Below are 121,896 nucleotides of genomic sequence, written 5' to 3'. Positions count from 1 at the left end.
CGAGGCACAAAGCCGACTCCGGTTAGGAATGGCCTCACGGTCTTTACAAAGCTGTATTTCCACCCCGCGGCTTCCAGGCGCGCTGTGCTCAAAATAGGGCCCTGCGGAAAGTGCCCACTCATCCCCTTCCTGCCATCCCCTTCCTTCCGCCATTTCCTCTCCGTCCTTGGTGGCTTGTGAAACTGGCTGGAACAGCCCCGTCCCGCTGGGTTCGCTCAGCCCCTTGGTCGTGGGTTGTGGAGGCCCCAGCAGGCCAGGGGCCGTCTCACACCAGGGGCCAGCTCCACTCCCCACAACGGAGACCCCAGGGGGCATTGGGAAGGTGACCCCCATCCAGACCTTGCAGGGAGCAGGACGTGGCTGTGGAAGGGATTCAGGTAGGAGGTTCCCACTGCCTCCTCCTCTGGTTGGTTTCCTTTGCAGTCCTGGGTTTGGGTCTTATCCTCCCCAGCCTGGGCCCCACCTGCATCTCCTCTCAGACTTAAGGGAGCAGAGTGAGGCCTCCAGCTGAGGAGGAAGAAAGCTATCAGCTCCCCCCTCGCTCTACCCGAGCCAGGAAGCTGGATGAGTCCAGGGCTGCCCAGAGGATTCAGGGGGCCTGGGACAAAGCAATTTCAGGGGCTCGTTCCATTAAAAAAAAAGTTGCAATACTATAAAATACTGTATTCTCGTGGGGGCCCCTGTGGGGCCCAAGGCAAATTGCCCCACTTGCCCCCCGCCCCCCGGGCAGCCCTGGATGAGTCTCCACCTTAATGCCGATTACGGTGCTGGGGCATGATAGTTGGAACATGCACAGCTCCCCCTATGGGCCATGGGCTGGCACTGCTGCCTGGTGCAAGTCTCCACAGGCCGCTAGGGACCAGCCTCGCCGCCTCTCTCAGCCCTGAAGAAATTAACTCTTTGGAAACCGTGAGCATATCTGTCAGCACAAGGGGAGGCCCTGCCCGTGGTTGGAGGGCTAGGCCTGGTCAGGGCTTGAATGGGAGATGGCCAAGGAGACCCAGGCTGCAGTAGGGAACTGTGTTGGTGACTCCGTGTGCTGAGCTTGTCTCAGTGTGGTGCCAGAGGGCACTACAGAGCCCACTGCCCTTTTCTGCATGGGTGGGGTTGTTCATATCAGTGTCCTGGCCCAGTTCCAGTCAGGTTAATTACATTCCACTGACCTAAATTCCCCATTATTTCAACTGAATGAACTGTTCTTTGCTCCCTATCCTAAAACTGCGGCACATTGCTGCTAGGCGGCTGTTAAACGTGTTCCACCCCAGAGGTGGCTGCATTAACAGTGGGTGAGTAGTCCCTATGCAGAACTGCTTGGTGGCTGTTAAGCAGCTGCCATGTTGCACCCCAGAGGTGGCTGCATTAACTGTGGGTGAGAGGCCCTATGCAGAACTGCTTGGTGGCTGTTAAGCAGCTGCCATGTTGCATCCCAGAGGTGGCTGCATTAACCGTGGGTGAGTGGTCCCTATGCAGAACTGCTTGGTGGCTGTTAAGCAGCTGCCATGTTGCATCCCAGAGGTGGCTGTATTTCAGTACTGAGGCCAGGTCTACACTACACACTTACTTTGGCATAACTACATTGCTCAAGGGTGGGAAATCCATCCTCCTGAGTAGTTATACTGACCATAACCCCCAGCGTATGTCGGCGGGAGATAGGTACCACCTCTCACGGAGTAACTAAGCTGACGGGAGCGCTCTCTCCCATTGGCTGAAAGCGTCTTCGCCAGAAGCACGACAGCGGCGTAGCTGCGTACAGCTGATGCAAGTCTGTAGCGTAGACCTGTCCTGAGTGAGCGACGCTTATGCTGCATTGCCATGTGGCTTTCAAACAGCAGCTGGGCCCTTCCCCAGAAGCGGCTGCATTTCTTGGCTGAACGACTCCTCTAAGACGCAGCAGGATGGCTGTTTAACAGCATCTGTGTTCTGCCCCAGAAGTGGCCGCAGTCCAGCGGAGGGTGAGATAGATGGTTACAAGCTGCCTCCTGCCTGGAGAGCCTTGGCCGAAAGGTGTTATATAAAAATGCGAAGTGGAATTGTGATGGTTATATAAACCCGCCTAAGTCTGAGTTTGGCTGGCAGTCTGGAAACTGCAGCATCGGGAGGGCTATAATTGTACACAGCCTGCACGGAGAGATTTATTCATGGCCTGTGGATTTTATTTGACCTTTTGGAAATATATATAGTGGGAGAGGAACTAATTGGCTTGCTCTAAAATCTCCCTGGGTGGCAGGGAAAACGGGTCTGAACTCCCAGCCTCTTCCAATGAATGGTGCCTCGGACAGTGACAGCTCCTCCTCTGCAGGCCTGGCCTGGTCCCCACTGTGCTTGAGCTCTCAGCGTTAGCTCTGCTTGGAGGCCTGATGCATGAATCCCACCGCTGGGACCTCACAGCTCCTACCCCGCCACTGAGGGCACCCCAGAAAGGGAAACTTGCCAGTCAAGATCTTCCAAAGCTTCCAGTCCAGGGGATGTTTGGCAGTGTCCGTCGGGAGTGCTTTGCATAGATTGGTTGGCCGCTGGCTGGCTTGAGCAAGGCAAGGGCGGGAAGCTTAGAGAAGGGAGTGTGAGCTAATGGGTGGAACGCTGGAGGGCAAGGGAGGAAGCTGCAGGTTGGAATCGAGGGGCACCAGCAGAGCAAGGGTGGGGGGAGCCCCTAACTGAAATGGCAGCCGAGCAGTGAGTTGGGAAAGATGGGCATTTGCAGCTGTGCGAGCCCTGGACTGAAATAGCAGATAGCGCTATGGGTTGGGATGGAGGGACACTAGCGGGGGGGACCCTGGATTGATATACCAGGGAAACTGGGGTCAGGAGGAGCATCTGTAAAAGCTATATGTGTGGAGGGAGGCAAGGACTGGGATAGCGAGGGCTGCAGGCCGGAATTGAGGAGCACTGGCAGCAGGGGTGGCTTTTGCTTTTTTGCCGCCCCAAATGCAGCAATCAGGCAGCTTTTGGCGGCTTGCCTGCAGATCTGCTGGCCCCGCAGCTTTGGCGTAGCCGCTGCCGAATTGCTGCCGAATCCGCGGGACCAGCGGACCTCCCGCAGGCAGCCTGACTGCCGCCCTCGCAGAGACTGGCAGGGCGCCCCCCCCCCCGCCGGTGGCTTCCCGCCCCCAGCACGCGCTTGGAGCACTGGTGCTTGGAGCCGCCGCTGACTGGCAGAACACTAGCGGCATGGGTAGCACCAGACTCAGACAGCAGGGGATTCAGAGATTGATGTTGATGGGCCAGGCTGGGGGAGTTTGCACAGAAGGAGGCTGGTCAGCAGCTCCTGTTGCATGGGGGCGACGGGCTTTGTCTGGGCAGCAACTCGGTCGGTGCTGTCCTTGCGGATTGATTGCCCTGTTTACAATTAAAGCCGGCACGGGAGGGGGGCGCGCGCTCCTCTCTGCCTTTACGAGGCAGTCGTTATTTATGAGGCAAACAGAAACGGAGGTGTAAAAATGGAAATTATATTTCAAAGCTGTAATAAGAGGCATTCATCAGGCACCCTGGAACCCACCTCACCCCCTGCTGCTATCTCAGCTGCCTGGCTTAACTTTCCTTCGGCTGGCCTGTAAACTGAGGGACAGATGATCTGAATGGGAGGCCCATGAACTAGCAATGGGGCTGGTTCGGTGTCGGGGAGGAAAATCCCCTCTTGCTGAGCTGGGAGTGCCCAGATCACTGCTCTTCTCGTTATGGGGGTGCCCGGGGCATGGTGAAGGCCTCGAAGCAGAGTCCTGCACTTAGGACGGAAGAATCCCATGCACTGTTACAGACTAGGGACCGAATGGCTAGGCAGCAGTTCTGCAGAAAAGGACCTAGGGGTTACAGTGGACGAGAAGCTGGATATGAGTCAGCAGTGTGCCCTTGTTGCCAAGAAGATTCACAGCATTTTAGGCTAAGTAGGGGCATTGCCAGCAGATTGAGGGACTTGATCATTCCCCTCTATTCAGCATTGGTGAGGCCTCATCTGGAGTTCTGTGTCCAGTTCTGGGTCCCACACTACAAGAAGGATGTGGAAAAATTGGAAAGAGTGCAGCAGAGGGCAACAAAAATGATTAGGGGGCTGGAGCACATGGCCTATGAGGAGAGGCTGAGGGAACTGGGATTGTTTCTTCTGCAGAAGAGAAGAATGAGGGGGGATTTGATAGCTGCTTTCAGCTACCTGAAAGGGGGTTCCAAAGAGGATGAAGCTCCTCTGTCCTCATTGGTGGCAGATGACAGAACAAGGAGCAATGGTCTCAAGTTGCAGTGGGGGAGGTTTAGGTTGCATATTAGGAAAAACTATTTCAATGATGGCGAAGCACTGGAATGGGGTTCCCTAGGGAGGTGGTGGAATCTCCTTCCTTAGAGGTTTTTAAGGCCTGGCTTGACAAAGCCCTGGCTGGGATGATTTAGTTGGGGGTTGGTCCTGTTTTGAGCAGGGGGTTGGACTAGATACCTCCTGAGGTCCCTTCCAACCCTGAGATTCTATGATTAAGCCCATGGGCGCACTGGCATTCTGGGGTGAACCTCCCCACACTGCCTCGTATCTTTGCTATGGGCTTGTCTGGCTGCTCAGAACAGGGAAGGGGCGGCCTGCAGGCAAAGGCAGGAAGTGGCTTATTAGGAATTGCAGGCCATTGGAGCCGGGTAGCGGCCGGTACCACCAGTGCTAGGTTGTACGCCCTGACTGGGGTGGCACAGACAGGGCCATGACCCCGCCTGTGGGGTTAAGAAACACTCTAGTCCCTTTGCTCCTGTCAGTTTCCCCCAGCTGGGAACTTGCCAACGATTTTCAAATGGCTTTAGGGAGACCAGGGCGTTTTTCTAGCAGAAAGGCAGCAAAGGGCGACTGGGAGTCAGGGGGGTCACCCAAGGGGGTGCGTGGCAGAACCGGGAACTGTAGCCAGAGCCCCCGAGGCCAGTGCCGGTGCCTGACCCTCAAGGCAGCCAGGAGGACCGCGGGTGAGGAGGGTGTGACCGGTGCGTTTAACACTCACAAAGCCCTTCAGGAAAGGAACCTTATGATTCATCATGGGTTGGGTGAATGGGGCTGCCTGTTTGATGGTGTTATGGATATGTGTGGATTGTTATCCCCTTTGACCTGAGCAGCTAGACAAAAATCCAGGATCCTGTGAGTGATTCCGGATGGGAGAAATTGAGGCTGGAGTCAGGTGCCTTTAAGGCAAACTGTTTATCTCCCAAGCCTGTGCCAAGTCCTGTTTCCCTGAACACGGGGGGGACCAAACAACGGGAGATGATTTCTGTGCTCACAGCCCAAAAAAGCCTCTTCCAGCCAGCACACCGGGTGCATCTGCACCTTCCTTCTCTGGGTCTGTCTGCTTCTCTCCTGCATCTGTCCCTGCCTCCAATGCGTCTGCTGAGTCGCTTCCTGGTTGTGCAGCCCCTACGCACACTCTTTTACCCAGACCAATACCCAGCCAAGCCTCTACCCCTGTAGTTCCAATTCTTGGGCTGACTCACACGGGCCTTAGTTTTAGGTGGGGGCTGCTAGAAAGCTTAATTGTTTTTACAGCTGTTTTGAATGAAGGGCAGTGATTAAACCCCACAGCTCCAAGGAAGTGGAACCAAATCTGTGACAGGGGCTATTCACTAAGCAAAGAGTTTAGCAGAGCCTGCGGCAGTATGGGCTAGAGGGTGGTGCACTGGGTGGGGATTCAGGAGACTTAGAAGCTAGTCCTAGCCCTAACTTGGGGGGTGACGTTAGGGAGGTCACTTCCTCTCCCACCCTTGTTTGCCTTGTCTGTTGAACCTGCATTCTCTTTGAGGCAGGGACTCTCTTGCTGTGCAGCGCCTGGCACAACAGGGCCTCTCTTGGTTACCATAATATTAACGCCAGCAGCCCACACTGTTGAGATCCTGTGCATGCACTTCATCTTTCCATTTTTAAGCTTGCATCTGAGAAAATAAACTACACACAATTGCCAGCTAGGATTATAGGCAGCAGATGAGCCCATTGACTCATAAATTACCTTGTAAATTACCTCATTTCTGTGCTTTTCCCATTATAGGCGAGACAGACAGGGAGCAGAGAGAGAGGAGATGGTGACAGAGCAGAACTGACCAGCCCCAGGGACCTGGGTTCTGCAAACCCAGGGAGGGGGACTGGATGACAGGGGCATGTGTGGGGAGGGAACCTTTGGTCTCAGTGTTAGAAGAAAGGCGAGTTAACCCTTTCACCAGCGATAGTCCCAATTCATTTCTTTCTGGCCAAGGGCCCGGATGAAAGGCAGGTACAGAGTGGGTCTGGGGAGGGAGCACAGAGAGCAAAAGGAAATCAACAGATCCAAGCAAAGCAGGAAAGGTGGGTGAAGGACAAATAAGTGCTGGCGAGTGGGCGATAACATGGCAGCCGTGCGTGTCGCCCCTAAGCCACGGGTGGGATGACAGGATGGGCATCCCCCAGCACAGGGGGAAGATGTGCTGTGCTGTGCCTTTCAAAGGTCAGGCCTTATCTGCAGGCTAATATCCGGTGACCTGCAGCCAATAAAGAGCCACTAAAGATTGAAAAGAAAAGAGTTCCCAATCTCTAACTGCAAAAGGATCAGGCTGTGACTCACAGGGAGGGATTGGTCCTGTGAATAAAACATGGTGAGGAGTTATCCCTGGGAGAGCAGCGCTGGCCAGGACTGTTCAGACACTTGCTGGTATTTCCTGGGGCCTGTCCCCAGACAGTGCTCCATCCCCACGTTCCTTCTACCCTGGCCTTCCTGGGGCTCCAGCAATGAACCCCTGAACCAGCCTGCCAGGGATCCCTGACCCCCACTGCCTTTGGCTATTACCTGATCTGCAGATGCTCCACTCTCCCGGGCCATTCTGGACTGATGAAATGAAATCCAAGCTGTGCAAACGGCAGCCGTACGCCCATGCCAAAACCACCTCTGCCCAGCTCAGCCGATCTCTGGGCCAGGCTGAAAAGCAGGACTGGGCTATATAGGACCCCATTCGAGAAAGGTGCAGCACCCAGCAAGTCCCACTGAGGACAGTGGAGAATCCCCAGCCACCAACAGCCTCACAGAGAACAACAAAGATCCCTTCTCACCCCATGTGGCAAATGAGGGCCAACCCCCCCAGCACTGAGATGGGTGGCAGCTGCTGGGTGCTGACAATCTGGTCTCATGCTCCCCCCCCCCCGCTCCTCCCCCAAAACCCCAGCAGCGACTCTCTGCCTGGCTTAGCCCTGGGACCCGCACACCCCCGGGGGAGGGGATGCAAAGACAGAGCCTGCAAGAGGCAACTGTGCGTGGATGCAGCATGGGACGCCCACCAGGCCCCTCCTCTGCCAGCGACCCACCAAGGGGAACTCGGTCAGAGCCTGCTCAGGTGGATTCCAGGGGGTTCCTGCTGCCCCCAGCTGGCCACTAGGTTTTGAAGCAGAGCAAGAGGCCAACGGGTTTGCAGGGTGACTGGTCTGCCAGCGGAGGGGCTCTGTTGGAATCTCCCTGTGGGTAACAGAGGCAAGCAGGCTGTGCAGGTATTGCTCAGCCGCTGGGCTGGGCTCTCCATAGGGACCGACTCGCACTGGATTTCCATGGGGACCTGGGGATCTAACGCCCATCTTCCCCTTAGGCAAGCCCAGCCTGGCATCCCGGTTCTGCAGGGCGGCATTGTGTTATCAGCTGTGCCTCCAACTTGCCCAGGCCACTTGAAACTTGAGGGCATAGGAGGTGTCCCCCCCATCACCCTTTGGGGGGTGCCCTGCTGGGCCCGCTGTAATGTCCCTTGCCCCCAAGAGCACACCCATGCCCAGCAGAGGTGGGGCAGCCCTTCTCGGCCTTCCCAGGGCTGCTCTCACAAGTGACCATGCTGCATGGATGCTAGAAGTAGGGAGAGCAGCTGGCACGGTGCCCTTGCCCCTTGCAGACACAGAGCGTCAAATCAGAGAATCCTGCCCCCCAATTCGGGAGGGGAGCTGAATCCTGAACCCGCTGGGTCTGGAAAGCTGCTCTGGCAGTGCCGGGGGGGGACGGGACGACTCAGGAAGCACAGGGGCCCTGGTGCAGGACTGCAGTCTGTCCCAGCCGGTCCCTGGCAGAATGGGTGGGGCAGGTTCTCCCCAGCTCCCAGCGCAGTGGGGTGGCTCAGGCCAGCGTGCAGGCCCTGCACAGCTGCTCCCAGCTGGGACGGGAGGCAGCAGCGAGATAGTTTTGAGGAAGGGAATCGATAGCATTGATCGTCAATCTGCATGCAGTAATGGGAGAGGGACGGAGCAGGGCCTGGAGCAGTCGCCTGGGGGGCCTGGATGTCTCTTGGGTCACCAACACACAGCAGCTTTTGCTGTGCATAAGCTCCCATTCCTATCGGCATGCCTTATCCTGCATGTGCATGCAACCAGCCCCGTACCCGGGTCCCTACACACACACTACACGCATCAAATTACACGTACATTCACGTGTGACCTGCTTGGCACACTTACATCCCCACACATGCTACATGGGGGAAGACCCTTCCTGTGTGCATATCCACACAGCATGTGCAATGATGTGTTACATGCTTTGCACACCTACACCCCCAGGTAACATGCATAGATTCACCCCTGCATGTATGAACACACACACACTACCTGCAATGTACATCCCCACAGATGTGACACACACATAGTCATGACAACATCACCTGTTTTGCATGTATTCTAACACAGGCCCCACTGCACAGGCCATGGCCATACACCCACATGTATGGAGAAGCATGTAAACCCCATGTTCTTTTTTATCTACTACTCATTATCCTATGGGAACACACCTCCCTGCTCACCCCTGCTGTTCCTGCACCAGACAGGACCCGGCCCATGGCTTGACTCAAAGGAGCTCCAGTTCTGCTTTGGGGGGAGGGAGCAAAGTCACTTGGGCCAGTCTCAGATGAGGCGGCAGCATGACCCAGTGGGAAGGGGATTGGACAAGGACACGTGGCATCTGGGGTGAAATTCTAGCACCATTAACATCAATGGGGCCAGGATCTCAGCCTTGGGTTCAGCCAGAGGCCGGGGAAGGGGGGAAGAGGAGGGGCAGAAGAAGGGGCTGGGCTGGGAATTAAGGCCTGATTCAACTGGGAAGATATTCATCAGCAAAGCGCTTTGGCGTGTGCTTACGGCTCCTCCAGGTCCATGGCAGAGCCCTCAGTTCACCCTTTGCTGAGCCTATGCCCCTGCGCTCCCTGTCTGCCTCTGCCCCAGCTGTGCACTTACCCCCCTGCTAGAGAACAACATTCCACCCTCCCCATGCTAATTGCTTCCTTCCTAAGTAGCTGCTGATGGTTCCCTCCCTGCACTCCCTGGGAGCAGATGTCTGCCAGTGGATCCTGCACATCCAATTAAGCATCAGCTGGTGAGGGCTGAGCCAGCTTTTGCTGGGGATGTCACCAGGGCCGCCCTCTGGCCCCCTCCCAGCACCTCCTGCTGTCCGTCCTCACCCAGCCAGGGGCCAGTGATGGTAGACGCTCTCTCAAGGGGCGAGTCTCTTCTCTAGGGAGGCATTTTTACCTCTTTTCTGCAGCAGTTGCTCCTGCCCCACTCCCTACAGCGCCTCCTGCTGGGAGAGGCCAGGAGTGGAGTAGCCAGGAACTGGCCCCCCACATCCAGCGCTCCTGCCCCGCTCCCTACAGCACCCCCTGGTGCAACAGGCTGGGGCTTGCGTAGCCAACAGCTCCCCCTGCCGCACACCCTGCGTGGGAAAACTAGAACTGGAGTAGCCAGGACCTCCTCCCCCAGCAAGCACTGCTGCCCTGCTCCTGACAAGCGCCCCCTGCTGGCATTGGCTAGGACTCCAGCAGCCAGGGGCTCCCACACAGCTGGCTCTCCCACACCGTTCCCGGCAGCGTCCCCTTTCAATACCTCCACCCACTCCACGGGTAGGGGAGGTGGGTTTGCACTGGGAAATGGAGACGCTGCTTGTTGGCCAGGTGAGCGGTGCAGATGCATTTCCCTGGGAGCTGGCGCCTTCCCACGAAGGGCCCTGAGGTGCTTGAGGGTCTGGGAGGGAAGGGGAATAAACAGACCCGAGTGAAAATAGGAGAGAGAGAGCTGGAAAAATCAAGATAATTCCAACCAAGTTGTTCCATTCTCTGGCCCCCTCCTAGGGGAGCGGGGAGGCAGAGGCTGCAGCTAATTAGGCTCTGATCCCAGCCAGGATCTCCGAACGCTGCCTGTCACTCCCTTTGCGTTTGTAACTCAGAGCAGCATCTGGACAGTGAGCTCGGGAGCAGGGCAGGGATTCCGCAAGCCCAGAGAGGGGCCTGGGCCCAGCCGCAGCTCTGTTAACGCTCCACGTGGAAAACGCAGCGGCATCACTTCCATATTCCAGCCCGGCAGGATGAAGAACAGACCATGCACCCAGCCATGACCCAGGCACGGGGGCCGGGGCACCCCCATCCGGTTAATTGTACTACAGTTGTACTCCCTGCCTCAAACCTAAATAGCCAAGGAAGGCTAAAGGTGGGGGGAGGAAGGATTATTAGCCCTGTTTTGTAGGTGGGGAAACTGAGGCACAGAACAACCACATGGCTTTCTCAAGGGCACACGGGGAGTCTGTGGATGAGATCTCTTGCGTCCCTCATTGACAAGGCCAGCCTTGCTCTGGACTCCTTGTCCTGCTGGATAAAGCCATCATGTCTCCCAGCACTGGACACCGGCAGCACGGTCCCTCCCATATGGACTAGCCTGTGATAGCTGAGCCTGGACTCAGTGACCCAGCAAGTCCCCTCCAGTCCTGTCTGTAGTGTGAATGGGATGCTGCCAGGGCACCATATCGTGCCCCGGGGAGATGCTGTCATACGCCATTACATCCCTCTGCATCGTCACCCTACTGCATCTTGACACGATGCAGCATCACCACGCGTCATCACACCATCACCGTGACACAGCATCTCTGACTTCACCCTGTCACAACACTGACGCCTCACCAGGTCACCCTGGGTGGGCACCGGGGGGGCCCCCCAATACTGTCACTTGGTGGTACGTTGCCAGACACCATGGAGATGCCATGCGGTCCTTGGGGGTTTGTGTCTTGCGGGCTCCCCTGGAGAAAGATGGATCGCCCCAGAGAACGAGGACATGGAAGGGCATGTACACAGCAGATACAGATTTGCGGGAGTGACTGTCCTTGTGTTCCAGATTTGTACAGTGCCTAGCACAATGGGGTCCTGGCCTGGGACTAACTCATTAGCTCTTGGCTGGCTACCTGGGGCAGAGGCGGCTTCCTCTGCTGGCCAGGAGGCCTTTTCTGGTTAGGGATGCTGGATGCTTCAGCCAAAGGCTCGAAGGGACTGGCCCAAGCTGCTTCTCCCTCCCCCCACATGGGGCACTGTACATCAGACTGCCTACCCCCTATGGGCCTAATCCTGCAGAGTTCCAGGTGTCCCCAGCACAGTGCTGAGCTCCCTTGACTCCTACTGGTTGGTCTCCTTCCATCCAGGCAGAGGCAGAAGAGAAACCCAGGTTTAGTCTGGCCCAGTCAGGCTCTGCAGTTCTTGGCTTCACCTGTTGGGGCCCCCTAGGGACATCTGGGGCTCCCCTTCTCCCTGATGCTAGATGCACACTGAGGACTCCCCTCGCTACCTGGCCTGTATTTCACAGGGCCCAATGCTCTGAACTTGGCCCACGGGGAGCTGCTGGTAGCGTCTCCACCTGTGCTCCTGACCGCCTTGCTCAGGGAAAACCAACGTCCAAAATGAAGACGGTTTGGACTGATGCAAAACAAGAGTCTTGGTGGCCGGCAGCGGGGAGCCCAGGAGCCATGGTGAGGGGCCCGCTGTAGGCGCCCGGTAGATGGTGTCCCCGAAAAAGCCCTCTGCTTTCTCCTCTCCCACTGCAGGAGCTGAGGACAACTGAGGTTTCTCTACCAGACAGATGCAGCGTCCTCCTGGCCCCTGAAGTTCAGCCGCTGGGGCCCCGTCTCAGAGGTGGGTAATGCTCAGACTTGTATCCCTTTGCCTTTCCCCCTGGCAGTGCATGCTCCCGTCCTCCCCCTCAGGTCCTGTGAACACTACAGGACTCCTTTCCATACCCCTGTCCCCAGCCAGGCTCACAGACCTGGCAGGAGCCTGTGTCAATCCCCCAAGCCTCCCGCAGGGCCCTGCCCAGGACTCCTCTCCGCTGTAATGCAGCCAGCAAACGAGGCTGGCGGGCCGTGCCTGTTCCTGCTGATTGGCAGGGCAATAAACTCTCCCAGTCCGGGGCTTATGCCAGCCCCTACCGAGTGTGGGCCAGGAGGCTGCTCTCTGGAGGTGGTTCACCCCTCCCAGGCTTCTCCCTGCCCTGAGGATCTTACAATCTACACCCACCTCGGGGAGACTTGCCCAAGGTCGCCCAGCAGGTCAGTGGCCGATCTAGGGATAGGACCCACAGCTGCAGCACCCCAGTGCACACGCCTGGATGGATCACGGCACCGATTTAGGGAGACCTAGATTAGATGTTAGGACAAATTTTTAAACTCTCAGGGTTGTTAAGCTCTGGAACAGGCTCCCATGGAGGTGGTGGGATCCCCGTCACTGCAGTTTTTAAGGTCAGGCTGGACAAACCCATCAGGGATGGTCTACTCTAGGTTTACTTGGTCCTGTCTCTGCGCACCCCAATCCTGACCCACAAACTCCCTGCTATCCCAGCCCTGGGCTCCCCACACATCCCTGCCAGGGCACCTCAATCCTGACCCACAACATCCCTGCTATCCCAGCCCTGGGCTCCCCACACATCCCTGCCAGGGCACCCCAATCCTGACCCACAACCTCCCTGCTATCCCAGCTCTGGGCTCCCCACATATCCTTGGCAGTGCACCCCAATCCTGACCCACAATCTCCCTGCTGTCCCAGCCCTGGGCTCCCCACACATCCCTGCCAGGGCACCCCAATCCTGACCCACAACATCCCTGCTGTCCCAGCCCTGGGCTCCCCACACATCCCAGCCAGTGCACCCCAATCCTGACCCACAACATCCCTGCTGTCCCAGCCCTGGGCTCCCCACACATCCCAGCCAGTGCACCCTAATGCTGACTCACAACCTCCCTGCTGTCCCAGCCCTGGGCTCCCCACACAGCTCTGCTGATGCATCGCAGCCTGACCTGCAGCAGCCCCTGCTGATCTGTCCTGCCCCAGCTCAGCCCCTCGGCTCCCCGCTGCTGTTCATTGTGTACTGAGCCATGCTCCGAGGACGTGGGCAGGTCCCCGCTCGTAGTGTCGGTACAGCGCCCTTCCCGCTCGTGAACTAAGTCAGGCCTTCGGGGATTCCAGCCTAGCGCACTAAGGACGGTTCCTTCCATCTACAGCTCTCAGCACTGGGAAGCCACCAGATCTCCGGATGGGGGATATGCAGCCTACAGAGCCGAATCCCGGGGTGCTAGGGACCCGCTCAGCACCTACAGCTCTCACTGAGCTCCAGCCGGTGGGGCCCACCAACTTGCATAGGAATTGCTGCACCAGTGGGGATCTGGTCCTAGATCAGGCCCAAGAACTGGCTTGATCCCCTAGGAAAAGGTCCCTGCGGTACTGCGACCTGTCAACCACCTTTGGCTGAGAAGAGAGACACCTTCCATGGAAGAGAAGGCACAGAGTCAGCCCACCACCCCCCGGCTCCAGCCGGTCAGTCAAGGCATCTTTCCCCATCCTTCCAGCCAGCCTCAGGGCGGTAAGCCCCTAGCCAGGACACAACCCTGCAGGGAGCAGCAGATACCAGAGCTGTGCTAGGCAGAGAGAACTCCAGCAACAGGGATAGTGGCCTCCCCCTCTGCCGCCATGCCGACTGCTCCGACACCCCTCGCTGGGTAAGTGCCCTGCCCTACCGTGGTGGCTCCTGTTAGCATCCCTCTGCTCGAGGCCCCATTCCCAGGCCTTGATTAGGCCAGACACGACCCTCATGATCAATAGTCTGACCTGCACGTTGCAGGCCATAGACCCTCCCTGCTCCTGCAACACACCCCTAGCTTCCAGCTGAGTTACTGAGGTCCTCAAAACAGATCTGGTTACAGAGGATCCCGTGTCATTACCTGCGTTTCCCAATGAGGCCTGAGGGTCAGGACCAGCCTTAGAGGAGCTCCCCAGCTAAGCAGCATCAGGCCTGGTTGAGCCTGACAGGGAAAAAGTGCTGCTCCCTTCTGAGCCAGTACTGAGGCCCTGTGTGGTCCTAGGGGGGGCACGGTGCTGCCATTCTTCCCATAAGGGACTCAGGGTCAGTAACGATCCCATCACACTTCCTGTAAGACAGGAAGGCCGAGATCCTGAGTTTCAGCTTTGGGGGCGCGGGGAGGAGTGGCCTGCAGGTGTCCAAGCTGTTCCGGGGAGTGAGGGGTGATATGGGACAGGGAGGGGGAGGGAATCCCGTGAGGCATCACACCTCATGTCCTGGGCACATTCTGATTGTGTTAACTCCACTCTGCCTCCCCTGGGGTGTTATCGGGACAAAGCATTCCCTGCAGATGGTCTGGTGATGGTTAGACAGAGAAGTACATGTGGGGATGGACAGAGAAAGTCCTCTGGAGCTACTGCTCTCCCGTAGGATATCAGCATATTTATTCTATTCCATGGCTGCTGGATTGTAGCCCATTCTCCTCTGCCTGCCTGACATTTTTTGGTGCATCCTTCCAAAGAAGCTCAACATGCATAGCTTCTGCTGAGGTCCGGATTTCTCTCCACCTCCTCCCTGCTTGCAAGGGCGGGAGGGCTAATGTCCCGTGTTGCGCTATGGGGGGACAGCAGCCAGGCACTGGCCACGAGGCATATGCGCTGGCTTGGCTTTCAGTCGTGCTGTGAGGCAAAGCTGGTGCTGAGAACAGCCAGGAGGCAGAACCTCTCTAACCAAGTAGCCTCCAAGTCCCAGTCTCCAGGGCTGGAGAGGGAGCACCTGCCTGCCATCCGCAGCTCCCTATCCTCCAGCTTCTTAAAGATCTTCTGCTGGAAGTCCTTCCCGCTGCAGGTGCCATCCTCTCTGGTTGTTATTAGCACTAGGATTTATACTTCAATAGCCCCAAGGTGTTACACAGCCATGTGGTGAGAGACAGTCCTAGCCTCTCAAAAACTTGGAGTCTAAGCAGACAAAGGGGTGGGGCAGAGGCACAGCAAAGGGGGAAAGGACTTGCCCAAAGTCACCCAGGAGGCCAATGGCAGATTTGGGACAGGCTCAGTCCCGCAAAGGGATCTCAGCACCTAACTCCCCTGGATGTCACTGGGAGGCCACAGCAGAGCACAGCAGTAGGCGGCCCAAACAAACCTGCAGGTGGGCCCCAGTACAGAGGGGTTTAGGCAAAAAAACCACAAATAACCGACAAACAAAAGAACAACAAAGGATATTGTTCCATAATCTGACATCACTCCATTCACTCATCCACCATGCTCCAGCTGCCTCCACCAGGTCCCAGCAACCTGCCTCCCCAGCCTCACAACTCCAGCTCCCTAGTGAGCCCCAAGCCAGGGATTTTATAGACAGCTTCCCTACCCAGAAGCCTTTGCAGAGAAGGGAAGTCCCGCCCTTGTCTTTCTGGATGATTGACAGTTTGTCTAGCCAATCAGCTCTTTTTCAATCACTGCCGGTTCCATAAGGGCTTTGCCCCATTGACACGGATCTGGGACAGATGCTGGGGTTCACTTGGGTGCCCAAGTCCCATTGATCTCACTGGGAGTTAGGAGCCTATGTACCTCTGAAGATCTCAGCCTCCTGAACCCCAACCCAATGCCCTGTCCTAGGAACCACACAGTGTTGCACCATATACATGAAAGCCCAGGCCTGGTCCATCAGTCGACTGAGGACCATGGGCTGCTTCGGTGGAGCAAGGGGCAGTTGGAGTGGGCTTTGTGTTTGGACAAGGGAAGAGTGGCCCTGTGGGGGTTTTGTGACCCTTGCCAATTCTTGTTTGTGTTCACAAAGCCAAGGCGAATTCATCAGCCTTTCCTCTGTGATCGCCATTCCCTGCCCCCTGCGCAGGGCAAAGCGGGCTCCAAACCCGAATGGCACAGATAGCAGGGCTGGGATGCAAGCTGCAGGCGAGGGCAGAGTGTGGGACAGCCACTCTAGGGTGGAAGTTCTATGGGGCAGGGACCATCATGTCCTTGTACAGCGCCTAGCATGACGGGGTCCTGGTCCATTGCTGGGACTCCTAGGCTCTACCGCAATACAAATAATACTCGCTCATGATAACACAGGGCAAAGGCTGGGATACAGCTGCAGTGCCAGGATTTCTGGGGCTGGTAGAAGAGGACGCAGGGAAGGAGCATCGTCTAGTGATTAGAGCCGGGAGCGAGCCATTCGGGTCCTGTGACTCGCTCGCCTCCCTGCTCCGTTGCCTTAATTTCCACCCCTCCAGGGAAAAGAAGGATAATGACGCTTCCCTATTGCAGGTCACCACATTCATGGCTGCTTGTGAAGTGCTTTGAGATCTGTGGCGGGCAGGGGCTATAGTAGGGCGAAGGAACCCACCCGTGGGGCCGGGGCTGGGGGCTGGGCCACCGGCCCATTAGCTGGGATTTCTTGTGGCTCATCCCCGCTATGTCTCTGTGCTGATTAATTTTCACGCTGAGCATCCCTCGCCTCCCCAGAGGCTGCCAGAGCTGCTCTCCTTTCTAGTCCCCCATCTCCAAAGCCCGGCTGTCAGGAAAGCCTCCCTAATGAAATGGCAGAGCATGGCTCAGTTGAGGAGAGAAGCGGCTACCTTTAATCTCCATGGTGAAGCGCAGCAGGGTGACAGGGTCTGTAAAGGAGCGTGGGGTGGAGGAAGAGGGGGTGCCGCTAATCTCAGTGGTTGCTGTCGCAGCTGGGAACAGAGAAGAGAAGCTGGGAAAAAGCGACGTCCCCTGGCACCGTCGTGGGAAATGCAGCTTGGCCCTGGCACGCAGCCGCTTTGCCCGTCACTGGTGGCACTCCGCTGCCTGCATGCAAGGCAAATCAGCCAGAGGGGGCCGGGCTGGCATCTGCGAGTGTGAATTTCTGTGTGTGAGAGTCAGGCCTGCCTTTCATCTCAGCCTCCCCGGGGCTCGGTGCCTTTCATCTCGTGGGGCCTGCCGCACCAGATCCACCCACCTGGGGCTTGGAACTGGGCAGGGAACCAGCCCGCTCACTTCAAACGCCCCCAGGCGGTACAAAGGGTCCCTGCTGGCACACATGGCACCCTGGGGCTGCTCTGGAGTGGGGCGGGTCAGTGAATGGCATTAGGGTGACCAGATGTCCCGATTTTATAGGGACAGCCCCGATTTTTGGGTCTTTTTCTTATATAGGTTCCTATTACCCCTCACTCCCATCCTGATTTTAAACATTTGCTATCTGGTCACCCTAAATGGCATCTGTATGCCGAAGGCATGTGCATGTTGGGGAGTGCATATGTGTGTGTGTGTGTGTGTGTGTGCACCTTAGAGTGTGCATGTGCACTTGGGGGTGCATGTGTGTATATGTGCCTGGGAATGCATGTGTGAGGTAGAGTGTGTGCATGTGTGTACACCTGAAAGTGTGTGCAGGTGCATATGGGAATTGTGTGTGCATGTGAGGGGTGGAGTGTGTGTGTGTGTGCACGCCTGGGAGTGCATAGAGTGTGTGTGTGTGCACCTGAAAGTGTGTGTGTGTGTGTGTGCATGTGGGAATTGTGTGTGCGTATGCGGGATGGAGTGTGTGTGTCTGTGTGTGCGCGCATATGCCTGGGAGTGTCTGTATGCCCTTGGGAGTGCATGTGTGTACATGTGCAGGGTGGAGTGTGTGTGTGTGTGCATGCTTAGGAGTGTGTGCTGGTGCACATGGGAGTGCATGTGTGTGCAGGGTGGAGTGTGTGTGTGTGTGTGTGTGCATGTCGGAGTGCATGTGTGTGCATGTGCAGAGTGGAATGTGTGCATGCCTGCATGCTTGGGAGTGAACCTGTGTGCATGTGTGCACATGAGTGTGCCTATGTACATCCATTTAGGGTTGTGTACATGTGCACATGTTTTCCGCTCTGCTGCCATTAAAAGTGGAGGGAATGTGGGCTAGTGGCCAGAGCATGGGAGCAGCAATCAGGACTCCTGGGTTCCATCCCCAGCACTAGTAGGGAGTGTGGTCTAGTAATCAGAGCATGGAGCTAGGAGTCAGGACTCTTGGGTTCTGTCCCCAACTCTGCCACTGAGTCTCTGTAGACCCTCGATCGTTGCCTTGCTCTGTGCCTCAGTTTCCCCATCTGTAAAATGGGGATCATAATAAGAGTGACCCACCACGCCAAGACCTGAGTCTTCAGAAGTCTTCTTACCCTTAATACCAATGCTCAGAGAGGCTGGACAAATCCAGCCTTCAAATGTCTTCCCCTTTCTGCATCTGAAATGTGGGGAACAGCTTTGGAAGGAGCTGGGCCATCTCCAGAGCATGAGGTGTCATCATCCGCCCTCCGAGAGCATCTCCCTCTCTGTCCCCCCTTCTCCTCCTGAGCTGGCCCCAGGCTCTGCGGCAGCCTAGACTCTACTTACCCCTGCTCCTCTTCTACCTGGAAATGACACAGTGCAAGGTGCAGCTTCCTCTCCAGAGCACCTGACCCTGCCAGGTACCTCCACCCCCATGTTCCCCTTGGAGCCTGGACATAGCTGGTGGCAAAGGCTCATGGGAGGCACCTGTGCCTGGGAGAGGGGGAAGGGCGAGAGGGAGAATTTTAAATGCCGTGGCAAATTTCTTCTCTGGGGCCTGATCCTTGGTCACCCCGGCCCTGCACTTGCATTGGGGACGGGGATGCAAGGAGGTGCTCGAAGGCAGCTCCCCGTATCCTGGGGCAGCATAGGGGCTATCCAGCTCCTGCTGCACAAACTGCCTCTCTGGTGCCCGTGGTTCCCCATGGACCCTGGGGATGTAACAAACAGCCATGGTACAGTGCAATTGGGACACCCCCCGTCATGCTAACAACACTGGGGCTGGGAGCAGGGGCAGAGGAGACCCTTGCGTCAGCTAGGGAAGTTCAGGGATTCTCAGAGCGAGTTCCCCCCACTGCCAGAGCTCAGCATAGCTGGATTGCATTACAGCTGCTCGCTACCCTACACCATGGGGCTAGTCCCTGCCCCAATTCACTTTTCTTCTCCCCAGCCATCATGCACTGGTCCTCCCAGGAGCTGCAGTACAGATTCTCCCTCTCCCGCGCCAAACACACAGGCCCCACACAGCTGAGGTGTAGGAGAATCACCATCCTGGCTTAGCGGTACAGGGGCTGAGACACATGCTCCTTGGGTTCCTGTTCCATGCAGCGGAGGGTACGCCTGCTGTTTGTTGCAATGGGTTAATAACATTAAAGGCAGCACCTGCCAGCTAGAGATGCCATGGGGAGCCCCTTTCCATAGCTGTGCCTTGGAGGGCTGGGAGAAATGGCGGCAATTACGTTAATTTGCACATGCAAATCAGGCTCAGTTTGAATCTGTTAATTTTTTAATTGGCTGTTTAATGTACATATCTGCTGTGTTTTCCTAGACATCAGGCCTGTGGTTTCCAGGCAGTAATGAATGAGAAAGGAATTCAGGGACGTATGCAAAGGACCCAGCATTTGCATAGACACACTCACTTCATTTGCACCGAATGATTAACAGATTAATAGGCCACTAATAAACAGTGCCGTTCCTCTACAGCTGTTACCCGGTGCAGCCATCAGGCGAAGGAATCTGCCCAGGCAAACTGCAACCCCAAAGTCAGTCCCTCCTGCAATTCCCAGGCAGCTGGATTCAAAGCTGCCCTCTCTACAATTGTGGGTTCTGGATTAGAGCTGGTAGGAGGTCTGTTTTCCCGAGCCAGGCAACAAGATATACGAGGCTGCACAATATACGGACTGCCAGTAGATTGCTAGAGAGATAGACAGAACGATAGATATCCCGGTACGTACGGGGATAGGTAGGTAGATAATATAAATCTCTCGAGCTCGTGAGAACAGAGGTTCTCCTGTGATTTTACCTCAAGATGTTTCACTGTGGAAGGTTTTCAGGATGATTATTCCTTGGTGGAAATCAGGTTGTGCCAGGTGCTGAGCACATCCATGGGAACCCTCCCTGAAAAATGATTTGCTATATTGGTGGCTCCCACAATGAGCTAGGCGCTGCCCATATGCACAGGGAGACACAGCAGTCTTGCAAGAGTTTGCCCATATGAACCATTAGGCCCAGCTGAGCCTCTGTCATTCGGTGTCTTATGCCCATCATTGTGGTTTTGGAACCGAACTGGGGTCTGGCAGTGCCCGTGGCATAGCCCCAGATTCCTGGCCCAGCAGGCAGGGCAGGTCCGACGGCCCCTATCTGCAGGGAGGAAAGGCGCTGGGCTGTGCGGCAGTCTATGCAAACGAGCCTTATTTGCAAAAGTAGATGTAAAAGGATTAATCCTCCAAGGTAAAAGGAGACTCGGGTTTTGATGTTGGGCCTGGCTCTGTGGAGCCGCCTCCCTGAGCCAGGCGGCGATGGTATTTTTAACTTTCAAAGATCTCTGCAGCAGGAACAGTCCCCTGCTAATTATGCTCATCATTAGGCCTTAGTAAATATTGCAAATAGGTTCCAAGGTGGTTGGGTTTGGGGCTCCCCAAGGCAGAAGGTAGGTCAGGGCTTGGGAACCAAAACCGCTGGGGATTCTAGACATGCAGCCCCCACACAGCCCTGGGCTTCCCATGGGCCTACAGGATCCGATTCAGCCAAAGCGCTTGCCACATGCTGAAGTCCCACTGACTTCAATGGAGTTTAAGCCGGTGCTTGGTGCTTCGCTGAAGCCAGCTCCTCCTGCTCCCTTTATTCTGGCCAGTGGGCAAGGATGCCAGACCCAGATCCTCAAAGGTATTTAGGAGCCTAAGTCCCACAGGCCCTGGGCTCAAGTGACTTAAGCAGCTCCAGGATTCTTCTCCATTGCGTCGCTTGCCTGCTGCTATGTTCTAATGTTTAGTGCATGGGGGCTGGGAGTCAGGGCTGTGTCCCAGCTCCTGGGGGGGTCTTTCATTCACCATCCACAGGCGAAACTCCCAGGGCCAACTGCTGTAAACCAGCTAAACAGAGGGGGTGTCATATCCATTTATACCAGTGGAAAATCTAGCCCCTGAAATCCTGCTCCATCCTGCACTGGTCTCTGTGTAAAGCAATGTGTGTGAAGACTGCGGAACTCACTGCCACTGGACATCACGGAGGCCACAAATTTGGCAAGGTCCAAAGCGGGATGCTTAACAGGGAGTGCTCAGAGTGCTGGAAGGGCGAGTCAATTTCGTACTTCAGGGTTTAAGATGAACTCGACTTATCAGAGATTTGGATAAACTCTGAGTGTGTGCGTGTGGGGGGGTGTAGATTATTCTACATCTGCAGGGTTCTTTACACCTGCCTCTGAAGCAACTGGTGCTAACTACTGCTGGGAGGGATGTGCTCAGTTCCTGTGTTTTTGGTTGGTCCGAAATCCTAGCCAGGCACATGGAGAGGGTCACGCCTGGCAGGACTCCTGGGTTCTGTCCTCAGCTCTGCTGCCAGCTTGTCGCCTGAAGTGAGTCATTTAGCTTGGCAGTTCACCGCTATGTGAAATTGGGTGAGTTAACACTTAGCTGCCTCCCTGGGTGGCTGGGCTAATCTGTGTAGAAAGTGCTTGGGGATCCTTTAATGGAGAGCAATTATCATTATCTCTGAAGCGAGAGACAGCAGGTGAGAGGGCGCAGCAGGGAGGTGAGGACTCGCCAAGGCCCAGGCGCGGGACTCCAGCCTGGAATAGCTGCGACATCAGCCTCCTGTGATGGACAAGGCGGGGAGTGGGGGGCTTGAAGGGGCAAGGTCCAGTCTGCAGCAGGGGGAAGGGGTGTTGCCACTCAGCAGAATTAAAAAGACACGATGCACCTGGAACCGGCCCCCCTTCTAGGGTGACAGCAAATGTGAAAAATCGGAACCGGGAGTGGGGGGTCATAGGCGCCTATATAAGAAAAAGACCCCAAAATTGGGACATCCCCTATAAAATCGGAACATCTGATCACCCTACCCCCTTCCCTCCCTGCGCTCCAGACAGATCTACTCTCCAAAGAGACTCTCTTGGCCCCGCGGTGACATAAATGATACTTGCCACAAAATGCCTCCCAGCAACAACAGAAACCAAAGGCATGAGGGACCTGGGTGGAGGCCTTGCCAGGCAGCCCACGGAGGACAGCAAAGTGCTCAGATGGGCTGTGTGCAGTGGCTTGTCGGGACCAGTGCTGTAATGAACCCCAGAACGCACCCGGCTCGTCGGGCCAGCCCTGTCACAAACCGGGAGAGGATAACGAAGCATGCCATACAGCACGAGCTCAGAGCAACTCAGCAACGAACTTCATTAATAGAGGTAGGGTAAACCTAATGGTCCCAGCTGAGCTCATGGGTCTCTTAGGGTTATGCGCACTCTCCCTGCCCTGACAAGCTTACAGTCTACGCTGACAGGACAGATGGGGGTAGGTTTATCATTTCCAATTTACTGATGGGAAACTCATAGACTCTAGGACTGGAAGGGACCTCGAGAGGTCATCGAGTCCAGTCCCCTGCCCTCATGGCAGGACCAAATACTGTCTAGACCATCCCTGATAGACATTTTCTAACCTACTCTTAAATATCTCCAGAGATGGAACTGAGGCATGGGAGGTGACGTGCCTCCCCTGAGGTCTCCCAGGGAGTCTGGGGCAGAACCAGGATTTGAAGCCAGGTCTCCTGAGTCCCCAGGGACCTCCACCGTGCTCTGGGTGAAGATGGTGGGAGATGGCAGATAGGTATGATGGGATCTCACCAGATAGCCCAAAAGCCACTGAGTGGCCCAGTGCGACGATGAGAGGTGTATGCGATGGGGCTAAGAGCTGAGTGGGCTTGGGATGCTTTGGGAGCCTTGGATTTCTGGGTCTGAAATAAATTGTCTGATGGGATTGGGGGGGCGTGGGGCTAGGCCCCCTTTGAGACATGTCTGCTCTCTGCAGCAGCAGAAAGCAGTCCCTTTGCGGCATGCGTCACCACAGCCAGGCAGTGTATTAAGGCAGTGCTGCAAACCTACAATTTGAGGGTTTTTTAATATTTACAAATCACTACCTGTCTGCGGGCTGATTTCTGCGGGGAAGCGCATGAGGAATGTGACAAGCCTCGGGGAACGGCTGCTTCTGGCCGCCTGGGGCTCAGCGAGGCAGCTCCAGAAGCACCGGGCGGGCACATGTATGCTGCCAGTGTGACCTAACGGACCCACCCCTCCACTCATGACCCACGGCCTGCCCAGCCGTGGCCCCTCTGCTGAGATCTAGCTCCAGCTATAGAGTGCAGTTTGGCACACGGATGCCTGTTTGCTAGAACTGAGCTGAGACTTGCCAACTCATCTCACATATGCCCCCGACCAAGCAGCAGTCAGAAAGGATCGGGTATCAGTCCCTGCCAGTCTGGGCAAGATTTGAACAGTGACCTAGTGGTGCATGGGCCTGTATCCCATTCCCTGTCCCTTCTGAAAGCTTTTGGGGTCGGATTCCACCCGGCACCACCGGGCAGCCCTTTTCACCAGCATGTAAAATGCTACTGCTCTGATATTGCACACTCCCTTGGCACTAGTGTAAACAACTGCACCAGGATCAGGCAGCTTCTCGTGCTCGTGCAAAGGGAACCCGAGCCCACGTGGGAGCCCCTTTGGGCCCTAGTCTCATTGGAGAACCAGGCCCTGTGCAACCGCAGTCATTGTTACCATGGCACCGGGAAGGAGAGGTGGCCATTTTGCTGAATTTCCCACCCTTGCCATGTCAAGTACCTTGATGTTTCTAATGACCCCACATGGCAGCGGACCTTGACGGCTCTCAAAGGGTTTGTTAATTAGTGAAGCCTCAAAATCCAGTCATTATACCCAAGGTAGGCTGGGAAACGATTTATCTATGGTCACACAGCTGATCATGAGAGACGCGGGACTAGAACCTAGTCTGCTAAACCTAGTCAAGTCCTCTCCCCACTGAGCCACACTGCCTCTCAGCCAGGTTCCCCAAAGCTTCCTTTAAGGTGACGGGGCTTGCCCTTAACATAAGAACATACGAACAGTCCTACTGGGTCAGACCAAAGGTCCATCTAGCCCAGTGTCCTGTCTTCTGACAGTGGCCAATGCCAGGTGCCCCAGAGGGACTGAACAGAACCGAGAATCACCCAGTGATCCATCCCCTCTTGCCCATTCTCAGCTTCTGGCAAACAGAGGCTAGGACACATCCTGGCTAAAAGCCATTGATGGACCTATCCTCCTTGTATTTATATAGGGTTTTTTTTTTAACCCTGTTATAGTCCTGGCCTTCAAAGCATCCTCTGGCAAGGAGTTCCACAGGTTGACTGTGTGGTGTGTGAAAAAATACGTCCTTTTGTTCGTTTTAAACCTGTTGCCTATTAATTCCATTTGGTGACCCCTAATTCTTGTGTTTTGTGGAGTACATAACACTTCTTTGTTTACTTTCTCCAGATTTTATAGACCTCCTTCATATCCCCTCTTAGTCATCTCGTTTCCAAGCTGAAAAGTCCCAATCTTATTAATTTCTCCTCTTAGGGCAGCCATTCCATACCCCTAATCATTTTCCTTGCCCTTTTCTGAACCTTTTCCAATTCCAATAAGCTTTTTTGAGATGGGGCGACCACATCTGCACGGCGTATTCAAGATGTGGACGTACCAGGGATTTATACAGAGGCACAGTGATATTTTCTGTCTTATTATCTCTCCCTTTCTTAATGACTCCCAACACACCCTCTCGCCCACGCCATTCACACCCCAGCCCTCCCGGCTGCTTGCCCGGCCCTCTCACTGAAGCCACTGAAGATAGCCCAGCTGGCAATTAGGATAATGTAGCGTTTCCTCGTGGCGAGTTGCTTTGAAGAGCTAGGACAAACTGCGTCAATACAGATCTATAGGCTCGGAAGGTGGGAAGCACTTAGGGTGAACCAAACAACTGACATCTCCCTATTTATTATTATTATTTTGGGCATATGCCATGTTCATAGATTCTCTTTGAAGTTCTGGCTGCTGCTGGCCCCTGGGCTCTGGCTCTGCGGAGATAAGTTGTTTCTCTGCAGCCATTTTCTTGGGAAGGGAGAGATATATACACATATATTTGTCTCCCTATATAGGATGCAGACATCCCCTTCGAGCTTGATAGCGGGGATGAGGGGGAATGCAGCCTTCCACTCCATCGCCGTGCAAACTAATTTGTAGTGCTTTGGCCAAGACCAGATCATATGCTTCGAGCCTCCCGCTCCCCGCCTCATCCCCAATTTATCCCTGCCCCGATGCTTAATGGGAAGAGACAGATCCCAGGCGGGCGTTTCGCTGGGGTAAATCGCACATTTGCAGCAGAGGATTAGAGGGAGTGAGAGGCAGCTGCAAAGGCAGTGGCTCTCCCCTGCACTCCTGCATTTCTTTAAATCATCTGCTGAGAGAGGGGGAAGGAATGGAAGGAAAGGCAGGCGGGTCCCGTGCCAGTGTAAACCAGGTGTCAGCGGAGGAACCGAGCAGAAGATCATGCTCAGGCATTCAGCCTCCTGCATTAGCTGCTGAGCGAGGTGCACAGGAGAGGAGAGAGAAGGGGGCTGCAGCTCAGCTTGTCAAAGCACCAGGGAATATCCAGGACGGACAGAGAAGGACGAGCCAAAACCTGACAAGTCCTCAGTGAGCGAGCCCACCTGGCCCCAGTTTGGCGGCATATGGCAGCCTAGAAAATTGTGCGGCTGATGTTGGAAGCTAGAGGTGGAGACGTCCCATTAGATCGTAGAGTTCCCCCCAGTTCTGCTGGGGCAAAGGGTACAGCGAACAGGCTGGGCTGGAGGAGCTGGAACTAGGGGTGCTGCTGAAGTGGTTTCCATCACAGACAGGGTTTACAGATTGGTTCAATGACTCTCAGCCCCCCCACTATACAAATTGTCCCAGCCACCTCAGGCTGGGCTGTAGATGGTTCGCTGGCTGGAGTCAGAGATTGGTGGAACTGATCAGTAATCGATTGATACATGTTGCGCAGCCAAGCCCCAAATCCAGCACGTTGGTGGATGCTGGGCTCTTATGGCCTAGTGCAAAGGTGTTTGGAGACAGCGGACAGGCTCCCCTCTAGGGAGGGCTGTTTCTCCTCATTGAAGCACACCAGTCACACTCCCCACTGAGGTGGCTTTTGTCACCCGGTTCTACCTGTTTTTGGGGGGGAGGGAGCCAGGGGTCACTATCCGAGACTGGTTGGGTTCTGGGGGAAGGGCAGAGATGTCACAGGCAGGCCTGCAGCTCCCTGCTTTGGGCAGCAGAGGTAGACTCACCTGCCTCAGGTGCTCATGTCTCAGTGACCCAAGGCTGTTAGGCCTTCAGGCCATACGGTCTGCAACAGCCCCCGAGGGTATGTTCACACTGCAGCTGGAGGGGGCCTGCCAGTGACAGACTCATGCTAACGGGGCTGGGCACTAAAAATAGTTGGGGGGGTTGCGCTTTGGGCTCTGAAGCCCCCCTGACCTCCTAGGCTTAAGACCCTGAGCGCCAACCCATGACACAACTTCACCGCAGCTATATGTACAGTATTAGCTCGAGCCCTGCTGGTATGAGTCCGTCTGCATGGGCTGTCAGGGCTGAGTCCCCACTCTGGCACTCCGAATGCAGAAGATTGGGGCCCAAAAGTATTCTGAAAATAATACTGGCCACTCCAGGCTTGTATTAAACCCCCAAGGTTACAGCTTTTCTCTGACCTTGGCTTGGTAAACACTGCCACCGCCCAAGTGAAAAACTGCCTCTTGCAAATCCTGGAAAATTCACTTACAAAGTTTTCCTGAGGCCCCCTTGGCTTTTCCACCCCTCCCTCGGGGAAGCCAAGAAAGAAAACAAGAGGGAAACCAGCTGTTGCCACCAGCTAATTGAAAAACATATGCACAGACTTTTTAAGACACAAAGCCCATCCAGCTCTTAAAAAACAGTAAATTTTATTAAAAACAAAAAGAAAGAAAATACATTGGCAAATTAGGCTTTTGCTAGATTTTAAAAGAGCGATTCTAAAAATTAAGCCCCCAAACTAGCTTTCTTGGGGGTTCAGCTCAAAGGTTACAAGCAAATGAAAGCAGCTGGAGTTAGCACAGAGGAGTCTGCAAGCCTTACCGAAAATAAAAGAAATAAACCTGATCGCGTCTATCTAAACATTCCTTGTCCCCATGAATCCTTCTAGGGATGGATGATGATTTTTCATACCTGGTCCAAACTTTACAGAGTGTCCAGCTGCCCCACCTCTCTTCAGCCTAGAGAGAACAACAGAGAGACAAAGGGAAAGCTTTTTCCCCCCATTTTAAAAAAAGTTCTAGCCTTCCCATTGGCTCTTTTGGTCAGGTGCCCCCTCCCTTTTCTTTACCTGGGGGACTTTTTAACCCTTTACAGGTAAAGGAAGAAGCCACCAAGAAGGACTTTATAGCTAACTGGCTGGCTGGGTGTCCATAAAAGGGAGCTCCCCCCATTCATTTATCACACGGGCTGTGGGGCTCCCTCCCAGCTGCACTGTAGACAGACCCTAAGTGACTTAGGAGCCTAAAGAAGATGCTGTTAGAAGACACCGATGTCATATAGGCACCTAACTCCTATTGGAAGTTAGTAGGGGTTAGGCGTTGACATGCTATTTGTGACTTTGAAAATCTCCCCCTAAGCCTCATTGTAAATCAATGGGAGTTAGGCTCCTAAGTCACTGAGACCCTTTTGAAAGTGATCCCCTGCCTGTGTCTGGTGTCTCAGCTGCTTGTGCTCTATTCCCTCCGCTGCTCAGCTGCCGACTGTTAGAGGAACTTTGGCCATGGTAGCGGAACCAGCGTCACTTTCCACTGCCACCGCCAGGGCATGTTCCTGCTCCGGTCTAGTTCCTGTCCCCCTCCCCTAGCCCTGTCTGCCCCAACTTGGTCACCCGGTCGCTGGCAAAACTCATCCTCTGTCAGCAGCGAAGGGGGAGCACTCGACGAGAAGTAAACGAGCAGGGAGAGGTGACGGTGCCGTTCTAATGAAAACTAATTGTGAATAATTCACTCTCATTGTTTACTCAGGAATGAGTTAAGCACATTTCAGGGTAGACTGAGCATTTGAACATTTCTAATGTATTTTTCTTTCTGCTTTAATGATCTCGTTTCCGTCGCCCAGGCCCTGACTCCCTGCTCCGCGCGAGGAAGCAGGGGAGAGGAATGTTAACTTAATAGAGTTCATCCATAAAGACGAAAATCTATGTGATTGCTTTGGAGATTGCAAAGGAGGAAACGAGCCCCTTAAAAGCTGCTATCGCTCTTTAGGATCCTTCTCAGAGGCATCTATATATCTAGTGGGCCCCACCAGGAGCCAAACATGAGGCGTGCAAGTCATACGCTTTTGGTCAGGCTGATGGGCAGCCGAGAAGGGGACCCTACGCAATGCTGCTCTGCTGTCAGCACCACTAGGGCATCCGCTGCAAGGGGACCCTACGCAATGCTGCTCTGCTGTCAGCACCACTAGGGCATCTGCTGCAAGGGGACCCTACGCAATGCTGCTCTGCTGTCAGCACCACTAGGGCATCCGCTGCAAGGGGACCCTACACAATGCTGCTCTGCTGTCAGCACCACTAGGGCATCCGCTGCTTGGTTTGTGCTGCTGGTCGGGAGCCAACGGGGCAGGGAGTCCAGCCAGAACTCACATTCCTGCTGTAAGAAGCCAAGGGATGACTTATCGACATGCTCCGGAACAGCTGCTGAACGGAGAGGAGAGGGTGCTAAAAAGGGCTCTGACAGCACTGGCTCCATAAAAATGACATCACAGCAGAACGCTGACAGCACTGGCTCCACAGAGTTGACATCACATCAGAACGCTGATCTATTGGCTCAATAGAGATGACATCACATCAGAATGCTGATCTATTGGCTCAATAGACATGACATCACATCAGAAAGCTGACAACACTGGCTTCATAGAGATGACATCACAGCAGAACGCGGACAGCTCTGGCTCAATAGAGATGACATCACATCAGAATGCTGATCTATTGGCTCAATAGAGATGACATCACAGCAGAACACTGACAGCACTGGCTCCACAGAGATGACATCACAGTAGAATGCTGATCAATTGGCTCAATAGAGATGACATCACAGCAGAATGCTAACAGCACTGGCTCCACAGAGATGACATCACAGCAGAATGCTGATCTATCGACTCAGCAGAGATGACATCACAGCAGAATGCTGACAGCACTGGCTCCACAGAGATGACATCACAGCAGAATGCTGATCTATCGACTCAGCAGAGATGACATCACAGCAGAATGCTGACGAACAGGCTCCGCAGTAAGCAGCATGTTTGGGTTTGATCTTGTTCTCTCACATTAGGACTGTTGCAGAGCGGCAACCTTCTGCTGGCACCCTGTGCCCCTATAGCACCCTGCCTCCCAAATCCAGAGCGTGGGGCACATTGAACCTCACCATGAAATCACTCCCACCCAACCCTGGGCCACTCAACCAAGCCCAGCTGGGCTGATGATCTCATGCGCAGGGCCCTGCATGGCCATCCCTGACACCTCAGCCTGTTTCCTACTCCCCATCCCAAGAACCCTACAAAGCTGGTGAGCAGAGGCCGTGGGCCAGGGAGGGACTCCATGCATCATTTGCCCCCCACAAAAGCTAGATTCTTGTGCTCAGGATTAGCAGAGGGGCTACTTTTTCTGTGCATCTTCCAGTGGAGGTGGGGAAGGGTGAGGTGCAGGCTTCAGCCTGGCCCATAGCGAAGGGAACAGGCTGCACCATGCAATGGGACAGTGATGCCAGGGAAGCATTGTGCCCCTTGAGATGCCATCCCTCCTGGAGCTCCCTGCTCCCCCAGGGGCCAGGCATCTCTGTGCCACCCCATGCTCAGGGCTGTGGCTGCTGGGCCCAGTCTAGCTATGCACATGCATTGCAGAAGCCGGGGTGATTTAGTTTCCTTGCTGCAGGCACTTCTCAGCGGCTGAGATTTCTCCTGCTCCCTGCGATGAAAGGGAGCAGCCAGGAGAGCGAGATGTACAGAGCGAGCGTGAGTGCTGTGTGAAGCCAGCACCACGCAATGCTTGTGCCTGGGCAGGCTGCTGAGGCTGGTAGAATCCAGGCAATTGACTGCTGCTGCTGGCGCTGCTCTTTCATATCAGACAAAGGAGTGTTTTCTGCCCAGGGTCCATTCATTGTGGGCTGATGCAGCCAAGCTCCAGCAAGAGGGACACAACAACTGCTCCTGCGCACACCATCTATCTATCTATCTATCTATCTATCTATCTATCTATCTATCTATCTATCTATCCCCATACATACCCCAATATTTATCTATTTATTCCCATACACACCCCAATATCTATCTATCTATCTATCTATCTATCTATCTATCTATCTATCTCCATACATACCCCAATATCTATCTATCTATCTCTCTATCTATCTATCTATCTATCTATCTCCATACATACCCCACTATCTATCTATCTATCTATCTATCTATCTATCTATCTATCTATCTATCCCCATACATACCCCAATATCTATCTATCTATCTATCTATCATCTATCTATCTATCTATCTATCTATCTATCTATCTATCTATCCCCATATACCCCCTGTATCTATCTATCTTTCTATCTATCTATCTATTTACATAAATGTCCCTCTCATCTGTTTTCTTTCTCTCATTCAGTCCTTTCTTCTGCCCAGCCCTCATCTCCCTGCCTTCCCTCTCGCTTTTCTTCCAGTTTAAAACAGCCTCTCCATGGAGCTGAAAACTCTTTGCTCTCCCAGCTGGGAAGCAGTTACCCTGGGACGCTCCCTGTCCCTCTCCCACTGCCGAGGGGGGGCTCTCCCCCCCCCTTCGGCCCTGCTTCTTTTCTCTTTTAATTTCTCTCTCGCTCTCTTTCTCTCTTTGCTAAGAGCTGCCCCATGGTAGGGAGATGAAAATTGCTGCTGCTCTCGCCATCGATTGCTATGTGACACTCAATTCAATCAAGGTGCCGGCTGGAGCAGAGCTCGCCGCTGTTAATTTCTGACACCAGCGTCAAAACTGCTTTACTAAAATGGCTGATTAAGTCTCCCACGGCACGATCCTGAGACATGAAAAGAAAATGGGATGCTGGGTGCATCTGGGAGGGAGGGGGAGATCCTGTGAGAGGTTGTCTTGCCTTTCGGGGCCTGCAGGATTTCGGGAGCAGGAGAGAATTTGAGGGGTGATGGAAAGAGCTCTGGGGAACTGGGACATGGGGATTGAATCCTATCCAGGGTGGGATAAGATATCTTGAGTGGAGGGGAATCATAGAATATTAGGGTTGGAAAGGACCTCAGGAGGTATCTAGTCCAACCCCCAGCTCAAAGCAGGACCAATCCCCAACTAAATCATCCCAGCCAGGGCTTTGTCAAGCCTGACCTTAAAAACCTCTAAGGAAGGACATTCCACCACCTCTCTAGGGAACCCATTCCAGTGCTTCACCACCCTCCTAGTGAAATAGTGTTTCCTAATATCCAACTTAGACCTCCCGCACTGCAACTTGAGACCATTGCTCCTTGTTCTGTCATCTGGTACCACTGAGAACAGCCGAGCTCCATCCTCTTTGGAACCCCCCTTCAGGTAATTGAAGGCTGCTATCAAATCCCCCCTCACTCTTCTCTTCTGCAAACTAAACAAGCCCAGTTCCCTCAGCCTCGCCTCGTAAGTCATGTTCCCCAGCCCCCTGATCGTTTTCACTGCCCTCCGCTGGACTCTCTCCAATTTGTCCACATCCTTTCTGTAGTTGGGGGTCCCTAAACTGGAAGGTGCTGACCCATTGAAACGCACAAGCTTAATGGCCTCTTTGCTGTCCCCAGGCTGGAAGGAACCAGGGCCTTGTGCAGAGCTGAGACTTTTCCCAGCAGGAGGCTGAAAACTCAACACATGGAAAGGGGTCCCCTGTTTGGTGGCGGGGGGATTTCTTGTTGCTTTTTGCAGCACTCAGCAACTCCCGATCTTGTACAGAGAAATAATAAGAAATGTCCCTTGTAATAAGGGACTGCTGACAATTCTACCCCAGAGCCCGCCTCTCTGTATCCCATCGCCTGCTCCCTTTCCAGCCCCGGGGCTCCTACTTTCCTGGGGGAGATGGGGGGAACCTACACAGTGTGGGGGAGGCTATGTGTGGATCTAGACTCCCCACAGCTTGGACAGTAGAGCTGAACAGGGGAGGGGAATGAGAGTTTCTAGATTTGAGGGGGGATGAGAGTTTCTAGATTTTGGGGGAAGGGGAATGAGAGTTTCTAGATTTGAGGGGGGATGAGAGTTTCTAGATTTTGGGGACAGGGGATGAGAGTTTCTAGATTTTGGAGGGTCGGGGAGAGGAATTTCCAAGTCTGAGGGAGCAAGGGCTTGGCTCAGTCCTTTATGAAATTCTGGGCCATTTGCAAACCGGGGTTCCAACCCCTCCTAATATCCAGGGCATTTGGCTCCCAGTGCCCGATTCTCCCCTCTCTGGTATTTTCACAGGGGTAAGGGGAGTATAAAACGCAGATGGACTCGGCTGGTACTGTCTGACCCCTCATTCTGCCAGCAGGTAAACGCCTGCCCTGGGCGCTGGGCCATGTGGTGCTGGGTTCAAAGGGGGAGCCCCAGCTTCCTGGATGTGAGTGAGTCCCTCACATGGTACGTGGACGGGCTCTCCTCGCTGGGGAGAACCAGTGCCCCCGCTGGGCACCTCTGGTTTAGATCAGTGGCCAAAGCCGCATTCTGCGTCTCTGTGCTGGGACAGATGGCTCCAGTCCCATTAAAGCCCAGAGCAGCCTTGAAAGAGTTAACTCGGGCCAGCCGCCCTGGAGAAGGTTCCATTACTCAGAGGTGCAGAATGCAGGCAGCCCTGGAAGGGGGGCTAATCTCACCCCACCCCCTCCCAGTGCCCTTCCCCCACCTGACTGAGTCATTCTATTCTGAATGAAGGCAGGTGACTGGCAGCGTGGGAGGGAGAGCGTGGAGTGTGGGGGGCTGGCTCAGAGCTGCAGGAAGCCACAGCCCCCTCGGCGGGCACGTGTTAGGGTGAGGGATTGATACAGCTTTGAGCTAAGCTCAGGCATTGCTGTATAGGAGGGAGATGTGGGTCAGGGGACAAGGATCGCTTTCAGAGATCCGGTGGGAATCAACCCCCCACCCCTCCAGCAGAGCAGGTCGCCTGCATGTTACACCTGGGCAAGATGCTAGCAGAGCAGAATCCTATCACCAGGTGCAATTCTTGGTTGCGTCGTACCTAAGACCTTCCTCCATGCAACACACCTGGAGCACTGAATGGTACAGCAGCTGCGTCTCCTTAGGACACTCCTGGACCTGACTGTAACACAGCAGGTACATTTCACCCGGCTGCACCTGGAGTGTTCAGAGGGAGAGTGATTGTCTCTGGAGTGAAGGATAGAATTATGGTTAAGCGCCTGTCTTGGGAATCAGGACTCCTGGGTCCAATTCCCGGCTCTTTCCCCGACTCAATCTGCAACCTCAAGCCAGTCACTTTGCAGCCCAGTGCCTCAGTTTCCCCATTGTGGGGATAACACTCTTTCCCTGCCTTCATATGATGGTTTGAGATCTTGGGGTGAAAATCCCCACCAGACACACAGAGTGAGACCACTTTATTTCGTGTTATAAAGTCAGTCTCTCCTGGCCCTGCTGTCCAGAGCACGCCAGAGCTGTCCCCAATTCCAGTGGCTGATTGAGAGTTGCAGCACACCTGGCGCTGATGGAAAGCTGCAATCATTGCTAGTCTCTGATCGATTGTGCAGAATGGACCTTGTTCTCTCCTTGTTTGACAGTTCCCCTTTCCCTGGGATCCCAGCAGGCTGGCACCTCAGCTCCGGGAGCCAGGGGAGGGGATGGGTCATTAGCAGCCTCCTGCTTTCTCTTCCCTTGCCGCAGGTAGAGATCTGAGAAGCTGGAGAACAGGGCCCAGATTCACAGCCGGAGACATGGGCTGCATTAAACAAGACCCAGGGTTATAATCTTACAGGGGCGGGGATTTGCACTCCTGCTTCCCCAGGGGGAAAGCTGAAGACAGTGACTCGCATTTAATCACCAAAGCAAAGCTGATTTCATGTTCTTTTGCCAGCATTTGGTGATGGAGGGTAAAGGAGGGAGGCAGGGTGCTGCTGCCAAGGGTTGATAATACATGAGCCCTTTAGTCTGCGAGGATCTAGCTACGGTCTTAAGTGAAATGAGGTAAGTGTCTCTGTCTAGCTACCAGAGGCTGATAGATCCAGCATCATTGCTTGGCACAGTTGGCAGGCTGAGGAGAGGCCCGGGGCAGGGATGTCAGGGGGCACTGTAGGAGCTGGCAGTGCCAGATGGAAAAGGTTTGTGAAGACTTTTAGCCAGGACTGGAAGAGTGGGGTGGGGAGTGCGGGATCTGCAGGATAGAGTGGAAGGGCATTGGCAGGGGAGGGGACGCTGTGGTTGAGTTGGGTATGAAGGGGTCCCTGGAAAAGTGCAGGGGGCTGCAGGTCGGGACCGAGGTGCGCTGGCAGAGCTGTGTGTAGATGGCACTGGGTGAATACTGCAACAGGCCTTTCTCCACCTGTTCACTCGAGTCCTAACACTGAATTCTCTCTGGCTGCATTCGTGCCTCGCTTGGGGTCACGTTCCTGGAACCCGCCAGCGCCCAAGTTCCCAGGAAAAAGTATTCACCGTGAACACGCGTTCTCACCAGCTTCCAAGAGTTACACTCATCCAATCAGAGGAGAGGAGAAAAAAACCACATGACATATGCAGTCAATCAGAAACTAGCCAACACAGCTGGCACTCCCAGCACCAAACAGGTCGGGAAGGATTAGCCCTATTGTATAGCCTTGGCGGCTCAGAGACATCAGTGAGGACAGATGCAAAACAGCTCCAGGCCAGACTTCCAAGGGCCCAGCGCCCATGGTCGGGAGGGGCTTTTCCAAAGGGATCCAGTTCCTGAAGAGGGCCAGGCTCTCCAACGAGCTCAGAACCATTTGGGCCACCAGGGCACGTCTTGCAGTGCGCAAATGGGAACTGAAGCCGTTGGAAAAGCCCGGTTCAAATGATTTCCCCAAGGCCGCACATAGCGTCCGTGCCCAAATCTCCTGGGTCCCCCCACTTCCATTAGAAAAACTAGAGTCTCTTCTAACACTCCCTGCACAGCTCTACCTGCACCACCCAGAGGCAGAATCAGGTGTTTCAAGGTTCCGGTGACAAAGGGCTGGAGAGTTAGGTGTCGAAATGCTGCTGAGGTTCTGGGGTATTGCCCATAGCCCCAGGGCACTACCAGATCGTTGGCTTTCGGGGGTGCCTATGATCTCCATAGTGGCGGCTCTGGGGAGTCTGTGACTCTCCGGGGGGAACGATGTGCAGCATGGCTTGGAGCCATCTCACTCCCAGCCATTTGTAATGTCACTGGCCCGCCTGGCAGCTTGGTTCCGTGGGGAAAAACAGCATTGGAGGGCGATGGCGAATCAGGCAAGTCTGAATTTCCCAACACTGAAAGCTTTTAGTTCTCTCCAGATTGTCTCCCTATGTCCCTAGGGTGGAGGGGATCCCCATCCAGCTGTTTTCACCATGTTCCGTGGGTAGGGGGGATCCCTGTCTAGCTGTTCTCGCCATGTTCCGTGGGTAGGAAGGATCCCTGTCCAGCCATTCTCACCATGATCTGTGGGTAGGGGGGATCCTGGTCCAGCTGTTCTCGCCATGTTCTGTGGGTAGGGGGGATCTCTGTCCTGCTGTTCTCGCCATATTGTGTGTGTAGAGGGATTCCTGTCCAGCTGTTCTCGCCATGTTCTGTGGGTAGGGGGATCTCCATCCCGCTGTTCTCGCCCTGTTCTGTAGGTAGGGGGAAATCCCTGTCCGGCTATTCTCGCCCTGTTCCGTGGGTAGGGGGGATCCCCATCCAGCTGTTCTCACCATGTCTGGGCATGGGGATCCCCCCCATTCCAGCTCATCTTGCTCATATTCATCTCTTCATGTCTCCAGAGGGCTGTCCCAGCCTCGTCCTTGTCTCCCCATCTCCACAGTGCCTGGCCAGTGCATCTGATTCTCCTCTCCCTGACACGGGTGTAACTCCACTGCCATCACTCAAGCTACTCCTGGTTTACACTGGTGCGAGCGAGGGGAGAATCAGGCCTCATCTCCAAAGGAACAGCCCAGCTCCCAGCTTCTCCCCATCACCAGAGGGACCATCCCAGCTCCCACCTTCTCCCCAACCCCCGAGGGACCATCCCAGCTCCCACCTTCTCCCCAACCCTTGATGGTCCATCCCAGCCCCTACCTTCTCCCCATCACCAGAGGGACCATCCCAGCTCCCACCTTCTCCCCAACCCCAGAGGGACCATCCCAGCTCCCACCTTCTTCCCAACCCCCTAGGGTCCATCCCAGCACACTCCTGTTCTCCCTCTCCCCAGCCCAGCTTTCCTGGCTTGGGCCCATCTGTCTAATACCAGCCGAGGCTATATTTACTCTCATGGACCATTTCCTGCCCTCTGCCCTTCCATGCAAAGTTTGAGACTTTAGAGATTTTTTTTTTTCCTGGAGACTTTCTTTTCTCCTGTTCCTCTGGCTTCTCTGTGTGATGAAAGGACGCCGAGGTCTCTGTGATGCCGTGCTGTGAAGGAGGTGAACGTTTAGCCAGGTGCCCGCTGGCATGGTTGCTACAGTTACCTTTCCTTGGAAGTCTTTATGTCCCCCTTCTCTCATCCGCATGGCAATGGCCTTTCCCCTTCTTTGCAGGAGGATGGAAAGTCCTTCAGGTTTATTTATACTGCAAAGGAACACGAATCCCTGCCTGGAGAGCTTTAGATCCTCTTTAAGGTTGAGCACTACAGGTCAAATAGGCCAGGTGGCCAAGCCAGAGCCATGATGACCCTTTTCTGTTGCGTTAGAAACCCATGCTGGGCCGAAGGAGCCTGGCCTGCAGCCCCTACCTTCCTGCTCCCTTGTTTTCAGCAGCTAAAGTCTCACAGATTGATCATTTCCGATTGAAAATTTTGGTGATTGCAGTGAGACCGGAGGAGCTGGAATCTTGGCCAGGAATGCTGAGTGATTCCTCTCCAAAGGCGGTGGCACCCGAGCTTTGGCATGGGGGGAAAGGGAGACGGCTGGAGAGGGAGAGGATCAAGGAGATTTGGAGAGAATGGAGAGTAAGCGGACACCGGCCGGCATTTCTGTCTGTGCTCGGGATCCCCAGCAGGAGCTGCCCATTTTAAAAATCTTCCTTTAGCAGAGTAATAAATCACCACAATGTCTGGCATAAATCATGCACGTTCAGGGGATTAGAGACCGGAACCCTGCTTCTGCAGCTGAGGAGGGACCAATCACTTCTTGCTAGTACCAGTAGTAGGGCAGTTACCCTGTCTGTTGGATTGGGGTTCCTGTTGGACTCCATCAGCACCCCCCTTTCATTAGCAAACAGGGTTGCTATTGTGTGATACAAGTGATCGCTTCCCAACCCCGTGTGTCACCTGCACCTCAGAGCTCCCACCCTCTGCTGGCCTCCGTGGCAGGGGTGGAGGTAGGGATATGTGGGGAGGAGAAACTATGGAAGCAACACAGTCAAGTGAATTGGGCCCCAGTCTGGGTGTCAGGAGATCTTCCCTCTGTTCCTGCCATGGACTAGCATGGGAGAGTCATGTCGCCGCCCCGTGCCTCAGTTTCCCCAAAGAGATAATGCGACTGGCCATCCTCTGTGCAGTGATTTGAGAGCTGCATTAGCCCAGCTGCCTGTTATTATGGGGCCTCGACCAGATTCTCCCCTGGGGTGACCAAGTTTACACCAGTGAGCAAATTTGGCCCACTGAATTTTGCACACTGATCTCTGGTCCAGCCGGCAGGGTACTACCCCGAGGCAGCATGGTCTCTGTTCCTGTTTGTCACCCTCAGACATGGCGCAGTTTCCTTAGAAAGAGCCTCCGATTCCCAGGCCCTGAGTAACGTGTGCCCACGAGTCAGGGCGGAGGCCCTGTGAGCCTGCCCGCGACGGGAACATCGATTGTCGTTTTCTCATCAAGCGTGGCTAACGCCCGAGGTTTAGTGGAAAGCGGAGCGGGGAGAGCGCATTTTTCCCCCGACGTAGCTCGGGCAACACTGGCCAGAGGGAAAAGATTGTCCAGGGCTTCCAAGCTGGCAGAGAGCGCGCTGCTCTCCAACCAGCGGGGGCGATGGGGACCTACCTCTCTACTGATGGATTAGGGAAGGGGCCTCAGGGGCTTTGTTCGGTGGAGGGGAAAACAGCAGAGTCACTAATGAGAAGAGGACAAGCACTGAGATGGGGGGTGGGGAGAGAAATGAATGTGATGCTCCCTGTGCGTTGTGGGGGGCTGGGCATGAAGGGGGGGGCTACGCTAGGTGGGGAGAGGGGGTTGCTGGGAATTGGGGCGCCATGTCCATGGGGAAAGAAAGAGATCTGCCAAAGGCCAGGCAGGGCTAAGCCCCCCGCTGCTGATGGGCAGGACGGTGGCTTAGATCTTCAAAAGTATTTAGGCACCTAACTCCCCTGGGGAAGCCCCTTCCCCCAGCACAGCCCGGTTACTAAGCTGGGCAAAGTGTCCAGCCCTCTGTAGTTTCACATGGGAGAGCAGCCTAGAGCACAGGCCCCTCACCGGCTGAGCCGACACAGGTGGGGTGGGGGCCCCTTTCTCAGATGGGGGGGCATTTCGCTCTTTTTCCATGCAATGGGGTGCCAGGCTGGGAGCCCTAGAGGTCAAGGACCCCTGCCAACCCGCAGAACAGCCAGCGCCTGCTCCCCACACATCCAGCCGGAGGAGAAGGGGAGGTTAGCCTCTGGTGCCCATTCAGATCTTGGCACCTGTGCTGGGATAGAGGCATCTGCCCATCAGGGACTGGCCAGAGACCTGCCTGCCCCCGGTAGCCCAGGACAGCCCCAGCCAGCAGCTCTGTGGCCCATCCCCAAGCCCTGGGGTACCAGCTTGCCCTGTGGTGGGCTCTCCCGAGGGCCATTCTCTGTCATGAGTTGGGAAAGTTTCCTTGGCTTTAGTGGCTGATATAGCTGCAGCTGGAGCTTCTTGCAAGTCCTTTGCGGGGCAATAAGCCCGACCTCACGCCTGTCTCTGACCACACTGGACCCCGTATCTGTGGGGTGTGTACGTGCGCACAGCTGCCCACTGCTAGATGGATGCAGCTCTGTTCCCCCTGCGTGTCATAGGACCTATACTGCTAGCAGCAGATGGAGATTCTCCACTAGTTCAAATGGCAGATGGTCTGTACTTCTGGAGCAAGAGAATCTGAATTCTAGTCTTATCAGGGAGTTCCAAGTGGCCCTGGTGCAGAGCCTAGCAATATCTGTGAAGTTCCTCCGTACAGTAACATCACTCAATTTGCTTTCCATAGACAAAGCCCCCAGTGCCATTTCTGCTAGTGTGTTCCTGTTCCAAGGCAGCATAAACCTCTAAATTGGGACTCGGGAGCCCTGGGTTCTATTCCTGGCTGGGCTTGGGTAAGTCCAGTCACTGCTCTGTGCCTCAGTTTCCCCTCCTAGTCTTTGTCTATTTCCTTTACAAGCCCTTTGGGCCAGGACCTGGCTCTGTGTGCCTGGCACAGTGGGGGAGCTACGATAATATAACTGATAATAACGAATGCTGTCATTGTGGGGCTTGAGCGTTCGCATCGCCAACAGGAGGTTGGGGATTAGTCCCTGGGGGATGCTAACTAGCCAGCCAGTGACAACGAACAGGCTTGTTTTTATTATTTGCACCCATCCTAGCGGCCCACGTTCCCACCTCCCATCAGGGCTGGAGGCAGCCCAGGCGCCCGCGACCCCCTGAACGCTGTGGATGCCGGGTATTTTTCAGCAAGGGATCATTAAAGCTGCCGGCTGGTATGGCCGCACCAGGGAGCCGGGCCCCCTTCTTTGGGGCATGAGAAAACGAAAATACCAGCTTGGCTGGGGGATCCCCCCCATTTCACTCTCCAGAAGCCGACTGGCTTGCTCTGCTCAGCGGTTTCCAATCAGAACAGCTGGGATGATTTGCACCTGAAAGGGAGAGGGAAAAGGAAATCTCCCCTCTTCTCCAATCCTAGGCCCTGCCAACCCTCCTTCATCCATGGCCCCATTAGCGCCGCATCCCTCCCGAGCCGGAAGCAGGTCCCTTGTGGTGACTGCCCCCAGCCGAGGGAGCAGGGCTGAGAACGGCGTTGTTCTGCTTTGGAGCCTGGTGGCTTCATGGCCCGCGTAATTAACCTGTGGCTGCGGCACGGCCGTGGCAGGCCCTGGCATGCACCAAGCCCTGCTCCCACAGGAACAAAGGGTACCTGGCCCAGATTTACCCCCCTACCGGCCCCTTTCCACCCACATCCCCTCAGCCGGATGCCTCCCCGCCAGAGCCTCCAACTTCCTTGAGGTGCCAGGTGTGATGCCATTCAGGGTGACAGTGCAGCCTAGTGGATGGAGCATGGGGGTTTGGTACCCAGGATGGCTTGGGTCTGTTTTAGGCCCTGGGAAGGGGAGTAGTTAGAGCAAGGCGGAGTAGGAGTCAGGATGCCTGGGTTCTGTCCTTGGCTCAGGGAGGAAAGTGGGGCGCAGATAGGAGCAGATGTGGGGAGATGGGAGACAGGACTCCTGGGTTCGATTCCTTTATCTGCCAGGGAGTGTGTGCCAGCAGGTGCAGCAGGGGAAGGGGGTGCCAAGGTTCCTGGGGCCCCTCCCCAGCTCTGCACTGATTTGCTGCGTGAGTTTGGGGTAAGTCCCTTCCCCCCTTGGTGCCTCAGTTTCTCCATCTGGAAGTGCAGAGAATGCTGCGGTCCCACCGCCTGGCATGGGGGAGGGGGCATTTCGATAGCCCGTACGTCTAAGTGCGATTATGATCCTGGGGAGTGTCCTGGGCATGGGGACCTGGGCCGGCTTCCCCCAGCCAGGTAATACATTGCCTCTCAGTGGCCATGATCTGACACCCCTGCGCTCCTGGAAAGACACGCTTGGGCAGAGTCTGCTTCAAACCTAACTGGTGACACAACCCCCAGTCCAGGGATCCTCCTAAGCAACAAGCCCCTCAATCTGACTCCCCAGCATCCAGCCCCCCAATCCAACTCAACCCCCACCTCCTTAGCCTCAAGCACCCTGCTGCACCATGCCTAGCTGATCAAACCCTTCCCTCTGTGGGGCCAGGTCAGCATCTCCAACATGGCCACGCTTCTCCAGCTACCAACCTCTGCCTTCGCCCTCTTCCTCCCCAGCTCCATCCTCAGAGCTCTGCAGACTTGGCCACGCCCCCTGCCCCCCCCTGCTTTGACTTTCCCCAAGGAGAAGAGCAGGTGACACCCAAAGATTTCTCAGCCCCCTTCCCCTCTCCCCAAATCACAACCAACCCCCTAGGGTAGTGAATAATTAATTTCTCATCAGATCAAGAGCTGTTTAAACACCTTGCGCCATCAGTCACGCACCGGAGCCTCCTCCTGCCCCATGAATCTTTTAGATCATTTTTAGTGTGTGTGTGAAGGGGACAGGGGATGAGATGCTGTAAAGAGTCATGACCCAAGGCCTCTAGGTTGCTCCTGGCTGTGCCCGTGAGGGTGCCCGTGCGGGTGCCCGATGGGGGATACTAGGAGGGAGGTTGGAGCCAGCATCCATGCGAACAGCAAGAGCGCCTAGCCTGGCACGGACAGAACAGGGCTTCGAGACGGTGAATTTAGCCTCCCTTGACTTCGTGTCTCTATTGCAGCATCGTGTTGGCCATTACTAGGGGCTGAACCTGGCACCTTCAGAGCCTGAGGGTCCCTGGGTGTCACAGTGACATCTCAAGGCCCCAAATGAAATAAGGGCCGCTGCTGCGCTAGGTGCGGTACATACAGCCAGAGAGAGGCCCTTCCTGAAGGGGAAGAGTCAGACAAAGGGTCATGGGGGCTGGAGGAGACTAGAGGGAAAGTAACTTGCCCAAGGTCATACAGGCCAATCCAGTGGGTGCTGGGTGGATGCAATGCCCTGGCACAAGTGGCCGAGCGTGGCGGCACTCCGCCGCCCCAGATTAATGAGTGGCACCGAGCTACCGCTTGCTAGCGTCAGCCAGCCCTGAATGCCAACCGTGGCCTCGAAGGGTCGGACCGACCCGCCTCTCGACAGGTACCCCTTTAAAACCACGCTAGCTGGCTGCGGTCAAACAGACGCTCCCGCTCCCGGCTCGACCAGGACCAGCTCACGCACTTCGAAAGGTGTAAAACCTGTCCACACGGGGTTGCTAGCCTGTCCTGAAGCAGCGCTGAATTCAAACCTGTCCACTAACCCATCTGGCTTTTTAAAACACCCTTTTTTCTCTCGCTTCACCAAATGGGTGTGTTTAGACAGCACCACGACGGGGCCCCGACAGTGGGCAGGGTTTGGCTGTCGCAGTCACACATCATTAGAGCTGGCAGAAAAATGGGACGATCTGTTGTGCAAAATGTGTCCCTTTTTTCCACTGAAAATTTGGAATATTTCCAATCTTCTGGTTGGGGCACTGGGGGAGAGGGGAGGTGGGGGGCTTGGCCTTTAAGGGCTGAGCTCCTGAAGAGGAACCAGTCTGTATCCAGCGTTAATGCTCCCATCACTTCCTGCACACCACTCGGTCTGATCCTGCTTTGCCCCTTGTGCAGCTGCTAACATCAGTGCAAAGTGAGTGCAAAGCATCACCAGCTGGATTGGCCTTTTAGCCCTGGTGTTCCTGGCCACACGAGGGGCGAGGGCCACAAGAGAAATGACACCGGGGGGAACACATACAGTGGCGCGTCATGGACGCTGGGCAAAGATCACAGATGTCAGGGGCTGCATGAGTCCAGAGGCTGGCTGTCTCACTGAATCTCTGGGGCCTTCCAGTTCAGGCCAGGCGTTGGGCTGCCATGGGAGAGACTAACCATCGGCACACCCCTCCGGCCAGAGCACAGCCTTGCAGGGATTCTTCCCATTCTAGCACCCCCTTTCGGTGGCCCGTTCCCTAGCAGGGTCGCCAAATCCAGCCGTAACTGATCAGTCCCCTAGCTAGCTTTGCCAGAGTCACTTTGCCCAGCAGCCCTCTAGCCCAGCAGCAAAGTCCTTCCAAACCAACCGGGCCTTACCAGAATCTCACTCGTCTTTTGCACGGTAGCAGGTCTCAGGGCTGCTCCCTGGACCCCGCCATCCAACTCCAAACTCCAGACACTCATACATGCTAGTGCTGCCAAAGCGCATTCCAGCCCTTTCCTGTCTCGGGTCTTGCATCCCCCTGGGGCTCCCTTCAGCTCCTGTCTTGCAGCGCCAGCCGCAGGCCTGCCTCCCTGTAGCCCGGCCCTTCTGGCCCAGGAGATAAGCTAGTTCCACTCCTGTGGCTCTAGCCACAGTCCCACTTCGCTGGTCTCCATCTCCTCCTGCCCTGGCAGTGCCAGCCCCTATGTTCTCTTAAGCCTTTGCCACGCTAACACCTGACCTGTTAGGCCCAGCCCCCTCAGGCCAGGATGCAGCTAATTATGGCACAGGTGTGGGCGTGTGCACACGCAGAGTGAATACGTGTGTGCGCTCACGACAGGGGAACATGAGTGTGCACACAGGATGAGTGTGTTTGTGCATGCGTGTGCATATGTGGGGTGAGCGTGTGCGCACATGGGGTGTGTCCACATGCATGCACATATGCAGGATGATTGTGCGTGCGCACAGGTGGGGTGCGTATAGATGGGTGAGTGTGTGTGTTCGCAGAATGTGTGCATATGCAGGGTGAGTGTGTGCACACGGGGTGTGTCCACATGCATGCACATATGCAGGATGAGTGTGTGCACGCACAGGTGGAGTGTGTAAATATGGGTGAGTATGTATGTACACAGAATGTGTGCATACGCAGGGTTAGTGTGTGCACACAGGGCGTGTGCACGTATGCCCATATGCAGGATGAGTGTGTGTGCACACAGGTGGGGTGTGTATAAATGGGTGTGTGTGTGTACACAGAATGTGTGCATATGCAGGGTGAGTGTGTGCACACAGGGTGTGTGCACGTGTGCCCATATGCAGGATGTGTGTGCGCACACAGGTGGGGTGTGTACAGATGGGTGAGTGTGTGTGTACGCAGAATTTGTGCATATGCAGGGTGAGTGTGTTTGTGTGCACACACAGGGTGATTTAGACAAGACTGCCCCACCCCACAGAGAGAGTCTTTTGCTCTGCTCAGGAGCCAAAACCTCCTCCAGAAGCCAGCACAATTCGCTCCTCTCCAGCACTCGAGCAGACCAGAATTTGGCTCCATTTCCCACTCCCCCCGGCCCCTTTCCCAGCCGGCTGAGCACCGCGCCCGGGTCAGGGCCCTTCTATTGAGGCTCAGCGGCGAGCAGCTTGGCTCCCACTTGAAACGACGTGATACCCGCTTCCCACACCAGCCTCTGCCGCCTTGGCCTGCTGCGGGCAGGGGGGAGCTGAGCCGTGGATGCCAGGGACGGGGCGACAAAAGTAAGAGGCATGAAAAGCCCCTTTCTAAACCCGGGGAAAGGCGCCAAGGCCTCACGCTCTCTCCTGCAATCAAACGCGCGGTGGCATTTGCTGCCCCACCCCGGGTTGCAGGCGAATGCATCCTGAATTTCAACGACAGTGACGCGCCCCTGCTGTTGTCCTGCTCCCCTCCACCAACCAGGATTGTCTGGGGAAAACCCCCCTTCAGAGACTTTATTTGAATATTTTTTGTTGGAGGTGGGGCGAGGGGTGGTTGTGACACAACTATACAGAAATTTGAAAGCCAGGGCACTTTGAATCCCTTTTTAACCTAAGCAATAAATATCACAGCCTTTCCCTCGTTAAAGATCCTGCAGCGTCTCCATTATAAATCTCCTGGTTTCAGAGATAGCTCAGCGGTTTAAAATACAGAGAGAGGGAGGAGGTGCGGGCGGGTGTGTGTGTTTGCTGGAACTTGGCAGGAAGAGTCTATTTTTAAAACTACTAATCAATGGATTTCGGGGGCAGTGGATCATTACCGTTTGTTGCCTCCTTCTGCTTTCTGTAGGCCAGGAGCCCAGCCTTCAAACCTGCCCGCGGTGGCTTTGTGGCAGGCCCACAGCCCACGTCCTGGCTTCCTGCATGATTTTTTGCTGCCCTGTCCCACAAAACCACCCCACATTTGGCGCAGTGGGTCTAGTCTGTTCAGAAGAGGGGCCCGGGGGTGGGGAAAGGAGACTGCGGGGCAGCGGTAGAGGCGTGGGGTGGGAGACTGGAATAGCAGAGAGGGGTTGCAGGCCAGAAGTAACCGCATTGGTGGGGGCAAAGCGGGTACCACAAGCCGTGATGCAGGGATCCAGGGACAGCAACAGAGCTGTGGAGGAGCCCAAGCTGAAACAGGAAGCTGGGCATCGACAGAGGTGCATAGGACAGAGTGGCTCACACAGCACTTGCCTGCAATGATGCTTGGCTCTAAGTCAAAGGCATTAAAAGTAAATCAATCGGAACCCGTTTTAAACGACACAAATGAAATCAGAATTCGCACTCGGTCCCCTGGGATACTTCCTCCCGCCTCCCCGCTCTCCTGCAACAACCCCAGAACCATTCCTGTGTGGCCAGGGCCCAGCGGGTGTAAGACATCACCACATTGATGGTTTAAACCACTGCCCAAGGGCCCTGGTGACGGAGAACAAAGCCCACGCAGGAAGCAGCCACCCTGGCTCGGGAACAACTTCAAAAAGACGCTGCCTCTATGGTACGCATGTGAGTTTCCCAGGGAATTGGGGGAGCTCGGTCTCTTCTCCCATGCACCCCTGGGCTCCCCAAAGGGTTTCAAAATCTCCCGCAGGCCAGTGCATCAGAGAGCTGGCCTGGGAGCTCTAGGCCCGGTTCCCAGAAGACCATGGGGTGGGAGAGGCTGGTGCAAGTGAAGACAATGGGTAAAACTGTGTTTAAAAGGGTCTGGCTTGTTTGGGCCCAGGGCGCTGTTAGTGCTAACGAGGGCGCCGGTTAATTACCCAGGGCTGTGCAGGGCACCGTGCGTAACACACACGGAGGATTCGAATTAAAGCCCGAGGAAGCCACCGGGGTTGGTACTGAAACCTCCGTCAGCATGTGTAGACACACCCGAGCCAGCCTGGACTGAGCTAGCTAGAGGAACAGCAGCCGTGACGCCAAAGCGGCGGGGGCCAGCTGCTCAGGTACAGACCCAGCACCCCGGGCAGGGGCGCCTATTCTGTCTACATGTGGTGCAGTCACACCTCTGACTGCCGTGCAGACCTACCCCAGCATAGAACCCCATGACTCCGGGAGCTGGGGCTTTAAGAAATGCCCTCAAGAAACAGTAAAAAGCGGATCAAGACTGAAAGAAAGACACAGAGTTAAAAAATACTCTAAAGTGCTAAATTCTGGGGCAATTCCTCCCCCCCCCCATGACTATACAGTTTTTAACCTTCGGGTGCCTTTAGCTCAGGTGTCAGGCTGGTTTTAAATGGACTGTTTTGTCTTTAACCTTCCCTTTCAGGAAATGTTATCCCCTGTATTGGCTTGTTATCTGTAACAAACACAGGGCAAAGCGAAGCGACACGGTAAAGGGAGAGTTGGCTTCTGTGTAGTCTGATGGCATGTCACGAGGCATACGATACACGAGGCGCATTTTATGCCTGGCAGTAAAGCATGTAACTCGTTATGAGAGCCAGAAGCAGTCAATCACAGAATTTTAGGTATCATAAAAGCAAAGTGAGGAGGCAGGAGATGCAAAAATGGACGGGATCCGGCCCTGGTGCACCATCGGCGTCTGATCCTTGAGTAGCCTTAAGCACAAGAGTAACGTTAAGGATTTGTGTGTTTGCAGGATTGGGGCGGGATTTTCAAAGGGACCTAAAGGAGTTAGGCTCCCAGCACCCAACTCCCATTGACCAGCCCTGGTAGTTCCCACTGGCCCCAGTATCCCGGAGCCCTCTGTGTCTGGAAATAAGCAGCTATCTTTACAGATGTCATCACGTCTCTTTTTCTGCTGAGTTCCCCTCAGCTCCCCCTTTTCATACACCCCCGGAGATGCCTGCTAAGACAAAGGCAGAGGCTCAGTTGGGATTGCCCCAGCTTTCAGTTCACCACAAGGCAGGGTGCAGATTAAATCCACTCGGAGATAGTTTAACGCTCTGTTTGGAGCAGGGTGGGGGGGAAACTCTTCTCAGCCCGCAGGCTCTGGGAGCGTGCTCACACCCATGGCTCTGGTCTGCATTGCACTGCTGGCTGGAGAAACGTGGCCATCTCAGCTGCTGTAGGCAAGGAGCCCGGTGATGTGCCGGCTCTGCGGGGAGAACGTACAAGCCTAGTCCTCAGAGCACCGCAGCGTCACCAGACCGAATGGGAGGGGAGTGCTGGGAGCTCCAGCAGTAATTCAGTGGCACCTACAGGCCCCAGCTAGCGTAGGCGCCATTGTGCTAGGTTCTGGACATATGCAGAGCAAGAGAGTCCTGTGCCAAACCGCTAACAGTCTAAATCAGCCGTCCCCAAACGTCTGAGGGCCACACCCCACCCCCCGGAGCTGGGGCCACAGACAGGTGTAAGGGGGCTGAGGCTGGGGCTGCAGCTGGGAGTGGGTCTGGAGCCAAGAGCAGGGCTGGGGGCAGAGCCACGGACAGGGGCTGAGGCTGGGGGTGGGGCCAGTGGTGGAGCTGCTCCAAGGCTGGGGACGGGGCCCGGAGCCAGGGACGCAGAGCTAGGGGTGCAGAAGACAGGTGGTGCTCCCTCCCTGCCCCCAGGGTGCCGGCCCAGACCCCCACCTGCCTCCCCTGAGGTGCTTCTGTGCCCCTATAGGGGGGCACACCCCCCAGTTTGTGGATCTCTGGTCTAAACACAGGCAAGGTAACTTGCCCAGCCTCATGCAGTAGGTCACTGGCAGAGCCAGGAGCAGGATGCAGGTCTCCCGAGCCCTAGCGAGATGCTCTATCCACTGGGCCATGCAGCCCTCCCCCAGCATTTCTGACCCCCAACCAGTAGGTTTCTCGCCCGGTGCATTTTCTCCAGGGACATCAGTTGGGTGCCATCAACACGCGCGCACCCTCGCACGTCTTAGCAATTGTGGCAATAGCGGCCAGCAGTGCAGGGAATCTGAGGGTAGATCTTTTGCTGCCAAGCCGCAGCCGTCAGTGGATTTATACCCGGAGGGATGCAGCACTTGTCAGGTGAGACTTGCTGCCTTCAGGAAATGCAGAGCCAGGACACACATGTATATCTGTGCAGAAAGTCTCCCCTGCCCTCCCACCCACCTGTGCATTGGAAATTCTGGCTTATTTATCCAGAGTCTCTTGGGTAGCTCGCTCTTTGCAAAGCCAGTCATGCTGCAGTCAGAGAAACCAGCAGGTCCTCGTGGCTTGTCTGCCACAGTCTCACGGGCCCTCTCCATCTCCGCAGCTGCTTGACTCATCTCCTGGCTTTGCTGATGAACCTCCAGTGAAATTAGAGAATCTCGTGTTCTCCAGTGCAACTGGGGCATCTCTCTAGCCCTGCACCTCATCATTATTAAAGGTGACCCCTGCCCTGAATGGCTTTTGTTTCCTGCTGGATAAAGACAGCCTGGGGCAGTCAATGGTTTCTCTCCTGCATCTTTAGTACAGTAGAAACAAAGTCAAATCTCCTCTATACTGGAACGCTCGGCGGAGAGGAAAGACAGTTTCCTGGCAGTGGGCCGACTTCCCCTGCCTGCAGCAGACACCCTGGGCGGCTCTGATCTCATTTCAGGTCTCTGGACCTTGCTTGTAAAGCAGGGATAACGCTTCTGTTTAGACTGTAAACTCTTTGGGCTTTTGCTCCCTATGAGCATGTACAGCACCTGGCACAGCGGGGTCCCGCTCTCCGCTGGTTCTGTCACTATATGAGTCAACGTAGGTAAACATCAGCATTGCAAGGAGCGAGGAAGCTGAAGCAATGGGCAGAGGACGGATAAAGCTCTGTTATGGTTTTGCAGCTCCACTGGCTAATAACAAGAGAAGAAGGTTTTGCTACTGCTCCAAAAACCTCCCCACCCACATTCATTTCAGGTGAGAGCGCTCACCACCGACTTCCCTGAGACCTCCTACAAATTCTCCAGCAAAAGCAGACGTTCTATTTTTAAGGGAAGAAATAAGTGTGTGTGTGTGTCTGTGGGGGGCGGGGGGGGGAGAAATCTTGAAGAGCAAAAACTAAAAAGGCACAAGCTGAGCTTTTCGGTCCCTGCCAGCCCGCCTCGCTGAAGGCTGCCATGGGAGACACAGACATCAGTGCATGGAGGATTTGCAGAGGCTGCGAGGAAAATCTACATGACAATACAACAGGGCTTTGCAGCACCCAGGAAGGAGGCTGCAGAAAACTGCTGGCTGCTTCCTGCCAGGGGAGGCTCCTCCAGCCACCTAGGCAAGTTGGGGTTACAGAAAAGCCCTTTGTTTGGGGCTTGGAAAGCAGCTGGGAGGAGAGGATGGATTCAGGAGGAGACCTAGAAGGCTAAATATCCCTTCCAAGGTCCTTAGAATCTAGAACCTTATGAATCTTGGAAGGTTCTAAGCTAGGCCCGGCCCCCGGGGCCTGTTACAGATACAGCTCACCTATGGCTGGTTGTGGGCAGATGTGCTAGTGGGAGGGTGGGGGAGAAATGGGGGTGTAGGGAGCCCCTCCCTCACTAGAGAGAGTCCATGCAGCCAGGGGGAACAGGCAGGGGCAGCTCTAGGTATTTTGCCGCAACAAGCATGGTAGGCAGGCTGCCTTCGGCGGCTTGCCTGCGGGAGGTCCCCGGTCCTGTGGATTCGGCCTCACACCCGCAGGAGGTCTGCCGAAGTCACAGGCGCAGGGGACCCTCCGCAGGCATGCCATCAAAGGCAACCTGCTTGCCGCCCTCACTGCAACCAGCAGAGCGCCGCCTGTGGCTTGCTGCCCCAGGCACGTGCTTGGTGTGCTGGTGCCTGGAGCCGCCCCTGGGAACAGGGCTAGCCACAGCAGGAATTCTTATCAGCCAGAGGGGTGTCAGCTGAATGGACACATGGTCCTGCCCAGGCTATTTCTTTTAAAAGGTGCCGCTACTGGCAGGGCCCTATTTCGGCCCCCTCAGATCATGCACCGGGGACAAGGGAACCCAGGGAGGTGAAGGGACTGGCTGGGAGGGCGTCACCAGAGCTGGGGTTAGAACCCAGGAGTCACTATCCACCAGCCCTGTGCTCAGAGCCTGGCACACGTCACTGGTGGCAATGGGTGTCAGCTGGAAGTGGGGAGTGCCAGGTGCCCATTCCCCGCTAAGGAGGCTGGGCGGAGAGGGAGCTCTCCCTGCATGGCACTGTCACCTTCAGCCTCAATTACCCTCCTGGAGCGGGGAGAGAGAGAGAGAAATAAGGCAGTGAGGATGGTTTCAAGGCAGCTGGGGCTTTTCCTTGACCTGTTTCTGGATGTGCCTGTAGGAGGCTTTGGAGCCCAGTGTACGTACAGAACACCCAGAACTCCTGGGGAAAACAAACAAACAGTCAGAGACGCTACCCACCAGGGAGCCGGGTCTCCTCTCAGCCCTCGGGGAGATCCAGCCACAGGAGCTTCGCAGGCCTCAGAAAAGGGTTGGACATTTCTGGTGCTTGGGAGCCTCCAGGGCTAGAAGAGTAAAGACCAAAGACCAAACAAGAGCTGGAGAAAGGATTTTAGCCCTCCTGTGCCAGCCTGGACAATGGGGGGTCAGGGCAAGCTTACCCAGGGGACAGGCTACCCCATAGCTGCCTCTGGCAGGAGTCCCTGCATCTCCCCCGGAAATTGACGGTGCTGGCAACTGCTGGAGACAGGATACTGGGCCACATAGAGCTTGGGCCTGGTCCTGGCTGGTATCCCCAGTTCCTATCCGTTGTGAAGAGGAGATGCCAAGCGTTCCTGGGATAGGGAGGCGATTTCCAGACGCAGATGGTAATTTCCCCCTGGCTGTTTGCCTCTCATCCGGTACAAATGGGACACAGGTATGCAAGGCTGCGTGTGACCTTAAAGCAGATTTTGCCAGCAACTTACCGTGCCAGCTGCCCATTGGCACCATGAATGTGGGAGCTGAGCCTCATTCGCATTCAGCCAGCGCCCACCACGCTTTGCTGCCTGGCTGCGAGCGCCGAGTGTTTCCAGCGAAGATTGCAGAGGGATTGATTCCTTTCAACCTCTTTTAACACATCAGCAGCAGCTCAGCTGAAGTCGATGGACAAGGCTGGGAATTGAATGGACCAAAGGGAATTTGCTTCCTGTGGCTAAACTGCATAACCCACCATTGCTGCTGGCAAATCATGTTTCCTGCCCCAAACATCCTCTGTTAACCCTGTCGATGCTGGAAGCTCATTGAGTGGGACCTCTCAATTCTAGCTCTTCCAGGAGATCCCAACTGTGAAGGCACATTTTCCCACCAGCCGTCCAAGGATCTCTGCATCTGGCTCCCATCTCTGTAGCAGCCCAGGACCTCATGCGCAAGGTGCATGCACTCATGTTGGGGAGCATTATCCCTACTCTTTTCTGAGCCGGAGAGTCAATTAAATCATAGAATCGCAGGATTGGAAGGGACCTCAGGAGGTCATCTAGTCCAACCCCATGCTCAAAGCAGGACCAATCCCCAACTAAATCATCCCAGCCAGGGCTTTGTCAAGCCTGACCTTAAAAACCTCTCAGGAAGGAGATTCCACCACCTCCCTAGGGAACCGATTCAAGTGCTTCACCACCCTCCTAGGGAAAAAGTTTTTCCTAATATCCAACCTAGACCTCCCCCACTGCAACTTGAGACCATTGCTCCTTGTTCTGTCATCTGGTACCACTGAGAACAGTCTAGATCCATCCTCTTTGGAACCCCCCTTTCAGGTAGTTGAAAGCAGCTGTTAAATCCCCCCTCATTCTTCTCTTCTGCAGACTAAACAATCCCAGTTGTGACTCGCTGGAGGTCACACAGGGCATCGGAGCTAGGATTCGAACCCAGGTCTCCTGCAGCCAGCGCCTGCTCCCGATGGCTGGTTTACTTGACCAGGAGAACTATCTTCTCACATCCCACCAGCTGCAGGAGCTAAGCCAGAGTTCCCCAAGGTTGAGCTGCTACCAGTTCAAGAAGAACCCTCTGATAGATGTCCTGCTGGGTCAAATGACTGTGTGAAACCAGACCAGGAGAAGGTGTGTGGTCATTCATCAGGTCACTGCTGACTTCCATCAAGGCACTGAGTTGCTAGAGGGAGTTACAGAAGAGCTTTCTTGGCCACACCACCACCGCCTGGTCACGGACACAGCACCGGCCATACTCCCAAAGTCCTGCCCTGCATGCCTGCGGATGGATTCCCAGGCCACGGCTTTGATCGCTTCCCAAGCCAAGTGCGCATCTCTGCACACTCTTCTTTCCAGATGCAGCGTTCGCTCAAAGGAGGCAGTGTGGAATGCCCATAATCGAGCAATTAGATGCTAATGGAATCCTTGTTTGGCCCAGCTGTCGTGCTCTCCCTGAGAGTGGGGGGAGCACCTGGGGATAGGGGTGGGGGGAGCTGCATGCTGAAGCAATCAGACTAGCTGGAAGAGGCTTCTCTGGTTGCCACTTCCTGTAAATGTGGGTGGAAGAGTTGGCCAGGAGGCCACTGGGAGTCTGGACTCCTAGCTCCCAGGCAAGTCACTCCCCATGGCCTAATCACACCCCTGCCTGGAGAAGCCAGACCAGCAAGGCTCTCTCCAACCCTCCTTAGCTCTGTCTACACTAGGGACACCGTGTAAATGCTTGCTCAGCCGGGCACCATCTCACCTAGCCCTGCGCAGGGCAGGCCTCACTGCCATGCCCCTCCATGGTGAGAATTCCAGTTGGTTCTGACTGGTCCCAGCTGGCAACAAACCTGGTGTGCCAGCTGCCGGTAGAAAGCAATGGCAACCAGAGAGGAATCTCCCTGATGGTAGCAGAGGCAAGAAGGCTGCAGAGAGAGCACTCAGCCCCTTGGCTGGGATTTCCATAGGGACTCAACAGAGTTCAAGAGTTGAGTGCCTAACTCTCTTGGGCCCCTTTGCAAATCCCAGCCTATAACAGCTGTGGCAGCCCCAAGCTAACCCTAGTGTAGACAAGGCTTTTGGGTGCACGGGAGAAGGGTAGAGACAGCAGCATTTCTGCCCTGGTGGGCTCCCTCCGCCCTGCCACAGGAATGCATAGAAACCCCAGGGCATGATGGGATCTTGGCATCCCAAGCTGCCCCATGGCAAACGTCCTGCGCTGAGCACTCGTCTCTCATGGAGTTCAAGCAGCGTTGGGAAGTGCTGGGCGGTCGGCGCAGGCCCCAGCAGCTAGAGAGACGGATAAATATTTACTAGCTATGAAGATACACATCAAAACAGCATCTTCATTCAGAGTGGGGCTGGTGTCTCTCTCTCACGAGGGGGTTGCCAGTTTAATGACAGGGCATTATACTTCCCAGCGGGGAGCCCCCAGGGCTGGTGATGCAGAGAGCGGCAGCCCCTGGTGAATTTCTTCGCACAGAGCCTGTCAAGGTGATCCCTTCCCTGGGTGACGGTTAATTAGAAAAGAACGACGCCCCGTGTTTGATCACGAGAGGGAGCGATTGAAATGACTTCCACTGACGCTGGGGAGATGGATGGGAACGAGGGGAGAAAAGACACCAGCTCCTCCCCGGGGACAGATCTGAAACTCTCAGAAACATCTCAGAAGATCAAGGGGGCTGGGGAGACAGGTCTGACAACCCAGACTCTGGCTTCTCTCCAAGGAGCTCAGAGGCTTGTAGCTGGACTCAAAACCCACTGCCGCCTTTCTGCTGGCCGCTGGGTGTGGGACCAAGCCCCCGAAACCCATGTTGGTCTTCAAAGGTGCAGCTGCCACTCTCAGCCCTGTCAAAGAACGCTGGCAACTGCCTCCTCTCCCCTGGGCTTCCCAGGAGGTTGGCGGTGCCAGGCCGGTGACTGAGTAAATATCTTTATCCCCCGCATCAGGATCCAGGTTTGCTTGTCGCAACTGCTTGTCCATGGGCAGTGTGATCCTTCCAGACCATCCCTGGAGCCCCTCTAGCTACGTCCCACGGCACCGATCGGTTACTGAGGCTCCCATCCAGCAAAGCACATCCACCTGGGTACTTAGATTTAGCCACAGGAGACTGGTCAAGTGCTTAAACTTAAGCATGTGCTTAGCTGGATCCCAGCCTTAGTGCTATTCCCAGGCTATGATGGACCCAGATTCCCAGGTCTGGTCTCATTTGGGAGACTTTGGCTCCTGATCTGAACTTCACGGCCTGGGCCAATCATTGGCTAATATATATTTCCTTAGAGAAATATGGCCCAATCACAGGGGAGTCTTATAACCAATGTTATTATGGAAGCATCAGAACATTGACTAGGTCATCTCCTCTCTCCCACTAGCCCACAACGTGGAATCATCACTGGATGGACAGTGCATAAAGCCCTCTGGGGTCACCGCCTACCCCTGCTCCATCACGCGGCCACATACGAGACCAGGAAGCACCGGAATGCACGAACATCACAGTCCCACATCTGAAAATCTGTGGCAGCCCAGGGATTGTGACTAGACCAGGCTGCCTCTATCCCTAGCTTGTCCCTCCCATTCCTAACATTTCCTCCTTCTCTCTGCCACTTTCCTTCCCTCCTACCCCATTCTTGTCCCTCCTTTGTTTTCTCCCTCCTTCCTCTGGATCATCTCTCGCTCTCCCCCCTAGTATCAGCCCACTTTTCTTCTGTCCTTCACTCCACCCCATTCTTCCCCCTTTCACTAGATTTTCAGTCTTTTAATTAATAATTAATGGCAGGAGGCAACTGGGGGATGTGCAAGTCAGAAGAGAATCGGACAGATGAATAGACCAAACTGAGCCGAACGGATCAAATTTAAAAAACCTAACACGCAGATCTACCAAAATTCACTCCCACTTGAACGATCAATTTCATATATTGCTGAGCTCACAAACCCGGGACGAGCCGGGGAAAGTAAATTTAGTTCCATGGGCAGATCTGAACGCGGCTGTGCATAGGCACAGTATTTCCATTCCAAAGGCCGGCGCATTGAACAGAGGTGCTGTTTGGAAGCACACAGCTTTAGGGTGGAGTCCGCGGGTCGGGGCTCGGAACATGATGTTCTACAATCTGGGTCTGTCGAGGCCTCGCTGCTGTTTAAGAAGCCAGTAGGGCTCTGAAGCTCGGTGCTCCTGCAAAGGAGCGGAGGCAGAAGGTACAGGAAAGCCCAGGGCAGCCCACAAGTCAGACCCTAGGGGTAAAATCCTGTCTCCACCAAAGTCAAGGGCAAAACTCCGGTTGATGTCAGTGGAGCACTTTGTTCATTTGTGTGACAGCAGCGTGTCAGGGAAATGACTGACAGCAGAGCCGATCCCGTCGTGCGAGGGTCCCTCCCCAAAAGAGCTTATCATCTAAACAGGCCAGAGGGAGGCCGCTAGGATGTGGGGTTATTCCCATAGTACAGGTGAGGAGATGGAGTACAGGGTGGCAACATGATGTGACTAAGGTTATACCAGGAGTCTGTGGCAGGGCTGGGACTGAACCAAGCTCTCCTGCAGCCTGCGCCTGACCCACAGAACCAGCCTTCCTCTTACGTTGTTGCGTGTGTCAGAGGCACACAGAGCTGCTGGGCGCCCAGCCCCCCTTTGCCTATCTCCCCCTCAGACACTCAGATCTGGCGCGTCTCTTTGAAACTGGTCTTTGGAGATTCTTCTGCAGCATCCGTCACCTATCGTCTCCAAATCTGCTCAGAAGACAAGCAGCGTCTCAGATATTTCACTCCCTAGCAGTCTGCCTGAGCTTTGGAAGATAAAATCTCCCTCGCTTTAATTTAGTTTTTACTTTTCCCTTCACTCCTGATCCACTTCGCCGGCCTCTAATTAGAACAAGTCCATTTAAAACTTACCGGCTGGATCACCGAAAGGACAGTTGGCATCTGGAAAGTGTGTTTGCGGAGCCCGGTGGCAAATGGCTCTCTGACCCTTCCAGGATCAGAGAGAGGACCCCGCTATGGTGCGGTCTGCATAACATCACCATCAAACGGGGAGGTTTCTTGGCTGGAAGAGGTGAGACAGAGCAACCTGGGAAACCAAAAGGATTGACATGATGAGCTGGAGGAGACACATGAGCAGGGTGACCCTGTTGCAGGGGAGGGCTGCCTGTGAGAAGGCAGCTAACCCTTTGGGGGACGCCTGGCCGTGGTCCTTCACAATTATTCGAGGCTCCGGAGCACTTCTCAAGAGCAGGGATGTTAGCCCTGGCGTCCCAGCCAGATTCCAAGGCCCCAGGTCAGCAAAGTCTTAATAAGACTAATTAATAATAATGAATAATCCTCTCCCCAGCTAATATAGTTCCTGGGAATATTGGCTGCTCTTCAGAGAGAGAAATCACAAGCCAAGGGACCCGTGCACCAAGTCAAATGCTGTCGCCACCTCTGTTGCTATAATTTTAGTCTCCTTAGATCTCAGGCCAATAATAAATATAACTGAGTAGTCTGTGGATACTCTTAGTGGGAGCTGCAATTCCTCGTAAATCCAGACTGAATAATTACCGAGAAAGGCCTCGCTCAGCAAAGGGGCATTGCTAGCTGCAGCCTGGGGCTTGCGCTCTGCATTCATCAAGCTGAAGACGGATTGGAGAGATTGAGTCTTTTCCTGTGAATCAAACCCTCACCGTTTCTATGCATGATCCCCAGCACTGCACCTGCAAATTCAGGGTGCAATCATGTACACTGACCAGTTAGGATTCACCCCGGCACCCCCTTTCTTTTCAACATGGGTTGTGTCTGCACGGCTCAGAACGACTCCTGCCTGGAAGACTCTCAGGAATCCCTGGTTTATATCATTAGGGAAGGACATATTTGTTCCTTGGTCATCACTATGGTAACTGCAGGACAGTAACCCCCAGAGGCCCTAGCGACTGTCGGAGCCCCATTGCGCTAGGCACTGTCCATACATATATTGGGAGATGGTCCCTGTTACGAAGACCCTACAGACAGTGTAGATCAGACAGACAAAGGCAGGAAGGGTAAGCAGCAGCGTAGGGATCTACCTCCCCTTTCCTGCTGCCAGCTCAAGAGGAAATCTGGCTCTCAGCATCCATGAGCCGCCTTCTCTCTCCTTTACAATAACACCTCACTCTTCTATTGCACTTCTCACCCCTAGACCTCCAAGCACGTCGCAAAGGGGGCCGGCCCATCAACCCTATGGTCCGGCCTCTGCACCCAGGAGCCAGACCCCTGCTGCGTGCCGAGACAGGGAATCCCACAGGCAAAGCGCAAGCATCGTACGTGTGCAGAGAGCGGTAAATCGTGCGTGCAAATGAGCAGAACGAGCCATTTGCCACGGCAGCAGTTAGCCGTTCAACCCCTGCTCGCCATTTCCATGCACGATCCCTGGCACCGCACATGCAAATGAGAGATGCAATCATGACACAAAATACACACACACACACACACACTCTAAATCAGGCCCCTAATATCCCAAAGACCAGAACTGGCAGCGTAAACAGCAGAAACCCCAGTGCTGCAAGCCGCTTTAATTGATCCCGTGCTGCTGGCAAATACTGGGCCTTGCAGTACCCCTTTACGTTCCGCGCCAGCCCGGCTTGCCTGCTGTGATCTGCAAGCGTGCAGGGCAGTGTAACATCCCAGGCCCGTCTCAGAGCAGAGGGGCAGCCTGCACGACCAGCAGCCTCCCAGGCAAATGTTAACAAGCAAAGCATTTGCTCTACCTGCAATATAATTACACACAAGATGAAATGGGAAATATACCTTACACTTAATTAATAACTCGGTGCAGTTAAAAGCACCCTGCATGCTCCTTCTGACGGCGAGAACACTGTGTGCTGTACCTTCAGCTTAATTACTAGCTGTCTCCCGTAGGGCAGAACAATAAGGGACAAGACATTTTCCTTCCCAGCAAACCCGGCTCGCCTCGAAGTCAGCCTGCCAACAGTGCTTATCCAACCACTACTGCCCCAGACCACCAGGCTCCTTGCCCTCCCATGTACTGTTCCCCTAATCACCAGCCTCCCTGTCCTCCCAGGCACCACTATCCCTACCCACCATTGGTGTTCAGCAGCAATGCCTTTCCACTAGTGCATTTGTTCACCAGTACTTCCTTGATTGCAGAACACCTTTGTTCCATGATGACTTCTTGCTGGTGCACCTATTCACCAGTACTTCCCCATGTGTGTAATACTGGTGTGATCACTTTTCACTACTGTACTTATTCACCAGTACTTCTGTGTGTGTAACACCATTGTGATCCCTTTTCACTGCTGCACCTGTTCACCAGTACTTCCCTGCTTCCTTGAGCGTTTGACACCAGTGTGATCCTTTTGCACTTGTGCATCTATTCACCAGTACTTCTAAGTGTGTAACACTGGTGCAATCCCTTTGCACTAGTGCAGCTATGCATGAGTATTTCTTAATTGACCATCCCGAATGACTACACATCCTCAGAGCTGAAAGCATTCCCAGAAAAGTTATAGACTGAAACTAGAAACTGAATGCAAACAAACAGCTCCAAATGAAAAAAAAATAAAGCGTGCTTCTTTTTTTTTTTTTGGTCAGCAGCAGCAAGAATAGACAAAGTGTCTCATATCTATGGATGGATAATTAGATCTAGGCTGAAATGATGAAAAGATATTTGGGAGCTTTGAGGCAGAACTCTTTGAAGCTGTAAATCCTGTGAAGATAGCATCACTGGAAGGGCCTACTGAGATATATTTACTTAGGACCTGCCTTCTGTCACACACAGTGAGCGAAGCCTATAAATAAACAGGCTACCCAGCACCAAAGATTAAAGTTTCACTGAGGAAAGTCAAGCCCTGTGCTCATGGGTGGAGGCGTGTACATCACTTTGGCGATTGTTTTCTGGTTGGCTTCAGGGATTGTGTGCGCAGGGGGATGGGGGAAGGAAGGAAAGAGAATGTGTGTGTGTTTTGAGTGTGAGCTGCGTGGGTGGCTTCTGTAAGGGCAGGCTTTGTGTTAGTGTGGTTTGCATGTGTATGCGCAGTGATGTGTCTCTTTGTGTATTGTGTATGTGCTTCTGTCAGGGTCGGAGAGCATGGGAAGGGCATGCTTGTGTGTGGTATGCATGCATTTCTTTGCATGCAGGTGTGGAAAATGCATGTTGATTTGTGTTGTGAGAGAGTTGGCTGTATGTTCTGTGGGGGGGGGGTGAACCCGTGCACTGACTGATGTAAGTGTGATTGTGTGAGTTCAGCTGTATTCTGTGTGTGTGAGGAACATGTGGATTGACTTATGTGTGGTTCTGTGTGTGAGTTCAGCTGTGTGTGCGTGTGGTACCTGTGCATTCACTTGTGTGTGAGTTCAGCTGTATGCTGCGTGTGTGGGAGGTACACATGCATTGACTTGTGTAAGTGTGGTTATGTGGGTGAGTTCAGTGGTGTGTGGTATGTGTGCATTGATTTGTGTAACTGATTAGATATGAGAGTGCAGGTGTGAGCTCTGCATGTGTTTGTGTCTGAGTGTGCATGGTGCGGGTGTTGGTCTGTATAAGGCAGGGTGATCAGATGTTCCGATTTTCGGGTCTCTTATATTGGCTCCTTTCACCCTGCCCCCATCCTGATTTTTCACACTTGCTGTCTGTTCACCCTAGTCTAAGGCATCGTTGTGCGGGCAGGGACTCAAATACCAACAGTGACAATCATTACTAATTAACCATCGGACCCGCGCCATATTGACCTGCTGGGTGACACACAAAAGAGCCCACAGACAGCTTCAGCCCCAAACCAGCATCGATATCTCCCGTGCTTTGTCTTCTCCTCGCTTTTCTGTCTCTGCCCCCTTTTCTGCCATCATTCTCCCTCCGCTGCTTGCCCTGCTTCCGCCCCCGCATTCTCCCTCTTCTCCCCGGATTGCTGCGAATCTCTGTATTGAGCAGCAGATTCATATTCTAACTGGAAATTGCCCTGAAGACAGACAAGAGAGGTTCAGGCTCTATAATAATCTGAGCGAGCGAGAGAGAGGAGAGAAGATGCAGCCTGTGGCTGGAACTAAGGCAGCAGCTGGGGGCTTCTCACCCCCCACTCCAGCCCCCCTAAAGCACCAGCAGGCCACATGTAGCCTAATGGGGACAGGAGTCTGGTTCCCCTCCCTGGGGTGAGCAGGGCCGGCTCCAAGCACCAGCATCCCAAGCAGGTGCTTGGGGGCAGCAATCCGTGTAGTTTTGCCCCCAAGCAGCGCGCCGAATTGCCGCTGCAGAGGAGGGGGAGGGGGCAGTCCGTGTGCCATTAGGGCAGCACGTGTGTTTCCACAGTGGCGGCAATTCGGCGGCAGCTTCTATGTTCAGCTGTCTGCGGTGGTGCCGCTTCTCTATTCCAGCTGAAGACAGAAGCTGCCGGCGAATTACTGCCGCCGCCGAGGAAACACGTGTGCCGCCCTAATGGCACACGGACTGCGGCCCACCCCCCGCAGCAGCAATTCAGCACACTGCTTGGGGTGGCAAAAACAGTAGAGCTGGCCCTGGGCATGAGCCCTCACCAGGCAGCAAACTCAGGCACCTTCTCTCTGCATCTCAGGATTGTGACACCCCTGTCTCTTCACCACCGTCCATACCCTGCCCCCTCATGCCCACATACCCCTGCCCCCCACACCGCCGTACCGTGCCCTCCTCACACCCACCATCCCCCTGCCCCACCGACGGGGGTTGATGATATTGACAGCTGGGTGCATGGAGATCCGAGGGCAAATTACCCTCCCTCATCCTTCTAACAGCCAGGGTCCTCTGCCCTGCACCCTCAGCCTGTTCTACTAGACTGGCACTTTGCCATGGGGCCCTCCTTTGAGGCTGCGCCGGCAATGCACTGGCTCTAGTGTGTGCCATCATCCCGCCTCCTAGTGGCAGGAGCCGAGAGAGGATAAAAGCCCTGCTACTGCTGAGGAAGAATGGAGACGCCTCTTTAACTCCCTGGGGGTGCGTGCTGGGTGTTTAGCCAGGGGCATGCTTAGGCCTGGTTCCATCCCCTGGGGAGAGGCTGATATTAGGGATAAACCCACTCCTCCCTGGGATGATCTGGCCCGAGGCCCATGGGAGCTACATCCACCTCTGGGGCACGGCCACAGGCTCTGATCAAATCCTGAGCCCAGAGCTCCCCAGCCACCTGCTTCCCTTCCACACGGCCCAGGCGCCGTCCACTCAGGCTGGGCATAACAGTCACACAATAAGGCCAAGGTTTCTAACCATCAGAGGAATGAAGTTCTGGAGCAGCCTCTCAAGGGGAGCATAGGGGCAAAAAACACAAACTGGCTTTGAGACTGAGCCTGATATGTTGTTGGAGGGGAGGGGAGGGGATGGCAGGGCAGCCTATGGTGGCACATAGCTGATCTGCGATGGCCAGCAGCCAATATCTCCAATGGCCGGCGATGGGACACTAGCTGGGGAGGGCTCTGAGTTATTGCAGAGAATTCTTTCCCAGGGGTCTGGCTGGTGGGTCTTGCTCACATGCTCAGGGGCTAAGTCAATGCCATATCTGGGGTCAGCAAGGAATTTTCCCTTAGGTCAGATTGGCAGACCCTGGGGGGTTTTCTCCTTCTTCTGCAGCATGGGACATGGGTCACTTGCAGGTTTAAAGTCAATGGTGGAGTGTCTATAACTTGAAGTCTTTAAATCATGATTTGAGGACATCACTAACTCAGCCAGAGGTTAGGAGTCTGTTACAGGAGTGGGTGGGTGAGGTTCTGTGGCCTGCAGTGGGCAGGATTCTAGACTAGATGATTCTATGAGTCTGTAATCAGGGGACGTTAATAAGGACAAGGGAGTTCCATTGAAATGGAGACAGGGGCCTGCAGTCGGAGCCTAAACAGAGCTCCAGGCGGGGTCTTCTTGGAGAGGAACTAGCTGCTTTGATTCTCCTCAGGGAAGTGATGGCAGCCAGAGAGGAGACTAGAGGCAGCAAAGCCCCAGCTCTAGTGTGTGTCCCACCTCTGATGGGGGCATGTGGTGAGGGGGCAACTCACCACTGTGGCACCTCCTGCTGGTCATCCAGGGAATTAGCTCTTCCAGCACAGAGCACCCTCTGCAGGCCTGTGTCCGCTGGCCCCCATGTCTCCCCCTAGACTCCAGTGCCCTTCTAGATCAGGGTTCTACCCCCAGCAATAACCCCCAACCCTCTAGACCCACCTTGCCTCAGTGGCTACTGCCAGTCACTATCTAGCCTCCACCCCCTGGGGCAGGCTCATCATCAGCCAGGGGATCAGGACCTACTGCCTCTGCCTATCTCTGGGCTACCCCTCTGCAGCCCCAGTACCTTTTATAGGCCTTTAACTTGGCCTGCAGGTTTTCCAGGCTAGAGCTCCCCAGCCTTCCCCCAGCCTTGCTCCACGCACCGCACCGCACCGCACCGCACCAGCCTTCTCTCTGATGAAGCTAGAAAGAGTCTCTCTCTGAGTGTCTGGCTTGCGGTCCTTTCATAGGGTCAGCTGGGGCCTGATTGGGGTGTGGCCTCACCTGTGGCTGCTTCTCCCAATCAGCACAGTATCTCTCCAGGGCTGCTTTAACCCCCTCAGGGCAGGAGCGGAGTGATTGCCCCGCTACAGGGCAATTCCGTGGAGACCTGTTCTGGGGCAACTCCTTGGCTGTGACCATGAGACTGATCCCCTAGCTGCTCTTAGCACTTTCTCGAGCCAAAGGGAGCCTGCTGAGGAGATGCCACTCCCCAGCCATGGCTGGAAATGACCCTCCTTCATAAGCACTTTTCGCCTACGACTCTCATAGTGCTTTACCAAGCACCTCAGTAGCACTTACCCCAGTTTACAGATGGGGAAACTGAGGCACAGCCAGGGGACATGACTTGCCCTGGGTGCCTCACAGCATACCCAGGAATAGAACCCACAATGGTGTCCCAGGCTACTGTGTGAACCACTAGGACATGCTGCCTCTTCTGTTCAGCTCCCCCGGCTGATGGGCACTTTAACAAGGTGCATACAATATTCAGGGGCCCCCTTTAAGATCCAGCCACTCTGTAGGAAAGCAAGCCGGCAGGGAGTGGGAGCACAAGAAACGCAGCCTTTGTTGGGCGACTGAAGCCAGAGAAACCGCCTGGAACCTCCTGGCCCCAACCTAGCAACGCCCCCTCCACTGACCCCAATAATCAGCCTCTTCTCCGGGGCGCAGAGTGGCTGTTCCTCCCTGAGGGGCGGAGCGGCTGGGGCTGTTTGATGTTTGCAGTGTCAGCAACCGCAGCAGTGAATGCTCCGGGCCACCTGAATGGCCCTGAGCAGCAGCCGCCCGGAAAGTGGGCACCCGGTGGGATTGTGGGAAGAGACGTTCTTTTATTCTGGGCCACTGGCAGGGGCATAGGGGAAGTTGGGGAAGGGGGGTTGAACCCACTAACTGGGTTTCTTTATGTTAACCCTTCCGGCTCTAGGGCCACATTTGTGCTGTGCGTGGCAGCTGTTGGTGCCCGTTGTGGCTGTTGGTGCTCGGACAAGTTGCTAGAGTGCTCAGTGCCCCTGCAACCAGCTGAAGCTGGTGAATTCTGAGCCCGTAAGTAACGTCACTGCCAGCCTTCCGTGCCTCAGTTTCCCATCTGTAAAATGGCAACAGTAATGCTTCCTCTGTCTGGCCAGCCTCTTTAGAGTGTGAGCAATTGGGGGCAGAAGGTGCCTCTGGCTGTGCACTTGGGAGGCTGTGTGGCCTAGTGGATTGAGCAGCAGCCTGGGACTCAGGAGACTTACGCTGTGTTCCTGATTCTGCCACGTGCGTGACCTGGGGTCAGTCATTTCAGCCTCGATCCGCACACGGGCTTAGGCCTAAGCTGGGGTTTAGACACCAAAGTCCCTTTATGCATGTGGATCTTCTGCCTCTTTGTGCCTCAGTTTCCCTTATCCACAAAATGGAGATAACGGCGCTGACCTCTTTCGTAAAGTGCTTTGTGATCGAATGATGAAGGGCTGCAGACTATTATTGTACAGCGCCTGGCACAGTGATGATCTCAAGTGATGATAACATGGTGGGAGTTCTGCACTGGGCCAGGGCAGACTAGTGACCCCCCCCACCTGTCTGTGTCACTGAGCCCATTTCTAACACACCTGACTGTGATTTTGCGGATGCCTCCCATTTCTGCTCCTCTTTTTCATTCTCACCTCGGTGGGAATTTTTCCTATTATAATCTAAATATTTGGCCGTGGCTGTAACTTTAGAGAAATAATAAACACAGCCAGTCCTCCCCTGGCCCCCGGATCCAGCAGTCAGCCACTGTTACCCTGTGCCACTTTGCCACCCTACTCGATAACGCCCCATAATTACCCCTGCTTTCCATTCCCGCTCCGATTTATTTGGCAGTTGAATTCCAGTGATTTTCATCGAGCCAGCCAGGGTGTTCCACCCGCCCCCCTTGTCGAAGTGCTCTGTGTTTGACAAAGCTTTCCTGATCAGCTGTGGGCGTGTGTTTCATTTCAGCCCATAACCACATGAAATCTCAAGGCTTTCAAAATCAACTCAGAGACACAGCTAAGGCGGCGATTGCTCTTTTCCATCAGACTTTCCTCCCCACGTCCAATTTCTAAGATACCACTCCAAGATAAGAACTTTCTCCAGATTCCCCCCCGCCCTCCGCTTACGTAGATTGGTCTCTGGCCAGGTTCATCAACGTCTCTGCTGGGAGAGTTTGCGCTGACGCCCCGTCTGGTTGGATTGACGGCCAATCAGTTCATAATTGCCTCCTGCTTCATTTTGAAAGGAGGCAGCTGGAAAACGGGCCTTATGGAATGAGCCTCTGTTCGCAGAGCCGGTAACTAACCAGGTAATACGGCCTGGTTGGTTCTAGTTCAGCCAAAGGTTAATCCTGTGCCTAGCACTCAGCCTCCTTCTGGGGTCTCTGGTAACAGAGACAGTTCTTACAGATAGCCCATCCAGCTGTGAACATCTGGAACCTGAGTCCTCCAGGGACTGAAAGAAAATCAATTAGTATTGGCAGTTCTTGGATTAACTAAAAGGCCCCATTTAAAAGGAGATGAGAAATGACCGGTGAGGAATGTGAAAAGCTGGTCTGGAGAACGTCTCTGTAGGGCTGTAAAGTTACTAAGCACAGCAGGAAAGCATCTTTAAATGGCTCCCCGCTACGTATGCCTGTGTGCGCGCATGATTACACAGGCTCATTGCATGCACACATGCCTGGTACGCAAACACGGCATGCACGCTTGCATGGATACACACTCACACATGCTCACTCTTCCGTTCGCGACACCTGCCATTAGGCACTCGGTTCCCTGGGCACTGCCCAGTACCCAGACACAGAAGGGCAGTAGGTTTTGCATGTCTAGCGGCTGCTGTTAAAAATGCAGCATTTGCCAACCCTTCCCTCTGGGGGTGGGAGGGAAAGACGGGGACTCTGAGACCTGCCCATTTCTCCAGCGCCATCCACAGAATGGGAGCGGTGGGGTAGCCACTGGGAAACGCCACCTTTCTCCTGGCCATCGATTACTGCTCAATGGACCAATATCAATTCCAGGGGCTAAATCAGGGGTGTGCAAACTTTGGCCTAAGGGCCATATCTGGGTATGGAAATTGTATGGTGGGCCATTAATGCTTACGAAACTGGGGGGTTGGGGTGTGGGAGGGGGTGAGGGCTCCGGCTGGGGGTGCAGGCTCTGGGGTGGGGCCAGAAAGGAGGTGTTCAGGGTGCAGGTGGGAGCTCTGGGCTGGGGCAGGGAGTTGGGGTTGGAGGGAGTGAGAGCTCCAGCTGGAGATGCAGGCTCTGGGGTGGGGCTAGGATGAGGGTTGAGGGGTGCAGGAGGGTGCTCCAGGCTGGAACCAAGGGATTTGGAGGTCAGGAGGGGGACCAGGACTGGGGCAAGGGGTTGGGGCACAGGATGGGGTCAGAGGTGCAGGCTCCAGACAATGCTTACCTCAAGCAGCTCCCAGAAGCAGTGGCATGTCCCCCCCTCTCCAGCTCTGTGCGCTGCCCCATCTACAGGCACCATCTCTGCAGCTCCCATTGGCCACGGCTCTTGGCCAATGGGAACTGCAGGGGCTGCGCTTGGGGCGGGGACAGTGTGCAGAGCCCCCTGGCTGCCCCTATACATAGGAGCTGAAGAAGGGGACATGCCGCTACTTTCAGGAGCTGTGCGGAGCCATGGCATGTGTGGAGCAGGGCAAACACCTGATCCCACTCCCCGGCGGGAGATCAAGGGCCGGATGTGCCATAGTTTGCCCAGCCTTAGGCTAAATTCTGCTCTCAGTTACAATGGTGTCAAGTCAGAGTGACTCCGTGGAGGCCAATGGGATCCGTGCGGCCTCTGAGATTAAGGCCAGTCTTATTTACATGCCTAAAGACGGACTTGGCCTCACTTTTGGCTCCAAGGTGTTGCCCTGAGTGACTTGCCCAAGGTCACACAAGCGAGTCAGTTTCAGAGCCAGAAACAGACCCCAGTTTTCCTGACTCCTGTCCGCTGGGAGACGAAGGGGAGACACATTCCCCGCCCTGGGGAGGCTACCGGCTAAACAACATGGGCAACGCCAGAGGGGGGCAGCCCTAGATCTCAACCACCGCAGAGCTGTGGGGGCTGTTGGGATGTGGCTTTTTGCACCAGCCCCATCTCTCCAGTAAAGCCTCAGTTAGCAAGAGGCAGGGTGGCTCTCAGACGGCATTTCCTTTTCAGGCCCTCTCCCCACCCTCCTCCTCGGCTAGGATCCTGTGCTAGTCTCCTTTTTGGCCCAATCTAACCTAACAGGCTCCACAGCTCTGGTTCCCGGGCTGGGAAGGGCTGGGGCTGTAAACAGAGGAAGAGCCTTGGCTCGGGTTTTATGCCACCCGCCCGGTTCTTGCTGGAAATCCAGCCCCTTCCCACCTCTCAGGGCCGCATTCCGGAGCTGGGGCTGGCAAGGCAGGCGGCTCTGGCGGGTGTTGGGGAAGGGGTAGGTGGATGGGGTTTGGTTGCCTCTTTTCGATACAAGAATGAAGGTGGCATGAAGGGCGATCGGGCTGGATCGGGATGAGCAGGCGGAAGCGGGGAGGGAGGGGGGCCAGGAACCTTCTCCAAGCTGGACAATGGGATTGGAGAAGCAGCAGCTCAAGATGGGTGTAATTAATGTCTTTCTGATTAGGCGGGGAACCTCCCCTCCCCAGGTTCTGGTCATCAACCTCCCTGCAATTAGTCGCTAAGTAACACATGGATATTTACACTGGAGTGACCAGTCCGGGGCTTCTCTGCTCCCCGGTAGCAAGAGCCCAGCTCCTTGGAGTGGCCTCACTGGCTACACGAGGGAGGTGGAGGGTGGTCAGGGTCCTGCCCTGTCTCAAGCCATTAGGCCAGGGGATTGCATCAGGTGTGTTTCCCCCTTGAGCTTCCTCTCGCTGGGCTTAGCCTGCCGCTGCTGCTCCTGGCGGGGAAGAGGGCGGTGGCTTTGTGGGAGGGAAGTGCGGCCATACAGGTCCTGCCCATCAGTGGGGGCACTGCCCCAGCCAGAGGGTGTGGGGTGCTGCTTAGCCAGGAGACAACAGGGCACTGACTGGCCATGGGATACGGGGTCACTGCCCATGCATGGGATATGGGGGCACTGCACACCCATGCTTAGCTGGGGATATGGGGGTGCTGCCAGGGCCATCCCTAGCTATTTTGGTGCCCTACGCAGCCCCTCCACGGGGGGGCTGTGTGGCACCCCAGGCCTCCATGGGGGAGAGTGGGGTGGGCTGGTTCCAGGCCTCTGCGGGGGACAGGAGGGGGCTGGTCACTTCCTGCGGGAAGTGGAGTGACCCGGCCCCAGCCTGCTCCGCTCCCCTGGCTCCCAGCCATGCCACTGGCAAGTGCTGGGGGGTGGTTACCCCCTCCCCCCAAGCCTGGGAGCCAGGGGAGCGAAGCAGGCTGGGGCTGGGTCACTCCACTTACCATGCAGTGAATGCAGGGTCGGGCCTGGCTGCAACCTTCAGGGGAGTGGGGGTGGGAGTGGGGCTGGGGCAGGGCAGGGGTGGGAAGAGACGGTGTTAGGGCAGAGCAGGGGTGGGGGTGGGGGACCTCTGGAGAAGAGCTGGAGCAGCATGCAGCTGAGCAGGGCACCAGGAAATTTGGTGCCCCAAGTTTCCTGGTGCCCTACGCAGCTGCCTACTTTGCCTATGGGTAAGGACGGCCCTGGGTGCTGCACACCCATGGGATATGGTCTGCACGGCCTGAGATTTCCTGCCTTTTGGGAGCATAAGAATTTGCTGGCATTTGACAGGCCGGGGCGCTGCCCTTTATTGGAAGCGATGGGGTGGGGGATGCCAACGGGAACAGGATCCGGCTTCTAACAGGAGCCAGTGATGACCCCAATCCCAGCAGAAGATTCCTGGGGGCTGCTGCTTTCCCTGATCCCAAGATCCCAGATCCCAAGCTCTTGGTCAAAGGCAGGGCAGACTGACCCCGGCTGACCTGAGCTGCAGCGTCATGTCCTAATGAGACATTTCAGAGGACGCTTTGAAGCCGGACATTGAATAGAAGACGCTGGCTTTCCTGGCTCACCTGAGTGGGGTGGGGGCATCATGAGGGGCGGCGCAGGGCTAGGAGCCCTGTGAAGGACAATGACTGGATGGGAGGGTGCTTGAGAGCCAATTTCCACCCCCCAAGCTCTGGAGAGCCCCCCCCCCACTTGTGTCCGTGTAACAGAGTTCAAGTCCTGCCCCTCTTCCCGGGGCCCACATGCTGCTCCCAAGAAAGCTCAGAGAGGCTTCAGGGCTGGGAACCACCCGTGTCGTTATTTCGAGAAGGTTTTCCCACCACCCGTGTATCTACAGACAAGCCTTGTAGGGTCAGTCACCTCCTGTACGGGCAGAGGCAGCCTTCAGATAGGAGACCACCAGTTCCCTCCCTCCCCGCCTGACCTCTCCCTGGCTGCCCCCACCTTCTGGCCCCCTCCCAGCCTTTATAGCGCTTGGTTTGTCAGGCCAGTAGGTGTTGCCAATCCTCAGGCCTCTTCCATCAGCCCCAATCTGTTTCCCCTGATTGGAGCTGGCTGGGCAGGGGCTAATTAGGCGCTTTTGCACCAGCACCCTGCTACAGCCAGGCAAGGTGCTGAGCTGTCCCTCTGGCTCCCCAAACCTCCCCGCACTGGATCAAAGGCCAAGCTGGCCCATTCCCCGGGGACCTCACTGGCTCGGTAGCAGCCTGAGACCTGCCTAGCGAGGTGCAAGGCCGAGTTCAGCCCCGGTGTGATGCAGGTTTAACTCCACCAGAGTCCATGGCGCCCTCGTGTTTCACCAGGTGTGAGGGAAAAGCTGCGGCCCATGGCACCGCAGAGAGGAGACTGCTCGCTCAGCGAGGCTGTTCACTCCCAGCCCGAGGGAGAGACCCCCGCCTTTCCCCTCCCACATACCTAGACACACTCCCACACACCCATTTGCACACACACCCCACTCATGCACGCATGGCCTCACTTGCACGGGCACACACTCATACGTGCACTCACACCTGCACACGCTCACACATTAACCCAACCCACCCTGCCCGGGGCTGCACCGCCCTGTTTCACAGAATCGGGTCCCCCAGACTGGTGGGGAGGGGGGCAGAAGAACTAAGGAGCCTGCATGCCCTTGAAGCCTGGCACCAGGGGACTACCGCAATGGAGAGCACTCCCCTCCTCCCTCTCCCCGTCCTCAGTGGCGCCTTCATCTTCTCCCGGATGGCAGGCGCCAGACAAGTACCCGCCTGTGGGAGCTGCAGAGGGAAGGGGGAAACGTGAGGGGGGGAGCCACACTTCTGAGGGAACATCCTCTGCCTTCAGCAGAGCTAAAGGGTCCCAAGTGGGACATGAAAGGCCCGCCACGCTCACTATGCAGCTGTGCTAGGCCGGGGCCCTCCAGAGACCACGGCGAGTCCTGTTTAGCTGCAGTTAGGGGGGAGAGGGATGGCGGAACAGAAGGAATGTCGGACGAGCAGCGCGCCGGCAGAGCAGCCCACCAGGGAGCACATCACCAGCGCCGCGTCTCTGATTTGTCATTGGCAGGGGCACTGGCCCGAGAGAGCTCAGGCTGCTGGGAGTTGCAGCTGGGATTGTCCAGGGCGCTCACAGGGCATCCTGGGTGAGTTAGGGCACTGCTGGGGGAAGCTCACTGCAGCGTGCGCCGTCACGGCCAGGGCACTGCTGGGGGGAAGCTCACTGCTTCTGTTGTTGGGGATGGAATCAGCGCTGTTTAAAACAGAAGTTGCTCCTGTCGGGGTTTTCAGCTGTAACAGCCGTTCCTGGAGGGAAGCGTTTTATCTTCCCTCTCACCCCACCCTAACAAATTGTTTTAATTAAGGAAATGCCACTTCCACTTCAGACCATCATTTGCCTGCAGAAATGCTGCTAACTACAGCGAAGGAAACACTCCACAGCTTGTGAGATTTGTGAAACTTGTTCCGAGGCAGCGGGGGGGGGGGAGGAAATGTGGATTTTTAACTTAAAAAATAAATATGAAAAAGGGAAGAAAAATGCTTCGCTCCGCATGGATCAAAGGTCCCAGTGCTGGCTCCGCACCCAGCAGGGGCAGAACGCTAAGCGCGTGGGACAGGCCCGAGGCAGCCGATTTCTAGAGTCTGTGTGTCCGGGGCGCCATTCATCTGCTTGGATGGGAGCAGAGAGCAACAAAAATCCCATGAGTCTACAGAGAACGTCCTCGGCCCTGGCAGTCATTATTAATAGCACCTAACCTGACCTCCAGGCCCCATCGTGCCAGGGGCTGCACAGAGTCCCTGCCCCACAATGCTCACGGTCCAAACAACTTGCCCATGGTCACCTCCCAGAAGGCAGCCCCCGGCCTCTGATCCCCACCCTGTGTAGTCCCTGCTGGATCTGGTTCCCTCCCCTTCCCATGAAGCTGCTTCCAGCTCCGTGCTGAAGCACAGGGCGTCTGTCTCTCTGCTACTGTGCCAGCAGCCCCACTAGCCTTCAAATCCCGATCTCGCACCAGTCCCCTCCCTCTAGCTGCCAGACAAGGACAGAGCTGTGCCAAGGCACCTGCCAGCTGCTGGCTGCTAAGGCACCAGCAGCTGGCAGGTGCCCAGTGCAATCAACTTTGGCCCCAAGCTGCATGGAAAGGAGCCCAGGGCCTGGAGGACCTAGCAGTTGTTTTCACACAGGGCACAGGGAGCGTAGGTGAGGCACCTACCCCAGGGCCAGCGCAACCCATTAGGCGACCTAGGCGGTGGCCATGGACACTAATATTTGGGAGGCGGCGACTGCGGCAGCCGGATCTTCAGCCGCCCCGGTCGTCGTCGGTATTTCGGGGGCGGGACCTTCTGCCGCCTCTGTCAGGCGGTATTTCGGGGGCGGGACCTTCCACCGCTTCTGTTGGGGGTGGCATTTTGGGGGCGGGACTTTCCGCCGCCTAAGGTGCCAAAAAAGTTGGTGGCGCTCCTGACCTACCTCCCTCTCCCGCCTTCCCAAAGGGTGCCTCTTCCTGGATCCCGTTTCTTCCTCCGTGCAGGGGAAGGAAGAGACGTCATGCATGGCCTGCTCCACTGCTAGGGTGACCAGACAGCCAGTGGGAAAAATTGGGATGGGGGTGGGAGAGTAAGAGGAGCCTATATAAGGAAAAGACCCCAAAATCAGGACTGTCCCCATAAAATCAGGACATCTGGTCACCCTAGCCACTGCAGACCTTTGCAGGGGTACATGGCCCCTGGCGGGAGGGCAAGAGAGGTCAGAGTTTAGGGGCTGCACTAGTGACAGAACAAGGAGCAATGGTCTCAAGTTGCAGTGGGGGAGGTCTAGGTTGGATGTTAGGAAAAACTTTTTCCCTAGGAGGGTGGTGAAGCACTGGAATGGGTTCCCTAGGGAGATGGTGGAATCTCCTTCCTTCCTTAGAGGTTTTTAAGGTCAGGTTTGACAAAGCCCTGGCTGGGATGGTTTAGTTGGGGTTGGTCCTGCTTTGAGCAGGGGGTTGGACTAGATACCTCCTGAGGTCCCTTCCAGCCCTGAGATTCTATGATTCTCTCTCTAGTGCCCGAATTCCCCCTGGTGCAGGCAGAGACAGAGCAGAAGTAACTTGCGCCTCCTCTTTCCTGGGAGCTGAGAGGTGGCTCCACCCTAGTACAGATAGATCGGAGGCCCCATGGGGCTGGGACTGTCTGTTCTCTGTCTGTACAGCACCTAGCACAACCGGGCCCTGCTCCATGACGAGTTCCTAGGCGCTACTGCAATACAAATAATGCATAATAATGCACTGACACAAGCTTCCTTCCTGCAGATGACCCCAGGCACATACCCTCCTACCCCTCTGGAATGCCTGGCAGCGACCCCAGGGGCCCGTCGAGCAACAGGGATGCCTGTGTGGCCAGTTGGTATTAGGCGCAAACCAACTCCCGCTGATGCTCACTGCTAACTTGCCCTTGACACCAGGGAGAGCTGGTGCTGCTCTTCTTAGCACCCACAGAACAGAGCCTCCTGGATCCAACTGCCAGGCTCCTCCGGTCCCCATCAGAGCCACTGCAGAGTGACCACAAGTCCTGGCCGACCCCCTCCTTCCTGTCCCTTGCCCTGTTCTCCGGCACGGCGGGAGTTAACCAGGAGCCCTTCATTACCAAGTCACCCAGATGGAGTATGGGACTGATCGTGACGATTTAAGCACAAAGTTTGCAAATGTTCTGAGCTGTAATGAATACCTAATTCCCCAGCTTTGTCATCAGCCGGAAGGCGCTCCGCATTACTTTACGTTTTCTGTTAACGGGTTTCATGAATTTTAATGGCCAATTGCTGCTTTTTCTTTTTTGTGTCATCAACAGAATTAAGTTCTCCACCCTGGTGGTCTCTGGCTGCCTTTTCAGCTTGCTCCCGCCGCCTCCTGCCGAATGAAAGTCACCCCCAGGAGAAGATCCAGCTGCCAGGGCCAGCTCACCCCAGCTTGAATCCCACTTAAGCTGACTCAGGTGCCTAAGCCTGTGTGCTGGCCATCTGCAGAGGGATGAGTTTCCTCTACAGGCCAGAAAAGCTTCCCCCGCTGTTGTTGAACTAGCTGAGAAAAATGGGCACACACACCCCTTGGACCTACAGCAGCTGGATGTTCTAATGCACAGGCAATGTGGCCTAGTGGGTGGGAGACCGGGGTTCTAATCGTGGCTGTCCTGTGATTTAGGACAAGTCACTTCCCTTCTCCTTGGGCCTCTAAGCGTATGTCTGCACTGCAATTAAAAGCCCACGGCTGGGTGTAGATATCTGGATGCAGGCTGCAGCCTAGGCCCCTGGGAAGGGTCCCAGATCTCAGGCTGCCAGAGCGAGAACAGTTATGCTGCAACAGAACAGCTCTGCAAACTGAGCCAACTGGCCTGGGCCAGCCACGGGTGTCTCACTGCAGTGTAGACGCACCTGCCGATCCCTCCCTATGACATGGGGCTGGCACGTACTTTGAGAGGCCCGGAGTGAAAGCACCTGTGGAAGTGGTATTATCAGTAAGTCTAGTAGGTAATCCCGCTCCTATAGAAGTCAAGGGGAACATAAAAGGAACAAGAGTGCTAAGGCACCTTAGCTATTGCGATGATGGGACACTAGGTGGGGAGGGCTCTGATTTGCTACAGAGAATTCTTGCCCTTGGTAGGTTGTTCCAATGGTTAATGACCCTCACGTAAAAATTTGCACCTTATTTCTATTCTTAATTTGTCTAGCTTCAACTTCCAGCCACTGGATCCTGTTGTCTGCTAGATTAAAGAGGCTTTTCTTATTGAATTTTTCTTCCCCACGTAGGTACTTATAGACTGTGATCAAGTCACCCCTTAATCTTTTCAACGTTAAGCTAAATGGATTGAGTTCCTCCAGTCTCTCTCTAGAAGGCAGGTTTCTATTCCTTTAATCATTCTCGTGGCTCTCCTCGGAACCCTCTCCAAATCTGCAACATCCTTGCTGAAGTGTGGACACCAGAACTGGACAGAGTGTTCAAACACTGGTTGCACCAACACCTCCCTCCACACAGGGGAAATAACCTCTCAACTCCTACTTGAGATTCCTCCGTTTATGCATCCAAGGATCATATTAGTTCTTTATCCCCAGCGTCACACTGGGAGCGCATTATCCACCAAGACCCCCCCCAAATCTTTTTCTGAGTCACTGCTTCCTGGGATAGCGTCCCCCGTCCTGTACGCATGGCCCGCATTCTTTGTTCCTAGATGTATGATCTTATATTTAGCCATATTGAAATGCGTATTGTTTCCTTGCACCCAGTTTAGCAAGTGATCCAAATCACTCTGTATCAGTGACCTGTTCTCTTTGTTATTCACCGCTCCCTCAATCTTTGTGTCATCTGCAGACTTGAGCGGTGACGCTTTCGTTTTCTTCCAAGTCATTGATACAAATATTAAACAGCAAAGGGCCAAGACGCAATCCCCGCGGAATGCCACTAGAACACGCCTGTTCCATGAGCATTTCCCGTTTATAATTACTTTGTGGGATCTGTCCGTTAGCCAGTTTGTCAGCCATTTACCGTGTGCCGTTTTGATTTGGCATCCTTCTAGTTTCTTAATCAAAATGTCATGCGGTGCCATATGCCTCCCACGTGGCTCAGTATACCACACTATGCCCTTTGTCAAGCAAACTTGTAGTCACACCAAAAACTGATATCAAGGGAGCTTGACAGGCTCTGTTTTCCATAAACCCGTATTGATTGGCATTAATTACACTACCCTCCTTTCATTCTTTATTAATCGAGTCAGGTATCAGTCGCTCCATTATCTTTCCTGGGATCAATGTTGTTTGCCCTTTTAAACTATTAGCAGTGCATTCGCTTTCCTCTGGAATTTCCCCAGTGTTCCACAAGCGATTTCTGACTCTCCGGAGAGTTAAATACGTTCCCGGGAGCTGTAGAACCTCCACTCCATCATGGATGGTTTTTAAGACCAGGTTGGACAAACACCTGTCAGGGCTGGTCCTGCCTCAATGCAAAGGGTTGAACTAGATGACCTCTCGAGGTCCCTTCCAGCCCTGTATTTCTATGATTCTGTGATTAAAAATCAGCAGTTAACAGTCTGGAGACCTCTTTAGCCAGTTCTTTCAACACTCTTGGGTGCAAGTCATCCGGACTCGCTGATTTTAAAATGTCGGACGTTAGTAGTTGCTGTTGAATGTTTTCCTGAGTCATTGTAATGAAGGGAAGCGACGTGTCCAAAGTCACACAGCAGAGATGGGAACAAAAATCAGTTCTCCTGGTTCCCAGTCCAAAGCTCTTCCCACTGGTCCACACTACCTGCCTGCTAGAGTCGTGGCAGACTGGGTAGTTGTGGACTTTCCCAGCACATCCCAGCCCTGGGTAGAGAGGGACGCTCGCTCTCCAGGTTCCCGAGCTTTCCTCGGGTGCCTGGTGGTGCGTTAAAAGACCCCAGGCCCTCTGCTTCTCCAGGGGGAGAAGTTTCATCCCAGCCCAACCCTCTCCCCGTTCAGTGTCTTCTCCTCAACCCCAGCCAGCTGGATTCCTGCTGTTTTCCTTCCACTCCTGAGTCCCTGGTCTCCCTTCGGCCACAGGCTCTGTAACCGACCAGCACCTCTTTCCTCGTCTCTGGGCAAAGCACATAAGCCCACTTCCTCTAAAGGGGCTAGATCAGTGGTTGGGCTAATTACAGGGCTTGGGCTAATTACACTCCCCTGTGAGGTTCCATTTAAAATTGAATGTATATTGGAAAATATAAAGTCCATTCCCTGTTTGGACTTTAGTTCTTTTGCTTAAGTAGTCCCTTAACTATCTGTATATTTTTTTCCTGTAAAAACCGTGGAAGCCACTTTATGAAGCAGTCTCTCTCTCCATAACACATCATAGGCTTTTTTCATGTCAGGAAGGTTATTAGGAATTCTTTGGTTCTCATGGTTTTTTGTGCTTCTGTCTCAATACTTTCGTGAATCCCAAATATTACAGGAGGTTCTCAGGAAAAAATTCCCTAATGGCAAACAGAGCTGTCCCTAGGGACCCTGGGCAGCACCGGGCCAGCAGCCCCTGGACTTTCAAGAGCTAAGTGGATCAAAGCAAGCATCTCTATCACACTGAGGAGATTTAAACTTCAAGCCTCCTTATAAGAAGTGAAAAGAGAGGTGAATATTTTTGCTGGTTTTAAAATGAAATAGGCAGCTAGTCTTGTTTTTAAAATTATTATGAAGGACAAATTTAAGCTTTGTTGTAATGTGCACAGTTTGTCTGGACCACTCAAGACCTGAATGCTTGTGGAGGAGGAACTCTTTGAGTTGGCTTCTTAAAGCCCTTTCTGCTGTTTCCCATCTGATACTCCTTGATGAAACATAGGAGCCTTGTCTTAGACCAGGCTTATCCCAACGGATACAAGCGACGAAAGTGAGATCTTGGAAGAGTGTCGCCGTTTTCATAATGTAATACAAATACTGTAATGATAAATAGTAATTAATACTAAGTAGTGTGTAATAAGCATGTCATAAAAACAAATTTTCTATTTCCAAGATCACTGCTTTTATAATTTATATGTAGTAAAGGAGAAAACCCCTGGCAATATTCATTTTTAGGAGGGGGTTCGTGAGACTTGATGTGTTAGTGAAAGGGGTTCACAGGCTATTAAAGTTTGGGACCCACTGGGCCAGATTCTGCCTTACGTCACCTGCTGGCTCAGGCAAACTGCCACAGCAGAACCAACCCAGCCCAACCCACCGTGCGGCCACGAACCGTCCCCAGCTGCCAAACCCTGCCTCCGTTTTCTGGGAGGCTTTTCATTACTATGGAGAGAAAAAGTCCTGGGGGATCCCCCTTTAAGTTAATAATAATTCAGACTGGCTGGGCGAGATTAAATACAATTCCAGCCGCGTCTTGTCGGCTGGTGCTTGTTCCGATGTTATTTAATCCGTTTGAAGCCCGCGCTTCTGCAACCGCTTCCATGTTAACGATAATAAATCATCCGACGCTGTTTTCTTCAGCCTATTAAAGGCCCCTTTTGAAGGCTTCCTCTTATTAAGGAAGATCGACGGGACGGGAGGGAGAGGAGCGATCTCCGACAGGGGTGGGCGGCGGCCGGCGCTCGGCGCTCGCCCAGCAGAAGACGGCAATAGAGGCACGTGGCCGGCAATTGTCTTGGCAAACCAGGGTTGGGTTGGCAGGGGAGGGGGGGAGGTTCCTAGTGCTTCAAACGGCCTCCAAGTCAATGGAGGAAGGCAGCATGATTCTCTGCTTTCTGCTGTGAGGCTGGGCATGAAGGGATCTGGCTGCAAGGGGTGCTTGGCTGCAGACTGCAGAGGACCCAGCTAGGAGAGGGAGAGGGAGGGTGGGAGGAGCGGGGTGGGGGCGGGACCTCAGATAGAAAGGCCGGAGCTGGGGGGCTAGTTCACATGGGACATCCTGGTTATCTGCCTTCCATGCATAGTTCCACCTCCCTGGGAGTCAGGACAGGCCCTAGTGGTCTCCAGGAGCTAGCCAGTGGCGCCATTGTAAATCTGCAAGCGACACACAGCTCAGCCGACGGGGTTGTTAATTTCTAGCAGCGTTTGTGGGCAGGGCCGCGGGGGCCGGGCTCCCACCTGCTGCATAGGGGCATAAGGCAAGGCCTGGCTAACAGGGAAACGTTCCAAACCGTCCCTGCCGGGAGTAATCAGCCCGTCTCCGTCCTACAGCCTGTGCCGTGGGGCTGAGAACATCGGCCCCGACCTGTCCGCTCCTGTGAACACACCTGCGCACACTAATACACACAATCACACCCCCAAACATGCACACACCTACTCACACAGGCACGCAGGCTCCCACAGCACCCAGCCCCGCACACATGGCCCCGCACATGCCTTCCTCGAGTGTGCACACGCGCTCCCATGAGCTCTGACTGCCAATCACATCCTCAGCCATGCACACCGACCCCTTACATCCTCACTGCTCCTCCGACTTTTCCAGGCCCCCACACCTCGGTCTGGCTCTGCAGTTATTCCAGTCCTGCCCCCCCAGCCCTGCATCACGGCCCTTCTGCTCCCCCCGACGTCCCCCCATCCCAGTCCAGTTCTGAGCCTCGACTGAGCAGACTGTCAATCTCGACCCACTGGCTGGTGGTTTGCATTGTGGGGCACAGACTCACTGGGACTCTCCTGTCACTTGTGACTGCGTTTGTTTGCAGGTCGGCAGAGGAGTCCAGCCAGCAGGCTGCTAACTAGTAATCAGTCCCATAGTGAGATAAATAGCCTGGGAAGAGGAAGCTGTTTTGGAAGCACGGAGGGGACAAGCTGAGCACCGGGAACTAAGGCAAAGGCGAGTGTTTCCCTGCACAGAGATAAGGGGATGAGGCACCACCGGTGGAGTAGAAAGAGCCCCTCCAGCTGCCAGAAGCAGAACCACAGTCGCTGCTGGGGGGATGGGAGGCTTTAATAGTTGCATGTGTCTGCATCATTGATCCCAGAGCACTTTATTTTCTGGGGAATTTCTCTGGCCCATGTTAAACTGGAAGTCAGACGAGACAAACGCAATGGTCCCCTCTGGCCTTGGAATCCAGGAATCTACTCTCTGCATCCCCGTGTGACACCAGAGAAATGCAGCCTCCTCTGGGACGAAGCACAACATCCAACAAGGAAGGACATTTGGCCCAGGGGCTCTATTCTGCTGGGATGCCCACGCAGAGCCGAGGAGGCGGCTGCATTTAAAAGCCCCACGCGCAGCAAACTGCACAGAGCTCAGTTTATCTATCCTGGACAGACGAAAGGCTGACGAGCCCCGGGGGGCAGGGAGGGGATTTGAATCTGTGTTTGCAGGGCGGCTACCTAGCTCCACGCTGATGCTCAGACTGCTGAGCCAGCCAGGGGAGGAAGAGATAGACAGAATAAAAAAGAAGGCATCTCCTTATCTGAGCTGCACGCTGGAGCCCTGCCTTCCACGCCAGTGGCTGGAGGAAGCAGAGGCTGGAGACACGAAGAGCGGATCTCCTGAGCCACAGAGCTCATCAGATAACGGCCTATAAAATCCCTTCCTAACAAGACTGGAGCACAAGGCAGTTTATTTCTGCCTGAGATAAGGGGCTGGGGCAGGCGAAGGGGCGGCAGGGCCGACGGAGGGCGTGGAGGAGGTTTCATCCAGCCGTTAATTAATTTGCCTCCTGCATTTGCGTAATGAACGTCTATAATTGCCAGTGGTAACTACCCTTTGAGTCATATTGTTTGCTTGTAAGACATGGGCCCTGTGATAGCAAATGTGCTGGGGCAAGGGCAGGAGAAGAGACCCGGGGTTGGGTTCCAGGGAAGGGAAGCGAAGAGCCCGGCTCATGCCCCCACCTGACACACCTGGCTGGCGGTGGGCACAACCCACACAACCTCTCACTGCACAGATACATTCCCAGAGAATCCCCCCACTCTGAACCCCCAATAGCCTCATCCCTCGTACACCCACACCTGTACCTCCACCAGCCCTTCTGCCCTGCTACGCATAGTTATAACAGCAACACCCAGCTCTTCCCCCCTATCCTCCCCCACCCAGTGCCTGAGCCTCACTCGCTTCATCCGGACCCACACAGCCCACGCATCTCCCATGCCGTGACTGCCGCCTCCCCATCACCACTGATGTCCTGTGCCCAGAGCGCCCAGGCAGTAAATCTGCTGAAGTCACTGGAGTTACCCCTGGGATGGCTTTGGCCCTTTGAGGGTTTGTTTGCTTCAGGACTGGCCGGTCTGTGTGTCAGACTGGCCCAACGTGGAAAGCAGGGACATCGTGGTAGCTAAGACTGGTGCCCAGGCAGTCACTGGTGGATCTGCCGTATCCCACTACATGATCGCAGGCTGAGAGCACCCAGATTTGCTGGCAGAACTGAATCATAGAACCACAGAATCTCAAGGTTGGAAGGGACCTCAGGAGGTATCTAGTCCCACAACCTGCTCAAAGCAAGACCAATCCCCAACTAAATCATTCCAGCCAGGGCTTTGTCAAGCCAAGCCTTAAAACCCACGAAGGATGGAGATTCCACCACCTCCCTAGGGAACCCATTCCAGTGCTTCATCACCCTCCTAGGGAAAAAGTTTTTCCTAATCTCCAACCTAAACCTCCCCCACTGCAACTTGAGACCATTGCTCCTTGTTCTGTCATCTGCCACCACTGAGAACAGCCTAGCGCCATCCTCTTGGAACCCCCTTCAGGTAATTGAAAGCAGCTATCAAATCCCCCCTCATTCTTCTCTTCTGCAGACTAAACAACCCCAGTTCCCTCAGCCTCTCCTCATAAGTCATGTGTTCCAGCCCCCTAATCATTTTTGTTGCCCTCTGCTGGACTCTTTCCAATTTTTCCACATCCTTCTTGTAGTGGAATCTCTGCCGCAGAGAGCCCAATGTGCCCCCACCCAGCATAGGAACCTGGGAGGCAACCCAGTCCACCTAACCCGCTGTCCAGTGTGTGTGACCCATCCTGCCCCCCACCCACCCCGATGCTGTGAGGCGCTATAGCTTTAGCTGAGCCATCGAGGCTGGTGCTTTTCCCTGCAGAGATTCTCTGGTTCCGGCCTCAGCCGTCATGTGTGCAAGCTGTGCTCTGTAGGCTGAAGCCGTGACTGCAATTTGCACGGCCAGGCCCAGGCCTAGCTACTGGTAGCCATACCCTGAACTCTACCTGCACCCACCGTGTGGTAGGATAAATAACGACCAAGGGCCAGCTTCCAGGAGACACCTGGTTTGGCCCAGGACATTACTGGAGCAGAACACCAGAAACGCAAGCCAGGGCCAGGCTCCAAGCACACCAACTGGCCTCTCCACACGCTCAGGAAAAATCTCTGCTCCATCCACTGGCCGCGTGGCTTACTGCTACCACAGTATGCTCCAGCTCAAAACCAGGTGCTCCGCGTCGCAGCCTCGCCCGGCACTCCAAGCCCAGTCGGCGGGGAGAGCTGCTAAATCGTAAACCAGTGCAGGGGGAGAGGGGAACGGAGCGGCGGAGGTGAGATGTGATTCCTGATGAGATCGGGTTCGCCACTTTTAGATACACGGGGTCAGACGCTGAGCAGCCAGCGAGGAAGCAGGAGAGTTCCTCCCCATGCATGGGGTGGGCCAATGCTGGGCAGCAGGCTGGAGACCATGGGATGCCTTTTATCCCTATTAATACAGGGGCCTTCACCTCTCAGGAGGGCCAGACTGACACTGATTAGTGGTGTGTGGCGTGGCCCCCGGCCTCTTCCCTGCCTCCCATCATGCCCCCCAGCTATGAGCTTTGATTTCAGCCTCTGCTCCTTCCGCCACGCTCCGCTGCTTCCTACCACGCTCCACAAACTCTGTCCTAGCTTCCTGCCCCGTCCCATTTCCAGCCGTTCTGCCCTTGGTGTCAGCCCAGCTCCCGGAGCCTATCCAATCAATCATTGTCACCCGAACATGTCAGGGTCCTTGAAGAGCACCCGGTGTGGGGGAAGGATATTCTGCTGCCGCAGAGACAAGGTAGCTCCTAAACACACAGCAGCTGGGTCTTAGCCCGACAAGTCCACAACAGATGCTGGCTGGCCAGTGTCTCCTGCTGGGAGGGGCCCCCAGGGCTGTAAGAGTGGGGCTGTTTTTCAGCACCTTAGAAAACACAACACACGTACCACAGCTCATTCTGGACACACATCACAGCTAATCCCAGACACACCCAGCAACAAACACATCGCAACTAATCCCAGATACACACACAGAGCAACACACGCTTTGCAGCTCAAGGCAGATGCACACAGCCTCAGCCACATCACAGGCTAATCCCACGCACGTGTGCACACACACACACATATCTATCACAGTTAGTTCTATTCCACCCAAGACACAGGAGAACATCCAACATGCCGAGGGTCAGTCCTAGGACCAATTCTATTCAATTTATTCATAAATGATCTGGAGAAAGGGGTAAACAGTGAGGTGGCAAAGTTTGCAGACGATACTAAACTACTCAAGATAGTTAAGACCAAAGCAAATTGTGAAGAACTTCAAAAAGATCTCACAAAACTGAGTGATTGGGCAACAAAATGGCAAATGAAATTTAATGTGGATAAATGTAAAGTAATGCACATTGGAAAAAATAACCCCAACTATACATACAATATGATGGGGGCTAATTTAGCTACAATGAGTCAGGAGAAAGATCTTGGCGTCATCGTGGATAGTTCTCTGAAGATGTCCACGCAGTGTGCAGAGGCGGTCAAAAAAGCAAACAGGATGTTAGGAATCATTAAAAAGGGGATAGAGAATAAGACCGAGGGTATGGCTACACTTGACATTTCAAAGTGCTGCCGCGGCAGCGCTTTGAAGTGTGAGAGTGGTCAGAGCGCCAGCGCTGGGAGAGAGCTCTCCCAGCGCTGCACGTAAACCACATCCCTTACGGATGTAGCTTGCAGCGCTGATTACACTGAGGCTTTACAGCGCTGTATCTTGCAGCGCTCAGGGGGGTGTTTTTTCACACCCCTGAGCGCGAAAGTTGCAGCTCTGTAAAGTGCCAGTGTAGCCATGGCCTGAGAATATATTATTGCCCTTGTATAAATCCATGGTACGCCCACAGTTCGAATACTGTGTACAGATGTGGTCTCCTCACCTCAAAAAAGATATTCTAGCACTAGAAAAGGTTCAGAAAAGGGCAACTAAAATGATTAGGGCTTTGGAGAGGGTCCCATATGAGGAAAGATTAAAGAGCCTAGGACTCTTCAGCTTGGAAAAGAGGAGACTAAGGGGGGATATGATAGAGGTCTATAAAATCATGAGTGATGTGGAGAAAGTGGATAAGGAAAAGTTATTTACTTGTTCCCATAATACAAGAACTAGGGGTCACCAAATGAAATTAATAGGTAGCAGGTTTAAAACAAATAAAAGGAAGTTCTTCACAGAGCGCACAGTCAACTTGTGGAACTCCTTGCCTGAGGAGGTTGTGAAGGCTGGGACTATAACAGAGTTTAAAAGGGAACTGGATAAATTCATCGTGGCTAAGTCCATAAATGGCTATTAGCCGGGAAGGGTAAAGAATGGTGTCCCTAGCCTCTGTTCATCAGAGGATGGAGATGGATGGCAGGAGAGAGATCACTTGATCATTGCCTTTTAGCTTCGCTCCCTCTGGGGCACCTGGCATTGGCCACCAGATACTGGGCTAGATGGACCTTTGGTCTGACCCAGTACGGCCGTTCTTATGTTCTTATGTTCTTAACGCACTTCTCAGGGCAGGGTCTGAGCTCCACCCAGTTGCAAAGCGTGAAAATAGATTTGGAAAAGGAGGAAAACGAGCCATGCACGCTGGTGGTGAAAACTCAGAGTGGCCCGGGCGAAAACCCTGGATCTGGCCCCTCAGGCGCTTATTATCCGAACTCACCTTCAGATCTAACCCCATCTTTGCAAGAGGCGGGGCCAGCCTCCTGGAATGTAACCCCTCTGAGGGTCAGTTCTGCAAGGGGCCCCCTATTTTAGAACTAAACCAGAATTCCTAAGTTTGGTGACGTGGAAATGTGAATCTGGGTCCCAGCTTCACGCCTGGAGCCCACCTCCCTCCCTTGAGTGTTGCCCAAGCTGGGCATTTGAACCAAGATCTTTTCCCGGCACCCACAGTCCCAGCAGGACGCCAGCCACTAGGGAAGCAGGACTTGTGCCATGAGACGCGTCACTGAGCTTGAATAACATTGTGGGCAATTTCAGTGTCAGCAATCAGTGTTTCTGGAGGCTTGGGGGGCCCGCAGAGCCCTTCACCTGGAGATCAGCAGCTCAAAGCTAGTGCTTGAAAATCACCAGTGCCTGCTGGCTGCATGATGGCTCAGACACTGGATTCCTGCTAGTTCGCGTGGGATGGTCTTCAGCATCACCACTGGCAGCTTTCTGCGGAGTCCTCAAGGATCGAATGGGTCTTGGGCTCTGGACATCTCATGAGATGATCCACAGAAGGCAGGACAAGAAGCAATGGGAGGAAACATCTGCAGGAAGGGAGGTGTTAGGAAAAACTTTCTAACTCTCAGGGGCGTCAAGCTCTGGATCAGGCTCCCAAGGGAGGTTGTGGAAGCCCAGCACTGGAAGTTTTTAAGGGCAGGTTGGACAAACCCCTGTTAGGGCTGGTCTAGGTTGACTTGGTCCTGCCTCAGCGTCGGGGGCTGGGCTAAGTGACCCCCTTAGGATCCCATCGAGCCCTCCGGTTCTGTGGTTCGATGATTCTGTGATCCACCCAGCTCAGACAAAGCAGAAGAAGCTTCTTCCCTTGGCGCTGCCCGTGGCTGTATCCCTGAGACGCTCCCCAGAACCACAAGGGAGGTGCAGAGCCAGGGCCGCCCCCCTTCTCCCCCCAGCTCCGAAATCCAACCTCTTCCTCGTGTCTCGGCAGCTGGCTCCATCCATTCTCAGTGCGCTCCCTGTGACATGTTTCAGGGCAGATGATACAGATTTGCCAGCTGCTTGCGGGTCTGAAAGGTCAGCGTATTACCTCACTCTTCGCCTTCGGTGGGTATAAATCCATATCAGGCTGTCAGAGAGAGGCGCTCAGTCGGAAAATACCTGCCTGGAATTGGCGACACTCCATCCAGGACGGTGAATATTCAGATCTTAATTCCAGGCAGGGGAGCAGAGGGGACGGATATGGGGGCTGGCGAGTAAGGGGGTTTCTCCTAAGAAGCAGCTGAATGACAGCTCTGGCTTCTAAAGGTTTCTTCACCGATGTAAACAGCTCCCACGCTGCTTGGGTGAGACCATTTTGCCCTGCGGTGGATCATCTTCTAACCCATCTATATGTGCATCATCACCATAGGACCCCTGTACTGAGCCAAGGGGAGTTAGGCACCAACATACCTTTGAGGATCGTGGCCACCCAGCTCCTCACCAAAGTGGGGCCTGTTCATTGCCACAACCTGCTGATGGTGCCCAGACGCTTCTAGCCCCAGCGGGCTCCGGCGGGTCTGATTAGTGCCTGTGCAACAGACACCCAGGCCATTAACCTTTTCATGGCTGGATAAATATATATCCCTAGGGGAGTGAGACAGACTGGAGCGCTTGTGAAACAACCGTGGGCGGGCAGGTGGTTTTGAAGACTCACAGGGTTCGGGTTTAAGGTTCTAAGAGGGCATCCCGACTTTGGGGGGCTTCTCTGAACCGAGCCCTGGAACGCTCTGGCTGATCCCCTCCCAGCAAAAGGCCTGTTCTCCAGCCACACGCCCGGTTGCCCCAGCCCTGTTGTCTGGCGGTTCTGGAGCTGACGTGCTGTGAAGGGAGTGGAAGAGCAGGGTGGTTTGTGGTTGTGTGTGCGCCAACAGGTGCATAGATACACGCATGTTTGCATGTCAGTGATGTGTATTCATCTGTGCGTATATGTGTGCACACATGAGTGTGCCTATGTGTAGGCATCTGGGGGGCACAGTCCTGAAGCCAGGGAGCAGCAGTGCCATAGGTGGGCATTACCACCAGCCTGGGCCAAGGGACCATGGCTTGTCATGGCTGAAGCTTCTGTTAAACTTGTAAAATCCAAAAGATCCTGGATTCTTGTTTCTCCTTCTTTTTCTCCTCCCAGAAGCTGGACTGAAAATAGCAGCAAGTGTTTGTGAAGCATTCGCTTTGCCCCCGGCCCGCAGGGAGCTGGTCTGCTCAGGGAACCGCTCCAGAAAGAAAAGACCAAGGGGAAAGTCGCTTCATTAAGTGAACACTTCAAAGTACTGGAGCCCCACCTGCTCCTGCTTCCTAGTGCAGGCCTCAGTCCCAGTCTGTCCATGCTGCAGCCGCACGCAGCCACACAGCCCCTCGCACAGCAGCCAGCTCAGAGGCTGATCTGGCGCCCACGGGCATCCAGAGTTTCATTCACACAGGGTCTGAGCCTCAGAGCATAACCGAGGCTAGAACTGAACTCATATCTTCCTGTTCACCCCCTCCTCAGCTGTACAGAGCTAGGCTGCAGGACTCCGAGGTTCTGTTCCCAGCTCTGCCACTGAGTGGTTTGGGGTGAGGCGCTCCCCTGTGCCTCAGTTTCCCCATCCAAAACCTGGGGATGACCATACTGCTCTGCCCCACCATGGGAGTTTGAAGATAAATGATTTTGCATAGAGATTTTTTGGGGGAGAAAAGGGTGGTAGAGAAGGGCAAAATATCGGTGCCCAGATGCAGCACCGACGGGCACATTATAGAACCAGGGTGGGGCTGCGATTTGAAGCGGGAGAGGACCTCCACCGCCATCCACCCCGGCGGCAGCTGGAACAGGCAGCCAAGTGTGGCCTGGATTTCTTGCCACTTGGACACTGCCCACACTTCGACTACTGCTCGCCTAGCAACACACCTAACAACCTCACAGCTGGCTCGGGATCCGGCAGGGGGCGGGGGGGGGAATGCAAAATCTGCATCGTGGCCCCTGACAGGAGTTTGGCTTGCTGTGTTCCTCGTGAGTCAAAGCAGGCTGGGCCCAGCTCCTGGCAGGGAGAAAAGGCCTAGGCTGGGGGGGGCAGGCTGCAGCCTACTGGGGAGGGATCACTATATGGCACTAGGGATGCGAGCCCAATCCTGTGATGTTTTTGGGGGTCGCCAGCAGAGCGAAAAAAAAAAGAGTAGCATGAAATATTGAGACAAAGATCAGTCGGGACGTGGGACAAACACCTAAATATCGAGACATCTAGTCACCCTAGGGCACTCAGCAGCTCCCAGGATTGGGCCCCTTGGTGGGTCACGCCTGTGCTGGCAGGAGATGAGGGGGAAGCAGCTGCCCCCTTGTCCCTGCAACAGATCAAGGTCATTCAATAATTTGCCACAACCTGTGGCTTGTGTTCCTTGGGGAGCGTACGTGGGCACAGCCCCACGGCAGGCAATGGCTGAATCAGGCCAGCTGAAATGAGCATGTGGGAGCAGGGTACGTTCCACTTCTCTGTCCACAGAGCGTCTTTCAGACAGAGCTAGCCGGGGAATGATGCTCCTGTCCAGTGAAAACTTACGAGAAATCCAAAGAAGTTTCCGTAAGTTTGATGAACATGTGACATCTCAAAAATGTTCACCAACCGAAAATAAAAAAACTAAAACTTTTTTTTTTTTGCTTAAGGTCAATTAAAATGTTTTATTTGGATAGTTTCAAAATGTTTTGTTTGGCTTGCAACCATTTTTGATTTTAAAAGACTTTTGTTCAGCTGAAATTTTGAACCGACAGGTCGTGCCGAAGGGGAAAACTGGAATTTTTCGTTTTGAAAATGGTTCTAGGAAACGCTTCACCAATTTTGAAACAATTTTCCAGGTTGAAAAATGTAGCGAAACCGGCCCTTTCTCACAGGCATTTTTGGTTTCGACACACTGGTACTTTCCAATGAAAAACCTTGTGTCAAAACATTCCCACCTAGCTCCATTTTCTGACAAGACTGGGCTAAAAGGTTAATGAATTACATTCATTAATGACACTGATGAGTGAATAGAGCAATTATGGACTCATCCGCCCAACTCTGTGCGAGGTCTCATCATTCCCATGTTACGGTGGGAGTGGGGGAGGAAACTGAGTCACACTGGTCATTATGGGATGGCTAATGCTACCCTGCACCCCGTTCTGAGTGTCTGTGAGGGGGCAGGAGCACATTTGTATGAGGGGGTAGGGCTGTGTGTGTGCAGGTGGGTGTAGGAATATGAGTGGGTGTGTTGGTGTAAGAGGTGAAGGAGTCAGTGTGTGTGACAGAGTTCAGGCATTGGAGCGTGTGTGTGCAAGAGCTAGTGTGTGTGTGCATGAGAGTGCGCAGTAATCTGTGTGAGGGCACAGAAACCACTGTATGTGTATGTGAATGATTGTGTGTGAGGGGCAGCGGGTGTGGGTGGATCGGGGGTGCGTGTGGTGAGGCAGTGGCAGTGCACCAGTGTGTGCATGTGAAGGGCAGTGTGGGGGGGGGGGGGCGCGTGGGTGTTTGCCAGGGGCAGTGAGTGTGTGTGTGTGTGTGTGTGAGGGGCAATGTATGTGTGTGTGAGAAGGAGAGAGAGAGAGAGAGAGGCTGTGTGTGTGCGTGCGTGTGCGTGTGAGAGAGAGTGGCAGGGGGGGCAGTGTGTGTGCATGTGTGAGAGTGGCAGTGTGTGCATCTGCATCTCCTGGCCCCCTACTGGCCGTGCAGATGGAGCCTGGCTCTGCCTCCCCCACCCCACACACACACACTTAGCACCCAGCCCTGGGAGCATCTGGAGCCGGCAGCAACACCAGATTTTTGGCAAGTGAGACGGGAAGAGGGAAGCGATGGAGCAAAAACAATAACAGAAGAATCCCGGGGAGCCGAGCCAAGGCTCTGCGCTTGCTGCCTTCCGCGGGGGGGCCGGGTGGGGGCTCAACTGAGGCTTTGATGGGGGCTGCACATGTTCCAGAGGCTCCCCCCATTCCCGTCAGGAGCCTTCCAGAGGGGCTGGAGCTCCTTGGACTGGTCTCCAAAGGAGGAGGGGTGCAGAGCCGTGTCCAGCGGAGACCGGGGTGCAGCTGCTGGGCAGAGGGATCTGCGACATTGAGACGCAGCCCTCGCTGCGCCCCCGCACCTGGGCATCCCATAGAACGTCTTTCTGGCCTACAGAAGAGCCAGGGCTGTCCAGGAGCAAGGAGAAGTGAGGCTGGACGCTAGGGGGGGCAACCAGGGGGTCATTCCCCTCCATCCCTGCACCTGGGATGGCCGGGGAGTCACAGAGACAGGGTGGGACATGGGGTTCCCCAAACAGCATCCGCGTGGGGGATGGAAATGACGGCAGGATGGCTGCGCATTTGCCGTGGCACGCAGAGACGTGCACGCACTGACACATACTCATGCGCACTTGTGCACACTCACAGACATGCTTACCCATCCTCAATCACAGGCACTCACACTCACTCATGATGCTGGTGGGGACGATGGTGAAACACTGGCCAAAGCCCGAAAACACCCAGGGAACTGGCTGCTACCCCCAACCCCCTGTGCAGTTCTGGCCCTGGGGAGGGAGTTGTGAGGTCAAGGGGTCACTTTGCGAACTCCCTTTCTGGGAACAAAAGGGGGCAGAGGGACAGAACCCATTGCTCCTGTCCAGGGTGGGGGGTGGGAAAGTGACAGGGTGACACATGCTCAGAGGTGGGAAGGGACTGGGTGGGGAGACAAAGGAAACCAACCAGTACCCTTTAATCATCATCAGCAGCAACACGAATGATTTGACTGTTGTTACGGGACGTTGGCTGGTGAATGGCTCAGGAAGAGGCCAGAGCCTGAGGCTCTTACCCGGCTCGTGCCCAGCCCAGGACCAGTGCTAGGGTTTTGAGCGCCCTAGGCGGACAGCAATTTTGCCGCCCCGCGCGCTGGTCGCGCGGCTCCGGTGGAGCTGCCGCAGTGGTGCCTGCGGGCAGTCCGGTGTTCTGCGGCTCCAGTGGAGCTGCCCCAGTGGTGCCTGCGGGAGATCCACCAGAGCCGCGCGAGCAGCCAACCGTCCGCAGGCACGACTGCAGCAGCTCCACGGGAGCTGCCTGCCACCCCCTCCAGACACCTTGGGCTGCCGGCTGCCGCGGCGGCGCCCTGACCCAGGGGACACCCTGGACTGCTGGCTGCCGCGGTGCCGCCCTGACCCAGGGTCAGTGCACCTCTGCGGCAGCTGGCAGCCCGGGGTTTCCCTGGGCCAGGGGACCCCCGCTCCTGGGCTGCCGGGGCGGTGCCCTGACCCAGGGGACACCCTGGGCTGCCGGCTGCCGCTGGCAGCTCAGACTCCCTCTCTGTCCCAGCAGCAGCGGCTGCTCAACCATTTAAAAAAAATTCCCTCAAATCTTGGCGCCCTAGGCAACCGCCTAGTCCGCCTAAATGGTTGCACCGGCCCTGGCCCAGCCCCGACACAAGCAAAACTCCCGTTGCCATCATGGAGACCCAGGCTGGGCTTAGCTCAGCCCTCCCGGCCCTTGGTCACCTGCCTGTGGGCAGTGCCATGCGAAGGGGGCGGCGGGTGCAGATCGAGGCCCAGAGACGGGGGTGGAGAAGGGAGGTGGGGGAAACCAACAGCAGACGTGAAAATAAGCAGCAGCTGAAGGGTGGGATTTTCAAATGCACCTCACTAGTGACTCAGGAGCAGAGACACTGGAGGACTCGTGTGACTCAGGTGCTGTGGCAGATTCCCGTACGGGGCTGCTCCTGCAGCTGATCAAGGCTGAGGGAGACTCCTCCAGGTTTCGGTGGGTCAGGCCCTGGATTGGGTCCCAGAGCCAGCCAAGCCAGCCCTCTGCCCCACCACCCTCCGGATCCTCTGCCCCTACCCCTGGTGCTGCAGCGCTGTGAACCTTGAGCTCCTGACTCATTTACTTGCTGATTTAAGCCTTTCAGTCCCAGCTCCCTCCCCCAGCTACTTTCTATTGCACGGCTGGAAACACACGCACGTATGTGCACACACACACACACGGGAACACACGCACAAACGCGCACATCATGAGTGCACACACACACACCCACGGGAACACACGCACAAACACATGCACGTCGTGAGTGCACACACTTCCACGAGCGCACGGACGATGCGCGGGGCCAGCCGTCCATCTCGCACCCACTCCTCAGTTCTGAAAAGGGCAGAAGGGCGCGTGCGAGGGAAAAATAACCGGGTGGGAGGAGGCAGGTTAATGCTTGGCCTTTGCAGCCTTTTCCCCTGGTTTGGAAGCCCCCGGCCACAGAGGAGGGGACCCGTCAGTGCATTTTCTCATTGGCTGGCAATGCTGAAAGCACGCTCCACAGCGGGTGGCCAATCTCCATGTTCAGACACCCCCAGGCATGACACGGCCCCCGGCACCTCGTCAGCAGAGGGCCCCGCGAGCTCTGCTCCAGCTGCCAGGCAGGCGCTGGGCACTAAGTGTGGCTGGTCTGGTGGGACAAGCTTCCTTCACAGGCAGGGCATTCCCTGGTCATCTGCTCTGGGGATCTGTGCACTTTCCTTGGGTCACTGCCGAAAACAGGATCCTGGGCGGCCCGGGGCACGGCGCTGGGCCAGTCTGGCAGTGCTCCCACGTAGTAGGCTCTGTGCTCTCTAGCGTCACTGACATCCGTTGTAACTAGCTCTTCCCACGCCATTTGCACACGCAGCCATGACATTCGCACGCACGCTGGCCGGTCCGTTGCCCCCTCTCCACGGTCTGCCAAGCCAGGTGGGCCACTGCCCAAAATGATCGTCAGCACGGCAGGTATAGGGGGATCGAACAGGGTCTTAATAACTGGCCTCTGTGGGAGCCAGAACATGGCAGTCTCCACCAGAAACACTGTTCTGGGAAATGGAAAACGGCCAGTGGAGATTAGACATGATAGGTGGGCTGCGGACAAACCCCATCCGTGTTTCACATCCATTTCGTGACCATCAGCGTGCTCACCCTTACAACACCTGCACCCCAAACAGTGCAAGTGCACATGTGTGCAACGCACACTTATGATACACATTCATGCGATACACACGCACATGCAACACACACTCACACTGTGCCGTGCAATCTATACATCCATACAACAAATACACCCAGTGTAACACACACCCATATTGTGCCATGCAACCTATATAATCATACAATAAATCTACCCTGTGCAACACACACCCACACGGTGCCATGTAACCTATATAATTATACAACAAATACACCCTGTGTAACACACACCCATATTGTGCCATGCAACCTATACAATCATACAATAAATCTACCCTGTGCAACACACACCCATACGGTGCCATGCAACCTATATAATCATACAACAAATACACCGTGTGTAACACACACCCATACAGTGCCATGCAAACTATACAATCATACAACAAATACACCCCGTTCAACTCACAGTCAAGCTATACACGTGCACATCCATGCCGCACACAGGCATCCATCCATCCAACACTCATGCTGAGTTAAGGCTCATTAGATTGGCGAGAAGCAGTTTCAACAGCTTCACATGCCCATGTGCCAGGGAAGTCACCGTCCATGGAGCCCCATCCACTTGCAGGGGTTGGGGCTGGCAGACGCAGTGACACAGACAAAGGCTGCATCCATTCCCTGCCGCAGGAGGAAGGCAGGCGCCCTCAGCCCAGCTGCCCCCCCCGCCAGCCCTCGCCTTCTCTAAATGCTTCTTAAATGAGGAGGAAAGGGATCGATCAGGCTGTCCCATTCACAGCCGCTAAGCAGTAATTCCAGGTGGCAGGCTGCCCTCGCTGGGCAGACGGCGTGCACCGCACTGGAATTGAGTGCCCCAGCCCTGCCTCCCAAGCCCTGGCCCCTGCTCGGGAACCGACCACCCGCAAGACCTGACGCTGCTCCAGTACTAGGGGGAGGAGGCTGGCGCCTGCAGGATCTAGGGGTCCAGGAGTTTTGAAGGAGTTTGGGGTGACTAAGAAGGGGGGCTAATCCGAGGTGTAGGCCAAAGACAGCTGCAAAGATTTTAGGGAGGGGAGGCCTGCACCCATGGGGAGCTTAGCCCAGCTTGGGCAGTGCAGAGCCCTCGTCCCAAATGTATGGGGTTGTTAGGGGGGTTGAGGTCCGAGTCCAGCCATGTCACCCACTGGCAAGAGGCAGAGGAGACCACAGTAGAGGAATCTGGGCCATCTCTGCTCCACCAGGTTCCAGCCCAAGGCAGGCAGGAAGCAGCAGCATGTCCCACCTCCAGCTCCTATGCGAAGGCGCAGCCAGGGCTGCCCCCACCCCAACCATCAGCTCTACAGCTCCCATTGGCCAGAAACCACGGCCAATGGGAGCTGCAGGGCAATGCCTGGACGGGGCAGTGTGCAGAGCCACCTGGCTAGGCCTCTGCCTAGGAGCCGGAGAGAGGACCTGCCGCTGCTTCTGTGAGCTGCTCGAGGTCAGTGCCACCCACAGCCTGCACCCCTGACCCTCCTCCCCCCGTGCCCCAGCCCCCTGCTCCAGCCCTGATCCCACTCCTACCCTCTGAACCCCTTAGTCCCTCTTGACGAGAACATTTGTGTACTTTGTTCTACGCAGCAGAGGAGCAAGCCTCTGCAAAGGGGCTGTTTGGAGAACCGAGAAGTGCGTCCATGAGGGAGACTCTATAACTCAGCTGGTGGCAGGGGATTGCCCTGCAGCTTACAGATGTGCCAGCATAAGCGTTTGACCAAAGGATCTGATACTCCCCACCCCACCCCAGGAGAAATGCAAGCAGTCTGGGATTTAGTGCTGACGTATTTCAACTAATGTCAAGAATGGTACCTGGGAGTTTGAGTTTGTGTGTATGTGTGCGAGAGAGAGTGTATGGGTGATTGTGTGTGGGTGTGCATCTAAGATTCTGGGTATGTGTGTGACTGAGGGTGTGTAAAAGTGGATGTGAGAATGTGCGTCATGTAATTGTGTGTGGCTGTGCTCCTGCAGGTATAGTCAGGGTTGCATGTGATTGTGCACGTGGTCCCAGGTGCCCAGCAGTTCACGTTTGCACGTGTGATTGTGCAGGAGTGTGTTTTACGCAGCAATGTGTTTGCATGTGAGTGTGATTTTGTGCGTTTCAGAGAAAGCCTGTGAAGGATTGTGGGTGTGTTGCCCCTGTGGGCATGAGTGGGCGCAGAGGTGTCAATGCTAGACTTGGGCGTGATTTGGCGCATGTGCGTGATGACGACTGACTATGGGTGTGATTTTGTGGCTGCCTTCAAGGGTGATTGTGTGTGTGTGTAACACTTAGACCAAAACAGACACATCTCTCTGGAAGAGGAGCCCTGTTTCCAGCCACCCTTAACACAGAGGCAACTGTTTAGAACAGGCCACGCTCACAGACAGCATCAGCCTCGCTACTCACGCAATGTACCAGCAGATTGAACTGGAGCAACCGCATCGGTCATTAATACCCTGACAGCCCTTTCTCCCTTGGAACTGGATGCAGCTCCTGCCGCTGGCAGGCCAATATCCCTAATGTTGGCTTATCGAACAGCTCCGGGCGGCGATTGGGTGGCGATTTCTCCCCCCAAGCCCGGCCCTGTTAAAAAGACGTGTGATTCTCCAGTGTTCAGTGGGGCAAATTGTTCCATCCATGCTGCGCCAGCCGCTCCCAGCTGCTCCTGAACCTGTCTCTTAAATCACAGCTCGCCGGGCAGCCCTGGCTCTGCCGGAGTTCAATTTCTCTGCGGTGATTACAATTTAAAAAGCAGCTCCCCTGACCATTAAATCAAAAGGAAATTGACTGGGGGTGGGGGCGGGAGGAATTTTCTCCTCCAGACGCTGCTTCTCTTTTTTTTAATGTTGGTTTAATTATGCCAAAGACAGCCACGGGTCCCACTGCAAGGAGCTGAGAGGGACTGTCAGTCTGGGGGACGGAGATAAGTAAATGCTTCTCAGAGTCCAGCGGGGATCCCAGAGTGTGGTACATGGCTGGAGAGATGCTGGGCCAGCTGCAGGCACCCGGCTTGGCAACCCTGAGGTGGCCTGTCTTTTTATAGCGGCAGGATTTTCTCAAGGGCCACAGTGAAGAATATTTCTCTCTCTAGCCCGCATGGAGGGCTGGATGGTTACATGGAAGATGCTAGGCCTGAGTCTCAGTTAAAGTCAGGGTGACGATCCCTGAGGTTATCCCCAGTGTATATACATACAATCATAAGGGTTGGAAGGGACAGGTCATCTAGTCCAACCCCCTGCTCAATGCAAGACCAATCCCCTGACAGATTTTTGCCCCAGATCCCTAAATAGTCCCCTTGAGGATTGAACTCTCAACACCCTGGGTTTAGCAGGCCAACACTCAAACACTGAAAGTTTGACTTGTCTCTCTGTGTTCTCTACCTTTGCTTCCTTCCCTGTTACTTGGGTTTTGGAGACAGATTTCTCTTTCAATAGGAATTGATCTCAGTCTTTTGCTAGAATCATTGCCCATTACGAAAGAATCCCCCAGTACCTAAATAAACTGCCGTTTCTTGCGAAACCATTTGGGAATCATTAGGTAGATAGATGAGAAGACAGAATACATCGTATTGCCTCTCTCTAAATCCATGGTACGTCCACACCTTGAATGCTGTGTGCAGATGTGGTCGCCCCATCTCAAAAAAAATATATTGGAATTGGAAAAGGTTCAGAAAAGGGCAACAAAAATTATTAGGGGTAGAGAACTGCTTCCATATGAGGAGAGATTAATAAGACTGGGACTTTTCAGCTTGGAAAAGAGACAACTAGGGGGAATATTACTGAGGTCTATAAAATCATGAGTGGTGTGGAGAAAGTAAATAAGGAAGTGTTATTTACTCCTCATAACACAAGAACCAGGGGTCATCAAATTAAATTTATAGGCAGCAGGTTTAAAACAAACAAAACGAAGTCTTTCTTCACAAGTCTCTTGCAGTCTACCTGTGGAACTCTTTGCCAGAGGATGTTGTGAAGGCCAAGACTATAATAGGGTTAAAAAAAGAACTAGTTAAATTCATGGAGGATGGGTCCATCAATGGCTAGCACTGGCATAAAAGTTTTAGGGCAGTCTTGTTCCTCCGCACCCTACGTAGGGGCTGGATCAGAAGCATGTTGGGTGGGGTGGTCAGAGCACACACAGAGACATGGGAAGCAGAGTTGAAGTTATAGCAGCCTTGCAGCTGCCCTGACTTCCATCCTGCATGGGCCCAGAATACAGGGAATGCAAAGATGGCTTAAATGCACCTCCACTCCCTACCCCCTCCATCCTGCCTTCAGGAGTAGGAAGGAAATCGCTGCGAATCAGGACCTGCGTATCTACGCAGCTATACGGGGGAAAAGCTGTCTGGATGGTCACACAGGTTTAGATAGTGGATGCTTTATATTATGAGAGCAGGTGGCCCTGTTACACAGTCTTGCCAGCTCTGTTTCTTAGCAGACAAACACCGCTCAGTCTTGGAGCAATGGTGTATGGGTTAGTTTGGGGGCAACTGCTGCAAAGAGCAATAGCATTTGCTCTCTCCTTTAACCTGCCCAGCCAAGAGTCAGATCTAAGGTCAGGGTGCTTCCGGGGAGCCAGGCATTGGGAGTTCTGAAACTGGGGATTTGCTGGTGTGCCGTTTGTGGCCACCTCTGTTCCTGGGCTGGTGTGCAAATAAAACACCAGAATAGACCAGACTGGGCATCACCAATTTCTCGTCCCACAGGAAGCCGACCTGCTGGGCCTCGACCTCAATTCCCTCTCAGCAGAGGAACCACATTATGGCTTCCAGGACGATTATTTATACAGGGCTAGAGCGCCCCCCGACTCACACTAGCGAATACTGACCCCAGTTTGAAGTCAGCGGGACTCCTCCTGGAGAAAGGTGGGAGCCAGAGTAGCAGGATCAGGCCCATACCAAGTCAATGGAGGGCTGCCTAGTTCCATGCAGACGGCTCTTTGATGGCACAAATGATGCCCACAGGCATGAATTCTGCAAAGCCCTTTGAGCCTAGAAATGAACCAACAGCAATGGGCTTGTAGAGGAGCTGGAGTGAGTTCCTAACCCTACAGCTGTCTGTCGTGCTGACCAGGGTCTGTCCTGTCCACAGGATACGGCACTGAGCAGTGTGGCCTGGAGAACCCTGCTCCCTGATCCGGCTCTGCAAAGCCTGCTCCCATCGGTGTATTCCCCCGTTCAGAGTTCCTATCTGAGACCACCCCCTTGCATTAGGCTCCGGTCTGTGGCTGCCGAGATTACTACTGCTTGGCTATCTGGCCTCAGGTCCCAGCGAGGGATCCAGGAGCTGGGCCCACGCCAAACTAACTGAGGCTAATCCGATAATTGGAAAGTTGGGCTGTGGCACTGGGCTCACCCGGAGTACATTAACTCTGCCGGTGCCAGGAAGGGTGTGCGGAATGTTCACGGCACATTGCAAGCCGGAGCCATATGGCGCAGTGTCACATAACACGGAGTGATGGTTAAAAACACCCAGTGAATGCATCACTCGTGCACCAGCTGATACGCTTTACCCCCTGTGGGGCCTAGTCAGAGCTAGGCAGGTGACAGCACCATCAGCAGATTTCAGTTCAGACCCACTAAGGTTTTTAAATAGTCGGATCATTGAATGCTTTATTCTCCCCAGTGGAGTGAGGGTGTGCACCTCGATCTCTACTGGAATTCACTGGAACAGCATGGTGGTGTGTCATGTGCCCTATACTGCAAGCAGCTGGGGAGATTCTCCTTTAGTTCAAACAAAAAGGGCCTGTGTTTTGGAGCAGGAGGCTCTGGGTACTAGCCCCACAGCTGCTGTGAAGTTCTAGGTGACCAGGCAACGTGATGCAAGGACAAATGTGCAGTGTCTATAGGTTTGTTATCCCCTTTCAACTGGGGCAGGGCTGTTTGCCTCCCAATTTGTTCCCAGTTGTGGTTTGGGTGCCAGGCCCAGCTAACAGTCAGTTTCCAAGGCAGCAGCACCAAAATCTTGCTGCTGTTCCCAGGAGACTGCTCCTGTCATGGCATTTCTCGCTGCTGCAGTAACCTCTCCTGGCACTTAGGGTGACCAGACGTCCCCATTTTATAGGGACAGTCCCAATATTCAGGGCTTTGTCTTATAGAGGTGCCTATTACCCCCCAGCCCAGTCCTACCTTTTCACACTTGACATCTGGTCACCTTGCCTGCACTCCCAACCTACCCCCATCCCTTGAACATGACTCAGGGGGCAGAGGAAGCACAAACATTCCTCCTGCACAAAATTAGCTGGGTTTCAGCCCAGACCATACTCAGGGCTCGGGCTGGGGGTGTTGGGGAGTCTCTCTGTCCAAACTGGCTGGCAGCCAGTGGTCCTTCCCCAGTGGAGGCTGTGGCCAGGGGCAAGCAGGTGAGTGAAACTGACACACAAAGGTGCTGCCCAGAGCAGCGAGTAACAATCAAAAGGTCTGATTCCCAGGCCTCTTTATGCCAGTCTGCATGGGGGGAAATGGCCCCCTGAAAATACCCAAAGAGACCATACTGGGTATGCACAGGTCTGTCTTCCGACTCGGCGCACAGAGGACAGATTGGATATAGGGGGCCATGGGAAGCAGAGCATAATTTAGAGCAAACCTGAGGCTGCTCTAACAACTGGTGCACAAAGGGATCTTAAAGCCACTCCCCGCCACACACACCCTCTTTCCATACCCCAAGTGCAAGGGTGGAATGACTGCATATCAGACCCACAGCGTATCTCACTCCCAACAGGGCAGGAGCTGCCCTGGCCCCTCCCTCTTTGTGATCAGACGGGGCAGTGTCAGGTTGGTGCAGCCAGGGTTATCCAGCTCTAAGGGCTCACAGCTCGTGGTTTCCCTGTCTGTTGTCTTCTCCTCTCCCAGATTCCTGTGCCCATGGTCCCTGCACTGGGTAATGGCGTAGTCAACACCGTGAGGCTTTCCCATAGTTACAGGCAGCGCATGGGCTTCAGCAACATAAAAGGGCAGAAAAGTTCAGGGCTGTTACCTAGCGGTAATTAATGACACTGTAAGAGCGGTGAAAGGGAAGAGACCCACACAGCTAAATGAGCTCACCAAGTAACTCCAGGGCTAATATTATTACTTACTTCACTGAACTAAGTAATATTATAGAATTACCCATTAGGGCCTTATATTTCTGGGCTCAATAGGAATCCATGCGCAATTAGACACCTCGGATCTCTAACATCAGTCAACTTCCTGCAGGAGCACATGTTCGGCCACACTGTAAAAGCAGCACATGGCAATCAACAGTGGCAGAGAGAGAAGGACTGCAGAAACGCCAGCCCAGATCTGAGACCATTTTAGAACCCTGCAGGTGGCTGGGCTGGCAGAATCTAGAATCTCTGAGAACCAGACATTTTCTGGAATTTAAAACCTTGTCGAAGCCCCCGTGTTCTGGGATTTACAGTACATTTGTTCTAGAACATAGAACCCTCTGGGTTCTAGAACGCAGATCCTTTTAGGGGCTGTGTGTTCTGGAATTCAGAACTGACTTTGTACTAGACTTTAGAGCTCGATGCATTCTAGACATCAGAACCAGGTGTGTGCTGTAATTCAGAACTCTTTTAGATCCCCGTGTGCTCTTGAATTGAGAACCTTTTAGAACCTCATGGGCTTCTGCACTGAGAACCTTTTAGAATCCTGTGCACTTATAATCTAGAACCTGTTAGAACTTCCCCCACCCCTCAGCATTGGGGTGTAGAAGCTTTTTGAAGTTGGTGAGTTCTGGATGGAAGAAGCCTGTTCTAGGTAGGGATTGCTGGAGGCATTGAATGGTTCCTCGAGCTTCAAGCTGCATCTGGTTTAGTGGCTGTTAGGCAAATGGCCGCTGCCGAATATTCACTCTCATCCCCCGGGAAGTGCTCTGGGGATTGGCAGAGACAGCGCGTACTCTCTGCGATGCCCATCTCTCCTCCTGTTTGTGTTAATCTAACACCAGCCGGTTGTGCTTGAAAAGCCGCAGACGAGTAAGTGGTTTGTAAAGAGCGAGACTTTTCAACTCGGTGAGCAGGATGAGAAGTACAGTCCACAGTACGAGAGCATCATGCACATTCGCTTCCCCTTTCACGAGGAGGAGCAGCACCCAGTGGGCTGAAGTGCAACCAGAAACATGAAAGGCTGTTTAGCGTTCCTGGACTGACAGCCTTAGCCAGGGGCAGGGACAGCAGCTCTGGCTCCTGTGTGGGGGCAGAGCCAGGAGGAGAGGAGCATTGAGGGGCCTGGGAGGGGGCTGCCAATTCAGAGGCCGAATGCACTAGGCACAGCACAGACACATAGCCAGAAGCAGGCCCTGTTCCAAAGAGGTAACAATCTACACAGCCGAGACAGCCAAAGGAGTGAGGGAAACTGAGGCATAGGGGGCAGGAGTGAGTCACCCATCACCACCAGCAGAGCCAGAAATAGAGCCCAGCTCTCCTGAGTCCCAGCATAGTGCCACTAGCTTGCAAAATCCCCCCATCCCATCCCCGGAGCCTTTCAGAGACCCAGCAGGAGCCATTTTAATGGTCAGGATTTTCCTGGGAAACTGGTTGACCAGACAGCAAATGTGAAAAAGCAGGATGGGAGTGAGAGGTAATAGAAGCCTATATAAGAAAAAGACCCAAAAATCGGGACATCTGGTCACCCTATGGGAAAGACACTTGCTCTTCCTCTTCAGAGCTGCCTTCAGGCAGGCGAAAGCTGAGCAGGGCCACCAACCCTCCCTGGAAAATCCCTCAATCACTGCACATGCCAGCTGCAGCTCTGGGCACCTGGGGATGCCCAGACGAGTGTTGAATGGCTAGTGCTGCGGAGACCGGCACAGATTTCCCACGCCCAGCTCTGCCAGTGCCGCTCCGTCCTGATCTGACCCACTATCCCCACTGCCTGGGGGTCCCACAGAGCTCTGCCGATGAGCCTGCAGCAGCATCTGCTATCGCCGCCCTGCCCCCTTCTCCTGCCCACTACGCTCCCAAAATCCTGACTTGCCATTCTGCCTGTTGCAGCCCTGGATGCCCCCCACAGCTGTGCTAAAGCACCCAACCCAGCAGCATCCCCTGTCCTCCCAGCCCCACAGCACACCGGCCTGTCAAGACTCTCTGCCGAGCCTTTCCCAAGCACCAGGGCCAGCGCTGTCCATCACACCCGTCACCCGCTCCCTGGCACGGAGCCGTAGAGCTGCCAGGAGAACGGGAAACTTTGCGTTGTGAAGCTCAAGATCAAAGCAATCCAAGGAGGAGTGTGGGTGAGAACTGGCAACCCAGTCACCCTGGAGACGGGGAGCAAATATTTGGGCTAATCGCACTCCAAGCTGGGGTGGGCCAGGCGCTTGTCATTGTGTGATGACAATAGTCAGCTCCAGCTGATTGCCTTCATCCCAGGCGGCATTAGCGAAGCCCATTATCAGGGCAACGTCAGGCATTAGCGGGTTCATTAAGGGAACCTGCCATCAGTGGCGGCTGACTTAGTGAGAGGCCACTCTCTGTAATGGAGCTCACAGCCCTGGGCTCCTCGCCGCTGGCAGGGGGCGGGATGCGCAGGAGAGAGGCCGTGTCTCCCGGCACCAGTGTCTGCTCTGCAAGCTGCACTTGCTGCCTCTGCTGGAACGGGGGGACGGGGTGTCGCATTGCTGGAGCACTTAGAGGCCCCAACCTAGATCAGGGCCCTGTTACGCTAGGGGCTGTACGTGCACCTAGTGAAAGACAGCTCCTGCCCCAAGGAGCTCAACGGAGGGGAAGCGGAGACGGGAAGGGACATGCCCAAGGTCAAACAGCAGTCCAGTGGTCGAACCCAGGCCCCTGTGCACTAGACCCACTCACCACCATGACCCACTGCGCTCCCAGCCCTCTACACCCCCACCACCATGTTCCTGCCTTCCTCCACCCCCAGAACCCCCCTGCTCTCCCCAAAGCCCAGTGCTCCCCCTCAGCCCATTCTCTCAGCCCCGGCTCCTCCTCTGCAAATGGTCCCTCAGGAGAATTCATGACAGTTTATCAGGCATGTTAATAAACTACAGGGAAGAGAGAGAGAAGGCAGCAGGAGCCGAGCAGGGGGGCAGGGAGCTCCATTTTCCTCCCCTGCTCTACTCTTTCTATCTGTCCATCTCCTTCTTGCTCTTGTCCGTTCCAGCTCTCCCTCTGCAGCTCTTTTTCTCTGCTTGTCCTAGCTGGGTAGAAAGATGGAAAGCAAGTGGAAAAAATGGGGTGGGGGGTTGTAAGGGTGTGGACCCACCCCTGCAGCGCCTCCTGTTGGTCATCCTTGGGAATTAGCTCATTTTCCAGCCAGGAGCACCCTCTGCAGGCCAGTGATCTGCTACTGACCTCTGTGTCCTTCCCAGGATGCTGGTGCCCCTTTAACTAGGTGCTGCCCCCTGACAGTACCCCCACAGTTCTGGGTCTTCCCCTTCCAGGGGAACCCCCAACCCTCTGTCCCCACTTCACCTCAGTCTTGGCTACTGCCCAGTTCTGTCTAGCTCCTGTTCACTGGGGCAGACTGCAGTATAAGCCACTCATCACAGGCAAAGGGGTTCAGACCTGCTGCCTCTGGCTACCCATGGGCTGCCCCTGCAACCCAGTATCTAATAGGTCTTACCAGGCCTGCAGCCTGGGGCTTTCCTAGACTGGAGCTTTCCCCAGCCCTGCTCCACTCCAGATACCTGGTTAACCTCCCTACAGCCAAGCAATTCTCTCTGAACATAGAGAGAGACTATCAGCCTGGGCTCCGGGCTCAAGCCTCCTCTATAGGGCCAGCTGAGACCTGATTGGGGTGTGGCCCACCTGAGTCTGCTTCTCCCCAATCAACCCAGGCTTCTCACCCCAGCCCCAGCCCTCCACCAGGGCTGTTTCAAGCCCCAATGGGCAGGAGAAGATAACCACCCCACTACAGGGGTGTTAAAACAAGAGGATTTAGTTGTAATTTAATAGCAGCGCTCTGACCAGTCAGTCCCCCACAGATGACTTTGCACATGTCTCTTCTACTATTACACAGAGAAGACTTTGTCCAAGTCTCTTGCATTTTCACACGCAGGAGAGTTTGCACAGGTCTTTTGCACTATTGCATGTGGGTGTAACTGCACAGGACTCTTGCACTATTGCCCCTAGATGTGACTTTGCACAGGGCTCTTGCACTACAATGGGACTTTGCATCGGTCTCTTGCACTATTACATGTGGATGTGACTTCACTGGTCTCTTGCACTATTGTACTTAAGGGTGACTTTGCACTGGGCTCTTATACTAGTGCACCTGGATGGGACTTTGCATAGGTCTCTTGCACTATTACACGCGGATGTGACTTTGTGCAGGATGGGACTGATTCACCATTGCCCTTCTCTTTGTGTCTTCTAGACAAGCTGCAGGCTGGAGCTGGGCAGTGGAGTCCCCCTTTCCAGCTGGACCAGCAGGGAGTGCGAGTGGTAGAAGTTTAAGGTTTCAAGGTAGACAGGAGCCCCCCCCACCCCGCCCGACTTTCCCGCAGCCATGTAGGGAGTCTAGGGGGGAAGAGCCGATCACTGGAGTCCCAGGCCTCGGGGGGTTAGGCCTACACTGCAAAGAGTCTCTGAGCCCAGGTCATTTAACTTAGACTCACGAGGCTCCGGCTGCAGGGCTAAAAAAAGTTGGGTAGAAGTTCCCGCTCAGGCTGGAATCTGGCCTCTGAAAGCCAGGAATGGGGGAGCATCTCGGAGCCTGGATTCCAGCCCGAGCTGGGACATCGACGTGGCTATTTTTAGCTCCGCCGCTCAAGCCTAGGTCAGTCGATCTGGGCTCTCAGACTTGACCCCGCAGGGGGTTTCTTTGCAGTGTAGACGCACCGGGTGTGACTTCCTCACAAACAGGCTGGGCTGCTGGACGGCGCCTGGTGCCCAGAACTCTCCCATCTCCCACAGCCCGGGGAAATCAACCTTCCTCCAGCAGTGAATTTCCCAGCACTAATCTCCTGCTCCTCTAACTGCAGGAACAGCTTCATTTGCATCCAGTGCAGCCAGTTTGGCCTGGGGCTTGGTCACAAAATGTCTAAAAAAAATAGTCTACATCCAAATTACATTCTCCTCTCTCCCGAGGCCTGGGAAGCCACCGGACTCCTGGGTTCTCTCCCTCGCTCTGCTGTTGGCTTCCGGTAAAATCATTTCACCTCTCAGTGCCTGGCTGTGACATTCTTTGAGAGCCACAGGCAGCTAGAAGGGGACAGTCCTGGGGGAGAGCGGGTCTCCCTGGTGCCAGGTGCTGCACAGACATGGAGTGAGAGGCAGGAAGTCCCTGCCCTGAAGTCTTGACAGTCTCACTAGGCAGTGGAAGGATTATGACTGTGTTTTACCAGAAGGGAAAAGGAGGCCCAGAGAGCTGAGCTACTGAAAACCTGACCCCAAACGTTACCCCGAGCAGAATTTTGCCCTTGAAATGGAGAAGAAGTGCTCGAGTCTCCTCTCTTGGAGAGAGCTGGCAAGAATGCATGAGGCTTGAATCCAGGAAAATCGAGTCCCATGCACACCTTTCAGCTCCAGGGCTGGAGGATCTCCACACATCTGAGAGAAAGGGAGACACGGGGGGTCTCAGCGTGCCCATGTGGGGATGGGGTAGAGGGACTGGGAAGGATATAGACAGGAAACAATCCAGCTGCAGCTCCGTTGGGATCAGAGCGGGACTCCACCGTTTTCGTGGAAGAAGCCTGCGTGCTGCGGGGATGGGCAGCAGATAAAACCCTGCAATAGATAGGTGATTTTGACCCTACAGGGAGTGAATGCCATGCCCACGTGATGTGTTACTAGTGTTAAAAACATGCAGCTACCCCCACCACCCAAATTCCTTCTGTCTGTTTCGTTCACCTCCCATCCTCTAACCTACCATGTTTTCCAGCCTTTTCCGTTGCAGGTTCTTGCTGGGCTGGGAGGGGAAGCCGAGAAAGAGCAACCCCTGTGGTGACTGCCAGCGATTTTACAGCGTACACCTCGTAAACTTAAGTGGTTTTTAGACAGCTGTTCGTAAACATTACAAATTATTCTGTCTCATACAAGCGCAGATCGCACTTACTCTGTCTGGGGAGAGCCCCAGCAATACTACGTGTGTTTTTATCCAGGGGAAAGCTATTTCTCTTCACATCCTTTCAGCCCAGGGCTGCAACGGAGGGGCAGGCGGGGGAGGGAATCTCCATGCGTCTGTGAGAAGGGGAAACGCAGGGGCCTAGCAGCGTGCCAGCACGAGGATGGGCTCGTGAGACCAGTAAGGGATAGGCACAGAGCCCTTGCCCGCAATAGCTATGCTGAGGGGAGCATGGATGAGCAGACCTGCCTCCTCTCTGAATTGCACCAGGGGAAGGGCCTGGGACAGACTTGGCCATTTCATTTCCCAGGGAGGGAGGTCTTCTGCCATCTGCTTATGTGACTCCATCCGTTTCAGGTCACCCAGAGCCATGAAATGCCGCAGCAGGATTCTGGTGCCGGCATTAGACAGGAGATCTTGGTTTGATTCCCAGCCCGGCCCTGGACTACTTGCAAGTGCCATGCTTCTGCCTCTCACACCCCAGAACTCAGCGCCCACAAACAGTGCCAGATTTTTCAAGCCTGCTCCGCTCCCCTTGAGACTCCTGACACAAGAGCCAGATTTCCCAGCTGTTCCCAGCACGGCCTGATTGCCACTAGAGCAATGCACCCAAAGTGCTGAGCTCTTGGGAAAACCTGGCCACTGCTTCGGGGACCTCATTGGGGCCTGAGCTCTTCTGGGGAGCTAGCCCCAAAAACAGGGGCTGCAAAACTATTTTTAAAATCCTGGCCTTGCCCTCTTGGTGCGTCAGTTCCCACCTGTAAAGCAGGGATAATGATCTTTCCCTGCCTGCTGTGCAGGGAGGGCTGGGGGAGAGCAGATGCTAGGGTGATCAGTACCTAGAACAGGCTGCAGGACCTCACCACGGGCTGAGTTAGGGTATGTCTACATCTACAATTTTGCAGCGCTGGTTGTTACAGCTGTATTAGTACAGCTGTATAGGGCCAGCGCTGCAGAGTGGCCACACTTACAGCAACCAGCGCTGCAAGTGGTGTTAGATGTGGCCACACTGCAGCGCTGTTGGGCGGCTTCAAGGGGGGTTCGGGGAACGCGAGAGCAAACCGGGGAAGGAGACCAGCTTCCCCGCGGTTTGCTCTCGCGTTCCACGAACCCCCCTGCAAACCGCAGGGAAGGAGACCTGCTTGCTCGGGGGTTCAGGGAACGCGAGAGCAAACCGGGGAAGGAGACCAGCTTCCCCGCGGTTTGCTCTCGCGTTCCCCAAACCCCCCTGCAAACCGCAGGGAAGGAGACCTGCTTGCTCGGGGGTTCGGGGAACGCGAGAGCAAACTGGGGAAGGAGACCAGCTTCCCCGCGGTTTGCTCTCGCGTTCCCTGAACCCCCCTGCAAACCGCAGGGAAGGAGACCTGCTTGCACGGGGGTTCGGGGAACACAAGAGCAAACCGGGGAAGGAGACCTGCTTGATTACCAGAGAGGCTTCCTCAGGTATGCTGGGATACCTGCTTATTCCACGGAGGTCAAGAAAAGCGCTGGTAAGTGTCTACACTTGATTACCAGCGCTGGATCACCAGCGCTGGATCCTCTACACCCGAGACAAAACGGGAGTACGGCCAGCGCTGCAAACAGGGAGTTGCAGCACTGGTGATGCCCTGCAGATGTGTACACCTCCTAAGTTGCAGCGCTGTAACCCCCTCACCAGCGCTGCAACTTTGTGATGTAGACAAGCCCTTACTGAAGTTACAGAGAATCCACCATTTACTCTAGCTCCGTCAGCTGACTGGGACAAGTGACCCGTGCCCCAGGCTGCAGAGGAAGGCAGAAAACCCCCAGGGTCTCTGCCAATCTGACTTTGGGGAAAATTCCTTCCTGGCCACAAACATGGTGAGTTAGACCCTGAGCATGTGGCTGAGACCAACCAGGCAGACACCTGGGAGAGAATTCTCTGCAATAACTCCGAGCCCCATCACTGGCGTTTGGAGATGATTGCTAAGCGCAGTGGCAGGTGGGCCCCATGTCATTGCAGACAACCTTATCGTACCATCCCCCGAGCCTCAGAGTGTTGATGGCCATTTTAAAACATGTCATCCCAGCCAGAGCTGCCCAGAGGGCGGGGCAAGTGGGACAATTTGCCCCAGGGCCTGGGCCTTGCAGAGGCCCCATGAGCCCTGGCCGAGAATCCCTTCCCTGGGTAGAGGTGCCTTTTTAATTTGTACGCACCCGGCAGCGGTCTGGGTCTTCGGCAGCACTTCGGCGGCTGGGTCGCTCCGGGTCTTTGACGGCATTTTGGCGGCAGGTCTTTCAGTGATGCCGAAGACGCAGAGCGAGTGAAGGACCTACCGCCGCAGACTCGGGGTGCTGCCCGGTGAGTACAAGCGCCGCAGTGGGTGGTGCCTTTTTTTATGTCCACTCCCCCACTTTGCCCCAGGCCCCCTCAATCCTCTGGGCAGCCTTGATCCGAGCAGCATAAGTCAGCCACCGGTTCAAAGCCCAGCCCCAGCCTCAGTGTGCCCAAGGGAACCTCACATCCATTACCTTCAGCGACCCCAGCTTGTGGTGTGGCTTTGCAGGGAGACCCGAAATTGCATGAAGCTATCTGGATACCTGGTGGACCCATTCCTGGCTCCCAGTGCCAAGTCCCTTAGGCTAAACCTTCCAAAAGGACAAGTCTTTTGGGGTGGCTCTGGTTTTTCAGAGGGGGAATGTTCAGCATGTTCAAAGCTCAGACCCCTTATTGGTGTCTTAAGATGAGCACCCAAAAATTGGGCAGCCCAAAGCCACTAGTCTCTTTTGACAATCTTGGTCTGTTAATACCACTGCCATCATAGACCAAAAACAGGGGGTTGGGGGGTTACAGATTGTTGTAATAAGCCATAAATCCAGGGCGTCTGTTTAGGCCATGATTTTACGGGTCCAGCAGAGTAATGAATTTAAGGTTCGTCTTTTGAAAGTGTTGTGCAGGTTTCCTTTGAGGATGAGGAGTGAGAGGTCAGTGATCACCTTGTGAAAATGTTCACCCAGAGGGTATGTTTGTCTTTTATCATTTTCCTGTGTCAGTTCGTTCACGGGCATCATGGTTATCTGGTTTCACCAACATCGTTGTCACTGGACCATAGTGGGTTGGATGAGGTACACGGGGTGCACACTGCAGAGGTGTGAATGGGCCACTCTACCTGGAATGGCCTCTTACAATATGTGCTAATTAGTTATGCTATATAATCTGTCCCACCCTGCATTTGCCAGTGGCACTGGGAGTTCCTTTCCCAGACCTGAAGAAGAGCTCTGTGTGGCTGGAAAACGTGTCTCTCTCAAACAACAGAAGTTGGTCCAATAAAAAATATTAGCTCACCCACCTTGCCTCTCTAATATCCTGGGATAGACACAGCTACAACACTGCATATAAATCTGTTACTAACAGAGACGTAGCTTCACTGGGTGAGCCAAGGTCTCTCCCAGTAACAATGGCCCACCTGACCTTGTGTGTATGTGATTGTGTCAGTGTGTGACAGTAGGTGGAAGTACAGATGTGTTTCAGTGTGTTATTGTGCCAGTGTGTGTGTCTGTGCATGTGTATGTTTGTGTGTGTATAAATGTATGTGGCAGTGTGTGATTGTGTCTATGTGTGTGTGCTTGATTTTGAGTGTGTGTGTGTCTGAATAAAGGTATGTGTCATTGTGTGTGAGTGTATGTGATTGTGGAGCGACAAGGAAGGCGAGGCAATATCTTGTATCTCATCCACCTCGTCTCACTAATATCATGGGACTGACATGGCTACAAATAGCATGCAACGCATATGTGATTGTGTCAGCGTGTGTCTGTGTGAAGGTGTGTGTCAAAGCGGATGTGTTGTGGTGTGTGACTATCACCGTGTTTGTGAATATATATGTCTATAAAGGGACCTGTGTCAGTGTATAATGGTATTTGCATGTCAGTGTCTGTGTGTGGCTGTATAAAGTGTGTGTGTGATTGTCAGTGAGTCTGTTTGTATCAAAGTGTGTGTGCACGATAGTGTATGTGTGTGTGTGCGTGCGATAGTGCAGGTGTGTGTGTGCATGTGTGTGTGCAATAGTGCAGGTGTGTGTGTGTAGGAGTGTCAGTGTGTGTGAACTCTCCCTGGCCCCAGGACAGCTAATTCAATAATGTAAAAAGAACATGAACAAATTCTTAAGCCCTGCAAAAGTCTGTTTAATCATTAAGTGAGCGGAGCTAAGCACCCATCCCTGCTCCGCAGAGTCTAATCCTCAAAAGTGACAAGTGAGCTGAAGTAACAGTAACTAACTTACTGTCTAGCCTCCTGTTAAAAGAACACAATATAATTGGAGTGACACGCAGGAAAATCAATCTGAATGAATGAGGTCACCTGCTTTATAAATAATTCATCAAAACATGCGTGTAAATACATATTTCCCCCACATGCCTGTCGGTGGGAGACAAAGTGAGAGACAGAGAGAAAGGAATAGGAGTGATGGAGTGTGCTAAGGCCCTGCCTGACCGGGAGGGTACTGGGTGGGATTCCAGTTCCGGCTAGGGTGGAGTCCAGTTCTCATAGACTCATAGACTTTAAGGTCAGAAGGGAGCATTATGATCATCTAGTCTGATCTCCTGCACAATGCAGTTCTGGGGTGGAGCGCTCCCAATTTCTGCCTGGAACAGAGCGATCTCCTGGAGTGTTGCAACATACAGGTCATGCACAACAGCAGCCCCGGTCTTCACCAGCAGGAGGCGCTGGAGGGCACAGAGGGGGTTATGATTAGACAGAGCTTTGCGGGGAATTGGGAGAAGCTGACCAGAGATGATGCAAGCTACAGCACCGTGATCCCATCTAAGGAGGGAGCTCAGCTTCATGGTCCAGCAGCCCTTGGGCTCCATGCTGAGTGTACCAGCCAGGTCGTTAATTAGTGCCATTCTTGGGGGGGGAGACGGGAGTGTACGTGCTCTCTGGGCTCAGATCCATGTCGCACATGAGATCAGAATGGCCTCTTGCTCCCTAGTGAGCCCTGGGGATGTGCACTGGGGAGACGCTAGAGGGGGACGGCTCCATCTCCCACTCCCCTGGCTGGCCTCCTTCTTAACAGAAGAGCTGCATTCTGGGGAGGGCTTGGGGAACAGGTCCCATTCACAGTCCAGGCTTCATGGCTGCAATTATCTTTGGAAAATAACTCCTCTGGCTTTATTTCTGGGGGTTTGCTGCAGGCAGGTGTGCCAAGGAGCCCTGACCTGCCTCTGCTCAGCTGCTGGAGGAGATAATAAAGTCTCTTAACAACGCCCGCTGGGAGGGACCCAGGCCTGAGCCTCCCAGATGCCTCCTGCACAGAGCCATGCTGAATGTTTGCCGAGGCAACGCTCCTGCTAGCCAAGCAGAAACTCTCCCCTCCAACAGCACCTTGTCTTGCAGCATTCTGCCCTCTGATTCCACCCTCTCTCCCTACCCCGGCTGTGCTGCACAGGCCGCGGTGCCTAGTTCTTTGTGCCATGATCGTGAGGCTGTGGGGTGGTGCCCAGGAGTGGGGGTATGGAAAGCCCTGATGCTCAAGAGAAAGAGCCCCTCCCGGCAAGCTGCCCCGACGCGGGCAAAGGGCAATGGCTAAGCACCCACATGTGCCAACATCTGATTTGCAAGCAACATCTGGCTGGGAGGCTGCTGCTGTCTCTGGACTGAAAGGACATGGGGGTCGAGGACAGAGAACTGGGAAAGAAAGAAAGAAAGAAAGAAAGAAAGAAAGAAAGAAAGAAAGAAAGAAAGAAAGAAAGAAAGAAAGAAAGAAAGAAAGAAGTTCTTGGCACATTAAATGCTGCCCCCATTGCATATGCTATTAATAATCTCATAACGATGTGTATTTCAGCAGCACTTGGGTGCCCCAGGCATGGAGCCGAGTCCTGTTGTGCTAGGCACTGCACAAACACAGAACAAAAAGACGGTGCCTGCCCCCAAAAAGCTTCCAGTCCAGCCCCTAAGCATGGGGATGGATCTGAATGTTTGAGACGCTAAAACCCAGGCCAGTCCGTGCCTCCCAGTGTTAGGTAATAAAGCAAGTCCTCACTCACCTCTCCAACACCCGAGGTTGTGCGGAGTTGGAATATGGGCCCACAATTCTGTCAGAGACCAGACACAAATGCGTTGATCAACGGGCACACACTACCCCAAAAGCTTTAGAATAAGTGTGGCCCCTTTATTAGGGGTGGGCATCAATATTTATACACAGAAGTAAACAAAGTGATTAACAAAAGATAATGGTCATGCATAATCAATCAAGATTTTACAGGAAGAGCAAGTTTAAGAAGTAAATGCATAGAGATAAAAGGCTAATGGCTACTTGAGGAAGGGGGTGTTATGAGTAGTTTGCAGGTCAGGGCTTTGTTCAAAAAAAGGTTCAGAAAGGATTATGCAGAGACGGCCAGTCTGGGTGTTTTTTGGCTCCAAAGTTCACCAAAAGTTTAGACCCAACATTCCTCCATTTGTAGCTTTGAGATAACTATTAATCAAAAAGCTACACCCTATTTCAAGATCTCAAGGGCCGCTTGGCAATTTCAGCCTGGGCCAATTCGAAGAGAGTAAGGCTTTTAGCTGAAGTGGGAAAAGAATAAACTGACTTACATGAGTTTATGAGGGAGGGGACACACTGAATACAGCAACACAGTATTATAAGGACTACCATGGCCCCAACAACACCCACCAAGAGGTTTTTAACCCACCCAAATCCGGGCAGCCAATTCCATAAGGCTCCCCACCAATCATAAGGTGGCTGGCCAGAGGAGTAGTTTTTAGCCATTTCCCTTAGGTGTTTGGTACGTTGAAAAGTGTCAGAGTAGGTGTCATTTACAAAAACACAGCATTCTTCATTTATGAGGGCGCAAGTTCCTCCCTGGGCTGCTAACATCATATCTAAAGCCATTCTGTTTTGCAAAGCCAACTGGCGCAGCTGGGACATTTCCCCGGCCTGGTTCTCAAATAGGGTTGCAGTTTCATTGGTCAAAGATTCTAATAGTCCCTGTAGACGGATGATAGCACCCTTCAAGCTAGTGTGACCAGCCCACCGCTGCCAGGACAAACCATCACGGAGATTAATATCTCTGTCAGTTTCACGGATGTTACGAACGTGGGGAAAATGAGGGGGGGTGAGGGAGATCCGAGAAGGCGGTGCTAGCCATGCCAAATAACATGACCCTGCCCAATCAGGGGAGAGGAAATAATAAGCCTTGGGCCCGCACACCCAGTATGTTCCATATAATGCGTTTTGGGTATTCCATTTCTCAAAGTAGGAGGTAACCCACCGCCCGTTGTACCACTGTTCCCCTGGTAACGCAGAGGGGTCGTTGTGTGAACTGCAGAGGCACAATTTGGTAGTGTTGTCCTCAAAGGGCAGTGTAGTACTGCTTGAGCAGTTGTAGAAGGCAATTGTGTATCCTTTAACAATTAGTTGGACACCCTCGAGCTCTGAGCAGGGCTTTTTAAAAACTGACTCTGAAAACCTGCCCCTCCATGAAAAAGTTGAAAAGGTTGGATCGGGGTGAGGGATCCACATATGGGATAAGTGGGATGCGCAAGGCTTGAAGCCAAGATTTTTACTAAAGGCGGTGCCATTAAAATATATGTTGCATTTACTTGTTCCCACAAAAGTTGACCCTTTTTCTTTAACAAAACACAGTGATCCTGTTTGATTGGTTACCCTGAGATATTTGTTAATTGGCACTTCTGTTTTGTCCCATGTAAGATTGGGTTGGACTGGATCTTTTATTCTAGTCGGTGGCATCCAAGTTATATTAGCAGTGGTTAGGGGAATGGGTGTGAAGGGGAGTCCCTGTGCTGCATTTACTGGAAATTGAGTACATACCCAGCAATCACTTCTATTTCCTAAAATACGAGTTTTAACCTCATGGGAATATCTAATAAAAGCATTATTTTCATAAGCAGAAAATAAACTGAAAAAGCATAAAAAACATACAGTTGTCAGAATAAAGGGTCCTCTCATTTTTTTCGAGTTAATTTAAGTCTAATGTCTGAGAGAGGTAAGCTGGTCCACTGGTCGAAGGCAGTGTCCTCAGTGGTGACAAGAGCTGCTGGTCCGTCACTGTGGTCCACTACGGCTGGCTTGACGTGGGAGTGGTGGATCCAAGATTTGCGTCCTTCCAGGAACACTGCAGTCTGGGTTGTCAAAAGAACCTGGTGGGGTCCAGTAAACCTTGGCTGGAGGGTGTCGTCACGAACGAACTTTTTGGCCCAGACGAAGTCCCCTGGTTGGAACGGGTGGATTTGTTCCTCCAGCGGCACGGTCTGGGAAAACTGCGAGGCTTTCCAAAGGGTACGGAGGCGAGCCTGTAGGGAGAGAAACTGACACGCAGTCATATGATCCCCTCCCAATAGTGAAACATCAGCACGTGGTAGCGCCCCGCCTTTGAAAGGGGGGTGTCCATAGAGCAGTTCAAAGGGGGATAATCCCAATGCGCGGGTTGGGCGAGTACGAAGGTGAAACAGGACCAAGGGAAGTACCTGAGGCCACTTTAATCCTGTTTCCTGACAGTATTTAGCCAATGTAAACTTAAGTTCCCTATTCATACGCTCAACTTTCCCGCTAGACTGGGGGTGGTAGGGTGTATGAAAGGAGTGTGAAATGCCCAGTCCTTGTTCTAAATGGCCAAGGACATGACCAGTAAAGTGAGGTCCGCGATCTGAGTCGAGCACAAGAGGGATGCCAAAACGGGGTACAATATCTCTAAGGAGAATCTTCGCCACTGTGGCAGCAGTACAATTAGCAGTAGGAAAAGCTTCGACCCAGGAAGTCAGAGGGCAAACCAAAACAAGGAGGTGCTTTTTTCCAAAAGCCTTTGGCATATCTGCAAAATCAATTTGAAGATGTTGAAATGGAGCAGCAGGCGGAGGTCTTCCACCCTTAATTTTGTTAAGAGGTGGAGCAGGTCCATTACGCTGACATGTGCTGCATGCTTTCACTATTGATAGGCAATAGGGTTGAATGCCTGGAGCATACCAAAAGCGAGCGATAGTGTCCACGAGGGCGTGCGTGCCGTAGTGACCCCCTTTATCATGGTGCCAGCGAACTGCCACAGGGTATGTGGAGCGAGGGAGGCAGGCTCGGCCATCTGGCATAAGCCAGGTTCCTTTGACCAGAGTGGCCCCGAGGCTTTCCCATGATTTTAGTTCAGCAGCGGGTACTGGTACGGGGTGCGGTGGAGTAAAGGAGGAGGTTGCAATAGCCAATGTGGGCATGGCTAAAGGTAAGGTGGCAGCCTTCTTGGCGGAGGCGTCAGCCAGGGCATTCCCACGGGTAACGGGGCTGCTATCTTTAGTATGGGCCCGGCAGTGAACTACAGCCAGGACGGAGGGTTTTTGGAGGGCGTCCAAAAGCTTGTGGATGAGGGGGAGGTGCTGAATGGGTTTACCGGCAGCTGTCTGGAAACCTTGAAACTTCCAGAGGTGGATATGACAATGCACAACTCCAAAAGCATATTTGCTATCAGTAAAAATGGTAACGGTCTTACCAGCGGCCAACTGGCAAGCTCGGGCCAGGGCATAGAGTTCAGCGGCTTGGGCTCCCCAGTTGCCTGGCAGTGAGGCGGCCTCTTGAATGTCCCATTCAGAGGTGACAGCATAACCAGTGAAACGCTTGCCATCAACATAGAAGGAGCTTCCGTCCGAGAAGAGGATGCAATCGGGGTTGTCCAGTGGCACGTCAAACAGGTTGTCTCTTATCTGTAAGATGCTGGAAACTACTTCCACACAGTTGTGCTGGTCCTGGGGGACTGGCAGGTCAGGAAGCAAGGTAGCTGGATTAAGGGGTTCACACCTTTCAAAAATTAGGTTAGTGTCTTCTAAGAGTTCGGCCTCTAGCTGTTGCTGACGATGGGCCGAAAAGACTTGGGTTGTGCCCCTACGCAGAAGGGCTGACAAGGCATGAGAGGTCCAAACCGTGGTAAAATGACCCAGGGTTAGGCTCTTTGCCTTTGTGATCAACAGGGCAGCTGCTGCCAGAGTCCGGGTGCAGGATGGGGTTCCCTGAGCGACAGGGTCGATTTGCTGAGAGTAAAAAGCAAGCGGGAAATGGTGGGGCCCGCTCAGCTGGGTAAGGACACCACTAGCAATTCCGCCCCTCTCGTGGACAAAAAGGTGAAAGGGTTTGCTGTAATTGGGGGGGCGGAGAGACATGGAGGAGGCCACACTGTCCTTGAGTAACTGAAAGGCTTGAATAGTGTCCGGGGACCACTGCAAAGGGTCAGGAGCAAGGTTAGCAGTGAGTCGGTGGAGCGGTTTGCTTAACTCCCCGCAGGACGGCAACCAGGGGCGACAGAAGCCAATTAATCCTAAGAAACCTCGAAGTTGTTTCTTGGTGTTCGGTAGAGGGCAGTTTTGAATAGTCTTTATGCGGGCTGGGTCCATCTGTCTTCCTTCTGGGGTTAACAGGAAGCCCAGATATCGGACCTTCTGTGAGACCCACTGAATTTTTTTAGGGTCTACCTTGTGGCCTTTGGTGTGTAGGTATAATAAAAGTGCCTTACCATCGATGCGGAGGGCAGCTTCTTTGCGATTACCTAATAGGATGTCATCTACGTATAGGACCAATGTGGATCCCTGCGGACTGGTGAAACCTTCCAAGTCGTGGCGGAGGCACTGGCTGAAAATCGTGGGGCTGTCTCTGTAGCCTTGAGGAAGTCGTTGCCAGACATAACTTTGTCCCTCCCAGGTGAAACCAAAGAGATACTGAGAGTCTGGGTGCACAGGAATGCTGAAAAAAGCTGATTTTAAGTCAATAACAGTGAACCACTCAGCATCCCAGGGGATTTGGCTGATGATAGTAGCTGGGTCAGGAACTACTGCATGAAGAGGGACCACATACTGATTAACAACTCGTAGATCCTGTACAAAGCGCCAACGAACAGGGTCTCCGTCCTTTTTAGGAGGCTTTTTGACAGGCAGTATAGGGGTGTTACAGGGAGTGCGCTGAGGGCGGACTAGCTTTTGTGCAATGAATCCCTCAATAATGGGGCGGATGCCCTCCCGGGCTTCCAGCGACAGGGGGTATTGAGGGACTGACGGGGGGGTTAAGGAAGGCTTTACCTGAATCCTTACGGGCTCTGCCGAAAGGAGCAGGCCAACATCAGTGTCAGAAATTCCCCAGAGGGTTGAAGGCAAGTCAGTGAGGTCAGGGGAGAGAGAGGGGGGTGTTTTCCAATTACCCTGAGTAGGGGCCGAATCTCCTAACACTGTCATCAATAATCCTACCCCTTCAGGAGTGCAGGTTAAAGTAGCCTCAAGCTTACAGAGTAAATCCCGGCCCATTAAAGGGATCGGACAAGCTGGGGAAAAAAGAAAACGGTGAGAAAAACATTTATCAGCATAAGTAACATTCAAAGGCAAAGTGAGTCCCAGAGACTGTGGGTTGCCCTCCACCCCAGTCGCAGTTTTAACCTCAGAGGATAGCCAGGGAGAGGGGGCATGATTTAAAAGAGAGAAAGTAGCCCCAGTATCAATGAGGAAAGAGACAGGCAGTCCCTGGACTGAAAGGGTTAAACGAGGCTCTTCGCTGGGAGGAGAGAAAGTGAGAAAGGAGCCGGCTAAAGACATTAAGGAAATAAGACCATCACATTGTTTGCCTTTGCCCCCGGGGTACCGTCATTGAGGAGGCTGAGTTTGCTGCGGCTGCTGCTGTTTCCCGTAGTTGATCCAGGCCTGGGGGATGGGCTGAGCTGGTGGTGCAGGGGTGTATTCCTCACTTGTGTAAGCATCTGCGGATGCAGCCAGACCTTCTGGGCGTCCCCAGGGGCATTCACGTTTAAAGTGACCAGGCTGTCCGCACTGAAAACAATTTCCTGATGGCTGGGGTCGCCAGGACCCTCTTCCCCGGGCACCCTGGAATCCCCTGCCACGGCCACGGCCTTTGCCTCGAACACCACCGTGAAAAGCTAAAGCCATCAGCTTATATTCTTCCTTTTTCTCTTTCTTTTTACTACTTTCCCTTTCTTTCTCCCAGGCAAAATCAGCTACTTCCAACACTGAAGTGACTGACTCACCTCCCCAACCAGGGCGAAACTTTAAGAAGTAATCCCTTACAGGGGGCACCGACTGATTCACAAAAAATGAAATAAGAGTAGGGTGGTCTGCTTCTCTCTCAGGATTTATCTGAGTGAACATTCGGGCCCCCTCCAATAGCCTCGACCAGAACTTTCTGGGCGGCTCATCAGATTCCTGCCGAATCTGCATGAACTTAGCCTGATTAGGCGAGCGGCGAGCCATTTTCTTGAGTCTCTCTAACAATCGCTCTCTATCTGTTCGCAGCTGAGTCAGCCTTAGCTGAGTCCAGTCTAGGGGATTCCAGCCAGCGGCCAGATCCCGCCTATCCATCCAAGTAACATTAGCTGCATTGCTATCTCCCCATGTCCTTTCTGCCATCCACAATCTACTACGTTCTTCTCCAGTCAAAACTCTACTTAACAACTGATCCACATCTGTATAAGTAGGATTATAACTTAAAAACAATCTTTCTAGAAGTTCTATGATCTTTCGGGGATTTTCCCCAAAAGACCCTGACAACTGTCCCCACTCTTTCAAATCCCATTCTAGCCATCCTTTATATTTCACAATACTAGCATGTTGCAATTGTCCATCATTGCTCATATAAGGTTGATCGTGCACCTGTAAAGGCATCTCTATAACCATACTTTTATTATTCGCAAGAGATTTGACAGAGACATTCTCTAGGCTATCCTCAGGGGGGGGGCATGCACCCTGCTGTACCTGCTTGGACCTAAGCCTAGTAACTACTCCTCCCAAGGTTGGCCCCTCCAAGTTTAGACCCAACACCAGCGTGGAGTAAAACCCCCTCCTGGTTCCCCCGGTGCTTCCAGAAGCAGCCAACACCTTCCCCCTCTCCCAGTCAGACCCTGCGAGGGGCTCTGGGCGATGCAAGGGACCCACGCAATAGCTTTGCTCCATTCGCGGGGCCTCCATGCTCTGTAGATCCCAGAGGAATCTCCCCTGAGGCCCGAGAGAGAGGGGGAGGGGAGTATTCCATCAAGAACCCATCCAGGTTTCCTGTGGCAGCACGGGCAGCGTGGCTTGACCCAAACTAAAGCCTTTCCGGCCAGCAAGCAAAGAGGAAAAGGGCTGGGGGCAGCCAGCTCCCATGACTGCCCCCAGAATGCTGGCCTTGAGGGGGTGTTCCCGGCCACCCCCCTTGTCTTGGCTGGGATCTCCTCGCAGCCCATAGCCCAAGAGAGGGGCTGAGCTGCGTGCCGGGCTGGCAATCCTCAGCCGAAGTTGCCGCTGGCTTGGATTCAGGGGTCCAGGCCAGGCTGGCAGGGTGAGTCTGGGTCTGACCTTGTCCCAGTTTGGATCCTGTGTTCTGCCCCGGGTGGATCCCTAATATAACGTAAGCAGGACGGGCCAGTACTTGGATGGCAGTCTGCCAGCAGGAGAGGTTGCTTTAAGGAGTAGCATGGGTGACTCAGTAGGGGGCGCTCTCCCTTCTGAGGCAGAGCTGACCCCAATGCCCCAGTGCGGTGCTCGGGGGCGTAGGGCTGCTGGGAATGGGACAGGGCAATAGGGGGCACTGTTCCCTCTGAGTCCATGTTGACTCCAATGCCCAAGGGTAGTGCTGAAGGGGCATTGTGCTGCTAGAGATGTCACCTTTTTGGATGCAACATAAATCCCAGGCCTTGCCCCTTTGCAAACGGTCGCTAAAGATCCCCTCACCGCTCATAAAGAATCAGGCGTCTCCTGCAGGCGAAGCCCAGTGCAGGACAATTCCATTCTGCTTTCTAAAGCCCACTTCTACTGGGGCAGTCATGCTTCACCCTGCCTGCTGCAAACGGCTGAGCGGGGCCCACCCCAGAGGTGGCTGCATTTCATCAAGAGGCGCATAATCCCCCTAAACAGGGAGTGCTGGAAAGTGCTTTGAGGTTCTCTAGACTCTGTATCTAATTGAAGAGATGAGTAGTATTTCTTATTCAGTGCGAGGCCCCCAGGTTGGTAATAAAGGGATTATAAACGGGTGTGAATCGAAGCCAGCAGCACACAAACCTCATGTAAAGCAAAGGAGCTGACCCAGGAAAGTCTGCCATGGCTGCGGTCCAGACTTACCTTATTACACGCACAGGCTTCCCCAGGCAAATAGGCCCAGGGGATCTATTCACATGGTAGCGCCCAGGAGGGGGAAGCGCGTGGCCTCGTCATCCCATGCTGCCACAGGGTAATGGCCCAGCATGAGCAAGATGCACCCCACAAAAAAGAGCATGGCAGGACAGAGGCCCAAAGGAGGGATTTGTTGTTATGATCACGCTGCAATGTAGCCAGCTGGTGCGATTTTATGGAAAGATATTTGGTCTTTTTCTTAGAGCGCCAGCTCCTGGAGTCCGGTGATTCCATGAGAATCTCACATTTGTTTAACCCTCTTGTGATTAAGAAAAGCTGGAAATTGTGACCCTACCATGACCTACAGACTCAGAAACCAGAGGCAGATTAAAATATGTTTATGTTTTGTTTTTTTTAAATCCCATGAGTTTTAAGCAAATCTAACGATCAGCGTGGGGGAGGGGTTTGTTCCTGGTGTTTTTAGCACCTAGGGTCGGTGTTACTGTGTTGGGAGAGGAACTGACTTAAGGAGCCTGATGATTTCAGTTTATTAAGCACATTGCTTCACAGACTTAGAGATGGATTCACCAGACAGGCATCAGACAAACACTGCCCCAGGGACGGGCACCGGACACAGACACTGCTCCAGAGACAGGCACCAGTCACAGACACTGCCCCTGGGATGGGCACCAGACACAGATCCTGCCCCTGGGATGGGCACCAGACACAGATCCTGCCCCAGGGATGGGCACCAGACACAGATATTGCCCCAGGGACAGGCATCAGACACAGACACTGCCCCAGGGACAGGTACCAGACAGATAATGCCCCAGAATGGGCACTGGAAACAGACACTGCCCCAGGGATGGGCACCAGACACAGATCCTGTCCCAGGGACAGGCACCAGACAGACACTGCCCCAGGGATGGGCACTGGACACAGACACTACCCCAGTGATGGGCACCAGACAGATACTGCCCCAGGGACAGGCACCAGACAGACACTGCCCCAGGGATTGGCCCTGGACACAGATCCTGCCCCAGGAATAGGCACCGGACACAGACACTGCCCCAGTGACGGGCACCGGACAGATCCTGCCCCGGGATGGATGTGAACTTTGCAGCCTGGCTCCATCTCTACCCATCTCTGCAGCAGAGACAATTAGGTCCAACACGTGTCCCCACAGGCTGTACCAGATGCCTCCCACCATACCCTCCCCCTCCACGGACCCTGCCACCAGTTGCTAGCCACACGTGTTAAGCAGTGTCAGGTTATGCCTTCAATGGGCAGTTTTGTTCCCCTGCACGCCTAGGGCCTGAGAATCAAATGCAACAGCAGCCGGGGGCTGGGAGCAGGGCAGGACCCAGGCGGGCAGGCTGGTTGGCCAGCAGCTGGGCAGCAAGATGGGGCTTAGAGGGGGAAGAAAGGGCTCCAGTGTTGGGGCTGGGGCGGGCTGACAAATGTTTTAATTCCCCAGCTGGGTAAGCTTGTGGCTGATGGGCTACACAGCTGCAGGGGGCTTGCCCACAGGCAGCTGGTGCTGGGGCCTCTCTGCAGCCGCTGGGTCGCTCGCCTCCAGCCCGACAAGGCTGGGCATTTCAAGCCAGGGAGCTGGCGAGCTGATGTCTCAGAGCTGCTGGGTGGCTGCTCCTTCTTCCCTGATTTGCAGCAGCGACCCTGGGAAGAAGGGGAATCAGGGCAAGTGTTGGCTCCCCAGTATCACGTACAACCCGATCACAACCAGCGCTCTGCGAGAGACTGGGAACCAGCTGTGCATCTGTCTGTCTCTGCCAATGGCCCAGCCCTCACCTCGTCCCTGTACGGGTGGCACAACCAGCTGCTGCCCCGTGGCAGAGGCTGGTGCTATGTTGCGTGCTGTAGGATGGATTTTGGTCCTACTACAGCCCTCCTGGGTACTGAGGAGCAGCGATCGTGTGTCCTGGATCAAATCCTGGATACGATGGTGATGAGCCTATGGGAAATGCCATAGATAGATAGATAGATAGATAGATAGATAGATAGATAGATAGATAGATAGATAGATAGATAGATATTGGGGTGTGTATAGGGATAGATAGATAGATAGATAGATAGATAGATAGATAGATAGATAGATAGATAGATAGATAGATAGATAGATAGATAGATATTGGGGTGTGTATAGGGATAGATAGATAGATAGATAGATAGATAGATAGATAGATAGATAGATAGATGAGGAAGAGGATGGATTCATGCACAGATAGATAGACGTACCCATTGTGCCTGTCTGAGGAGGCAGATAAGGACTCTGTGCTCCCATTTGATCAGAGCCGGCTCCGTGGCTCTCCATTAGCCAAAGGTGACCCCAGCCACATGCTGGGTCCCATCAGGAACTTGGCTCAGCAGAGACAGCTCAGATAAATCTGGGGGCCACTCTTCTGCGGCTGTGGACTGGTTACCTGCCCGGCAATTCCCAATATGCAACCTTATCCCTCCCTCCCCACCTTGCCCATCGCTGCTAGGCCATGGGGGTGGGGAGTCTAGCCATGTCCAGTGGACAGAGGAAGAGGCTGTTGTTTGCAGAGTGGGTGCGTGTGGGGAGTTAGATGATGCTTGGAGGTTTCCTGTTAAACAAAGGGGCTAAATTGGGGCTTTGATAACAGGGTACGAGTGCCCCGGGTGAGAGTCCTAGTTACCAGCACTCCAGAGCTCCCAGCCAGCACGAAGCAGTTCACACTCACCAGGCCCAGCACTCCAGCCAGCCCCAGGCAGGACGGGGCTCCGGGGACAGAGCGATCAGCCCGAATCTCAGCAAGGAGGAACTCACGTAGCTTCCATCCCATCCCCTCTGTGGACAAACCCCCAGTGGGGGAAAGAGCTGACCCTGACCGTTCACATCAGCCCTGTCAGAGATGAAAGGGAGATAAGCAGCAGTGGTCGTGAACCAGGCCCAGTCGAAACCATCAGGACCAAGACTCCATCGTGGCAGGCTTGGCTCCCTTTCTGGAGCCCGTTCTGGCCCTCGCGGGAGCCTGGAGCCAGCCTAGGTCACCACCCTGCCCCGCTGCCTTGAACGTGGCCATTGTGACGCACAGGCGCTAATAGGCCAGGCAATGAAAGGAGAGCCCCAATAACCACGGTGGGGAATATCAGGGCTCTGAGGCAGCTGCCGCCAGCCAGAGAAATTCGGTTTCCATGAGCACGAGGCAAACATTTATAGAAACATTCGGCTCTGGCTGCTGAGTTCAAACAGCAGGGGCATGGGCCCAGAAACCCGAATGCTGATGCTCCTTACACCGGGGAATCCTCAATGGAGCAGCACAGATGTGACTGAAGCCTTGTGGTCACTGCTGGGAAAGGCCGCAGGAGCCGACCCAAGGGGAAAACACAGAGAAGACCGGGCTTTTGAGTTTCTCTGCGAGGGCAACGAGGCCAGAGCAGACCCTAGCCCCTTGCCGTGGGCCGGGGGAGGGGTCACTCCAGTAACGGGGGCCAGTTAGGTAGAAGCTGAGTGTGAGGACGGAGAGAGAGAGACACACACACACACACACTAGGATCTGGGGATGATGGCCAGACAGAGATGAATGATCACTGTGCATTAGCACCATTCCCCGTCCAACTGCAATGGCTGGTGGCCCAGAGGCCACTAGCCAAGAAATTCCCTGTGCTCAGGAAAGGCCAAGGGCTGTGATGATGACCCGCCCTCATACTGAAGACACAAGGTCCAACCAGAGCCTCTCTCTCTTAGCCTTCCTCCACCTTCAGCCAATTTCAGATTGGAAGGGGTGGGGGAGAAGAGAGCATCAGGAGGTTGGGTATTCCAAGCCAGCTCCCTGCCAGCGCTGGGTACTGCCGTTGTAACCCTGGACTGGGAGGGAGGTAATTGATTCAAAAAGAGGCCAGGAAAAGGGCTGGCTAGTGCGAATCCTGGGAGAGCTGAATGCAGGATCGGTGGCGGTGGTGGTGATGGGGGCGCGGACGTGGCCTGCAGCAACGCAGAACAATGAGAAAGGAGGGATGGGAGAGAGGAACAGGGGCCTGGGTGGCAGCCAGAACCTCTCAGCTGCTGACCAAGACATGCCGATAAAGCTG

The 121,896-nt window shown here is 54.4% G+C and overlaps 1 long non-coding RNA gene across 1 annotated transcript; it reads left to right on the top strand.

The window, feature by feature from the left end:
* Positions 1 to 223: 223 nt before the first annotated feature.
* LOC115638708 lies at positions 224 to 73,086 on the top strand. Its single transcript, XR_003997505.1, has 4 exons — positions 224 to 377; positions 11,790 to 11,877; positions 13,236 to 13,730; positions 72,374 to 73,086. It is a non-coding gene; the product is annotated as an uncharacterized LOC115638708 (long non-coding RNA).
* Positions 73,087 to 121,896: the final 48,810 nt, after the last annotated feature.

This window comes from Gopherus evgoodei, chromosome 22, assembly GCF_007399415.2.
Source record: "Gopherus evgoodei ecotype Sinaloan lineage chromosome 22, rGopEvg1_v1.p, whole genome shotgun sequence".
Taxonomy (NCBI): Eukaryota; Metazoa; Chordata; order Testudines; family Testudinidae; genus Gopherus; species Gopherus evgoodei.
The sequence above is the reverse complement of the archived record's forward strand: the minus strand, read 5'-3'. Positions and strand labels throughout refer to the sequence as shown.